Genomic DNA, 122,613 nt, shown 5'->3' on the forward strand with positions numbered 1-122,613 from the left:
ATAATGTTAGGCATTTAAAGCACTGAACAAAAAATAAAAAAAAATGTTTGCAAATTTTTTAAAATTTGAAAAATAAGAGAAAATATAAAAATTTAATAAATTTTATTAAAAGCTTTTTACTAAAAATTAAAAGCTTTTACAAAATTATATAAAATTGTATGATATAATTTAAACAGCTGCTCAATATGAAATTTAAACTTAAAAAATATTGATTTTTAAACATTTTAAAGAAAAGCTTTTTTGACAAAACTAAAGCTTTTACAAAAATATCTGAAATTTTGTAAAATAATTAAAACAGCTACTCAATATCAAATTTAAACTATAAAAATATTGATTTTTAAACATTTTAAGGAAAAGCTTTTTTTCCTAAAGCTAAAGGTTTTACAATTTTGTTAGAAATTTGTAAAAATTATTCTATATTATAATTTTTTTATATATTATATTAGATTTATATATAAAAATAAAAAAATGGTGTTATTTTTAAGAATTGCTAAAAAAGCTTTTTTGCAAAAACTTAAGGTTTTACAAAAAATTACAAAATTTGGCTTTAAAATTTAAAAAGCGTTAATTCATTAATAAAAACTATAATTACAATGATTTTTATAAATTTTTAAAGAAAAGCTTTGCTGCAAGACCTGAAGCTTTTACATAATCTGTAGGAATTTGTAAAAAGTAGTGCAAAATAACTTAAATACATAAAAAAAATGTATAAGAAAACTACAAAACTGTTGTAATTTTGTAGATTCTACCAAAAAGGTTTTTGTTTAAAATTTAAAGCTTTTACAAAAAATTCCAAAATTTTGCTATAAAATTTGAAATACCGATTTAGCATTAAGTTAAAACTTCAGAAATAATACTTTTTTAGATTTTTAACAAAAAGCTTTTTAGTAGCAATTTAAAACTTTTACAGAAATGTCAAACATTTTGCCGTAAAATGAATAAAGCAAAGCAGTATTCGGTTAAAATGTGAGACATACAGATTTTGGTGTGTTTAAGCAAAATCTTTTTGCATAAACCTAGAGCTTTTACAAAATTTTGAGAAATTTGAAAAAAAAAATTTACCAATAATTAAAATAAACAAACCTATAGTAAAATTTAAAAAATAATGAAATTTTGAGAAAAGCTTTTTGTTGAAAATTAAAAGCGTTTACATAAATGTGTAAAATTTTGCCATAAAATTAATGTGAGATTGGTTAAAGTGTGAGATAAGCTGATTTTTGTTGTTATTAAGCAAAAGCTTTTTTGCAAAAACCTAGAGCTTTTACAAAATTTAAAAAAAAAATTACAAATAATTAAAATAACCAACTTATAGTAAAATTTAAAAAAAATAATTAAATTTTTAGGGATCTATGAAAAAAGCTTTTTGTTAAAAATTAAAAGCTTTTACAAAAATGTATAAAATTTCGTTATAAAACTTAAAAAGTAACTCTATATTAAGTTAAAACTTTAAAAATATTACTTTTTGATGATTTTAAAGAAAAGCTTTTTTTGATAACACCTAAATTTTTATAAAATTGTTAAAATTTTTTCATAATTTATGGAAAATTTATTTAATTGAGCTAACCAATATGAATATTTTTAAAAATGTGATTTTGTAGGTTTTATAAAAAAGCTTTTTGTTAAAAATTAAAAGCTTTTACAAAAATATATAAAATTTGGCTTTATTATTTAAAAATTAAATAGTATTAACTAAAATGATTAAAAATAACGATTTTTATTGATTTAAGGAAAAGCTTTTTTTCAGAAAACCTTAAGCTTTAAAACAATTTTTAGAAATTTGTAATTAATACTGAAAAATAAATGCGTTTGTTACTATGAATTTATAAAGAAGTTATTTTCTAAGCTTTTTTGACAAGCTTTTGCACAAAACATAAAAGCTTTTAAGAAAATTACATAAATTTTTAAAAATTCAATTAAAATATAAAACTTTTTGTGCTTAAAATTCAATTATTAGCATTTGTTTGTAAAAGAAGCTTATTTTATGTTTTGTTTATAGTAAAGCTTTTATATATTAAATATAATTTGAAATTTTCTTTGTTTTAGATTTTATTTCATTTAATTAGATTTTAATTTTTGCTATTTATTTATCTTCTAAAACTTCCTATTGTTCTGAGAAATTCTCTTTAAAGAGCGGAAGTTTAAACACAGCTTTTTAGGTCATAGGTCATTAAAACCATGTGTATTGCCATCAGTTTATAATGACATAGAATTTATTTATCCACATGTTTTTATTTTATGATTTTAAAGTAATTATTTTGGGATTTTTTTGATGAGTTTGAGCTGCAAACCTTTTTTTTTTGTTTAATGAATTAGTTGTTTGAAAATTTTTTTTGAATTTAATCTTTCTAATAAGAGTTATTTATATTTAATATAATTTATATGTATTCACAAAAAGAGTGGGTTTTATAATTGTAAGAGGAAATTAGTATGTATTTTTATTAAACATAAATTTAGTTTTTTTAACAAATTTCACGGTCAAAGCGTGCCAGAGCAGAAAATGAGTAAAATAGTATAAAAGCTAAGCATAAAAGAAAAACAGGTGTTAAATAGAAATAATATAAATTTTATTTTTAGTTAGAAAAAAAAGGTGCTAAATTTTTATAGCGTTTTTTTTTTTTTTGAAAGAAAATTTTGTTTAAAATATCATTAATCTTTATGAGTTGTTTTTTATTAGAACATTTTTAAGACATTTTGATTTTTTAAGAGAATTTCAATGATTTGTAAAATTTTCTTTTATAATCATGTCGAAACAATCGAAATGCTCAAGTACTATTTTCAGCAACATCATTTGTTAATCATTAATTATATTTTTTTATGCTGCGTTTAATCCTTAAGGACTTTTTAAAGGACTCCTGCTGAGCATTGCAAAGAATAAGACAGCAAAACAATCATTAAATCCAGCAGTAGGCCTGATGTCAAATGGCATAATTGTAATTTTATAATTAAACTTCAGATAAAAACTGTCCAGTAATATAAAATTAATTTGTCATAAATTCTTAATGTTCTGCTTGAAGGAGAGACAAGCTATTTTTGTACATTTTGAGAGACAAGATGCTTAGGCATTTTTTTTGATATTTATTTTTGCTGCTGTTAATTAACACTCCAAATGATCTCATTTTGAAATAATTTATTTATTTTGTTGCTGTTTTTTGTTAAGCAAATTTAATTGTTAATAAAAATTCTCTTTGTTTGTTTAAAAAATACTTAAACAAGTGTTAAATTAAGAAAGAAAGAATATAAACTTCATGTCTAAAAACGTGTTTTAAAAAAAAATTATATTAATGAAAGAAAAAATAAACGCCATAAAATCGTGAAATGACTAAGACAAGCTTAAACTAATGTTAATAATGCAAGTTTACTAATTTTAAATAATTTCAATTTATTTTAATAAATAAAAAACTTTACTCTAACAAACTCTTGTACTAAAGTTTAAAATTGAAATCATTTTTCCCCTAGCTAATTTCTATATCTTTCTATTTCCTGTTTAATTTGGGGAATTCTTTCAATGAATTATTCTTAATTAAATAATTTGTTATTAATACATTTCACTCATTTTGCTCCTTCCCTTTTAACAATTTTAAATGTTTTCTTTTTTTTTTGCTGTATTTTGTCCTATCATTTATTTGATAAGATAACTTAAAACCCCGCAAAGTAATAAATTGCAATTTACAGTACTTTTTTTTGCAAAAAAAAGAAAACAAAGCATTTTGTCTGATAAAATATTAAAAATAAAAAACCTAAAGGCATATTTACTGATAAGATAAATTAAGTGATAAATAATTACAAGCAAAACAAATAAATATTAACAAAGGTAAATAAACATTTAAAAGCCATACAACGTAATTGCTTAATAAAAAAAAGCTTTTAAAGAAAACAAGCTTAGAAACAACAACAACCACTTTAAAATTAAACTAAAACCATACTTAACCAAAACAATTAAAACAAAATTATGAACTCTTTACTAACGAATTATAAAAATGTATTTTGAACACAATTTTACAACAAAGCTTTTGCAATATCAAAACGCTTGTTTGAAACTAACAAAATTCCATAAATTTAAGTTTTAAAACAAAAGCTTTTATAGACTTTGGTTTAAAACTAATGAAAGTTTACTAAAAAATTATATTTTTACTAAAAAGCTTTTTCACAAAAATCAAAAGCTTTTACAAAATTTTAAAAAATTTAAGAAAAACCGTAAAATTATTGAGATTTTGGTTGAAAACTAATAAAATTTTTCTAAAAATTATATTTTTACTAAAAAGCTTTTTCATAAAAAAATCAAAAGCTTTTACAAAATTGGAAAAAGTTTAAGAAAAACCATAAAATTAGTAAAACAAAAGTATATTTATTTACATTTTTTTGAAAAAGCTCATTTTAAAATTAAAAAAAGCATTTTTCAAGTAAAGCTTTTTTGTGCAATATAAAGCTTTTATAAAATTTCCCAATTTTTTTATAGATATTTGTTTCAAAATACTAAAAATGCAATAAAATTAGGTTTTTACTAAAAAGCTTTTTAAAAAAAATCAAAAGCTTTTACAAAAAATCCCAAAATTCAAGAAATTTGCTAATGCTTATTACGAATGAAGTAAACCTTCAAAATTACATATTTAGTAATTTTGAAAATAAAAGCTTTTACAAAAATTAAAAAAAAACTTTTTTAAAGATATTAAAGATTAAGCTAATTTTCTAAAAATTTATAAAAATCTTTATTAAAGGTTAAAAATGTTATGTCTTTAAAAATACTTTATATTTCCAAAAAAGCTTTTTCTGAAATATAAAGCTTTTACAAAATTTCCTTATTTTTGCATTAATTTTGTTTAATACTTAATAATAATTGTAATAAAACTAAGTTATTACAAAAAAGCTTTTTATCAAAATCTGAAAGCTTTTTCAAAAATTCTCAAAATTTAAGATAAATGTGTTTAAAAAAACATTAAATGACTTATAGGAAAATTTTCATAAAAAGCTTTTTCAAAAATTATAGTATGCGAATTTAAAGATTTTAGAAAATGTTTCAATATTATATAAAATGTTGATTTAAATATCTTTATTAAATTTTTTTAAGAAAAATGTTTCCCACAAAATTAAGCTTTTATTAAATTTCTTAATTTTTATTTGGAATTTTGTTTAAAACAATTTGAATTAAATTGTTTTAGTGGCATAAAATCTTTTGCTAAATTTTCTATTTTTTAAAAGCTTTTTTTAAACTTTTTAAAGCTCTTTTCTAGAAAAGCTTTCTAGTTAATCTTATGAAAATTATGTGAAGCTTTTATTTTTAAAAATAATATTGAGAAGCACTTTTCTAAAGCTTTATAAAGAGAGCTTTAAGGCGACACATCTTGAGCTTTTTTATAGTTTCATAATTGTGTTCTTAAAATGCTTTTTTAATGCCGTTTGAAAGCCATTTAATACAGTATATTAAAAATGAATACAATTTGTTACGAAAAGCTTTTGCAAGATTTATTTTGGAAAAGCTTTTGTAAGGCCTTTTATAGGTCTTTGTAAGAATCGTTTAGTTTTTAAGGTTTTATTATTATTTTTAAATGTAATTAAAATTGTTTTATTATAAAATCGTTCAATCAATTGTTTTTTTAGTGATTACTATTTAATAATTGAATTTTTATTAAAAGAAATTTACTTATCGAAAGTAGAAAGTATGTTGTTTCGGCTTTTATTTAAGTATGACCATATTTATTCAATTTAAATCACATAAATATTTGTTTATTAGTTTAAAAATGTCTTAAAATGTATAACTAATTTCTTTATGATTTTAATTGCTTAATTACTTAATTAAAATTTCATAGCAACTTCCTTTTTTGTAGTAAAAAGAAACAAATTTTCAAAAATCCAACCAACAAACGACCTACACTAACTATTTTCATAATGTTCATGACTTTTTGAACTGACTTCCTGTAAAACTAAACAGAAATATTAAATCACATATTTGAATGTTTTATATGCATATTAGCATAACAATAAATGTAAATTACAACAAATATTTAATATAATAAAAATTATAACAAAAACAATAAAGCAGCTAAAGAATGAAAGAGCAAATGAATGAATGAATGAGTTGTAGAAGTACGAGTATGAGTTCAAACCCCACAATTGTAGTGACTATTAAATGAAAACTTCCGCTTAAATTAATCATTAAAAAAAAAAGAATTGTATTAAAGTTTACCTCTTTTCAATTGTATTGAAACCCCCCAAACTTTTAAGCATAATTTTACACACACGGGAAAATGGTCAGCAGCAAGTGTTTTTTGAAAGGGTTGGGCCCATCAGACGAAATTTTCAAATACTATGCAAAGGTATGTAGCTTTGCATAGTTCTATAAAAGGGTTTATATTTACGTTTTTATTTAATATTAGTTCTGTAGTAGGTTTTATTTTTGAAAAAAAAATATTTGAAATTTTTTTTTCCCTCTTTCGAGTATTTACATGTGCTTTGCATTTAAAGTTAGTTTTTTAATAAAATTTTTTTATGTTCTTCCTATATGCTCTACTCATTTAATTGTTGAAGCATAACGTAATCATCATCATTATCATGCCACATAAACGTCATCATCATCATCATGGTACCACTCGTTGTTCCCGTAGTACATATTCAGCATGTGTTTTTTTTTTTTTTTTTTGGCTAGAAAAAAGTACCATGCGTTTCTCGTTCATTTCTGAACTTTTGTTTTTTATTATAAATTTTATTTGTTGTATTTTTTGTAATTTAAATATTTACATGTTGTAGTTTTTTGTTGTTTCTTTTTTTTTCATTAAAAAAAAATTACTAGGGAATAATATAAAGAGTCAAAGAAATTTTGTGCTGTGAGGTATAGTTTAGTTGAAATTTTTATGTAGATTTTTTTTTTCATTTATTTGGGTTTGTTTTCATTTTACCGGCTTTATAAGGGGGGGCAACAAGTGCCACTCTTTTTTTATGGTCTCGTTGTTTTTTTTTGTTGCTGTAGTTGTAAAAGGAGTTCTAGCCCCTTTGGCTGTAAGCGGAAGTTAAAATGTTAGAATAGGGAAAAACAAACAAATATGGCCATTTTGTGTATTGAACCAAAAAAATGTTTAATGAATTTAAATTTAAAGGAATTTTGTATATAATTTAAGTAATTTAAATTATTTTGGCTTAAATTTAGCACCTCTAGATTTGGCTAGAAGCGTTAATACATTTGTTAACTAATAAATAGACTACCTCCCATTTCAAGGTTAAAGCAAAATATGTAAATTTTCTAAAGTTTAGAACTTCTGAAGTATTACAGTTTTCAGCTTAAATTGGTATATTAATAGAAGAGGACATGACCTTTCAAAATCCAATTTAAAAAGTTATTATATTCGAATTTACATAAAGCTGCGATAAACCAAAGTTGAGCTTGAAAGGAAAAAACTCTTTGAAATGAAAATTTATAATTTTAAACCAATAATTCAGAATTTTGTTTATATCTACTCAAAAATTACTATATATATAGAGAAGGACTTAAGCTTTAAATATATAGCTAGAAGAATAGTCAAAATTTAGCACAGATTGTGCTGCCATAAGCTAAAGTTGTTCGCCTTGAGCGTTAAAGAACTTTCTTTAGAAAACCTTTTGCAAATAGAAGTCGAACATTTTACAAATTTGAATAGATTTTATTTTTATATTATTTCTATTTGTTTTATTTATAAATAACTTAATTTATAAACCAATTACGCTTTTGTGGTTAAAATTTTGCAAGAAATATTGCTTATAAGCAGCTATTTTTAGCTTTAAACTTGTCTTAAGTTTTTTTTTTTCTTTTTCATATTTTACTCTTTTCAAAATCCGTTTAGCTAATTAGTTTAGACATAGACGTCATGTTTGAGTCTTAGTTTTGTTGTTGTTTGCCAATTTCATATTCCAAACACAACAAGCAAAAGTCTAATTGCTTTTAACTACTGGTTTAACTAAAGCTTTTGCATTTAAAGCTTTCAATATTGCCAGGCAATTATGGTCATAAATCATAAGAAGGATCAGGCAAACATTCTTGGCCATATAATGCAGGTTAATAAATAGTTTTCTGCTACAAAACGTTTTAAGATGCGTGAAACGTGGTTGGCTTTATGTGAAAATTGCATGTAAAAGTGACATTTAAAAGCAAAACTTTTAGTGTTTTCATAACAATTATGGTTTAATTATTTTTAAACTGGCTGTTTAAGTTTATAAATAAATGTACAGACATGTGTTAACTAGTGTTAAATTGGCGCCAATTGTTTAAAGAAGATACGGTTGTTAGGTAGAAGGCAGTGACAGTTTGGGGAATATTAGGTTATTTTTTTGTAATAGGAGTGTCTTCATTAGGTTTTTAATTCATTCTTGCTTTAAATTAATATTAGTTTAAGATTTTATTTCAAACCCTACCTTAAAGCTTAATTTGTCTAGATTCATTAATACTTTAGCCATTTAAACAAGAAAACCTACTCATTATTTGTACTTAAGCAGAGTTTTAGAGCCGCCTACTTTCTCTGTAAATTGAAAGCAAAGTTCAATTTAATTGTTAAATAAGAAAATGACACATATTTGCAAGATGATACCTAGATTCTGCTCTATTCTTGAAAAAACTTGTGTTAAGAATTAAAATTCAATTTAACCTCAAAATTTTTGAATTTTTTTATGATATTAAAAAGAAAATTTCTTAAATTTAGTTTAAAATCTAACTATTTTAAAACTGCTATATTGTGGAAAAATAATTTAAAATATCCTTAAGATGTAATTTAGTCTCAACATTTTTTTATTTTTATTGATTTTAAAGGATATAAAAGAAAATTCCTTAAATTTTCTGGTATTTATTTAACAGACCTTAAAACCATACAATAAACTACTCCAACATTTTACCACAAAATCCTGTTAAAATAGCAAACAAAACTCAATAACTTATTTCTAATATAATACAAATTTATATTAAATCACTTAAAGATTTTCCTCAACAATTTTGCAGCTGGCCAGCAGTAGCAAAAATAATCATTATTTTCATTATTTTCTTTTTATAATAAAATAGACATTGATGTATAGAATTAGAAAAACACTTCATAAACATGTCAAATTTAATAGAGAGCACATTCATAATTTTCAAATGAAATCATACCAAATTCTATTCTTTTAACAAAATCAATTCAATCAAAAACAATAATAATGATTATGATTTTGTATCCCAAAACCAAAAGTGATTGACAAAATCTATGTAAAAGAATTTTTAGGTAAAAAAACACACACAAAAATTATGAAAAAAAAAATATTGAAAAATTTTAATTTTTTTTGTAAGACTTGAGACACTGTGTGGGTCACTGTGTCACAAAAAGGTTAGAAATGTGTGCTAAAAAGGATTTTGTGTAAGCCAGAGGATACAAACAGAAACATAAAAATTGATTTGATTTTATTTTAATAAGTCCTGGTACATCATAAATTTGCTGCTCATTTTTGGGATAATCTTTTCAATTATTAGAAAAATTATGAGTTTTTTGCTAGAATTTTGAAATTTTATAACAATACATCAGGTAGTTTAAGGTAATATGATATGATTTTTGTGCAAAAAGTAATTGATATTGTTAAGATAAGGTTATAAAGAAAAGAGGTGGTTGTTTAAAAAAAAAAATCATTGAAAATCAAGAAAAAAAATTCAAAAGTTATTTAAAATCCTTTAATAGATTTTTAGTGAACTGTGATTGGAGCAATCAAATTATGTTTAATGCAAAATAAATGAATTTTTATCACTTTTAGAAAAGTTGAATAAATTTTTTTTTTTAAAAATCTAATTTTTCTATAATACAGAACTTCTAAAATAATGATCACATCTGTACAAAATTTGTGTTATTGAATAAATAGCAGTTAAGCTTTCATTATTTAATTTAAACAAATCTTAAATTCAAATACAACTGGCCCAACAAAGGGTCAAAGATCACCAACTCAAAATTGAATAAATCAAATTTTAATAAAAATTTTTTTTGAAAAATCTAATTTTTCTTCTATACAGAACATGTGATATTCTGATCAGATCTGTACAAAATTTTTATTGTTAAAGAATCAGGAGTTAAGCTTTCATTATTTAATTTAAACAAATCTGAAATTCAAATACAACTGGCCCAACAAAGGGTCAAAGTTCACCAACTCAAAATTTAATAAATCAAATTTTAATAAAATTTTTTTTTGAAAAATCTAATTTTTCTTCAATACAGAACATCTGTTCAAAATTTTTGTTGTTAAAGAATCGGGAGTAAAGCTTTTATTATTTAATTAAAACAAATCTTAAATTCAAATACAAGTGGCCCAACAAAGGGTCAAAGTTCACCAACTCAAAATTTAATAAATCAAATTTTAATAAAAAATATTATTGAAAAATCTAATTTTTCTTCAATACAGAACATCTGATTTTCTGATCAGATCTGTACAAAATTTTTGTTGTTAATGAATCGGGAGTAAAGCTTTTATTATTTAATTTAAACAAATCTTAAATTCAAATACAGCTGGAGCAACAAAAGGTCAAAGTTGTCCAACTCAAAATTTAATAAATCATATTTTAATAAATTTTTTTTTTGAAAAATCTAGTTTTTCTTCAATACAGAACATCTGATCTTCTGATCAGATCTGTACAAAATGTTTGTTGTTAAACAATCGGGAGTAAAGCTTTTATTATTTAATTTAAACAAATCTTAAATTCAAATACAACTGGCCCAACAAAGGGTCAAAGTTCTCCAACTCAAACATTTCTTTTAATATTAATCACTTTTAAGGAATTTAAGCGATCTTTACAAAATTTGGAATATCAAGAGAGAAAGAGATAAGCTTTCAAAATAATGTTTAAACAATTATTAAATTAAAACACAAGAGACACTACATTAAATCAAACTTTACTACCTCTGATATTAGGAATTAAAAAAAACTATTTTAAAAATATTAAAAAATAAACCCAGTTTAAAGAAATTAATAAGCGATCATAATAAAACATGGAGTATTAATAGAGGAGGAGCAAAGATTTCAGAATATTGGTAAAAGAGTTTCCAATTTAAAATATGACAGGCGCTACAATGTGTCAAAGTTCACTCTCTCTGTTAAAAATAACTTAAAACAACTACTTTTAATATAGTTACCTAATTTAAGGAATTTTAAAGTGATCATGATAAAATTTGTAATATTATTAGAGGAGAAGTTAAGCTTTCCAAATATATATTAAATAGTTTTCTAATTGACATACATCAGGCGCTACAGTGTTTCAAATTCTAGTACCTCTAAAATGAATAAGTTTAAGTTTTTTTTAAATATTACCCTATTTCAATTAATTTTGGTGTGATCTTTACAAAACTTGGAATATTAATAGAAAATAGGTAAAGCTTTCAGAATATTCCTAAAATAGTTTCCAAACTGAAATACAGCAGGCGCTACAGTGATTCAAAGTTAAGTACCTCTAAAGTAAATAGCTTTAAAAATACAATTTTTTCAACAGTAACCAGTTTCAAGATATTTTCGTGCGATATTTAAAAAACTTAGGTTATCTTTACAGCTTGAGTTAATATTTCACAATATTGTTTAAAGAATAGACAAATTTTGCTACAAAAGAAAGCTAAAGAGGGTAAAAATTTGCAATTTTTCATTATTACATAAAGATTAACTTAAAAGCATTCCTTTATAGCCTAATAAAAATAAAAAATCATGACAACTATTCAAAACCACCAACTGTTTTCCTTACATATGTTCACAATTGCCTAATTCAGTTTTTAGCAATTGTTTATACAAAAAACATTTGTTCAAACTAAAATAAAAACAAATTTTTTTTTAATTCTTTTGTTAAAATATTTTGTAAATTGTTTATTTTTGCCTGAGATTTTTAATTAAAACGTAAAAAAAGCTAAACAAAACAAAAACATTTTATATAAAATACTAAAAAAAAAGAAAACAGAAAATCTGTTGTTTTCTATTTCAACAATTTAGCAAAGTATTTATTGCAATTACAACAAAACAAATATTTACACAAGGCAAAAAGCCAAATAAAATTTTTAAATAAAATACAAAAATAACGGAATAAAAATCAATTTAAATTTTAGCCAAAAATAAAATAAAAACATAAAAGCTTTTAGCTAACAAACACGTGCCTTTCACTAGAATTGCAATATAAAAATAATTTTTCAATCTTCTTAGAACATTTTCACATAAATTTCTTTTAAAAGCTTTTTTTTCGGCAAAAAGCTTGTTTTTCTTGAGTGAATTTAGGTAATTTATTTGCTTAACTTTGTCAATAAAAACAAATTGCTATTTTTCTATTTCAATTGTATGTATTTTTTCCATTTTACCCAACAAGTTCTTGGGAAAGTTCAAATTTGTTTCTATTCTATATTGTTTGTAGGGAAAATAAGAGATAGAGTGTGTAAAAACCTCCAAAATGTATATACAATTTTTATTTTACAAGTTCAAGGTTACATTTTATTTTTATGTGTTTCTTTTTTTTGCGTTTGCTGTGTATGCAAACCAGCTAGTTTTTATTTTTTTTTTTGCAAACATTTCAAGGAAAATGTATAAATTTAAGCCATAAACAATGACAACCAAAAAGGCTAAAATAGAATTATGGGAGAATATAAGTAAAACGAAATGAACTTAAGAATGAGGGGAAGTTAACTTACAAAAGGGGTTTTAATATAAAACTTATAAACTAAATTTTATTATAATATTTAAACATTCATACCAAAATCTTTCAGTCATAGAACATTCAAAATTTGTCAATATTATATTTAGTATTGATGTAATGCAATATATTTTCTTTTAGCCTAAAAGCTTTCTTAACATGTCTCCAATCAGATTTAAAAAAAGCTTAAAAATATTTTATTATTCATAAAATAACAAAATTTTCCATAATATTAGTATTTTATAATATTTCTACGTTGAACCTAAAAGCTTTTGAACTTAGAGCTTCCCTAATATTTTGTTATTACATTTAACTAAAAGCTTTAATTCCCCTCTACCTATTTTGAACAAAATATCTTGAATTTATTAAAAAAATTACGAATTTATGAATTTATTTACTAGTTAATAATATTCTTAGTTTTCATATAAAAGCTTTCTAGGTAAAAGCTTTTTAAACATGTTATTATTACATTTAGCAATAATATAATGAAATATATTTCATTTTAGCCTAAAAACTTTCAAATTTTTATAATATTCTTAATTTTGAATTAAAAGCTTTCTAGGTAACAGCTTTCTAAAAATATTGTTATTACATTTAGCAATAATATAATGCAATATATTTCACTTAAGCCTAAAAGCTTTCACACTTAAAGCTTTCTTAACAGGTCCCAAATAGATTTAAATAAAAGCTTGAAAGCTCTTCCATCTATTTTTAATTCAAAATGTTTAATTATTAAAAAAATGAATATTGTGATTAATAGCTGTTTTTTCTATTTCTACTTTTAACCTAAAAGCTTTTGAACTTAGAGGTACCCCAATATCTAGTTATAACTTTTAATAAAAAGCTTTTATTCTGTGCTACTTAGTTTGAACAAAATATCTGAAATTTATTTGAAGACAAAGAATTTAAAAACAAAACCTTGTTTAATACCTGCTTTTTAAATATTTATACTTTTAATATAAAAGCTTTCATATTTAGAGCATCTTAAATGTTTCCATAATAATTTAGCAAAAACCCTTAATTCTCTAATACCAATTTTTAACAAAATATATTTTATTAATAAGAAAAAACTAAAACATTTTCTTAAATAATATTTATTTGATAATTTTCTATAATATTTTAATCTTTAAAAAAAAGCTTTTAAACTTAAAGCTTTCTAAACATGTTATAATTATATTTAATTATGCTATAATTTAAAATATTTTGATTTAAACTAAAAGCTTTCAAACTTAAAGCTTTTTTAATATATCTTAAATCATTTTAAAAAAAGCTTGAAAGCTTTTCTAATTTTTTTTATGAAAAAATATTTATTTAACTAAAAATTAAAAAAAAATCTGTGTTTAAAACCTATTTTGTGCAATATTTTCACTTTTAAGGTAAAAGCTTTCAAACTTAGAGCTTCTTAAACATTTTGTTATTAAAGTAAAATAAAAGCATAAATCTCTACAAACTATTTTTTAACAAAATACTTTTAATTTGTTTAAAAAAATAGAACAAACTATTTAAAACTATTTTTTTTAAAAAAATTTATTTTTCATCTTAAAAGCTTTCTTAGTTAAAGCTGAATAAGCAATTCTTTATTAGTCTTAACAGAAACCTTACAGTCCCCTTTACTAGTTTTTAGCCAAATATTTTGAATAATTTTAATTTAAAACCGCCTTTAAGGCATACAAAGCAAAAAGCTCTTTTTATGTTTGAAAACTGTTTAACATATAATTCATGTTATATTAGTAGTTTGTGTTACAACACATGTTAAACTTTGATTTGTTGTTGTTGTTTCCCATATCAAAATAATAATCTTTACTCTTAACAACAACAACAGCAAACAGCTTTACATTAATATTGCTTATTGTTGAATTAAATTGACTTAATGATGATGCCAAAGTGTATGATTTTGTGAAATGATACTGAGGTATAATTTGTTTAAGGTTTTTCAAAAACACGTTACTACTTTGAGTACTTTTTAATACTGGGTTTCTGTGTTGTTGGAAACTACTTTTTTATTTTCTTGGTTCAATGACTTTTAGATTACGTTTTGATCTTCTAGAAATAAAAAGTTTAAAGGTGAGTATGAGAGGTGTTGTTTAAAGCTTCGTATATTTAAACTAAATCGATAATTAATTATTCATTTAGTAGAGTAGTAGAGAAGGTAAATGTTAAAAAGCTTAAAAAAAGATTAGGTTTTGTAATAAAAATGTATGAGATTTGTTAGATTTCCTGGTAGTCAGTTTGTGAATGAAAATTTCCATTTGTTGATGGTTGTTTATAATAAATGTGGCAGTTTTTTGTCACTTGTCTTGCCATAATGTTTTGACATAATAAATTAAAGTCATAAATTCTTAAATTGAAAAAACAAGTTTCTAATATTTTCGACTTTTACTTCAAATATTCTTAACTTTTTAAATGCTTTTAATAATTTTGTGCTATTTTCAACTTCAGACCCTGAGTCACTCAAATATTTTTATTTTATTTCTAGAATTTTATTAAATTAATTTACTTTGTTTTAATTTTCTTTTGTTCTTAAAATCATAATTTAATAGCAAATAAATTTGAAATTTATTTATTGATCGCCCATCATTATCAAATCATTTAAATTCTTATTTATGATTATGACCCCTCAAATGGTCTCAAACAAGCTGCGCTATTATTAGGGTCAAAGAAAAACTAAAGAAAATTCTATTGTTTTTCTTTCATAAACATTTGGTATGGGGTGTAACCGTTAATAAAATATTTGTATAGCGGTTTAAGGTAACAGACCTTAAGGTAAATTATTAAAATGTTACAATATTAGTTTTCTTTGTCATTCATTTCTTTCTTCTGCGATTTCCTGTGCCTTACTAACTGCCATTTGCTGATACAAGTCATTGACTTGTAACTTGCCTCATAAAAATTTCTACGTATTTTGGAGTTTGAGTGAGTGTTGTTGCAACAGCCAATATCAAAGTGTTTGGGCAGCTGGGTTGGGGTTTTATTAACCAGATTTGTTGTCTTTAAAGCTGTAAGTAGGCTGAAAATTTTACTTCTTGTATTTAAGGTCATTTCACTACTGTTAGTTAAAGTTATTTAATTTTTTTTTCTCTGTTGCTGCTTTTTTAATATTATCAACAGCCTGTTCCTGTTTGGGTTTTTTCATTTATTTTATTTTTTTCTTATATAATCTTATTTGTGTCTCTTTTGATAGTTTTTTTGTTTGTGGATTTTTTTTCTGCTGGCTGCCTGCTCAAGAAAAAAAAGACACCTGTAGGAGGTAACTGACACATTGCTTGTTTTTGTTGTTGTTGTCGTTATTGGTACCCAGATAATCAGTTTAAACTGTGAAACAGAAAGCAAACAAACATGTTGAAATTTTGATTTCGAAAAAAAAAACCACTTGAAGGGGATTTGTAAGATAAACAACACAAAGGAAATCAAATACAAACATATAAAATTTAAAAACAAAGTTAACAAAAAAATTGCAAGAAAGAAACATAATTTTAAAAGAAATATAAAATAAAGTTAAGAGGAACGGAATTAGACCAAATGAAATCCTGAAAAAAACAATTTAAAGTTTTGATAAATTCTAAAACTTATGTTTAGATTCTGCTTAATACAGAAATGTTTATTTAATTCACTTAAAAAAGTAGATTTTTAAAATATAATTTTGAAAAATGTACCTTTTTGAAAATAGTACCTTTTTGAAAATAGTACTTTTTTGAAAAAAGTTCCTTTTTGAAAATAGTACTTTTTTGAAAATTATTACTTAAAAATATCTTCTTAAATACTTAAAAAAGAAGTTTTTTAAAGTAAAATTTTGAAAATAGTACCTTTTTAAAAATAGTACTTTTTTGAAAAAGTACCTTTTTGAACATTTTTAATTAATAAAAATAACCTCTTAAACATTAAAGTACTTATATTATACCCATTTTTTATATATTGCCACTTTCAATCTAAAAGCTTTCCAACTTAGAGCTTCTATAACTTTATATTATTACATTTAACTGAAAGCTTTAATTCTCTACTAACAAATTTAAAGAAAATCTTTGCAAATACTTAGAAAAATATATAATATTTTCGAAAAAATATCTGAAAGTTAATTTTTTATAATATTTTAAACTTCAGAGTAAAAGCTTTCAAACTTAGAGTTTCTGTAACTTTAGGTTATTGCATTTAACCGAAAGCTTTAACTATATACTAACAAATTTAAAGAAAATCTTTGCAAATAATTAGAAAAATAAAAAATATTTTCGAAAAATTTATTCATAGTTAATTTTTTATTATATTTCAAACTTCAAAGTAAAAGCTTTCAAACTTGGAGCTTCTGTAACTTTAGGTTATTGAATTTAACCGAAAGCTTTAATTCTCTACTTACAAATTTAAAGAAAATCTCTGTAAATTATTAGAAAAATATAAAATATTTTCGAATAAATATCTGACAGTTAATTTTTTATAATATTTCAAACTTCAAAGTAAAAGCTTTCAAACTTAGAGTTTCTGTAACTTTATGTTATTACATTTAACAGGAAGCTTTAATCCTCTACTAATAAATTTAAAGAAAATTTTTGCAAATAATTATAAAAATATAAAATATTTTGGAAAAAATATTTACATACTCGTATAACATAATTTTTTATAATATTTCAAACTTCAAAGAAAAAGCTTTCTATATTAGAGCTTACTAAACATTTCATTGTTATACCTATATATTTTTAATATGATTAATATTTTGTTTTAGCCTAAAAGCTTTCAGAATAAAAGCTTTCTTAATATATACTAAATAGATTTAACAAAAAGTTTAATTTTTTATTATGTTTCAAACTTCAAACGAAAAGCTTTCAATGTAAGAACTTTCTAAACATTCCAGTGTTATATCTGTATAATATTTGTAATATGATTAATACTTTATTTTATCCTAAAAGCTTTCAGAATTAAAGCTTTCTTAATATATAATACACAGATTTACCAAAAAAAAAATCTAGTATTTTTTTTAACAACAAATTCAGGTTTCAAATTAAAAGCTTTCGAACTTAAAGCTTCTCAAAAATTTTGTAATTACATTTAACAAAAAGCTAAAGAGATTTTCTAATATTTTATATCGAAAATATTTAATCATTAATCAAAAGTTTTTTAAAAATATCACCTTTTTGTAAAAAGTATGTTTTTATGTATACAATTTTACTAATTTCTTAAATATTTTCTTATCTTTGCAGGTATGTTAACTTATTTATAACAGAAGTTTAATTTAAAATAACATTTAAACAATCAGCAGCCAGGTAAATTTGCAAATATTTAAAATGGCCACCATATTTGGCAAATCCTTTAAAAAACACACACATCCTTGCCCCCTCCTTAACCAATCAAAATGCAACGATCCCTGCACTTAGCAACCAAAAGGCGTGTTTATTTATTTTTGTTTCATCAACTAAAAAGCAAAATAATGTTTAAAAAACCAACATCTTAAGCAACAAAAATCAAAAAAAAACTTTATTGTTGTTAAACAAACTTTAAGATTTAAAGACAAACCCTTCCTTAACATACAATACAAGAAAAGGGTTAAAATCCACAATCCTCACAATTCTTTATATATTTTTTCCATTTGCCTTGTAATTTTCTTTAGCCAACCCTTCTGTTGCTGTTTTCTTTATGTTTTACAAAATATTTTTGTTTTTCTTTTTATGATTTCTTTAATGTTCAACAATATAATCACAAATGTTTTGTTTTGTATGATATGATGCTTATGAAAAGGATAAGTAACCTTTTTTTTGTTTTGCTGTACAGAGATCCTTTAAACTGTATCATATTTATAATTCATATAATTTTACATAGCAATTTTCATATTTCATACACATTTGATTAGCGTAAGTGCCATTGAGATGCAGAAAATATGTATTTGAATAATTTTGAGTTTAAGTGTTTTGATGAGTCCTTTTTTGCGTTGTTACTTACTTGTTGGAAAGGTATGACTGCTATTTTTGTTTGATTTAATGTCATACATTAGGAGTTGTTTTATAATTTTATATTTATGCGTTTTTAATTTACAAGGGTTACTTTACTTACCTTATATGTCGTCTTGAATTATGTATCAGAAATTTGAATTTTAAATTAGTTGTTTAGAAAATGGGAATAATGTTACGTTATTTTATTTAGAAAAAGGAGTTAGTTATTCAAATGACCTTGGGTACATAAGAATATAGTACTGGATAGAAATGTGTCTTCACTTCAGAAATAAATGTCAAAGTAAAAGAAGTCATAAATATGTATGACAATTTTATAAAACTGAAAATGGTTTCAATATTTTATGACAGCAGAGGAAGATAGTAAGGTTATGCTAATTAAAAAGGTTAGAAATTGAGTATGTACCTACATAATGTTTTAATTTTACAGGATATTTAAAAAACTTATTAAAATTAAAACTTCTTTTTTAGACATCTGTTTTTATCACATTTTAATATTCGGTTGAACACTCTGTTTCAAAACTTGTCCGAAGTTTATAAACTTCAAATTAAAGGCATTCTCTCACTTCATAAGACGTTTGATAAAGTTAGAACTATTTTTCGACAGAACATTATTTAAAATTTATTCAAATTCATCGACATACATACATATATAATTTGGTACTTTTAATAGATTAAAAGTACGATTTCTAAATCTCAATTATACAATACATCTACCTTTTTACAATTTTTATAGTACCTTTTTCAAAAAAGAAAAAAGTACCTTTTTCAAAAAAGAAAAAAGTACCTTTTTCAAAAAAAGAAAAAAGTACCTTTTTCAAAAAAGAAAAAAGTACCTTTTTCAAAAAAGAAAAAAGTTCCTTTTTCAAAAAAGAAGAAGTACCCTTTTCAAAAAAGAAAAAAGTTCCTTTTTCAAAAAAGAAGAAGTACCCTTTTCAAAAAAGAAAAAAGTTCCTTTTTCAAAAAAGAAAAAAGTAACTTTTTAAAAAAAGAAAAAAGTAAATTTTTAAAAAAAGAAAAAAGTACCTTTTTCAAAAAAGAAAAAGTACCTTTTTCATTTAAAATAAGTATTTTTTTAAAAAAGAAAAAGTAAGAAATAAAGTACCGATTTCAAAAAAGTACCATTTTAAATAAAGTACCGATTTCTAGAATGTACCATTTTTAAAAAAGGAATAAAGTAGCGATTTCAAAAAGTACCATTTTTAAAAAAGTAATAAAGTACCGATTTTAAAAAAGTACAATTTTAAATAAAGTACCATTTTAAATAAAGTACCATTTTAAATAAAGTACCATTTTAAATAAAGTAGCATTTTAAATAAAGTACCATTTTAAATAAAGTACCATTTTATATAAAGTACCATTTTAAATAAAATCTATTTTGAATGAAATACCATTTTAAATAAAGTACCATTTTAAATAAAGTACCATTTTAAACAAAGTACCATTTTATATAAAGTACCATTTTATAAAAAGTACTTCAAAAGAGTACTATTTTAAATAAAGTACAGATTTTAAAAAAGCACCATTTTAAATAAAGTACAATTTTCAATAAATTACCATTTTCAATAAGGTACCACAAAAAATTACTGTTAGTTCATAAGTTTCCTTTTTCTAAAAAGTACGTTTTTGGAATAGTACTACTTATACTTTTTGGAGATCAGTTATATCAAAAGGTGTAAATCTGCAACTGGTTAGAAACACAATTTTTTCCCGACGCTTATAAATCCAATTAAAAATATCATATTTATAAAGTTTTTCTTACACTTTTGCCATCATCTTGGAATTAGTAGGTTGTCAGAAATTGCAATTGAGACGAATTGTAAAGGCAAGGATTGAAATTTTTAAAAACTACTTTATTTACTTATGTCAGGATAGAATGAGAAAGTTTTCAAAAGCTTTTAAATTTCGTAGTACCTTTTTGAATATTAGTTACCATAATTTCAAATTAGTACAATTTTGTGTTTAAAAAAGTACTTTATTTCAAATCTTTGATACTTATACCAGCAGAATAGAATTTTTAGTGAATATTTTTGAGATTTATTAGTTAGAATCAAGAATATTGATATTTATGAAAATAAAGATACCAAATTTACCCGTTTTTCTTATTTTTTAATCAAGGATTTTGTATAAAAACAAATGAAAAGGTGAGAGTTTTTAAAAGTGCAATTTTTAAAACCAATTTCCAAAAATATCATTAATTTTAAACTCTTTTAAATAAAGGAAGAAATGACATTTCATTTTTTTAATTATATGATTTTATTAACATTTACACATTTTCAAATACACCCTCATTAAAAACTGTATCTTCCATTTAGAAAAAAAACTTCAGTAGCTGAGAAATTTACGCTCTAAAAATTTATATTGAACTCCTTCATAATTAGAGTTTTTTTTTTGGGAAAATTTTCACGATATTGTTACACCTTTTTAGTATTTTTTTTAAATAATGTTTAAGGATTCTCCTGAGAACTTTTTATTTTGTTCCCAAAAATAACGTTACACGATTTTTTATTATTTCAATTAAATTTGAAATTAGTTTTCTGTTCATAGAGTTATTAAAATGTAATTAATCTTAGTTTAATTTGGAGCTGTACTCCTTTTTAAGGGTAACTAATAATGTTATTAACTCATCATATGGTGTCACTTAGTACTTAGTACTTTTTTGAAAAAAGACATATGTTTTGAAAATGGTACTAGTTTTCCTGACATTTAATTGATGTAAAAGATAGTGGACTAAATACTAGAAAATAATTTAAAATCTAGTTAAAATGTTACTTAAAAAAAACATGTTGTGTTTGTGATAAGTGCTTAAATCTTACTCGTCCCATGACTAGTGATATTTTTTGGAATTTGAAAGATTTTTCTATGATTTTTTTTCAATATTTTGATTTGCAAGTATAGAACCGCAAACTGAAGTTTGAAAGTTTCTTTTTTCAATGACTAATCGCTTAATGACTAATACTTAGTTTAAATTCGTTATTTATAAATAAAATCTAACTCGTGACAAAACTGCCTAAAATAATTAGCCATAAAATCAAAATAACTTTGCAAAAAAACCTACAAATTGTTTAAAAATAAACCTTTAATGAGGGTGGGTTATTTTTTTCTCTAACCTTCTTTTTTTAGTAATTTAACCAAAAAAGGAATCTAAACAAAAATCAATTTTTCTATTGGGAAAAAAAGTACCTAAAAAACCTACTTAATGTTCATTATTTTTATTATTCTTATTTAATTTTGTTTTTGTAATAATTGCGTATATATGGTTAACGCCTCTTTATTGCGTGTTTTCTGTTTAGAAACAATAATTTTCTATTTGAAATTACCACACGTTCTTTTTGATAGCAGCTCATTTGTAATGAAATGTTATTATTATTGTTAAAGTTAAGAATCCATATGACGATGACTTCACTTTAAATTTGGATAAAAACTCTAGCAATGTACTAAAATGGTACTATTTATATGGGTTGTTTAGTACCTACCTGATATGTAAAAAAAAACTATTCAAGCAAAACATGTTTTGAATAAAAATTAGTGCGCAATTATTATTGAAAATATAAAAAACAGAAACATTTTGGGGTAATTTATTGTGTGTTTTGGTAGGATTTTTTAAAAGGGTAATTAGTGGATTTTTTGTTTAGAAAATTCAAAATTTAATTTAAGCAGCTGTTTAGTTAAACCTTGTTTAACTAATCAAGAAATGTTAATAATTGTTTGGTAGACATGGTACAACCTTTTAACTGAATCACTAAAAAAGAACGTTTTAGTTAATTTTAGTTTAGTTCAGAGTGGCATAACTCTTTTGATTTTTATTTTTTTTCGCAATTCCATTCGAAAGAATTTTTAGAATTTCCATGTACAAATCATACAAATTCGATTGACTTTTGTTTCGAATCGAATTATTCAGTCAACCCCCAAGTTTTTAAATTTAAAGTTGCAAAAATTTTATTGTTTATTTTATAAACAGGTCTTCAGTGTTTCCTTAACAATTCAAATTTTTCAAAATTTATTTCACATTTGCAGGTTAGTTTAGTGATGCCATATTTTATTTCAAATTCATATACCTGCCTATTTTGTGTTTACTTATCTAGTCTACTATCTGTTCTTATTTTTCAAATACTTTTTTTTGTCCATTCTTTTCTCCCCTTAAACTAACTATTATTTACTGTCTTTCTGCCTTTCATAATTGAATTTTAGCTCAATCTTTTGTTGCTTTTGTTGTAATCTTAATACACTTTAGTTTATGTTATTCTAGCTACCTTTCCATCTTCCTCCTCAACTTCTTCTGCCCCTATTGTTTTGCTTCTATTTTTTTTTTGGCAATAACAATGGGCTCTAAAGTAAATCAGTGTATGCTAGTGTTTTGGTACTGGGCTCTTTCACTTTGGTTAATCTTGAAAATAAACAGCTGCACCTTTATTTTGCTTAACAAAATTGCGCGCCTTTTTTACTCGCCTAAGAAAATATTGTAGAATATTCAATGTTGAATTGAAACATGAAAAAAAATTTAAAACAAATTTGAAAAACGCCAACGCTTGAGGGAAAAGTTTGAAGAATAATAAGATGAAGGCGTTTATTTTTTTAAAAAAATATAAATTTTTTTAAATAAATAGATAATTTGCAAGGTATAGGCATGAGAAAGGGTTTGAAAAATCTGCTGAAATCATCACACTTAAGAGATTGTTTGCTTCTAAACTAAAATAGTTGGCCTAGTCATACTTTCTCAGAATATAGAAAAGACTTCAGTTTAATTAATATTTTTCTTTAGAATCTCTAAAGAAATTGGGATTTCATAGATATTTTTCTAAACTTTATATCTTAAAAGTATGACCTTTGACCTTATTACCAATTTAAACGTAATAAATTCATCTTTAAATCTATATTAAAATTACAACTCTATTTTCAATTTATTAAAGTTTTAGGGACTCTTCAAGGAAGCTTTAATAAATAAAGTGTTATGTAAACACGACCTTTGACCTAATTGCATCAGACCAAAATATTGAGCGTATTTTTGTATACTTTTAGAGATTTGGAGATATATAAAGTCCTCTAAGCACGACCGTATTGCCCAAACTGTGGTTTTCTAAACATGACCTCTGACCTTATTGCCTCTTAAAAGCTGGTACATCGTCTTTAAATTCACACCAAAATATTAACTGCATTTTTAATAGTTTTAAAAATTTGGAGACTTGTAAAGACCTCTCTCTAATCATTTACAACTCATTTGCATTTCTGTAACTTTAGAACATTAGTTTGAATAGTTAAGAATTTTTAAGGTCAATTATTGAACTTAACAATGCCACACACATCTCTTTTCCATTCACGCTCCATTTTAAAACTCAACTCATTTGCATTTCTAAAACTAACCAAGATTAATTACTGCTCTCTTTGTGCATTAAGCAGATAATAAGACAACTGTCAGTTAACAGCATTTGTTAAAGTAAAGGATTAAATATTGATTAATGACTGCAAGATTAAGAAGAGCAGAAAATTTACTTAATTTGACAGCTGAAATGTCAAAAAGGCCATTATGGGTTACAAAAGTGTGAAAATTTGTTAAACGAAATGATAAATTAGTTAGGAATTAAAAGAAATGAAGAGTGAAGAATACAAAATGAATTGAAAACCTTAAAGAAAAGAGTTTAAAAAGAAATTATTGAAGTTAAAGTGATATTTGAATAAATAAAAAAAGGAAATTTTTATAAAAATGTTTAAAAAGGAATGATATTTAGCAAAAGCTAAATTTCAAGCAAGAGTTAAATAGAAGTTTAGCTAATCTGTAGCATAAAACTTACTCAGCTGAAATGTTAAATTGCAAAGTAACACGAAGATATTAAGAGAAGTTTAACTAATCTGTAGGTTATATGAAATGTAGCATTATCTGATTTTTTAGTCTATTATAAGGAAGAATTAAATATATTAAGTGTTGTTTTACAAAAATGTCGATATCTGAAAATTTCTAGCTTTCTGACTTTAAGCCATTAAATATCACATTTTGAAATAGCGAAATTTTATTGCTATATGAGGGCACAATAAAAGAGCACTTTTGTGAATTAAAAGAGTAAATCCTTGAATGGTTTTAAAAACAGTTTAAGAAGATGATTGCAAAGTTTTTAAACTGTGGTTAATATCCACCACACATTCGTTTCTTTTAAACTCTTAAAATTTCCTCCAGCTGTGACTTTTATTCCTAAAATTTTAACTCCTTTACATTTACGAATTCCTCTCACCTGCCCTAGAATAATGACTAAATCAAAAAACCTTAAAAATGTTACTGCCTACAAAGTATAACCAAAAATAAGAACATAAATTTTAATAACTGGCTTGTGGTCTTTGGCAAAACTAAATACAGTAGCCAAAAAAAACAGACACCTTCTTTAAGCCGCTCCTAATCTTTAAACTTAGTAATAAAATTTTATATATGACAAACAAATACTTAAGAGGAAATAAATGGTAAATGATACAACAGATTACCAGACAATTTTATGGCCATATAAATATTTTATGGCCTTGCTCTCACTCACTCGCTCTTTCTTTCAAATTCTGGCGGTAATTTTAGAATATTTTTAAGAAGTATGACAAACATATAAATGTCAGGGTAATAAAAACAATTTAATGAGCAAGGTGTTGAAGGCTTCACATTCACAATGATTTAAGGAAGTGTAATAAAAAATGTTTTTAACTGAAGGTTAGATTAAGGGTTTAGAGCCCAGTAAAAGAGAGTAGGTTAGTTTAATGAGCAAGATGTTGTTAGCATAAGCCTGTGGTAGATTATGTGATTAAGTTATGGTTAACCAAAGATTAATTTTATACGTTTCATGAAATACATATAAATAGGTTAGGTATTTTTGTTAAAAATGATAAGAGAGAGCGATAAACGATAATATAAAAAGGTCATATTTAAGTTTTGTAATAATTAACTTAATAAATAGTATCAGGTTTGTGAGAGAGAGAGCTATTAACTGGTTTAAGTTAAAATGCAATAATTTTTTAGGACTCCATTTACTATAAAAGTTTTGAGACTATTAGAAGCGAATGTATTAAATATTATGCTGTAGTTTTTGCAATTCTCATTAACTATAAACTTACATATGATTAAGGGGCAGTTAAAGCTTTAGGATTAAGTTTAACTATTGTAATTAGTGACAGCTTTGAAAGCTCAAATTAGCAATAAGTTATTATTGAAAACTTCAGTTAAACGAAATTACTTATTACTCAATTATTAAGGTAATCTTTGGTTAAACAGAAGATATAAATTTTGTATAAACGGAAGTCAAGAATATTAGTTTAACAGGAGTTTAATAAAACCCACCATAAAAAGAGCCATTTAAGATATTTTTTTTAGTAGTGAACATGTATTTAAATGGTAAAATTGCAGGTCCACTTCATATAAAGCGTTATAAACAAAACCACTGCCTAACACCCAGTAACCAGTTGAGTAACTAGTTTTATGCTTCCCCCTGGGACCAGATTTTTTTTTACTTTTTAATAAAGTGTATTTTTTTGACAAAAAAAATGCCTGTAACACATGTTTATAAATTTCTTGATTGTAAAATAATTTCGCTTGTTTTTTTTACACCGCTCGACATATGTTCCCGCTGCTCTTTTACTATATGAAAAATTTTAATAAATTTTTGCGTATTTTTTGCCTCACTAAAAACCATGACCGAAAAACTGTAATAACTATGAAAATTATTATTAAAAACAGTAGAAAATTGTGTTACATAGTTCATGGTAATCAAAAAAACAATTAACGCACTCTCATAATTTGAGCAGAAAAAATAGTTTCATGTTTAATATACATTTTTTTTTGAGGATTTTCAGTTCATGTTCTTTTGAAAGTAAAATGTTTATTAAATCGGTTTTTAATAGGGGTGAGTAAAAATGAGTTTTTGTTAGAGGATTTAACAAAACCAGGCAGATGCCAATTTTTTTTGGGTGAAAACAACAGAAATTTTTAAATAATTAAATAGCAGGGATTTAAGAGATAAACATAAAGAGGAGATTGGTAAAGATTATTTAACATAAAGTTAGTTAAGCCAAAAAATTTCTTATCTTTAAAAAATAATCTCTAAAAAAAAATCATTCAAATTTTAAGATACTAGTTTAAAAGTAAGATTTAGATGTTAAAATTAGTTGAAATTTTTAAACTATAAAAATTATATATTTCATTTTAATATTTTATTAAAAGTTTAAAAATTTGGTTTTAATTTTCCTCCAAAATGTTTATTTCTAATTATTTGTTAACATCTGCTATGTTTTAATATTATCATAATTTAATATTAACTTAAACTAGCTAGCGGCCTTAAAAAAACAGACAGGTGATTTTATTTCAAAAATCTAGCAAAATTATTTAACAATAAGACCACCCCAGCGTTGCACTTAATTTCCAACAACAACATATGCTAAGCACCGTTAACTTACACACACACTCTTACAGCCAAGGGTGGGAAGTAGCAATAATCAATAAATATTTCATAATTTATTACAGACCTTGCAGTGTATGTTTGTAGTAAAAAATGTAGGCAATCAAAAAGTAATTTATAAATTATATTTCCTTTAGGAATACAAATAAAAAATGTTATTGAATAGCTATTCAAAAGAAATATTTCTTATCAGAAATTGGTAAAGAAAAAAAGGCACAAGGGGTGTTTTTGAAAATTAAATGAAATTATTAAATACAAAAGAGTAATAAATAGATAAATGTTAAAAAGTAAATAGAAATATAACAGAGTTTAAATGGAGAAATTGGGTTAAGCTAAAAGAAAACAAACGGAAATGTAGATTTTTTGGAAAAGAAATTAGCAGGATATGGAAAACAAAGCTAAGGCAGGAAGTTGGGACAGAAAAAATTAATTTGAAAAAAAAAATGTTTGAATTTAAAACTGTTATGAGCCAAGATTCATATAATAAAGCAAAATAAAAGAATAACATTGAATTTTAAATGGTAATTTTTATAAAATGGTACTTTATTTAAAATGGTACTTTATTTAAAGTGGTACCTCATTTAAAATGGCACTTATTTAAAATGGTAATATATTTGAAATGGTACTTTATTTAAAATTACCTTAAAAGGTACCACCAATAAAAATAAAGTAGAAATACTTTTAGTTGTTTTTTCAGTTGTATTTGTCATTCGCCAATGTTATTTATTGATGCTTGTACTTAATCCCCTGGCGTATGTACCCCATTGAGTGATCAATTTCGTATAAGATAAGAACGAATGTTCTAAAGTTGCTGCTAAATCTTAAGGACTTATTGATCGACAAATATTGAATTATTTGAGTTAATAACAAATATTATATCTTGATATAGGTACTTTACTCCCTGGCTATAAACCGTTTCTTAAGATGATAGTAAATCTGAATTTGCTTAATAATAGCTATTACTAATTATCACTTAAATATTTTAAGTGAAAACAAACCTGTTTCCAAACAAATCTAACAACTTTTGAAAATAAACTTTAGAAAAAGGCGTTCAAGGAAACCCCTCTGGCAAAAGAAAAACCATAACAAATTACTATATAATAGAGTAGTAAAAATAAATAAAATTAGATCAGTTGTTTTTTGTTTCTTTTAAATTTTTTAACAAAAGAAACTTGTTTTTTTTTTTAAACAAAAACATAAAATAAACCTAATAAATGTGCTATCAATTTCATATAAGACCGCCACTTAAACATACTTGTATATAAATGTTTTCTAAAATAACAATAAAATACAAATTTACTCACTCCTTTCAAAAAAGATCTGCAAAATAAAAAGGATGGCCTAATGGTTTTACGCTTTAAAGAAAAGGGTTGAAATAAAAATGCCAAGAAAACTGACCATTTTGAAACAAAATTTTGTAAGAAGGAAGAAAGGACACGTGAAAATTACTGTATTAAGCGATGTTAAAACATCATAAAAAATGTGTTTGTGCTAAACAAATTCAAGGATATAAATCTCTATAAATCTTGAAGAGAAAAAAAGGGGTCATTTTTTGAAACAGAAAAGCTAAAGGAATGATATGGTCAATGTGTTATTCTTAGTGAGTTTTTGTTATTTATGTATTGCGTTTTAAAGAATAAGACATTCAACAAGTTTTACTGGTTATTTAGAAAACAAAATAAAACTAAATTTCAATTAAAATACTATAAAAAACTTTAAGGAACAAAGGAGAACTTTAAGGAATTTGTATATAAAAGAAAACAACAGCCTTAAGGTAGGCTCTACTTTTTATAGTAACAGTTCGCTAATACAGAGAAAAACAAGAGAGTCAAAGAGTGTAAGCTAATCAAATAACAGCAAATTAAAAACAGTGTATGCCACGCCCTTTTGTAAACAAAATTGTTTAAAAAACATTAGAGAATATAAAAATGGTGGTAAATCTTTATATTAAAGCTATATTGGAAATATAATTTCTTTTCATATTGTAAGATTTTCTTTTAAAATCAATCAAATTTCTTTAAATCCCACCAAATTAAGCCTTACAAATTACCAAAAGTTAAACACTACATTAATCTTATTGTTCATTTCTTTTTCCCTACAAAACACAAATAAAAGAAAACATTTCCCAAAACCATTAACAATTTATTTGAAACTAAACATTTCTATAATTTATGTAAAAATGTCTCAACAAATGAGGTGTAAACGTTCCATTTAAATACATAAAATTCAAACACCTTTTTTAAAAAAAAAAACTTTACTAAAGATTTTCTTAACATTTTAATCTATATTTGAAAATTTTCCTTCAATATAAAATACTGTGTGGTTGTTGCTCATTATTTTTTTTTAATTTGACACTGGGTGTTTTGTTTTTCTACATGCGGGAAAACCTCTTCATTACGTATGCAAACAAGGTTTTTCTTTTTTCCTTCCGCCAACTGCAATGTGTGCATTTTCTTATTCTTCAGGAAAAATTAATTAGTTGCATAAGAAGAAAAGGGTTATATTGTTTTCCTAAGACACAATACCTTTGTTGGTTAAACTTTGTCACATTCAATTTAATTTATTTACTTAAAGGAAAAAACCGATCTAATCGAAACTGGTTTATCGTTAGACAAACAAACCCCAAAAAAAAAATTAAAGCCTAACACATGTAATCATTAGTTGATATTTGAAAAGGGGTCAAGTATGTAGTTTGTTTTAGGTTGTCTTTGCGATAAAGTGCCAATAACTAAAAATAAGGTTCATTGAATTGTTAATGGGAATAAATCAAACAAAGATGTTACTTACCTGAATGTCTCTCTCTTACTGACACTTTTTTAAATAATTTCTAATTTTGAAATTTTTTTTCTATATATCATTTGAAGGTCATGTTTAGATGTATTTAAATTTATTTCTAAAATTATTTATATAGGCTTTTAAAGTTTTAAAGCTTAAACTCAAAGCTTTTGACTATGAGATTTCTGAATTTTAAAATCAAAAATTTACATTTAATTTGGAGAAGCTGAAAATGTTTATATTTTCAATAAAAGCTTTGGTCCAAAACTTTACTAAGCTTTTTTAACGATTTTATAAAAAAAATACCATTTATTAAACTCAACGCTTTTATTCAATTTTATTAGAACTAAATATAATTTGACTGAATTTTATTCAAGCTCAAAAGCTTTTGGCTAAAGCTTGGTAAAATTAAAAACTTTAATACCTTATTTTCAAAAAAATTATACAAAATTTAAATTAAAAGTCAAAAGCTTAGGTATAGAAAAATTTAGGACGAAAATTAATAGAATTATTAATAATTACCTTAAGAACTTAAAAGCTTTAAGCTAATACTCGATATTATCCTAAATTATTATGAAATTATATAATTTCAATAAAAACCTAGTATATTTATGTTGTAAACTTAGAGCTTTTATAAAAGTTCTAGAGAATTAGCTATATTTTTTGTGAAATCTAATAAAGCTCCAAAGTTTTTGGTTGGAGTTGACCAAATTTACACCTTTTATGGCGAAAGCTTTTGGCATATGCTTTTAAAAAATGTAATAAATTGTATTAAAGTTTAAAAAGTTTAGCTAAAGCTTTTTTAAACTTAAAGCTTTTAAACATTTTTGTATTTTTTACAATTTTACAGATTTTTTTTTTAACACAAAAGCTTTTGCTTAAAGTTTTCGTAAAACAAAAGCTTTCATGAATTTTTATATAAAAAATCGCATGTAATTTTAGTAAATCGCATTTAAACGCAAAAGCTTTATTTTAAAGCTTTCTGAAAATTAAAGCTTTTACGAATTTTAATATAAAACATTTCATATAATTTAAGTAAATAACATTTTAATGCTAAAGCTTTACGATAGAGCTTTCTTAAACATAAAGCTTTTATAAATTTTTATATAAAATTAAATATACTTTTAGTAACTATTATTAAACTGCAAAAGCTTTAGACTAAATTTTTTAAATTTAAAAGCTTTTATGATTTTTTATAAAAATATTTAAATATAATTTTAGTTAAAGTTATTAGAGTTCAAAGTTGTTGGAACTATAAGATTTTATAATTCCTTTGATAAAGATTGCGCTTAATTTATATATACTACAAAAACTTAAAAGCTTTAGATTTAAGCTTTCTTAAATTTAAAGTTTATAAATTTATACAAAAAATAAATATAATTTTTTTTTAAAGCTATTTAAATTTGAGAGATTTTTGAATTAGGCTTGCTTAAGCTTAAAGCTTTTATATATTTCATAGGTTTTGTATTTAAACCTTTTACCCCCATTTTCTCAAGCTCCGGTTATTTTTTATCGTGAAAAAAATGTTAATTGAAGGTTTATCGTTACAAAAAAAACAATAATCAGATATTGAGAAAACTTAAAACTTTTACACAAAACTTAAAAAATTTTCTTAAAATATAGTAGCTTTTAAAGCTAAAAAGCTTTATTTCGTCTTGTCTATTCAATTCTATAACCTTGCTTTAATTTCCATATAACATTTGATATTTCTTTTTGTATTGATTAGTTTTGTATATAACAAATAAATTACAGATTTTTATCACTTTAACTTAAATTTATATGACTATTTTACTAAATTTATTTAAATTGCAACAAATTTTAATGTTGTCTTTAGTCAAAACAACAACCCAGTAAACCTTATAAATCTAATTTAATTAGCATTTACCTTATTTGTGAACTTAAAAACATAAAGAATTTGTTAAATTTGTTAGTATTCTAAAAAGATTAAAATAAAAATAAAAGAATTAACAAACTAGTTTAACCCACATAAACTTAAAAGCAGCAAACAAAGTAATTAACAATTAAATTTGTTAAATAAGCAAAAAAAAAAAAAAACTATTATTCTTGAAGCTATAATAAATGATTTAACATAGAATGGCATTGAACTCAAATAATGAAGAGTATAAATGAAATTTAAAACTATTGAAATACTGGCTGTAATGGCTGATACCTTAAATGGGAAATTAAACTAGGCACGCTTATAAATTTAAACAGAATATACTTTTCAATGTGGGAGGTTTTTCAAAAAATGATTCATTCAAAAACAAATATTGAACAAAAAACATATGTTTTAAGTTTTTAACATATTGATACTTTTTCTTATATTTTTATTTTGCTTAAAATTATTTAGGTATTTTATTTTTTACTCACTCACATGTTGCTTCAAATTATTATTAACCAAGTGTTCAAGCATATTTTTCATATTGCAAAAAGCTAAAAATGATTAAATACTCATTAACCATTTTAAATTCCCCTTATATGTCTCTAAGTTTTGAGAAATAAATACAAAAGAGAGCACATTGTTGGGAATTAACATGACAATGTCTTCAAATGTCAATCAAAAATTCTGAAATTCATACTGACTGACCATTAACATTGTAAACTTGTCTCTTTCATGACTTGCATACATTTTATAATTGTTATATAAGAGTTTGGCATTTGGCAGAACAAAAACCAACCAGTTTTTCTTTCAAAATCAACCTTCTGCTGTCTTTTTTAAAAGATTGCTTGGTTGTTGGTTGGGTTATTTTACAGATAATAGTTGGCAATTTGCCTTTAAGGTATGGTTGGGTTTTGTTTTGTGTGTTTCTTTTTTGTCACAGCTAATTACGTATTCAATTCCTTTTTAAGGAAGTTAGTTTACAAATACAAAAAGGACTTCAATGTTTAAATGTCTGGCAACCAGTTTATTTGTATTTCTCTCTTTTTTTTTTTGTTTGTTTTGGTTTTGGAACATTTATACAGCTACTTTTTGACAATTGTCATGATGCAGCAACCTTCAATTCTATATTATTTTGGTTTTTTTGCTTGCTCAAGTGCTTTAACAAAATAAATCGAAAATCCATTGAAATCTTAAATAAATGTTGTTTTTGTGTTGCCTGGTTGCCTCCTTTTTTGGCTGAGGCGGCGGCTGTTATGCCAGTTTGCAAACAGACAAAAATCTTGATGGCCACCCAGTGCTTTTCATGTGTGTCTTTCAGACAAATGTTTTTGTTTTTATTTAATTTTTTTAGCAATTGTTGCAGTTGGGTTTTTTTCATTGTTAAAGCTTATATAACATGTGTAAGCTTTTTTTGTTGCAAACTGCTGGGCTGTGCTGTAATGTTATACTGGCAATATGTTTTTGACAGTTGACAGTTCATAGTAGCTGTCTTGTCAAATAAGCAGTGGAAGAAAAAGAGCAGAAATGAAAAAGTAAACATTGAAAGAAACAGCATGAGAAAAAAATTATGACAATTTTTAGCGTAAGATAATAATGAAGTTGATTTGTTTAAAATGAAAGAAATTAAAATAATTAGTTGAAACTTTTTTTGGAAAATTTGGAAAATTCAAATGAAATAGGCAATTTTGATTTACCACTAATAAAAAAACATAATTTAAGTTCATTGAAAACTTGTTTAAGTAAAAGCTTTTACAACTTTTTATACAAATTAAAAAAAAAGCTTTTCTTAACTTAAAGCTTTTATTTACCACTAATAAAAAAACATAATTTATGTTCATTGAAAGCTTTTTTATGTAAAAGCTTTTACAACTTTTTATAAACATTAAAAAAAACTTAAGAGTAAAGCTTTCTTTAACTTAAAGCTTTCAGGCATTTTTTATAAAAAATAAGTATTAATAGTAGTAAATACAATTAAAGCTCTAAAGTAACCTAAAGCTATTTAAAAACTCAAATTTTTTATAAATTTTTATTAAAACTTGCATCTATTTTTCATTAACACAATTAAAGCTTAAAAGTGTTAAGTAAAAGCTTTCTGAAACTTAAAGCTTTCACACATTTTCATTACAAATTACATGTAATTTTATTAAATTCAATTAAATATTAAAAGCTATAGATTAAATGTGACTTAAGCTTAAAGCTTTTATAAATTTGTATAAAAATTTAGCATAATCATAGCATATTGTATTAAACTTTTAAAGTTTCATTAAAACCTAAAGCTTTTTATAGATGTTTTATTGAAAATTAAATAAACTTTAATGAATATTATTAAAGGTCAAATAAATCAAAAGATTTATGCTTAATTTTACTTCAACTTAAAGCTTTTATATGTTAAAACTTTTAAATTTTCATAATAAAAAAATAATAAAAATGCTTTAAATATACTAATTTCCAAATATTTGTTTATTTATCTCTTCCAGATTCCTTTGTAAATAGTCAAGAATGGACGATATCACGCTCTGTGCCAGATTTACGTTTGGGCATTGTTGGCTCCTTGAACTCCGGCAAATCGGCATTGGTACATCGTTATCTGACGGGTTCCTATATGCAAGAAGAATCACCCGAAGGTGGTAGATTCAAAAAAGAAGTATTCATAGATGGCCAAAGTTATTTACTACTAATCAGAGATGAAGGAGGTGCTCCAGAAATGCAGGTTTGTAAACAAATTATAATTAAAATGTAATTTAATATTCATTTTGTAAATGAAAAACTAATTGCTTTTTTAACATTTATAAAATTAATGAAGCGTGAACGTATAGATTTGGTTACAATTTGTTTGTGAAAGAAACTTATTATTTAGTTTTGCGTCATTTCCTTTTTTAGTCATAGTTTTTACAAAATTTACGCGACCTTGATTTAATGTGATTGCATTTAATCTTTAGCTTTTTGAAATAAAACAAAAAACGAAAAAAAAAACTTTTAAACAAATTATATACATTATACTGTATTGTATGTTATTGTTATAATTATCTTAACATAATTTATTATTAACATATTTTGTTTTGGGTCTCTTTTTTTTCTTTTGTTAATATTTTATTATATGTAGACATATAAATTACTTTAAGGTTTTAGTTTTCTTTGTTTATAGTTATTTTTTGTTGTTTTCTTAATTGTTTTTTGTCAGGTTTTTTTCTTAACATTTTGCCTAAAAGCACGCTAGGTAACTTTATGCGCCATTTCTTAGCTTAGTGAAAGCACCTAAAAGTATACTGTTTAATTTATGGTAAACCATTAAAATAAACTGTTTTTCTTAAGCTTAAAGTGGTTTTGGGAGTCCCTCGAGTAACACTGACTCCCACCAAAAACACATTAGTTGAATGACCCTACACACTTAACACAGGTGAAGCTAGTAAACCCAAAAGTCATAAAATGCCTGGTTTACTCCTGGCTGAAACAAACGAAATTCATGTTAATGGTAACACATTAACATTTGTGTGTTTCATACTATTCACCATAAATTTAGCATACTTTAAGGCTTAAAATGGCTGTTTAATATTAAAGCATAGCATAGGGGTTTGAGTTTATATATAGAATATTGGTTTTCATGTGTGTTTAATAAATATTTAATATGCATTTTATCAATATGTTTATTGTGTTTAACAACCCCTATTAGTTTACTCCTTTCTCTAACCTAACTTTCCACCCAACTCATGGCTTTCTTTTATTTATTTTTTTTATCATATTTAAAGTGCTTTCATATGTTAATTTGTTTTATTGTTTTTTTTTTTTTTTTCAAAAAAGCCTAACTATATGCAAATTGTTTTGTAGTTTACAAAAAAGTGCTTTTAAATTTGCATATTTTTTATTGTATTATTTAATTTTTACCCTGGAATTTGTGTGTCGTTCAACTATTTCTGCAATATTTACGATGCATAACAAATCGTTTGTCATGTGTTTAAAATTATCAGTTATATTGTGAAAACATAGTTATAAATTGTTTTTTATTAATTACTAAATAATAAACAAGTAATTAGCATTTGAATTGATAAAAATTAATACGATTTACAAGGTTTATTTATGCAGATTTATTGTTTTTAACCTTAATACATTTAATTCATAAAAAAAATTTAACAGTTTGTAAAAAATGGTTTTGTTAAATTCATTTAAAAAATTAAAAAATTGGGTGTATGTTCAAGCTTGAAACAAATTTGAAACAAAAGATTAAAAGGCATTATTGTTTAAAAATTGAACAGTTTATCTGCATGTGTATTTTAAATGTTAAGAAATACTCTTCTTTTTAACTAAATTTCAGTTTTTGTTGAGATTTAACTGCTTTAAACAAATAAATTTCTGTTCAAGCTTAAGCTTGAATATAAAAAGTCTTTACATTGTATGAATTTTATTGCTGATATTTTATTATAATCTTAATTTTATTTATATAAATAAGTTTTCTAAAAGTTTTGCACCATTTTCATAAAATTTAACTCTTCAAGCATAAACTTGCTGTTACTGCAAAATCGTTTTTAGATACTTTATCAAGTTTTTTTTAATACATTAATGCAACAATTTAATATTCTACTAAATTTTGTGTAATTGTTCTTTACATTTCTTAAATTAAATTTCCTCAAGCTTATGCTTGATGTACTAATTATTGTATATTTAATTAATTCTTCATTTTTTATTATATTTTAATATTAGACATAATATTTAGCATGTTTTTAAATAAATTTTTGTAGGTTTTAATTACTTCAAGCTTATGCTTGGACTAGTCAAAGTAGTTTATTTTATATTTTGCTTTATGTTTTAATATTAATTACAACTTTGATTACATTTGAAAGTTAATTTAAACATTTAACAAATGCTAAATATTTGATTTAAATATTTCAAGCATATGCTTGAGCCATTTCAAATGGTTCTGTGTCGTGATTTTATTATAAGTTTTTAAATTTCATTATATTATGATTATCCTGCTGTAATAATATTTCTACAGGCTCGATAAACTAGCTTCAAGCATAAGTCTGAACAGCATTTTTTTATTTTTTCAAGCTTGAAAAGATAATTTTTTGCTTATTTTACAGCTTTAAGTTATGTTTTGCACAGAATATAGCAAATTATCGCTACTTTAAGTTGTTTTTACTTATTTAATTTGATTTTTCACATTTAAAACTCATTTCAAGCTTGAGCTTGAATAGATTTGTTTTCCATATCCCTTAAATTTCAATTTGTTCCTATATTAATATTGCAAATAAACACTTTTAATAGCTTTTTTACTTAAATCATAGGCTTTTGGTGACTACAAGCATGTGCTTGAGTATTTCTTTTTGAGGATTTTAGTTCTTTTTATATGTCTTTTTGTTTTATTTCATTAAGTAACATATTAGCATTCATTTTTTAATATTTTATTTGACTTTTATTTATAACTTTGAATTATTGTCTGTTCAAGCATAAGCTTGACTTAATTTAGTTTCTAAATTTTTAAATAATTTTGTTTGTGCATTCATTTTAACTTACAAGTTTGCAAATGAAGCAACATTTTTAATTTTTTTTCTTTCAAGCCTAAGCTTGAATATAGTTTTTTGTTAATTTTTTAATAATTTGAATTGTAATTGCTTCATTTTGTGTAACAAAATAAGATTTGGTTCTCATTTTATGTCATTTCGAATTCAAAATACCAAATTTTGTTATTTCAATCTTAAGCTTGAATGATTTGTTTGTGGTAAAGTAGCCAATATTTTTAAGTATCTCTTGGATTTTTAATTTTATCTCATACCAAACCAAAAATTAATAAAGAAATTGTTTTTTTTTCTTCAAGCTTAAGCTTGACTGCATTTATTTTAAATTTTATTACTAACATGCGAAAAATTTAAATTTTTTTCTTCAAGCATAAGCTTGTATAAGGTATTGTTGTTAAACATTAACATTATTAAGTATTTCTTTATATTATTTCATAAACTAGAAAACACACAACAGTTTTTAAACTTTGAAATTGAAAATCCCAGATTTTTTTACTTCAAGCTTAAGCTTGTATAATTTTTTTTTTTAAATTGTTAAAAAATTTTATATTTTATTAAAGATTATATACTTTTATCTGAATTTTTCTTATAATATAGAAAAATAATTAAATTAAATCTTAAATTTCCCTTATTTTTATATGATTCTTAATTGATTTAATAAATTTTGTAAAGAACAACACGTTTTCATATATTTAAAACTTCAAGCTTATGCTTGAATATTGAATTTCATTTAAATTTTTAAATATTTTTATTAAATTTAAATATTTATTCCACTTCTTAAGCCTTTTCTTAAGGCATATTTTAGTTTCAATTTTCTATTATACACATTTCTGACATTTTAATTTACTTTCCTTTCATAAATATTGCAATAAACCGGGCAAACAAAAAAAAAACTAATTTCAAACTGTCCTTTTATTATATGTTTGTATATTTGTATAGCTATTTTCCAACAGTTTTAGCCACATTATTCATGCCATATCTCTTAAACAATGACATTCCATCTTATGCAATAAATATAAACATTTTCCAGCACAAAAACGTGCCAAGAAAATCGAAAAAGAAAAACTAACAACAAGTTATAACGGAAAAACAAAAAAAAAATTGTAACAAAAACGTGACATTTTAGCCATAAAATGAAAGCAGCCAACAACTTAAAACAACCAGCAATAGTAGTTCATACATATGTATATATTTAGTAGAGTATTACAAAAGGTATTAAATACACTAATAGCATTCATTCACTCACTCATTCCTTGTGGGCCAGGCCAAGACAAAAAGCTTAACGTTGGCTTGAATTTACAGCCCATTAAAAGAAGGTCATTTAAGAGGTTTTCAAACATACATTAAGAGTTTCTTTTTATATAAATTTAAATACCTTTAATGTATTGTTAAAATAAAGACATTTTTCCACCCTCTTTTGGTATTAAAAAAAAGAAGGAAATTGACCTGAATTTTTGTTTATATGTTTAATATAGAAACATTTAACAATATTTTTATTAGATTTTCCCTAAAGTTTTCCAACATTTTCTTTATGGAAAATAAAAATAGTGGTACCACTAACTGTAATACTTTTAGTTTATATCCTATAAAGACATTTTTAGTTAACAGTGTAAGTTTGTAGGAAATTAGGTCAAATATTTTGTAGCTAAACAAGATCTTGGTTTTGTGTACATACACCTTTCCCTTACTTTCGCCTTATTAAATAAAATTGAAAATGTATAGTTTTGTTTACCGCTAGTTTAGCCAGGTTTATGGGGTTTAACTTACTACGATGACTACCTCAACTTGGAGAGAAAAAAACACACACATCTAGAACAAAATAAATAAAGTTTTTAATAAGCTGCTCAAAAGTTTGTTGGTAACAAGTTTAATGCATAAAATATGCTCGTTAAGTACTTGGAATGATGCTTGAAAATCTTGTGTAACTGTGGCACAGTGGGGGAATTTCAAAAGAAGACATCATTTCCAACACTTTGGTATATAATATATCTATATTATAGCTTTCTTATAGTCAAGTTAATGGATTGAAAGATTTTAGCATACAGGATATTTGCTGAATCTTAAATATACTGCATTACCGACCACGGCATTACCAAATATTCGAACTAAACATCAAGGTTAAGCAAATTACTGCCAGTTGAGTATTTTGAAGCCAATAGTAAGACTAATGGAACATATAGGAAATAAAGTCTGCTTTTCAAAAATGTATCAAATATTTAAAAATTCAAAAATTCATGGAAGAAATTTTGCAAAAAAATACTCAAGCATTTTTCAGTTGAGGAACATTTTTTATTATGTCATAAAATCTTTATTTACCATAGTTTTTTAATGAAATTTCACACATATATAGTAATTTTAGATCAAAATGTTATACTGGAAAAAAAGTTTGAGATTTGTTGTTAAAAATCCAACAATTCCCAAAAAAAAAACTTTACAAAAATCTTCAAAATAATATTTTTTTTATATTTTTGTTAATATCTACCATAGCAAAAGCGGGACGAGAAATTTGCTTTAAGAAATACAACAAAACATATTGGGTTATACAAATCCAGCTTTAATTATTTGATACCAACCAAGAAATTAGAAAAAGATTTACTTAAATTTGAAATTTGATTAAAAAATAGCACTAATTAGATGAAATCTGGTCCTCACAGTAACAACAATTTTGAAATTATTTTTTATTTTTTGTATTTTGTACAAAGTAATATTTCAGATAAATGTAAAAACATTACACTTTTTTAACAAATAATTCTGGTTTAACAAAGAAAAGGTAACAAGTTCTTTTTTGGCAAAAAAAAAGCAAACAAAAAAAATGTTTAACTTTAAATTTATATAAAATTTGACTCAGTATTGATTTTTAAAAAATTTGATATTTTAAAAAACTTAAAATTTTGTTCTTATTTCATAAAAGAAAATTTCAAAAGAATCGGGCAAGATTTGAATCCGATATTAGGAAAAAACCGGTTTAGGGTAGGTCTAGAAAATTAAATTATAATTTTAAAATGCGAATATCTCCTAAACTATAAAGGAGATAATTATTATATAGGGATAATTAGGTTTTTTCTAGATCTTATACATTAGATTCCATATATAGTATAATATTTTGGATCGGATGAAAAACAAGGCTCCTCACTCTGTGGCATTGTGAACCACCCCGCCTCCCAACATTCTAGAAGTCCCAAATTCAAAACTTAAACTTGACCTTTTCTACAGCCTTGTTAAGTTTTATTAAAATCGCACTATCCGTTTAGAAATTACAGATTTATTTCCACTAAATTTAACCACTGTGCGGTGCTAGTAATAAAAGTTTTCTTTGCTTCTGTTTACCTCTTTCACCCACTCCCTCTCTCTCTCTTTCTCATACACTTAACGTCTATTGAATTGCGTAAATTTCTATAAGATGAGCTAATAATCTTGTGTAAATATTTGAAGGATTTACCTTAGTTGTTGTAGGATTTCATTTATAATTCAGTTTGGTATGAATTAAGTGGCTGGCTAAAGTTTTTTTTTTTTGTAAATTTATTAAGTAATTTAAGTGCTTTTTAATTGAGCTTTTTTGGTAGCAAACTAGAGCTGGAGAGGGGGAAGAGAATTCAAATTGACAAGGGTTAAATAACCAAAAAGAATTACAGACATCAATTAACTAGAAATTTTATTTGATTTGATTAACTTGTAATAAAATTGAAATAAAAGGCAGCTTTCAAATCAAAAAAGCTTTTCAGGACTTAAAACTAAAGCAGTGATAGGCATAGAGAGCTTTCTTTTTCTGTTGTAATTTGGGCAGCTATTACGAGGTTTGTTTCTTAATTATTTAATCATTTTTATAAACTTCGTTGACATTCGTGTATTTTTAAATGAAAAATAACCCAACTTGTTAGGCCCCTGATGGCTAGGACTAACGACCAGTGTTCGAAAGGCTTATTTTATTAAGTGGAAATTTAGGAAATTTTCTAGCAAGTTACTCAAATCACTTTTGCTTGTCAAATTCAATTTAAATTAAATATTTTTAAAACATTAAATCCTTTAAATCCCTGTTTATTTATATCATTTGACTTTTCAAATTTAGATTTTTTAAATTTTAATCCCTTCTGCTTACTTATTGGTTTATTCCAAAAAGTATTTTTTTTTTCCAAAACCAACACGTGCCAAAATTATAATCTCTAGTTTAAAATATTTTATTCAAAATCTAAAGCAATTAATCCCCTATAATTACACAAAGGCTTAAAATAACTGAAATTTATTGGCAACCACTTTCTCTCTTAACCCCTGGAAAACTTTACAAAAGAAAGTTTAAAACCCAAACAAAAAATAATAACCCAGCGGCATATATAAATCTTTAATGATTTTGTTGCCACTAATATTTGCATTTTAATTGTTTTGTGGAATTTCCTTTCCATTTTTTTCTGTTTTTTGAAATCCTAACAATACCTTTTTTGGCAAACAAAAACCAACTCCCCTTCATTCAATTCCATGTGCAAATTTACTTTAACGATTAAAGAATTGCATAAAACGAAAACTGCATAATATCTTGGTATGGGGCATCATCATCATCATGTATAAGATTTAAGGGTTGTTTCAGAGTTTGTTGCCACCAGCATCATGTGAGTGAAAGGTTTTGAAAGCATAAAAAAACACATGATTGTGCAAGGATAGGATTTTCATTATTTAAAAAACCGATTTAACTGAAATGTTTGACAACAATGTAAACATTGAGCATAAAAAAGGATTTAGCTAAATATAAATTTGCTTTTTTTGGACGTTAGATTTTGTTTAAAATTCTATGGGTTTAATATTTGGTTTATTTGCATTACTAAGAAAAAAGAATTAAAACGTATGTCAATAAATATATGAAATAACATCAACACGAGGTCATAAAGTATAAGTGGATGATAATTTCTTTTTATCGAATAATTATTGCAAAAGTGTTTTTAAAATAAAATTATCCTAGATATCCTAGCAATAAATATTGAGCACTTCAGGCATATAACATAATAATTTTTATTGTATTTTTAAACATCTTTCAAAGTAAAGCAAACAAATCATGATTTCAAGCTTATGCTTGAACTATCAAAGTTTCGTCATACAACAAATAAAATCTCTAAATAGAATCAGCCATGAAAATTAAATAGATTTTCAACTAATAACATTTAATTTTAAGGTATTTCCCTAATTTTGATTTAAAAGGTTAAAAAAATAAAATTATTTTTATGAAAGCATAACATACAAAAATCTCACAACAGCACTACTATTGTACAAAAAACTATTTTTTAAGTTCGAAACTAAGACACTTTATTTAAATCTATAGTTAAGCAATGCAATTTTAATTAGTCAAGCATTTGCTTAAACTAATGAAAGCAGAAGTTTTTAAAAAAATTTTAAATTAGTTTTATTTGGTGGTTTTATTATATTTTTCAAGAAAAAATTATTAAAATTGGAAAAATTTTAAAATATGTATCGTTCAAGCTCTTGCTTGAACATATAAAAATCTCACAAAATATCTGGTTTTAACTAAGAACATATAATTTTAAGGGATTTCCATAATTCTGATTTAAAAGGTTAAAAAATGAAATTATTTTTATGCAAGCATATGCTTGAACATACAAAAAGCTCACAACGGCACTACTATCATACTAAAAATAAAGGTTTAATTTCGAAACTAAGTTCCCTTATTGAAATCTATAGTTAAGCAATGAAATTTGATATTTTAATTAGTCAAGCATTTGCTTGAACTATTGAAAAGCTGAAATTTATGAAAAATAGTTTTAAAATTTGTCTTATATGGCTTATTTTATTATATTTTTCAAGAAAAAATTATTCAAATTGGAAGTTTTTGAAAATTTAGATTGTTCAAGCTTGTGCTTGTACACACAAAAATCTCGCAACAGCACTACTATCATACTAAAAACTAGTTTTTTAGTTTTAAACTAAGACACTTTATAAAAATTTATAGTTAGCAATGAAATTTAAACTAGTCAAGCATTTGCTTGAACTAATAAAATTCAGAAATTTATAAAAACTGTTTTAAAATTTGTGTTAATTGGCTTATTATTTATATTGTTTAATAAAACATGTTTAAAATTGAACATTTTTGAAATTAGGATCATTCAAGCCCATGTGCTTGAACATAGAAAAATCTCAAAATAAAGATTTATGAAAAATTGTTTTAAAGTTTGTTTAATTTGGCTTATTTTATTATATTTTACAAGAAAAAAATTATTACAATTGGAATTTTTTGGAAAATTAGGATCGTTCAAGCTTATGCTTGAACATACATAAATCTCACAAATTAACAATTTTCATAAAATAAAATCATTGTTTATATGTTTCCTTAAATTTTCTCAAAAAATGAATAAAAATTTAAAACTATTTTATTCAAGCCGAAGCTTGAAATTAAAAAAATGCACAGAAAAATTAATTTGTAATTTTTTTAAAAATAAAATGTTCATTCAGAAATTCACTTAAAATGTAAAATTAATTAAAGAAATTTAAAATTCTCAACTCAAGCTTATGCTTGAACGCTCTATACAGTCTTCGTGTTTGGTTTTATGCCAAAAATCATTTCAATTTTAAAATATTTCCTTATTTACTTTTAACAATCAAATGCCATTAACATTAATTTAAAGATTTTAGTTTAACAAGCTTAAGCTTGAAGTAAAAAAAATTGTTTTAAACATACCAACATTCTGCAAAATAATTCTAAAATATCTAATATTGAATTAAAAATACTAGCAATATTTGCAAACTGCATTACTATTCATCAAGCTTGTGCTTGTTTAGCATAAAATATCCACTTATTTTCATTGCATTTCTTTCATTTTTCTTTACCTCTTCCTTTGCCCTGCCTGGCACTTGTAATGCTAAACCATTTCTCTATTTAAACAACCCACTTCTTAAAAGAAACGCAAAAAAAGTCCTTCAAACTTTGTTGCCATACCACCAGCACACTGCTTAGTAACTAACCCTGATAAACATTTAAAGGCTTGTGACTTGATTTCGTTGTGCTGTTCCCTTTGACGTTGCCAATGCATCAACATCTTGCAACATGAGTTATACTCGTATGGCACCTTAAGGCCAGCCAGTGTAATGTGCAGCAGCATCATCTAATCTCACATTTCATATGATATCATTTCATTTATTTAACTAGAAACTGCGCAGTATTACAAATAAATAAAATAATCTTGCAGTTGAAAAATGTTTTTATTTTTGTTATTTTTATTTCACTCATTTTTAAATCCTGGCATTATTTATTATTTTACGTTTGTCACACACACACATAGACAACCTTGACGTTGAGCCAAGGAATATATGTACAAAACAAGAAGGACTCTTGCCAATGTTCCACACTAGCAAATTTCATGGATGTTGCATGCAACCACCCCTTACTTTACTGCAATATTTTTTTCGAAAATATATTGTACCTTGTAATAATGTTGTCGTCAACGTTTTTCAACAGCTCTTGAGACTTTAACACTTCAATAGAAAGTTTATGTTTTGTTTTCTTTTTTGGAAAATCATAAAAAAATTCTTAGTTTTATTTTGCGATTTTCATGAGAGAGAGGGTCGTCCTAGAACTTTCATTCTCATCTTGTGGCAGACGCGTGTCATTAGTTTTTGAAATACTTACATGAAAAGTATTACATGTAAGTTGTTGTAAGTGATTTGTGTTAGTACTTCATCAGCGCGAAGTGTGCCTTATTGTGTTGGTGGTTTCCTGTTTCGTGGATTTATATATTTCTTTTTAAAAAAATTGTGGTTTTCAGATGTTTTTGCATTTCTGGTACAGTTATGTTTACAAGGGGATTATAAAATATTTTAAATAATGGTGGAGGAAGTAAGAAAACCAATGTCAGTTTGATTTAGGTGGGAATATCTGTTTAAATTTGTTTTAAAACGAAAAAAACACTGGCAAAAATAATATTTTCTAAAGTTTGCCTAAAAGTAGGCAATATTTTGTATTATTTACAGTCACTTTTTAAGCTCTTAAAGGTAAGAAAATGTTTCTATATCCCAAATAGGCATTAATTTTTGGACAGCCTAAAAGTAGGCAATATATTTAACAAGTATTTTAGGGCACTCAAATTAATTAGGCTTCTCTCTATGCAAACATTTTAATAGTTTTACCATATCTTTTGGTTTTATACATGAGACATATTGATTTTTTTTATTTAGTTTATTAATGCATTTTTTATTTAATTTCCTTCCAATGTTTTCGTTCACTGTAAAATTTATGTTTATATTTGTTCTTCAAACAACAAAACTGCCTATTAAATATACATTTCAAAAATTTACTTAGAGTACATACGTATCTTGCTCTCTTTATTCTTTAACCTCTCACTTTCCCCCCCCCCACCCCACTTCTCATAATTTGTTCTCCATTACTGTGAACAAAAACAAACAACAACTCTCCCTTAAATTGCAAAAAGAAGAAGAAATACAAGAAAGTTAAAAAAACCGTTAGTATGCAATCGGCAATCTAGCAACAACAATATCACAAGTATAAGCAACAAAATTAAAGCATACTTTTAGGATTTACAACAACCCAATGCCACCCACTCAAAACCATTAAACATCTACATACAAACATTAAACGAATTGTGCAGACATCACTCATTTCATTACAGACACTCACACAGACACTTTTACTCACACAGTTACTCTTGCAAACATAGATTTTGTTGTTTTATGTTTTATTTTTTCAATGTATGAGGGACGCCAGTCTGACGACAGTTCAGACAAATACAACAATAAACATAAACTTTATTAAATACATAATATTATGGGGAAAATCCACAAAACAAAAAGTGGAAACGAAAGCAATACGAAAACAAAAATATTTTCCTGGTTGAGTAGAAAAGAGATATTTCAATGGCAACGTCAAAGCGTTATGAAACGCATGTAATAAAAGGGTTTAAAACTTAATAAATAAAAAAAATATTTAAAAATTCATGTCTTATTGAATTAAACGAAAATCGAAATTCAATAAACGTCAATTTTTTCATAAGGTATAAGAAATTTTGTTAAAATACGGCTGTAGCTATTAAAAATATTTACGATAATTGCTAAAATAAATAATTTTTCTAAATAGAAAAAACAATTAGTATTTCTAATAAAAATCAAAATTATAAATGCTAAAATTTTACAAACGTAGTTAAAAAATTAGAAAAATTTTTTGCACAATTATGTTAAACATTTACTATAATTTTTAAAAGTCTAGATTTACTAAATGTATCAAAAACCGAAATTAAAACACAATTAATACTTTCATATTATAAATTTTAATCATTTTAACAATTACCCTAAGTGTCCTTAATATTTACGATAAATTTTTAAAATTCTATAACTTTTGCAAATTCAAGTAATAATTATTTTAAATAAAAATTTCAGTATTTACCGGACTTTCAAACAGTGAACAATAATATTAGAAAATTTTAACATAAATATTTAAAAAAATTACGATAATTTTTAAAGGTCAAGATTTATGGAATATAACAAAAACCAAATTAAATCATAATTTAGACTTTCATATTGCATAGTTAAATTATTTTATAAGTACTAAAAATGCATTTAATATTTACGATAAATGTTAAAAATTCTATTATTTTTCAAGGTGCACATAAAACATACTTTTAATAAAAACCGAAATTTAAGTATTTTCCGGGCTCTTATACAATAAACAAAAATATTGGAAAATTTTAACTTAAACATTTTAAACATTTACGATAAATTTCAAAATTCATTAACTATGATATTCAAGAAAATTCAAAATTAAATTACATGTCAGGCTTTCAAATGATTTACCCTAATTGATATAATAAGAACTGTAATTGTTATAAATATTTACGATAAATTTTAAATATTCCAGACTTTCTCTTGTTACAAAACCTAAAAACCGAAATTAATCAGCCCAATTATGAATAAAAAATTCCGCGGGAGTTTGTTCCCCGGGAGTTTTTTCTCATTGAAATTGAATAGGAAAAATGAGAAAAGGGAAAAAACTCCCGCGGAATTTTTATTCATAATTGGGCTGAATATGATACACAAAATTAAAAGAACTGCAGTTGTTCTAAATAAAATTATGCGCCTAAAAATGCTTTATAAAAAAAACCTTTATTAACACAGGAAAGCAATAAAATCTTGTTTGTTTCTAGCCTATCTTAAGAGGCTTATTTTAAGTAATAAATACATGAATATCTTAAATTTTAAATATTCCATAACTATTCCAACTGTACGTATTTATTTGATTTAAAAAAAAAACCGAAATTAAATTATAAACCAGGCTTTTAAATAATAAACAAAAATATCATAAATGTTTATTATACCAATTTTATATATTTACGAGAATTTTAAAAAAGTCAAAATCAAATTCTGTTCTAAAATATAATCATTTGTAACGCCTGACGTTTACATTGTGTCTTGCTTAACATGCTGTGAAAGCTTAACGCTATTGTGGTGTATGCTTTGCTTGTTTTTATTTGCATTTGTTATGGTATATGTGATTTTTATTACTTATATGCCGCCATAGACTCTACAAACACCATCACCTCCAACCACCCACTTGGTTATCCTGTAGGATATAAACACATACATACACAAACACACAAACAAACACCGACACGCACTCTCTCGCTAGAAAACCCGGTCTGTTGATGGCTGTGTAACTTCAAAGGGGGTCTGTTTCTACTGATTACCCATACAGTTTGTCGAGAGACAGCCAGCCAGTGAGTTCGTACAAGCAAACGCGGAAGTTAAAAGTGGCTTTTCAAAGGTTTCATAGTAATATTAAAGTATATTAGTACCAAAAAATAAATTACAAAAAAATCCTTAAAATAATTGTTTGTGTATAAAGGTAAATTTAGTTTTAAGAAAACAATAAAAAGATTATTCATTTATTTTAAAAAAAATTTAACATAAATAACTCTCTTTCTCACTTCTAAATGTTGGTTTTTTTCCCCATCCCTCCCTAACATATACTTTAATAATTTAGTTTTCTTGTTGTTTTCATAAACCTGCGCAGTATGCAACAAATTGCATGTCTAAATTATAAATATTTTCCTTTTAAAAACATACAACATTTATGACATTTTTTTTCCTATTTTGGTATGCAATTCGAGATTTTTAACAGTGTATTTTGTTTTAATTTCTTAAAAAGTTCAATATCCTTTGGGGGTATTGGTTGATAGTTTCACAAACACCATTTAAGTATGTTTCACTTTTTATTGTGTTATTGTCCCTAAAGTATGCTTCATTAGCTTTATAGCAATATAGTTTAGTGATTATGAAAAGACTTCCGGTATTTTGTATGTAAACTTCATTAATTAAAACAAAAATGTAAAGAAACTAAAATCAATTGATTTTTTGTTTTGGGATAAAAGTTCACAGTAAAACAATTTAATGGTTTTTAACTTTATTTCTTTCTCATTATAGTAGGAATATTTTTAAAAGAAATATGAAACCCTTTTTTTGTTCCCTATTCATTAAGCATTTTTATTATTATATTTGTTAAACACCTTGTAGGTCTTTGTTTAAGTTCACCTTTTGTTTACATTTTGTAAGGATCAAGAGAGAAAAAAATTGTACATAAACTTAAAGAAACCTTAACCTTAAGTCAAGAATGTGTTTTTTATTCGAGTTGAGTTGAGTTTGTTAAGGCCCAAAGTCAAGGGCTTGTATTTATCTGACAGTTTTTATTCATTAAAATTATGTATTTATGCATTGTTTGTTTTATTTTTAAATAGGAAACCTTTTTTCTGGATTTTGATATTAATATTTGGTTTTATTTTTCCTTTCATTTTAGTTTGCTGCTTGGGTTGATGCTGTTATTTTCGTTTTTAGTTTAGAAAACGAATCCAGTTTTAATACAGTCTACAATTATTATACAAAAATGGCTCATTTTCGTAACGGTCAAGAGATACCCATGATTTTGGTGGGCACTCAAGATGCCATTAGCGAACGCAATCCCCGTGTTATAGACGATTCTCGTGCCCGTAAATTGGCCAATGATTTGAAGAGATGTTCATATTATGAAACCTGTGCTACATATGGCTTGAATGTGGAAAGAGTTTTTCAAGATGGTAAGTTTTTTCTTTAATAAAATTTAATGTCTTTACTTTTCTAATTTAAACATTAAGTTGAAGTTTTAACTTATAAGTAGCGTTTATTTAAGTATTTGAACTTAAACCTAAATAATTTCTTAAACTAGGTTTAATTTTAGTTTAAATAAACTTACTGCACACGTATTTTTCGCTCTCTCTCTCTTTCAATATCTATTAATTTATCAAATCGAAGATTTCTAAATATTTTTGTTGGTTTTTGCAACTCTTTGTTAAAGTTTATAACTTAAACTAAGTTTATTTTTAATTTAACTACAGATGCCTTAACTTTGCTGAAATATTTGATGAAATAATCTGAGTTTTGTATCTATCTCTTCTGCTTTACTCCTGAGAGGGACAGCTTTCTAAACTTAATTTAACTTTTCTTATGTGAACTTCTCTCTTGCAATATTAAAAATCTCATTTGCACTAAATTCAACAAATTCAAGATATTTTTCTTTGATGACTCTCGTTTTAATAATTTTAAAATAAAGAAGCTTTTCTCTCAACGTGATTTTCTCGCTCTTATTAAACAGTTTCCTAAACTGCGATTAATTGAGGTTTAAAGGTGCTTCCCTCTCGAAGTGATTTTCTCTCTCATAATAGCCAGTTTCCTAAAAGTTCTTCCAACTCCCTCGTTTTACATTCTACAAAAGCAAAGAGAAAGCAATAACTGCAAAACTCGTTAAAACTGGTGTTTTTGTTTAACCGAGTCTAAATTAAACATAAAATAATGAGTTTATTTGTTCTATTATTCTAAAACCTCTAATTTCCCCTTTTTTCTCTCCCTCTCTCTTTTTTATAGCCTGTCAAAAGATTCTCTCCCAACGTCTACCCCTACCCGCAAATGTTACCTCCAGACCCACCACACCCCAGGGCACACGGTTGGGCATAGCCTCCTATCATCACAACTCACAAAATGGCACCAATACTAATGGTTTTGCCTCCAGCAATCCTTCCTCCAACTCCATGCAGACATCGGGTGCTGGTGGTGGCGCTGCTGGTAATCTCACCCTACCCCATAGACATCATGTACTGTCCAGTTCAACACATCACATACCCATGCGTATGAGTGCTGACTTTGTGCATGGCGAACAGCAGCACAGTCTGCCGCCCACAGGCAATGCTCAAAAGCTGTGGCAGCAGCAGCAACCTCAAGAAACCCAACATGTACAATTGAGATCTCATCACAATCGCGAACGTGACTACAATTTGACCAATGAAAACAACAATATAACCAAATATAACCCACAGGGTTCAAATTCCCAAAATAGTTCAGCCTCCGAGCAGTTGGCTCCTTTGTCGTTGGTGCCTTTAAGAGAGAAAGACTCTAATTTGGCGGTGAGTGGCAAAGATTTACCCACACCCACATCAACACCCACAGCCAGTAGGAAATCGCGCAGAAGATCGAATCTCTTTATACCTTCTTCCTCCAAAAAGGGAGAGAAAGAAATGAAAAATGGTGAATTAGGTAGTGGACGCTCGATACCCATTAAACAGGGTTATCTCTACAAAAGATCTAGTAAATCGTTGAACAAAGAATGGAAAAAGAAATATGTGACCTTGTGTGATGATGGCAGACTGACTTATCATCCATCGTTGCATGATTATATGGATGATGTACATGGCAAGGAGATACCCTTGCAATATGTAACAGTTAAGGTGCCCGGACAAAAGCCCAGAGGCTCCAAATCTATTATAACAAATAGTGCTTTGACCACATCAATGTTGTCTACCAATAATGGTAAGTTTAAATAAATTATTTTTGGTTTTAATAAACTAACATTTTAATTGTTTTTTTTAAAGCTTTCGAACCCTTAAAGGAGTCTGCTGTCAAGTCCAACTCTTCACAACAAACCAGCGGTGACGAAGGCATAGCCATGTCCAATTCAAATTCTCAAACCTTTATAGCCGGCACCACGGAGAACTCACAGCGAGAACTTTTAGCTGTTAATGCCTCCAATAAACTGGAAGCCCAAACACCCAATGTTAAGAAACGTCATAGACGCATGAAGAGCAGCAGTGTTAAATCCAATGAAATTGATGATTCTGATGGCTATGAGTTTTATATTGTTTCATTGGACTCCAAACAATGGCACTTTGAGGCGGCCAATTCCGAGGAAAGAGACGAATGGGTGGCGGCCATAGAACAGGAGATTTTCAAAAGTCTACAAACCATAGAAAGTACCAAATTGAAGCCGGCTACTACTAGTGAGTTGGCCTCCATGGTGACGATACGTACGCGGGTACCGGGTAATGGCTATTGTGTCGATTGTGATGCACCAAGTGAGTAAATGTTGGGTTACAGTTTTCTTTTTTTTTATAATTTTTTTAAGTTTTTTTTAAAATAATTATTTTGTTTTTTTTAATGTAAAGAGTTGTATTTCTGAAATTAATGTGTATTTATTATTTTGTTTATTTTAGATCCCGAATGGGCCAGTTTAAATTTGGGTGTCTTAATGTGCATTGAATGTTCGGGTATTCATCGCAATTTAGGTTCTCATATATCTAAAGTACGCTCTTTGGGTCTGGACGATTGGCCGTAAGTATTTTGTTAAAGATTATTTTCAAATGTTGCAGTTTTTAACCAAAATTTATTATTTTTATTTTAGAGCCGGCCATTTAAGTGTTATGCTGGCCATTGGCAATAGTTTGGCGAATTCTGTATGGGAATCTAATACACGCCAGCGTACAAAACCCAAACCAAATTCATCTAGGGAAGAGAAAGAGGCCTGGATTAGAAGTAAATATGAGGCCAAAGAATTTTTAACTCAACAGAATACCAATACAAATGCTACACCCGGTCAGCAATTAATTGAAGCTGTGATTAGGTAGGTTTTTAAAGAAATTTTAAACGATCATTTTAAAGGGAACTTTATTAAATAATTACTTTGTTTAAAAGGTACTTTATTAAAAAAAGTACTAAATAAATTACATTGTTACGAATATATCTGAATTTTCAAAACTACTAGTCCGATTGCATAATGTTGTATGTACAAATCATAGAGGAGGACATAAACTTTAAGAAAACGAAATTTGTGAACACCCTGTTAAAATACAAGATTATATACAGGCTGTCAAAGTCGACCTCCTCGGGTTAGAAAAACTTTCAGTTTGCAACTTGTACGGTCGACTTTAACAACCTGTATCTCACCTCGGATTTTAATCGGGTTAGTCACACATTTAATTTTCTTAAAGTCTATGCCCTCTTTTATGATTCCTTCATACATTATTTTGCAATCAGACTAACAGTTCAGAAGATTCAGATATAACACCATTTTCTTATTAAAAAAAACATTGCTTTCAAAATAAGACAAACTTTTCTGTAGAGAAATTTTCTCTCTTCATCAAGAGACAATTTTTTACAAAGAACATTTGAGTTTTTAAATAGAGTACATTTTCTATACAAAAAATAATCTTTATTAATTTCATTATTTCTGTTGTCTTTTAGATCTGATATGAAATCCATTGTTTTAATATTGGCCAATGCCAATACTGAAGTCACCAATGCCAATGTTAGTCCTAGAGATGTTAGGACTCCCTTACTATTGGCCTGTGCCATTGGCAACCTAGCCATAGCTCAACTTTTAATATGGGTAAGTTTCAAACTAAAACAAACAAACAAAACCAAAAGCTTATTTAACTAATTTTGAAAATTATTGCTTTTACAGAATGGTGCCAACATCAAACACACCGATCATGAGGGTCGCACTTGTTTGGCCTATGCCAGAGCTGCTCAATCTTTGGCCACCGCTAAATCCTTAAAGGCAGCCGCCGCAGCAGCTGCTAATTCACAAAACGCCAGCACCAGTAATACAAATTCCAGTATGGCTAGCAATACTTCATCGTCATCATCCTCGGTATCCAATGCTACCACAACCTCAACTAACTCAGTTTCAGCCAGCAACAGCTGCAGCACGGCTAACAACAGCACTACCACGAATGGTGGTATACCAGCGCCTCACTATAGTGTGGAAGAGACCACAGCTTTGGTGGAACTTTTAACGGGTTTGGGTTGTCCCGAATCGGCTCCATTAACAGCCAGTGGCACATTACCACGAAGACGGGATACTTTGGGTACACCCTATGAGAAAACCGTATCAGGGGTGATATAAAATAATCATATATTTTAAAATCTTAGGATTTTTTTCTTTATACATATAGTAATTAGGAGACAAGTAGTTTTTTTTTAAATATTTAAACCGAAAAACCACAAAAACACGCTTAGCTTTTTCTAAAAAAAAACAAACAACCATTTATAAAAAAAAACAAAAACAAACAAACCGGTACATTTAGTTATAAATATTTTAATTTTAAAAGATTTTACAGGCCTAAATCTATAAAACAAAACAACAAACCTCATAAATTTTGTAGAAATTTTTTTTTTACAAATTTACTGCTATTGTAAATGAATTTTGTTAACGGGTGTTAAAATTTGGGCTGTTAATTATTTTTAAAACTTTTTATGAGCTTTGGGTTCCTTTCTTATTTACCTGCTTAATTTAAAAAAAAACAATTCTACTACTTTTTCTTTTAATCTTAGATTGTTGAGTTTTTTTATTCAAGTTTTTTTTTAATTGTATATTTTTTTGTTTTTAAGTTTTGTTAATAAAGCCCCTTTTTATCCTGTTTAAATTTCTCTATTATTTTCTAAGCTGTCATTGGTGTGTCAATATCTATTGTATTAAAAATTTTCTTTCTCTAAGCTTTTTATGATTCCCTGTTAATTGTTTTTTAATATTATTTAGAAAATCTCTATTTTGTTTATTATTTAATTTTTACAGTTAAAATGAAACCACAAAAACCTAGTTTTATATACATAATTGTTTTTAATTGAAAATTATATTATATGTTTGTATAACTTTTTATTGTGTGTGTGTATGTATATAACTATTATTATTTTATTATTCTATAAGCTAAATTATTTTTATAAGTTTTACCCCCAATAACACGAAGTCTGGTTATGTTTTAACTAATAGTTATACTGACAGTTTTCATACAAAAATAATTTTAACCGACAGTATAACTATTAGTTAAGGCCTAACCAGACGTCGTGTTAATGGGGGTTATTATTATTTTATTAAAAACGCAAAAAACTATTTAACAAAATAATCCCCTACATTTTTATTTATTTTTCATTTAAAAGAATTTTAATTTGAAATCCCAAAAAATGTTTCAAAAATATTTATTCTAAAAATTTGCCTAAATCCAGCCAGTTTTAGTTCATTTATAAAGGTTTTCTTTAAAATTCAGCTTTAAGAAATATTGAAGATACATTTTGGTATAAGGCGGATGGATATTCGATGAAACTTGGTAGAATTATAGAAATTTTGGAATTCTAAAAACTTTTTTGATATTTTGCTTACAAAATTGTAAGCGTTTTAAATATTGTTTTACGATTTGCTTTAAACAGGCGTGGTACTAGGCATATATAAGCCACATCTTATTAAAGCTGAGATTCTGCTTGATCGATGGTCACAGGTTTCATTTAAAAATATGCACTAGTTTCCTAGCTAGAGAGCTTTGAATAAAATAGTTATTTGTTTAGCTTGCTATTGTTTTAGCTGGGAAACTATTTTGATTTAAGAAGAATATCTCCTACAGGGATAGAAGTATTTTGATGAAACTTTGTAGGGTATAAGAGGGTAAGATGATGAATAAATCTGATATCAAAAAATTTTGATAACTTCATAATTGAAGAATCTGCTAGCGTTGGAACCATAAATATGTAAATTTCTGCAAGTAGGCGTGGCAGTGGGCGGGAATAACCAAAATGACTTTAAAGCCGAGATCATACCCAATCGAATGCCACAACTTTTGGGTTAATATTTTTACTAGTTTCCGAGTTATAAAGCTTTGAAAATAATAATTATTGAAAAAACACCTACTACTGAATTATGTTCTCCTGGTGTTGCCAAAAAATTTTCCACGATTTTGAACAATTTTATTGTGGAAACAGACTATTTTCATATAAAACGTATATCTCCTACAAACGTAGGAGCATTTCGATGAAACTTGGTAGAATTATAGAAGACGTAATGGCCAATAATTCTGGAAATCTAAAAGCTTTTTTGATATTTTGCTTACAAATTTGTAAGCGTTTTAACTATTGTTTTACGATTTGCTTTAAGTAGGCGTGGCAGTGGGTGGGACTAAGCTATATATTATTAAAGCTGAGATTCTGCTTGATCGATCGCCACAGGTTTGATTTAAAAATATGCAATAGTTTCCTAGCTATAGAGCTGTGAATGAAATAATTATTTGTTTAGCTTACTGTTGTTTTAGCTGGGAAACTATTTTGATTTAAGAAGAATATATCCACCAGGGATAGAAGTATTTTGGTGAAACTTTGTAGAGTAATAGAGGGTAAGATGATGAATAAATTTGATATCAAAAAATTTAGATAACTTTACAATTGATGAAACTGTAAGCGTTGGAACCATAAATATATAATTTAATGAAAGTAGGCGTGGCAGTGGGCGGGAAAGACCAACACTGCATTAAAACTGAGGACCTTCACAATCGAATGCAGCAACATTTGTCTTAATATCTTTACCAGTTTCCGAGTTATAAAGCTTTGAAAATAATAATTATTGGAAAAAACACCTACTGCTGAATTATGTTCTCCTGGTGTCTCCAAAAAATTTTCATCGATTTTCAACAATTTTATTGTGGAAACAAACTATTTTGATATAAAACGGATATCACCTACAAACGTACGAGTATTTCCATGAAACTTGGCAGGATTATAGAAGACATAATGGCCAATAATTCTGGAAATCTAAAAGTTTTTTTGATATGTTGCTTACAAATTTGTAAGCGTTTTAAGTATTGTTTGACGATTTGCTTTAAGTAGGCGTGGCAGTGGGTGGGAATAAGCTATATATTATTAAAGCTGAGATTCTGCTTGATCGATCGCCACAGGTTTCATTTAAAAATATGCACTAGTTTCCTAGCTATAGGGCTTTGAATGAAATAATTATTTGTTTAGCATACTGTTGTTTTAGCTGGGAAACTATTTTTTTTTAAGAAGAATATCTCCACCAGAAGTAGAAGTATTTTGATGAAACTTTGCAGGGTAATAGAGGGTAAAATTATGAATAAATTTGATATCAAAAAATTGAGATAACTTCACAATTGAAGAAACTGTAAGCGTTGGAACCATAAATATGTAATTTAATGCAAGTAGGCGTGGCAGTGGGCGGGAAAGACCAACACTACTATAAAGCTGAGGTCCTACCCAATCGAATGCCGAAACTTTTGTTTCAATATCTTTACTAGTTTCCGAGTTATAAAGCATTGAAAATAATAATTATTGAAAAAACACCTACTACTGAATTATGTTCTCCTGGTGTTTCCAAAAAATTTTCCAAGATTTTAAACAAGATTTTATTGTGGAAACAGACTAATTTAATATAAAACGGATATCTCCTACAAACGTACGAGTATTTCCATGAAACTTGGCAGGATTATAGAAGACATAATGGCCAATAATTCTCGAAACCAAAAAGTTTTTTTGATATTTTGCTTACAAATTTGTAAGCGTTTTAACTATTGTTTTACGAATTGCTTTAAGTAGGCGTGGCAGTGGGTGGGACTAAGCTATATATTATTAAAGCTGAGATTCTGCTTGATCGATCGCCACAAGTTTAATTTCAAAAAGTGCACTAGTTTTCCAGCTATACAGCTTTGAATGAAATAATTATTTGTTTAGCATACTGTTGTTTTAGCTGGGAAACTATTTTTTTTTAAGAAGAATATCTCCACCAGAAGTAGAAGTATTTTGATGAAACTTTGTAGTGTATAAGAGGGTAAGATGATGAATAAATTTGATATCAAAAAATTTTGATAACTTCATAATTGAAGAATCTGTTAGCGTTGGAACCATAAATATGTAATTTAATGCAAGTAGGCGTGGCAGTGGGCGGGAAAGACCAACACTACTATAAAGCTGAGGTCCTACCCAATCGAATGCCGAAACTTTTGTTTCAATATCTTTACTAGTTTCCGAGTTATAAAGCATTGAAAATAATAATTATTGAAAAAACACCTACTACTGAATTATGTTCTCCTGGTGTTTCCAAAAAATTTTCCAAGATTTTAAACAAGATTTTATTGTGGAAACAGACTAATTTAATATAAAACGGATATCTCCTACAAACGTACGAGTATTTCCATGAAACTTGGCAGGATTATAGAAGACATAATGGCCAATAATTCTCGAAACCAAAAAACTTGTTTGATATTTTGCTTACAAATTTGTAAGCGTTTAAACTATTGTTTTACGATTTGCTTTAAGTGGGCGTGGCAGTGGGCAGATATATGCCACATATTATTAAAGCTGAGATTCTGCTTGAATGATCGCCACAGGTTTGATTTAAAAATATGCACTAGCTTCCTAGCTATAGGGCTGTGAATGAAATAATTATTTGTTTAGCTTACTGTTGTTTTAGCTGGGAAACTATTTTGATTTAAGAAGAATATCTCCACCAGGGATAGAAGTATTTTGGTGAAACTTTGTAGAGTAATAGAGGGTAAGATGATGAATAAATTTGATATCAAAAAATTTAGATAACTTTAGAATTGAAGAAACTATTAGCGTTGGAACCATAAACATTTAATTTTCTACAAGTAGGCGTGGCAGTAGGCGGGAATTACCAAAACCACTTTAAAGACGAGATCATACCCAATAGAATACCGCATCTTTTGTTTTAATATCTTTACTAGTTTCCGAGTTATAAAGCTTTGAAAATAATAATTATTGAAAAAACACCTACTACTGAATTGTGTTCTCCTGGTGTTGCCAAAAAAATTTCCACGATTTTGAACAATTTTATTGTCGAAACAGACTATTTTCATATAAAACGTATATCTCCTACAAACGTAGGAGCATTTCGATGAAACTTGGTAGAATTATAGAAGACATAATGGCCAATAATTCTGGAAATCTAAAAGTTTTTTTGATATGTTGCTTACAAATTTGTAAGCGTTTTAAGTATTGTTTGACGATTTGCTTTAAGTAGGCGTGGCAGTGGGTGGGAATAAGCTATATATTATTAAAACTGAGATTCTGCTTGATCGATCGCCACAAGTTTAATTTCAAAAAGTGCACTAGTTTTCCAGCTATACAGCTTTGAATGAAATAATTATTTGTTTAGCATACTGTTGTTTTAGCTGGGAAACTATTTTGTTTTAAGAAGAATATCTCCACCAGGGATAGAAGTATTTTGATGAAACTTTATAGAGTATAAGAGGGTAAGATGATGAATAAATTTGATATCAAAAAATTTTGATAACTTCATAATTGAAGAATCTGTTAGCGTTGGAACCATAAATATGTAATTTAATGCAAGTAGGCGTGGCAGTGGGCGGGAAAGACCAACACTACTATAAAGCTGAGGTCCTACCCAATCGAATGCCGAAACTTTTGTTTCAATATCTTTACTAGTTTCCGAGTTATAAAGCATTGAAAATAATAATTATTGAAAAAACACCTACTACTGAATTATGTTCTCCTGGTGTTTCCAAAAAATTTTCCAAGATTTTAAACAAGATTTTATTGTGGAAACAGACTAATTTAATATAAAACGGATATCTCCTACAAACGTACGAGTATTTCCATGAAACTTGGCAGGATTATAGAAGACATAATGGCCAATAATTCTCGAAACCAAAAAACTTGTTTGATATTTTGCTTACAAATTTGTAAGCGTTTAAACTATTGTTTTACGATTTGCTTTAAGTAGGCGTGACAGTGGGCAAATATATGCCACATATTATTAAAGCTGAGATTCTGCTTGATCGATCGCCACAGGTTTCATTTAAAAATATTCACTAGTTTCCTAGCTATAGAGCTTTCAATGAAATAGTTATTTGTTTAGCTTTCTGTTGTTTTAGCCGGGAAACTATTTTGATTTAAAGAGAATATCTCTTTCAGGGATACAAGTATTTTGATGAAACTTTGTAGGTTAATAGAGGGTAAGATGATGAATAAACTTGATATCAATAAATTTTGATAACTTCATAATTAAAGAATCTGATAGCGTTGGAACCATAAATATGTAAATTTCTGCAAGTAGGCGTGGCAGTGGGCGGGAATGACCAAAATTACTTTAAAGCCGAGATCATACCCAATCGAATGCCGCAACCTTTGGTTTAATATCCTTACTAGTTTCCGAGTTATAAAGCTTTGAAAATAATAATTATTGAAAAAACACCTACTACTGAATTATGTTCTCCTGGTGTTGCCAAAAAAAATTTTCATCGATTTTGAAGAAGATTTTATTAAGGAAAGCAGACAGACGACTACTTTGATATAAAACGGATATCTCCTACAAACGTAGGAGCATTTCGATGAAACTTGGTAGAATTATAGAAGACATAATGGCCAATAATTTTGGAAATCTAAAAGCTTTTTTGATATGTTGCTTACAAATTTGTAAGCATTTTAACTATTTTTTTGCGATTTGTCTTAAGTAGGCGTGGCAGGGGGCAAATATATGCCACATATTATTAAAGCTGAGATTCTGCTTGATCGATCGCCACAGGTTTGATTTAAAAATATTCACTAGTTTCCTAGCTATAGAGCTTTCAATGAAATAGTTATTTGTTTAGCTTACTGTTGCTTTAGCTGGGAAACTACTTTGATTTAAGAAGAATATCTCCACCAGGGATAGAAGTATTTTGATGAAACTTTGTAGGGTAATAGAGGGTAAAATGATGAATAAATTTGATATCAAAAAATTGAGATAACTTCACAATTGAAGAAACTGTAAGCGTTGGAACCATAAATATGTAATTTAATGCAAGTAGGCGTGGCAGTGGGCGGGAAAGACCAACACTACTATAAAGCTGAGGTCCTACCCAATCGAATGCCGAAACTTTTGTTTCAATATCTTTACTAGTTTCCGAGTTATAAAGCATTGAAAATAATAATTATTGAAAAAACACCTACTACTGAATTATGTTCTCCTGGTGTTTCCAAAAAATTTTCCAAGATTTTAAACAAGATTTTATTGTGGAAACAGACTAGTTTAATATAAAACGGATATCTCCTACAAACGTAGGAGCATTTCGATGAAACTTGGTAGAATTATAGAAGACATAATGGCCAATAATTCTGGAAATCTAAAAGCTTTTTTGATATTTTGCTTACAAATTTGTAAGCGTTTAAACTATTGTTTTACGATTTGTTTAAAGTATGCGTGGCAGTTGGCTGATATATGCCACATATTCTTAAAGCTGAGATTCTGCTTGAGGCCACAGGTTTCATTTAAAAATATTCACTAGTTTCCTAGCTATAGAGCTTTGAAGTTATTTGTTTAGCATACTGTTGTTTTCGTTGGGAAACTATTTTGTTTCACTTGAAATTTTTTTCGATATTTTATTAATGCTTAATGTAGAGTGCAAGTTGATATATTTTAAAGCCTATTCTCATTTGAATTCTTAAGTTCAAAAAAAAGTAAATAAAAACATCAAAGTGGTTTTGTCCAAAAAGTAACTATCATTTCTTTAAAAACTAAAAAAAAAGAATTACAACTAGAAAAGATTTAATGCTACAGCTCATAATTTTCATCTTAAAATAAAAATTAATAAAACAAATTAAAAATTAAATAAATTACAAACAAAAAAAAAACACAAAACAAATTAGCTTTTTCCAAAAACAATCACATGAAAACAAATACGAAAAAAATTTGAAAATAAAATTCACCTTAAACACGCTTAAAATTTAAAAAACAAAAAAACCTTAAATATTTATAAACAATACAATTTAAAAAACAAAAAAGTATAAGAATACGTAATAAAACAGCTAAAATATTAAACAGAAAAATATTTATTATAAACTTAAATTTATAACAAAATTTAATTTATTCAAAGAAGCATACAAAAAAATTCTTAGCCCAGACAAGAAAACAAAATCTCAGTTTTATTATATTATAAACCTACACTTAAAAAATAAATTATAAATTATTAAATAAAACCTTATAAACAAATAAAATTTTAATACAAATAATGGCTCATTTATAAATGAAATTATTTATAAAAATAATCATATTGTAGTGTAATTTATTAAATATGGTGTAATTTTTCTTTTAATTATTAATTTATATAATGTATAAATGTATGGCATATTAATTTATTAGAAAAAAAAACGTATATTGTTTGAAAAAATAATTTAAAAAAAGCAAAGAAAATCACAATTTAATTGGAATGCAAAATATTAAAAAAAAAAATAATAAAATAAATATTTAAAAATACCCCTATAAATAAAAGTGTTTTATTTCAAGTTTTACAAAATTATTTACAAATAAGGATATTCATTTCAAAATGATTTTTCAATAATTTGTATTTAAAATGTGTTTGTTGTTGTTCCTCCGATTGACACTGTTGTTGCTGAGTTAAAAATCTTTAGGCGAGTGAGACTGGGAACGCTTCGCAGCGAATATTTTGTGTGTTTATGTGCACTGTTGTGGTTTGTCTTTATCTTTATTCCTTCCTTGCCATACTCCCGCATTCCTCTCAGTCATTATTGAAACCCAAAATTTGTTGCTTAACAAATAAATCTGTCATTTTTCTGAAATAGATTTTGAGTAAGAAAAATGCGTTTTGTTTTATTTGCAGAATAAATTATTAAGAAATATTCATGTTACCTTCTTTTTACAAAGCACTCCTTACAATGAAGAGCATGGAAAATCGTTCTGAAATTAATGTTTATTCCATGTTTTTTTTCTTTTCTGCAGTATGTTATTTTTACGACTTTTAGACTATCAGGCCTGTTACATATTTTGAATTCCGATCGATTTCGTTCAGATTCCGTGTTAATTCATTAATTCCAAAAACATTTAATAATTCTATATTTCTGATTTAAATTTGGCATTTGGTACAGAAATTGATTAAAATTTTTAGAAAAATAAATAATTACAAAGAAATATTAATTCCACTTTGAAAACTGAAAGTGGTTTCATTCCGAATGATCGGAATGGAATTCTGTGACAGTTACCTTTTTTATTTATTAATTAAAACATTTCATATATATTTTCGAATTTTTGTAATTTAATTTTTATTTTTTTAATTTGTATCACAATAATTAATGGGTTTTTTTTTAGTTTGTTTCTTATTTTCTTTAAATAATAATTGGGGGAGTAGGTTTATATAGAAGATGATCTTGGTAAATTTGTGTAAACAACTAAGCCCTAAAGCTTGGTCTTATAGCTTAAACAACGCTTCACATAAAACTATTAATATGAATTGAAAAATAAGTGAATGCATCGTATATGATTATGATAAAATGGTGATTATAAACAATAAACATAAGTAGGTATATAATATAATAATATGGCTTAAATAAAAATACAAGAGATATTATTATTAGAATTATAGTTATTAAAAATTAAACTTATGTTTTACATATGTAGAGTTTTACACAAAATGTTAACTTAAAAGTAATATTCGTTACTTTATTGTATAATTAAAAGTATGAATCGTGTAGGTAAATATAAATTGGGAAGTAAGTTCAGAAGGAGTGTTTATGTAAGGATTTTCCAAAAAAAATTGAAATAAAGTAGAAAATTTTGAAAATTTTTAAAGAATTTTTATCTTTTCTATATTTTCCTATTCCTCTTCTAGGGGGTTTTGGACAACTTTTCCATTTTTATTAACTTTATGTCAGTATGTATATGTATATATTTTTATAATATTCTACTATTATTTTTAATTTTAAGGGGCCTTTCTAATGTTTTATCTGCATTTTATGGTTTATATTATTATTATATGTATGTTTGTTAGGTTTTCTTAAATCCTTTAAAAGAAAACTGAAAACAATTTTAATTGAAAGCTTTAAAAGTTTGTCGTTATTATTATGTTTATGTTTTTAAGTAAGTAATTGCATTATTTGATTTTTAATCTCTTGCTTAATGATACTGTAATAATTTATATAATGTTGATTATTTAATGGTGATTTAATATTCTTTTTTTTATATTGAAATTGTAATTCACAGCATGTTGTAAGAAATGAAATTTATGAAAACCTTTTGTAATTTGTGTGTTATTGAACGTTTTCAGGAAAATTGTTATTCACTTTAGAACAGTTCGGGTCTCTTTAGACTTAAGATTGCCAAATCTGTAAGTTTTTTGTTCCCCTAGGGAAGTACTTTTAAAACCAGCAAATATTACAAAGTGTTGCTGTGTGGTAAACTGCAGAAAGAAAATAAACTGTATGAGAATTATATCAACACAATTTGTATAAACCTTCAATAGTTCTTCTTATTTAAGGCAATATTTCATTAGTTTTTAAACCCAGAAAAGTAATTTCCCTTAAAGAAATACTATATTAACGAGTTTCCTGTTATGAAAAGTTCATTCCCAGGAGTAAAAACATTTGATTACTATGGATTTCGAAAACAATTTTCAACCGATTAAGACGCTATTTTAGAACAAGATTATTAATTCAGGGAATCTTTCGTTAGTTTTTTATCCCAGGAAAGCTATTTCAACTACAGCAGATCCATAAAGAAATATACAGTAAAAACATGTTATTGTTGCAACGTAAACTACCCAGTAAGCATGTTTACTGAAATTCAAGTTGAATGCAAGTATAATTCAAGCCTTGAATTATAGTCAAGCAATTGAATTGTAGTCGTATTACACTTTTTATATAAATTTTTTTTTTCTTTGAAAAATATTTAATTTTTTCAAGTCTTTTTCAAGTTTAAAACATAATTATATTTGAATTAAAATCAAATTCCAAAAAAATTGTCGAGTGCTTGAATTTTGGGTACTTAATTTGTTTGATAATTAAGTTTCTTCTTTATGTATTCCTTTAAAAACAAGCTTTTATCAAAAGTTCTTACTCAGAAAAATACATTTTTGATTAAAATAGATTTTGTAGAGTTAAAAAATTTGCATCCGATTGAGATTTTGCTTTGGAAAGTGCGTTCTATTTCATGATCTCTTTCCAAATTATCCAAACATACGATTAATACAGATTTCTCGCAGTTAACAGTCTCCTACTTTGGACTATAATTTAAACAGAAAATAGTTAAACAAATACCTTCTATTTTATTTATGTGTTCTCTATATATGGCTGCTGTTATTGAAATTTCCTTTCCGCCTGAATAAAATTTCGATTTATTATGATGTCACAGAAATGATCATCTCTATTTGGTTTTATTTTCTGCTGCTTTCATTTCTTTAGATTTTGCTTAACATTAGTATAAATTACAAATTTCAATTTCAAAAAAATTATTAAATCGTTTTTTATTGTTTTTTTTTTTGTCTTAAGAATTTAATGTTTTTTTTTTTGTTTGGGAATTGCACCATATTCAAATTTATTTCAGAAAATGTTTAGGAATGAAATAAAACAAATATTGAAATCTTTACTAACGTATGAGCAAATATTCATCCTTATCGTGGTTGGCGTAAACGTTTTACGCCTCCGACAATTTCGTACTATATTAAAGATATATTTTACCATTAGTTTAAATTTTAGTGTTTTGACACTGACAGCTGGGGTTTTATTGTGAAATTCAATTCGAAAGAAACTGTTTTTGAATTTCCATGTATAAAGCAAATACAAATGATTTTCTTTGCGAATCAAATTACACAACAAGCAAACTGAATTTCGTTCGAAAATAAATCATGTACTTTGGATCTGGAAAATATTGAAAAAGTATTCGAATATTGTAGTTGTTGTTGTAGCAGCAGTGGTTGCTGAGTTAAGAGGCATTCCGGTGTGTAGAACCGGCTGTCGTAGGAATTTCAAATAGTGTATTGTACTGCGTTGCCGAAAATATGCATGATTTCCGCATAAAGCCCTTTTTCGTCTTGGCAACTACAACAACATCATTACAGTTTAAACTTGAAATAATAAAAGTTTTATACAAATTTCTGGATATTCATGATTATTCGCAACAATGACAAAGGGCAAAACAAAACAAAAAAAATTACATTTTATTATGTATATTTTCAATTATTTTTAAACCTTTCTAGCTGCTAATATCATTTATAACAAAATTTTGACAATATTTTAAAATTTAACAATAATTTTTAATTTAACCTATTCCTAAATACTCTGAAATAAACTTGAAAATATTTTCTATGCATAAAAAATATGTATAGTGTATAATAATTAAGGAAGATTTATTGAATACTTATTACTAAAAATTTAGGTCTTAAACTAAACAGCACACAATACACATTACATTACAACAAATTGAGCAAATTTGTTTTCAAAATAAATGTGCATTGAAATTTATTTTCTCTTCTTTTTTTTTAATTGCTACAAAATGTTATTAAATATTTAAACATAAAAAAAAACACTTCAAAAATTGTTTATAAAAAAAAATGTTAAGAAGAAAAATATAGATCTTGTAAAATTTTTACAATACAAGCTGAAAAGAAACATAGATTTTTTTACAAAACGAATTTAGAGGAAATGAATAGTAATTGTTAAAACTATTGTGTATACTTAAGGTCAATTGTAGAGCACAAACTTATTTTAGTGTATATATGAAAAATATAGAAAATGAAATTAATGCTTTTTTGTTTGTTTTTGTATATGAAAGTCAATGTAAAACTAATGAAATTGGATTTTTTGTTTTTTGTTACATAAATCTAAAAAATGTTTTACATTTTTATTATTGTTTGCAATTACATTTATGAGGAGCTGTTGGATCCCGCCGTGCTAACATCCTCACAGATGGTGTGTAGTTTTTCCATTTCAGATTTTGTGACTATATTAATGCTGCTTACTTTGGCACGTTGATAGGCGACAACAGTGTTTTCACCTAAACATTTAATACATACATAACCGATGAGTACAGCAATGCCCACAGTCATGACGCGTATCAATGGGTCGACATACAGTTGTATTACCACCCAGGCGGAGGCTCCAGCCACACACATGAGCGTAATGAGTATGACGGTCTTGGACCAATGTTGTATGGTAAAACCTTTTTCCCAATCGAGTCTGTAAATAAAAGGAATTTAAATTTGATTTTATGAGAATAGCAAAAGGTTAAACAGCAGTGGATTCTTAAAACGCGGAAAGTTCGAAATTCCGTGCTCGCTTATGAATTTAATATAGAATTTAGGAATTTAAATAGGTCATATGACCATTTGCGATAACTTTCCATTAAAAATAAATCTTTTGGTTACTTAATGAAATGAATTAACATTAGAAAAAGAAATTTAAACGAAACTATTTATTTAAATACAACCCTACCCACCCATTTTCACAATATATAGTTTTTTTTTAACATAAAGTTTTACTGACAGTTTCATACAAAAATTATTTTAACAGACTGCAACTATAAGTTAAGAAATAACCAGACATTATGGGCAATAGGCTAGGTTATTGAAAATAATAAAATATTTTTTTAAAAATTCGAAATTTGAAAATGTAAAAAGGTAAATGTAAAATTAATTTTTTAAGCATCCTTATGATATAGAGATTAATTTAACAATTTTCGAATTTAATTTCGCATTTTCGAACTTAATATTGCATTGTCATCTGGTTTATCGACGATCTAGGCATTAAAAGCTTTAAATTTGAATTTACGAATTTTATTTCGAATTCTCTACCATTGTTTCATTAAATGGGCCTCCAATTTAGCTTATATGCTGAAACAACATTAAAAATTCATGTAATCATAATTTAGAGTTGAATTTAACAGTTTCAAAAATTTTCGAACATAACTTTGAATTTTCGAAATTAATTTCACATTTTCGAACTTAATATTTTATTGTTATCAGGTTTATGCATGATCTAGAGATTATTTTAATAGTTTTAACATTTGTTCGAATTTTCGAATTTGATTTCGATTTCTCGAATATTGCTTCCTTAAATGGGTCACCAATCGAAATTTAAAGTTCATAATTTAGAACATTTCTTAAAAAGCTTTAAAAAAATTTGAAGTTCGAATTTTGATTATTTTATTAAGCATCCTCATGTTATTTTAACAGCTTTAAAATTTTTTCGAACACAAGTTCGAATTTAAGTTCGAATTCTCGAATTTGAGTTCGAATTCTCGAACATTGCTTTCTTAAATGGGCCCGCCCAAATTGTAGAACATTTCTTAAGAAGCTTATATTCTCAAACTATATTAAAAATTAGTAAAACAATTTATATTTTTAAAAAAAAGGAAGTTCGTAATTTGAAAATGTAAAAAATAAGCCTCAAATAAAATTAAAATTATTTATTTAAGCATCCTCGTGATTAAGAGATTACTTCAACAGTTTTCAAAAATTTTCGAACATAACTTTGAACTTTCGAATTTAATTTAGCATTTTTGAACAATATTACATGACTCAAGTTTATACATGATATAGGGATTTTTCGAATTTGATTTCGAATTCGCGAATATAGGCCAAAAATTGCGAAAATCGGTAATCGGTTATATTTGGTTAAAATTTTTAGGTCCATACATAGAATTTTATTGATAAAAGGAACAACATCTGTAATCACTTATGTCACGGCTTTTGATCGATAAATTTGCCTCTAATCGAGAAAATAATGAAAATCGAAGATCACTTATATTGTCCAATAATTATCCATATTTTGGTATCCTTAAATAGGTATATAATCAAGAAAATGATAAAAATCCATCAAGGCTTCATTTTAAACTAAAATTTTTTAGTGGTCCTTAAGTAGGCCTCTTATCTAGACCAATCGAAAATCTGTGACCACTTATATTCCTCTATATTCTTCATTGATTGTTGTCCAGCTTTATCTTTAATTTATATTAAAGTGCATGGCAACCTTCCGCTGTATTCAGTTTTAAATGAAAGCAGAAATAGCAAGAAACGAAAGAACAAATTTTTATTGGTTATTGGTATATTGTTTAATCAATCACAACAACAAATTACAAATTTATGGCATTGTTTAATAACAATAACAACAAAAAGAAAATGCGCATAATATGGCTTTTGTGTATAGTCTTAAAAAAAAAACAAGACAATACTTTAAAACAAATTAGTGCCACTAGAGTTTTAATGAATTCTTGTCATTGCTCTTTGATGGTCTTTCTCTATATTGAAATTAGTATTATAACAAGTTAGTTTGTTATATTTATAGTATTTTTAAAATAAATCAAATATGTTAAATTCTACTCACTTTTTTGTTTTCTCTATTTCATATGGAAAACCACAAACTTTACAAGATAATTGAGCTTCTGTTTTACTGCAACTCTCCACCAGCCAACGTTTCAAACATTCATGATGCACCGACGACACATCGCCAGTGCAGCGGCAGGGTTGTATTAAAGGCTCAGGCTTATCATTGTCATAACAAATCCAACAATCTTTTTTATTCAAAAACGATTGACCTTCTTCGGGTGATAGAGTTTTCGTATCGGCGGAGGTGGTGGGTATCGAGGGATCGATTTGTCGTGAAATTAATTTGCGAGGATTTAAGATCCATAATTGTTCGGGAGCCATAGAGTTCCATAAACAGCAGGGGAACCACAATGCAACACCTATTTCCACAATGCGAAAGACAATATCATGCCAATTGCGTGAGTAGACAGGCACTCTGAAATTTAATAAATTTAATTTAAAAATATTTCAACAAGATTAACATAAAGTCGTAAATAAAACTTACTTTGTTTTCCAAAAATCTCCCAAAGTCTCGGATGTTAGGAAACCCACTATCACTATTAACATTATTGCCTGTGACAGTAGACCCAAACGCGATTGATGCAGCTGTGAAGCGTTCACAATGGCCTCACTGGGTCCTAGAATTTTACCGGTTTGATCGTACACAAAACCGCCGCGCAGTTTGAAAAACACTTCAACGCCATAGATGAGAAAAAAGACAACAACTATTAAGAGTAAGGCGGCATAACAACCATTGAAAATGTGAGCATAGGTTTGACGCTCCGAGTTGATGAGTGATGAGAAGACTTCCACGCCAAAAAGACTGTAGAGAAAGAAATTGAAGGCAATGAAGCCGAGAAAACTTTTCGATAAGAATTGTGATTTTTCCCAGCGTATGTCGCGCAAATGAAAGATCTGTAAGATAAAGAAATAAAGATTTAAATTAAAACAAACTTATTCAGTGTAATTCTCTAAAAGATTTTTGGCTGAAAACCAAATAGTAAGACATATAAATCCAAATTGAGAGTTTAAGAAAACTGAATTAAAAGTAGAGATATAATAAATTTCATATAAAATATATTATCTTCAGCTATAAATTAAACTTTTTTTATTATGCCATTTATATATAGACTGTAATAAAAACATCTTACACTTTTAAACTTTCCAGTGTAATTATAAATCTATTACTCATATTTTATGATTAAATTACTATTACACTTACTATCCAACACTTCGATAACTTTAATTAATAATTAAAACCACTTGACCGAATAACTTTTTCAACAAACTTTAATTGGCACTTAATTAAAAAAAGGGATTTCAAAATAATCACTTTCCCAATCGATCAAAGCAATAGTACGTACGTCTTTGGCAGAGTATATTCAAAACGTAAATATTAATGCAACAATAAGTATAAATACCGAAATAAAAACAAAACATCAAGTGTTAAACAAAAGAGGTACACTTTCAAAAGTATAGAAACGTATATGTTTTGACATATTAATATTTGCCAACCTACATTAACTAACTATACGATAAGATAATACTAATAGGGTGGAGGAATTGCAAAGAATAAGGGTATAAAACATATAATAATACAATGTTTTCAATAAATTTTTTAGAGCCACAATTCTAACAATAGAACTATACAAGCACATCAATAACCGCCGCCAAAATAAGTGCATTTGCACCTGTTTATAAATACACAAACAATTCAAGTGAAACCCCAAAGTCATCGGTCATAAAGTCTTCGGTACACAAGCAACAAAAAAATGACGTATTAAATTGTTATTCTTGTTTCGAGTTTGCTGCTGAAATGATAAGTAGTGAAATATACTCAACAACAAATTCATAAAAGACCTTTGGTTGAGTGCAAATTTTTTAGGTGCAATTGTTCTCGGCAAATCAAATACAAATATATAATTAATTGAGTTTTTGATAAAAATAATATTGTAACCAAACAAAGGAAGGATAGCCAATATCCAACAGAATTTATATTTTCAAATTAATATAATTCAAAACTTTTGGAAATAGTTTTAGAAGCCAAGCTTTTATTAAAACTATTGCAAATGATAAAATTCTTGAATATCTTTAATCAAACTGTCTCAAAGATCATTAAACGGAATCTGAATAACCCAAAAATACATGGAACACCTGGATCACGAATCGTAATGCAAAAACAAAAGACCATCTCTTCAGAAGAGCGCCATTCTAATTGTTTATTCTGAGTATTTTGTGGACAGTGATCACAGTTGATAACTTGCGATTTTGTATAATGAGTTAGTTTCCACCTGGAACCAGTTTTGTTTGGGTTTTTTTTTCTGTTTTAATCATACCTTTTGTTTTCTCGCACATAATGGATCGTTCTACCAATCTTGATACTAAACAAAAATGGTAAATTTGTTCAATATCCCCCCCAATCAAACTGTCTCAAAAGCCAACGTAATCTGAACGACCCTAAAATGCACTGATCATAAATGCTTCAAAGCTTTTTCGTAAGATCTTCTTTTTAAAAAGGCGCCGATCAGAAATCAGCTTAATCGTTAAATATTATGAATTTTTGTGGATAGTGAAAAAGCTAATTCCGGCTGAATCCTTCAAATTCGGCTGTTGAGGGCATTTGATTTTTATGAGGAGTTAGGTCTCACTTGTAAGGAGGTTTGTGTATGTTTTTTTCATATTAATAACAGCTTTTATTTTCTAGCATATTCATTACTTTACCTCTAATGTGGCCCTAATTTATCTGTCTTAAAATCATACATTAAGTCGTTTGTGAATCAAATGTCTGTCGAAATCGTATACCGAAAAGCAGCTATAATTGCTAACTATTCTATATCTGAACTATGTTAATTCCTTTGAATGAAGCTAAAGAATTATTGAGTGTATAATTTAAAAATGCGGGATTTTTTCATCTTTTTCAAACATTTGTACAATATAAATTTATTCAAAGTAATGGCCATTGTTAGCTATAACCTTTTCCCATATTTCTGGCAACATATGGATTCCGAGCCAAAAGAACTGCTCTCCTTTTGAGGCCAAGAACGAATCAAGCTAATATCGGATACTCTGTTCCAAAGTGAAGCGTATCTCAGTGAGAGCGTTTTGCATCGATCGAAACAAATAGTACGGTCTGGACTATAAAGCGGGCGAGGTAAAACTTCCCAATCACTTCATTCTAAATAATTTTTAACAGGTATCGCAACATGTGACCTAGCGTTGTCATGATGGAATATTACGGTGCCATGTCTGGGCGTTTTTCGACCACTGCTCGCTTCAAGCGAATTAGTTGTGTTCGGTACATGTTCCCTGTGGTGGTCTGGCCAGATTTCAGGGGATCATAATAGATAGGACCCTTTTGGTCCCATCATCTACAGAGGATTACCTAAGCGTTATGGATATTTGGCTTTGGTGGCGATTCGGCTGGTTGGCTGTGGTACCTAATTTCCCTGCTTTTGGATGAATCCTACTGCTTGCAAACATTTTGAAATTGCTGATTTAGTAGCTCCCAATGATATTTCAAGCTCTTGTTGAGTTTGACAACAATCTTCATGAAGTAATGCCTCCAATTCCTAATTTTCAATTTTTTTTAGATGGCCTGGGCGATATGTGTCTTCCATATCAAAATCTCGCACGTTGAAACCGATGAAACACATTCACCATAAGCTTCGGTGAGCAATCAGTGTGCTTCAGCGGCACTTTTGTACAAATTAAAGAAGTAAAGCAAAACTTCCCGCATATGAAGCTTTGTTGGCACAAAGTTCAATATTTTTGAAGCAAAAAAAAAGCATACTTTTTCGACTTGTTTCTATTAGTGTTTACACGAGACTTTCCATTCATCCTTATTTGACTTAAAAATATTCTTCCTATTAGTTTTTACATGAGACTTTCCATTCACATTTTAACGAGCACTTATGTTGGACATTGTAGCGGCAAGAACAACTTTAGTTTAGGTTAAGATTTAAATACTTATTGTAAATTTCATAAAAGAAAGATTCAATGAAGAAAAAAAATAAAAAATAGCAGACCCACGATCTAGTTCCAGAGAAGGACTTAGGAGCTAGAAATTTAAAATATTCAAAATTCCTTGTTGATCAGAAATGTTTGGTATTGAAAATGTGTAAAATCGCTCAAGTAGAAGCAGAGTTAAATACCAAATTATAAGACATCCTCCAAAAAAATTTATATTTTTCAAAACTTTTTTTTCCAATTTTCTTTAAATATATTGCTGAGAGTATATTGAAATATTGCACACGTTATTTATATTATAAAAGAACAATTTGTGTTGAAAATTGTAAGAATCGTTCCATGATTTCTCCTAGCACCCATACAAATATCTTTCCGGAATATAGATTTATGATACATGCATAGAATGGTGTAATCCATTCAAAATTTGGTGTTGAAAATAGGCAAACGATATTTCTTTGTTTCTATATAATTCAGCAGTTTCCCTTGCATAATGACAACTGGCTAAATCAGGCCAATATAAATTTTTAGAGGTAAGAGATCTTACAAATAGTAACAGACTGGAACATTCTACTTTAAAATGTTCACCATTTATTGATTCTCTTAAAATAACTTCAGCTAATATTTGACAGAACTCGTGTGCGAATAATATTTATCATTTCCGCAACCGCAATCAATTATATTTGATAAATTTTGTTTTTTTTGTTTACCCCAAAAACCACAATTAGACATATTAAAGATAAAACCATAAAATTAAACAAATAATTAAATAACAAATGTGCCTTTAAACTTTAAAGCTCAAAATATACAAAAATTGTTACATAAACCCCAAATATAGAAAATTAAACGAAACTTACCTCAGCCCACATGCAAACAATTAATGAAGCGCAAGTCATTAATAAAGGATAATAGGCGGACATTAAAGTAACAGCCCATTGTGGCTGTAAATCCAACTATAATAAGAAAAATATAAAATAAATTTAATGAAAAACAAAACATAAAATTTTAAATCTCACACTTACCGGTGTTGTAAAGAAGGCTCCTCTTAAAGAGGCCGCCACAAATACCATAAAATATAACATTTTCTGTGTGGTAATGCGACATGCCCTTAACACAGACGGCTGTTTAAGTCTTTGATATTCGGCCACTATACAGATAAACAATTGTATAACCGATACCAGGGCCACAATATAGAAAACACTTGAGATGCCCGCATAGTAGGGCAAATTAAAGCCACTACACTCATCGCCGGCATAACGTATTTCACAGAGGCAAGTGCCATTTAGACAATCGCCGCGTCCCGAACAGGTGGCCGTATTGAGATCATCATCATCATGATTGAAGGGTTGTGGTGGTCCACTACTAGATGTAGACTGTTTTAAAACGCTCGAAGAGCACCTCATTAAGTTATGAAAACTCGGTAGCATTCTATGTGTGAAAAGTTAATCTGAAAATTGAAAAAGAAAATTGAAGGTAAATAAATTATTTTTTGTTGGCAATATATTTAAATAAATGTATTTAACATGTACTTCAAATTTGTTTTAAAATTATTAATTTTTATTTTGACCTTTTGGGTATTTAAGTAAACAATCTACAACCAAACAAACAAATTGAAAAATAAGAGAAAAAACTTTTGTAAATATTTAGTTAAGTTCTTTCGTATGTGAGAAATAAACAAATGAGCCATAGAAACGATAAATATAAAGTTAAATATATTATAAGCAAATAAATAAATGAAAGCAGAGAGAGGCACGTTTCCGCAGAATTTGGTTAAGTTTGTAATTAAGGGTCAGTTTTAAAAATATAAAATGTATAGTTTATATTAATTTAAATCGGTGACTTTTCGAATAAAATATTTTTTTTGGATAAAAAATACACGTTGCCCAAAATTTCTCCAATTTTATTATCCTTTCCAAAAAATAAGATTTGTCGAGGTCATCAAAATAGGCATTTGTTTGGAGTTAAATCTCTTTTCGGCAAGCCATTTCTTCAGGTTTGGAAACAGGAAATAGTCACTTGGGGCTAAATCCAGAGAATAGAGCGGATGAGACATATAGACAAAATATATTCTCATATGTATAACTAGCCTTTATCGCTAGTCCCGCAAAACTTTGTATTGATTCTACAAAAACATCTACTTCAAAAAAATTCCAAAATAAAATTTAGTAAAAAATAGATAAAAACAAGTAAGAGAGCTATATTCGGCTGTGCCGAATCTTATATACCCTTCACCAAATTATACTTTAAAATAAATTTGTTTAAATATTTTTAGGTAAACAAAGTTTAATTTTTTTTTTAATTGTTTTTCCAATTTTTTTTTTAATTTTTTTTAATTTTTTTAAAATTTTTTTTTTTTTAGTTTTAAATTTTTTTTTTTTTTGAAAAAAAATTTATGACAAAACAAATTTTTTGATGAAAAAAAATTTCGGGTTAAAAAATATTTTTCCCGATTTTGACCCATTGTAGGTCCAACTTACTATCTACATCGTTGCAATGGACTTTGAAATATCTATCATTAGATATCCATATTGTCTATATTAATGACTTAGTAATCCAGATATAGATCAAAAATAGGTTAAAAATCGAAGTTGTCCCGGTTTTTTGCTCATATCTCCGTTATTTATGGACCGATTTTGCTGATTTTAAATAGAAAACTTCTCGAAAGCATGTCTGACAGAATTATTGAAGATTTGGATCCCGAAGATATATGGGGTCTTCAGAAAATTGATTTCAACAGACAGACGGACAGACAGACGGACATATATATACTTTATAGGGTCGGAAATGAAAAATGTAGAAATTACAAACGGAATGACAAACTTATATACATATACCCTTCTCACGAAGGTGAAGGGTATAACAAGTAAGTGTACTAATTCGTCTTTACCGACTTAAGATAAATATTTATTTGGTGAAAAAATCGTGATGAAAAAAAATTTCCAAAAATTTTATTTTGAAAAAATGTTGGTAAAAAAAAGTTTTTTGGCACAATTTAGATTCAAAACATTCCGCAAAACCTTGTATTGATTCTAGAACAATTTCGTCGTTTAATTCTAGAACAACTTCCCCTTCAACAAAGTTTCTTTTCACCATAAGTTTGTTTTTCAAAATAAGTTTGGTGAAAAATTGGTGCTAAGGACTGAGATCGAAAAATTCTTAACACACGTTTTTGATTTTGATTTTTTTTATCAAGTTACCTTTGTAAACCATGTCAGTGATTATGTTTAATGTCAATTATATTCATTCGTTAATCGGATTAATTAAAATGAGTGACGAGTTTTTTTTTAGTTTTTCAAGTTTGTCCCACCCACATACACCTGCCTGTTCTTATTTATTTGCAAATAAAATATTTAAATTTTGTATTGCATACATGCATTACAGTTGACTGGACTCAAAAAAAAAGGTTCGAGTTTTACCCTTAATTTTTTAATTTTTTTTCTTTACAAACCATCTCCTGAAAATTTCGAATCAAATAAAAAAAAATCAACCAAATCGCTCCAGCCGTTCTCACGTGATGCCATTACATACATGGACCATTTCATTTTTATATATATAGATTTTCAACAAAACCCAACTTGGCCCTACAAAAAGTTGGCCAAACAATCAAAGGTCAGCCGTCAAACTGATTCCAATTTTATTAAACGGTATCGGGAGAACTTGTCCGTTAATAGAAAACCTGGTTAAGTTAGAAGGAATGGTCCACTGATTCAAAAGAGCTCCCAACACATCTGGTAGGAAAGCAATCCGGTTAGATGGGTACTCGGACTATTTGGTACGAAAAGTTAAAGCCAATGCAGGTTTAAAAGCACACAAGGCTCAAAAAGTTCATGATAGGAACACTTCGAAATATTTAGAGGACAAACACAGAGCATGGAAATTGATGTCAAATTTTATTAAAAACAAGTAAGAGAGCTATAATTGCCTGTGCTGAATCTTATATACCCTTCACCAAATTATACTTTAAAATATTTTTATTTAAACAAAATTAATTTTTTTTTTAAATTGTTTTTAATTTTTTTTTCCAAAAGTTTTTTCCATTTTTTTTTTTTTAATTTTTAAAAAAAAAAAATTTTTTCCAAAAAAATTTCTGATGAACAAAAATTCGGGTTAACAAATATTTTTCCCGATTTTGACCCAATTGGATTTGAAATATCTATTATTAGATATCGATATTGTCTATATTAATGACTTAGTTATCCAAATATAGATCAAAAATAGGCCACACTGTGAAACATTTGCTGCAAAACATTTTTAAATTCTCTTTTGAAACTGCATTCGTGTCCACACGGTGAAGTTTTTGCTTTTCAGTTTTTGACATTTCTGTACAGAACGAATATGAACGAATAAATGTGGATAACATACTCAACAAAAACTTCATGTACATGAAACAGAGTACCCTTTCCCAATCCTCTTTCCCCTTTCATCAACAAACTCAAATGTTTTGCAGCAAATGATTCAAAGTATGGATGGGGACATAGCAACCGAGCCGGAAGAATTTCCGATATATTCATGTATGAATCCTGTATGTGAGTTATTTGGGGGCTTCGGAAAGTTGATTTCAACATACAAACAGACATGGCAATATCGACATCGCTATAACGATCCAGAATATACACTGAAGGTATATTCTGGATCGGAAGTCACCGCTACCATGGACTACCATGTTATAAATATAATTGAAACACAAAATTTTATTTTTTCAACAAAAACAATAATTCATTTTAATTATACTTCAGTTAAAACAAGTCATTTTAACTTAACCTAATTTACAAAAACGTAGCGTGGCGGTCCTTTACACATCCTAAAGAGGAAATGGCGGTGAATTTTGTCCATCAGTGTATATACTTTGTGAGGTAGCAAATGAAAAATGTAGAAATTACAAACGGAATGACAAACTTATATATACCCTTGCCACTCATGGCCTGCTGCATAATGGATGACGAAACGTACATATGTTCCGGGTCAATATTTTTATGTTGCCTGATGCTCGAGGGAATGTTGTAGAAAAGTTTAGGACCCAAAAGTAGACAATTTTCCCAAAAAGTTCTTGGCATGGCCAGCAATATGCAGTTGCGGCAAAAGAAGCCAAACATTTGTTACAAAGGGTCTATAAATAACGAAATTTACATCAAGGAATGCTTCCTAATGTGTCCACTTATTTTTGGCCTGATTTAGCATCCTGTTATTATAGTAAGCAAGGTATTGAGTGGTACAAGAACAATAATGTGGTATTTGCACCAATAGAGCCAAATCCTCCAAACTGCCTGAAGTTAAGGCCACTGGACAGATATTGTGCTCTTGTTAAAAGAGAATTGAAAAAACCTTAATGAAAGGGTTTCCGGAAAAGGTTCATAAATTCATCACTATTGATTAGAACTATAAACATAATATTTTTTGTAAGTTGAAATAATAATTTTAGTGGTTTCTTTTTTGTTAACATTTATGTATGTTAAGATTTTTTCGATCGCACTCCTTATATACTTTATACAGTCGTAAAATTATATTGTGGAAATTCGTTTAAAATTTAGTCAAGTAAAATTTACTGAGCGTTGTTAAGAATTGCTTACACTTATTTGATATGTTGGGGGGAGGGTTTGGAACCACTTTGTATCGCCAGGAATCACTTAAAAGTACGTTTATTTTATTTTCTAACTAAATTCTTTTACATCAATCATTTTCCCATTTGATACAATTATTTAACAGAAACATAATAAAATATTTCATTCAATGATTTTGCAAAATAATTTGTGTTCTTATTCCATGTGATTAATCTAAATATTGTGTATTTTTGTTTTAATTTGTCTAGTCCATAAATATGTATTTAACATATGTATGAGTTCTATAAATGTTTAGAACGGAATCAATTGCAAAACATTTTGCAACTTTACATACAAACAATAGAATTAGAAAACAAAAACTAAAGCCTAAACGCTTTTATGCTAAATATCGTCAAAATCAATTAAAAAACGACAAATATAAATATAAAGAGAAAGAAAACGAAACAAATGAATAAACATTTAGTTTGAAATAATGTTGAGGATGATGATGATGATGACGATGAGTCAACCAACAATAGGGTCATAATTTAGTGTGTATTTTTATTAAACATACAGTCAAAACTTGTAAACAGTAAATGCTGTCATAGCGGAAAAGTTAATTAAGTTGTTTGAAACAGGATGTTTATAAATAAAAGAGAAATTTGTTCATGTACGAGTACTTGGAAAAAATTGCTTCTAAGAAGTAGTATTGCAAATGAATTACAATTGATTAACAGTGAAGAGCTATGTTTAAAACAGAACAAAGCATGCACAATCCTGCTTCCAAGTGGAAACTAATCATACAAAAATCATGTATTCTGTAAGGAAGAGGGTGGGAAGTACACATGCTCTTTAGATTTTGTAAATTTGTTTTAGGAGCGCTAGGTAAACAACATTTTTTCCAAAGTTGTATTTTTAATTTTTTTAAAAAATAAAAGTTTTCGAATTGTTTTTTTTTAATTTTTTTTTTTAATTTTTTAAATTTATATATACTTTTTAGGGTCGGAAAATTATATTGTAGAAATTACAAACGGAATAACAAACTTATATGTATATACCCTTCTCACGAAGGTGAAGTGTATAAAAAGAGCTTCTTAGAAGTAGTACTGTAAGGGAATAAATAATTAATTGTAAAACAGACTACTTAAGCCATATTGAAAACAGAACAAAACATGCACAATCATGCTTCCAAGTATAAACTAATCATACAAAAATCATGTCTTTTGTAAGGGAGAAGGTGAGCGCTACGCATGCTCTTCAGATTTAGTATATTTGTGTTAACGCTTCGCTTACAGAGTTTACAATTGTAAGTTTAATCAGTGGTAGACATCTAGGAGACACCTCTAAATTTATATTTTTTTGATCCCGCCTGATTCCTGACCAATATTCCCAGCATTTACTGTTGATATCAGACCAATATGTACATTGAACATTATGCCAGCCATGCATGACAATTAATAATGATAAAATACAATTTATACGCTATGCAATCTTTTTGTTTTTGTATATAAACAATTTTTTACATTTTTTTTGTACATCCCATATAAGTGAATCGCTTATTTTGTATTATCATACAAAGCAACAATAACAGACACTATAGGAAATTGAAAATTAAAAAAAAAATTATACGTTTTAAGCAGAAATCCACACAGATGGACAGACAATAATACTCCTATAATGTCAACGCTTGATTATATTCGTACAGAAGACAGTCAGTCAGTCACACATTTGATACAACACACAAATTATAGTCAAATTTTAAACAACAAAAATTTAAATAAACAGTAGAAATTTCAAATTTAATTAAATAAAGTGTTTGAGGGTTAAAAACAATGTTTAAGTTGCAGCAATTTACATAGATGTTGTAGGTGTTAAGGGGACATTTCCCAGCTATAAACAGAAAGAGCAAAGAGGCCTTCTAAAAGGCCTTATTTAGCAGACACAGGAACTTCAGACATTTCACAATGCCTTCCTCTATAGTACTTCTAGAAGATCCCTACTTTAGAAGGTATTATTCAATGACTTTCAAAGAAGGGCTGTAATAATGTATTTTTAATATTTTTTAAGTAACAGACGAGTCTTTTAAAAAGTCCTTCAAAAGAAGCCGAGCTGGAATGAGAATTTGTTCTAAATTAAAGTCTATGAAGGCCTTCGATAAGGCCTTTTGATTATTTTTGCCACTGCTTTGTTTCTATACTATAATTTCACAGGAGTATGAGTAATAGAGATGTGAGAGAAAGTACTATAATCATACTTGGTTTATACACAAGTTGATTAAATCATTTTCAACAGTGTTTTAGAAAACATTTTGTGTCTTTTTGAGTTTGTAATACCATATTTATTTAAATTTTGAAAATGAACAAATTTATTTGGAATTTTTTTATTTTCTAACTTTCTGACAGTGTTTTTTGTATGGAGAAAAGTTGTTTTAAATTAAACTCAGTTCAACACACCTTCTGGCTACAATCTTCATTTACAATGTATATGACGTTATATGCCGAGTTTAATACCCTTCTTTTAGACTGGATTAAGATTTTGTTTGTATGACAATAATAATTTAATTTAATAATTATAATCTGTTTTTTTTTTAATTCAAAATTGTTTCTTAATTAACAAAACACATATTTTCTTCATATAGTTACATTTTACCATTACTATTGTGATGGTAAAATGACAAATGAACTTTTTAAAGAGTTTAACATCACATTCATATTTATTCTGAAATAACTATTCGTCATCATAAACTCGTTCTACAGTGCATTATGCTTCCGTTGCAGGTCTTTGAAAAATATTCCCATAAAACTCTTCCTTCCTTCTTTTTAGAGCTTGTAAATCTTTTATTTTTTTCACATTTATTGAGATCTTCAACTAGAGTATACAAAACCGAAACCGAAAACCGGTCAACCGGTCAACCGGTTTTTTCATCTTCTTAAACTCGACCGGTTTTGGTTTCATTAAACTTTTCGGTTTTTTGGCAAACCGGTTTACCGGTTTTAATAAAATATATTTTAAAGATATTTTTGAAAAACTTTGATACCATTTTTAAAAATAATGATTTATTTTGTAGAAAATTTTATCATTTGACAACATTTCGTAAAATATTCAGTACACAATTCTTGACCTACTTCTTGTTAGCGTCCACAAATAAAAAGAATTAAGTAACCGGTTAACCGGTTTTTTTGAAGACAAAAAACCGAAACCTTTTAACCGTTTTTTTTAAAACAGAAAAATGAAAAACGTTTTTTTCAAAACCACACTTTTTCGGTTAAACCGGTTTTTTAAATTTGGCGGTTTTTTGGACACTCTATCTACAACATTTATGAAAACAAGTAAGAGAGCTGTATCCGACTGTGCTGAATCTTACATACCCTTCACCAAATTATACTTAAAAATATTTTTATTTAAACAACAACATTTTTTTAAATTGTTTTTAAAAATTTTAAAAATTTTTTAAAATTTTTTTTTTAAAACTGAATTTTAGACAAAAAAATGTTATTGATGAAAAACAAAATTCGGGTTAAAAAATATTTTTCCCGATTTTGACCCATTGTATGTCCAACTTACTATATATAGCCTTATCGTTGCAATGGACTTTGAAATATCTTTGGAATATATTAATGACTTAGTAATCCAGATATAGATTAAAAATAGGTTGTCCCGGTTTTTTCTTATATCTCAGCCATTTGTGGGCCGAGCCGGAAGAATTCCCGATGTATTGATGTATGAATCATATATGTAAGTTATTTGGGGGCTACGGAAAGTTTATTTCAACATACAGACGGACATGGCTATATCGACTTCGCTATCTATAACGATCCAGAATATATAATATACTTTGTGGGTCGCAAATGAAAAATGTAGAAATTACAAACGGAATGACAAACTTATATATACCCTTACCACTCATGGCGAAGGGTATACAAATAATTTATTATACCTCAATTCATAAATTGACAAAAAAGCCTAAAAACCGGTTATTCGAATCGGTATTTGATAGAAAAAACCGAAAACCGGTTTTTAAAAATTACGCTTTTTTGAATTATTCGAAAACCGGTTTTTAGAATATGTCGAATATTTGACAACTCTATGTCTGCTAAATTTTAGTTGGGATGTCAAAAATTAATCGTATCATTCCATTGGCAATAAATCACAAATAATCGTTTAAGAAGGAAGCTTCTCGAAATTCCCCGAAAATGTCTAAGAAAAAATATTCCCAGGTAAATTTTTCCCAATTAGGAACCATTATTTAAGCGCATTTCGTCATCGAAGGACCAATTCATACTAAATAAAAATTGTTCGTTTTAAGCGAATTCTATCGTTTATTCATTGGATTAATTAAGATGACGATTTAATTTTGAAATGTATGAAATTGTTTTGTTGTTTTCACATTCCTTAAATTGTTGATGTCTATTTATTAAATAAAAAAAACATAAAATTAAATTTTTTTATATCAAATATTGTATATTTTTCATTTTCCGAAAATTTTTGGAATTTTATGACGTTTTTCTTTATTATGGTAATTAATTTCAAAGTGTCCATAAGTATGCTTTTTTTTGCTTGTTGTTTAGGTTAATGTGTTTTGAACTTTTATTTATTTTGAAAATGTTATCAAAATTTGTGGCTACATATTATATTATTTTTAGCACATAAACAGGGAAATGAATATTCTGGAATTAATTAAATAAATACTATATACAGGAATTTAAATAAATAGTTTGTTTTGCTTATAAATATTTAAAAAGGGGTGTTAATTTAAAACAAAACAATTAAGAAAGTATTATTGGTCAAGTCCGACCATATAAGTGAGCAACAAGTTTTTTCTTTTATAATTTCAATAATTTATAGTGACTGATTTTCGGGAGTGGGCCTTATATGAGAGCCATGAGATCGGTTCATATTATTATAGCCTTCACCTTCGTGAGAAGGGTATATATAAGTTTGTCATTCCGTTTGTAATTTCTACATTTTTCATTTCCGACCCTATAAAGTATATATATTCTGGATCCTTATAGATAGCGGAGTCGATTAAGCCATGTCCGTCTGTCTGTCTGTTGAAATCAATTTTCTGAAGACCCCAGATATCTTCGGGATCCAAATCTTCAATAATTCAGTCAGACATGCTTTCGAGAATTTTTGCTATTTAAAATCAGCAAAATCGGTCCACAAATGGCTGAGATATGAGGAAAAAACCAAGACAACCTCGAATTTTGACCTATATCTGGATTACTAAAACATTAATATAGACAATATGGATATCTAATGATAGATATGTCAAAGACATTTGCAACGACGTATATAAGACCATAGTAAGTTGGTCATACACTGGGTCAAAATCGGAAAAAAAAATTTTAACCCGAATTTTTTTATTTCCAAAAAAAAATTAAACAAAAATTTTTTTTTTTAAAATTTAAAAAAAAAAAAATTTAATTTAAAAAAAAATTTAATTTAAAAAAAAAAAATTTAAATTTAAAAAAATTTAAAATAAAAATCGAAAAAAAAATTTTTTCCAAAAAATGAAAAAAACAACTGTAAAAAAAATTAAATTTTGTTTACCTAAAAATATTTAAAATTTTGAAGTATAATTTGGTGAAGGGTATTAAGATTCGGCACAGCCCCTTTTTTTAAAAAAAAAAAAACAAACACAAACTGCGAAGCGTTTTGCTTATCTGCAGAAACACCCAGAGTCTCTGGCAGGAATCGAACCCGCAACCCTTGGATTGATAGTCCAGCACACTACCGTCTAGTCTATCGGGGCACCCAAAAAAAATTTTGAATTCGTATTGAATTCCTGTTGTATTCTATGGATACCAACATTTTTAAGAGATTTATGCTCGTTAAAGTGATTTTCGTAAGTAGGCCTTATATGGAAACTATGACTAATCATGGACCGATCATTATAAAATTAGGTGATATGACTTCCTTCCGTACATATAAAACTTATTTGGAGAGACATTTCTGTAGATACCTATATTAATTAAACATTTATGACCGATTAAGTCCTATTTCGGTAGCACATTTGTATGGGGACTTGATGAAAAAAATGGACCGATTTCAGCCAGATTAAATAGACTTCGTCCTCGGAACGAAAAAAAATGTATTTGCTCGAAATATCAAACCCACAAAAGTATCTAACTATCTTTTGCACAAAATTATTTCTAAGTACTCTGAAATTGTATTGTAAAGTATGGTGAAAATCGGGCAGCATTTGTCTGTAGTGCCCTTACAAGGTCCCCCTCGGAAAATGACTTGAACAATGAGAATCGTCTTGTAATAATTAATATCGTGCAGAAATTGGTCATATACAAGTTTTATATGAACCTAAATTTGTCTACCAACTTTTGGGAGGATAGGTCCATAATTGACCCCCATATAACCCATATTTTATTGTCACATATTGTTGGAAGGTATTCAAGATTCAGCACAGCCGAATATAGCACTCCTTTTTTTATTTTTTGACCTGTGTAATTATATAATAGATTTTAGATATTCTGCTATAAATTACTATTGAAAAAACTAAGAAAAAAACAAGTAAGAGAGCTATATTCGGCTGTGCCGAATCTTATATACCCTTCACCAAATTATACTTCAAAATTTTAAATATTTTTAGGTAAACAAAATTAAATTTTTTTCCAGTTGTTTTTTTCATTTTTTTGAAAAAAAATTTTTCGATTGTTATTTTAATATTTTTTTTTTAAATTTTAAATTTTAAAAATTTTTTTTTTGTCTTTTCAATTTTTTTTGTGAAAAAAAAATTCGGGTTAAAATTTTTTTTTTTCGATTTTGACCCATTGTAGGTCCATCTTACTATGGTCTTATATACGTCGTTGCAAATGTCTTTGAAATATCTATATTGTCTATAGTAATCCAGATATAGGTCAAAAATAGGTCAAAATTCGAGGTTGTCTTGGTTTTTTCCTCATATCTCAGCCATTTGTGGACCGATTTTGCTGATTTTAAATAGCAAAATTCTCGAAAGCATGTATGACAGAATTATTGAAGATTTGGATCCCGAAGATATCTGGGGTCTTCAGAAAATTTATTTCAACAGACAGACGGACATGGCTTAATCGACTCCGCTATCTATAAGGATCCAGAATATATATACTTTATAGGGTCGGAAATGAAAAATGTAGAAATTACAAACGGAATGACAAACTTATATATACCCTTCTCACGAAGGTGAAGGGTATAAAAACTACTTCAGCTGAAATCAGCATAAATTGGAGCAGATTTATTTATTTGATAAATAGCACAGGGTGTTTCACATAATAACAATAATATGCTGTCATATGCTGACATACATACATCATTTTCTAAAATCAATCAATTATTATTTATCGCAAAAAAGCGTTCATTTTTTTTTTTGCTCTTATTGATAACACGTTCTCATTGATAAAGAAAACTAAAGCTAAAACAGTTCAAGGGTTAATAAACTTTCAAACTAAATGTTTTAAAAAATTTTCAATACTAAATCTTGTCAAGCTCTAAATAAGCAAATAGAGAAATACCAATCCACTATTGTTATTAAATATTTATAAAGAAAATATATTTTTTTTTTATTAATTTGAAATCACATTCACATGATTTTTTGTTGTTTAAAGAAAAATTATGACATTCTTTTTATATATATATTTTTTTTCCAAATATTAACACAAGTATTAAGCTTTTTGTTCGTTTAATTTTGAAATAAAAAACAACAAACACATTTCACATTTATTTTAAATATAACCAGCGATAAGATAATACAAATGCACTAAAAGAAAAAGGCCGTGTGGTTTATAAATTAAAACAAATATTTACAATAAGTTCCAGAATTATACTTATTTATTTAGTTGTTTAAATTTCTTACAATTTCTTTTGTTTTTTTAAAGAAAATTTCTAATTTTTAAGAAATTTTCTTTATTTACATTTAAGCATTTTGAGGTTTTTGGTTTTGCTAACAACACTGGTTAAAGATTTTCATTTTTTTTAATTTTGTAAAAAATTATTTTTCACTATTTTATTTTTATTTTTCACAATTTATTAGAATTTTTATATATGTATTTAAAATATTTAATATTTTTCTCATAAAATATTGTATTTTTGTAATAATATTTTTTATTTTCTTGTGAGCATCAATCGATTTCTATGCGTGCGTATGTTACTTTTAAATCGTTCCGTGTTAGACTAGTTGTCTGTTTAGCTTTGTATTAACTGCGAGAGCATTAATGTAAACTGTATGTAGAGATACCAGACAAATGTTCATGGCTTTATCCCACAATTAAAAGTAAAAATCCCCAAATAATTCAGAAATACTTTTTAATATTTCTATGGTCAAATTAGAACCAGTTCAACCATTTGAGGGGAGGAGGGTGGTAAATAAATTAAAATTCGATATAGATGTCGTAAAGAAGTGGCCACTTAAAATCCGGACGGATTAAAACGAGCATAATTTTTAAATGAAACAACGTATGTTAACATTGTATACATGAAATTAAAGGTAAATTATAAGCTTTAAAAAAAATATAACTGCAGGTTTATGTGTGTTTATTTCGAATACATTTTCTGGCCTTTCTTTTTATACCTCCTATTAATAGCTGCACAACATTACTTCCCACTTCTACCGTTATTCCAGCATATTTATTCCACTTTGTTCTCATCAAAATCTGGTTATTTACTGTACCTGCACTCTTTTTCAATTTACGTTTAACAATTCTCCAATATATCTCGATTGGACGAAGATTTGGGCAATTTGTTTAATTGATGTGTTTTGCTATAACATAAATATTATTCTCATTATACCACTTCATAGTTGTATTTGAGTAATGACAACTTGTCATTGAGTAATGACAACTTGACTAAAACTTTGTATCAGATGTGTGATGTCTTATAAATGACAACAATCGCTTTTCCAAACTATCTTTTTATATATAATTCTGAAAATTCTTTAAAAACATTTCTGAAAATCTTGACTCTTCTAACATCAGCTGCGGATTGCCTGCCAAATTAATATTTTTGTTCAATTTTACGTATTCATATTTAAAGACCACACAATCTCGAGCTGCCGAGATGTAAAATTTCTGACCTGATATCTGCCAAAAATCAGATTTTGGGTTTCTTTTAACACGACAAAGTCGGATTTTCTAGATATTTGTGCACAATTTTATCACTAGCTTCTTTTTCCATTGTGTCTACACTTTTTCAAACTAAACATAATGACTTGCAATTCATTGTAGAAAAGCGGTAGATTTGTTGTTAAAAACATATGTAAATCTTTTTCCATTTTGATAACTGGGAGCTTTGTTATGATTACTACAGTGCGTACGGATTTTAAGTGGCCACTTCTTTATAGACATGTTTGTTTATCCTTCTGTATGTTGAAATCAACTTTCCGTAGCCCTCAAATAACTTACATACATGATTCATATTGCTATTTCAAATCGAGAAAATCGGATCGCAAATGGCTGAGATATAAGGAAAAACCCGGAACAATCTCGTCATTAATATAGACAATATGGATATCTAACAAGTAAGATATTCGGCTGTGCCGAATCTAATATACCCTTCACCAAATTATACTTCAAAATAAAAATTTTAAATATTTTTAGGTAAAAAAAAAATATTTTTTTTGCAGTTTTTTCATTTTTTGGAAAAAAAAATTTTGAAATTGTTTTTTTAAAATTTTTATTTTTTTAATTTTTTTTTTAAATTTTAAATTTTATTTTTGTTTTTTTTTAAATTTTTTTTTAATATCGGGTTAAAAAATATTTTTCCGATTTTGACCCATTGTAGGTCCAACTTACTATGGTCTTATATACGTCATTGCAAAGGTCTTTGAAATATCTATCATTAGATATCCATATTGTTATATTAATGACTTAGTAATCCATATATAGGTCAAAAATAAGTAAAAAATCGAGGTTGTCCTGCTTTTTTCCTCATATCTCAGCCATTTGTGGACCGATTTTGCTGATTTTAAATAGCAAACTTCTCGAAAGCATGTCTGACAGAATTATTGAGGATTTGGATCCCGAAGAAATCTGGGGTCTTAAAAAAATTGATTTCAACAGACAGACGGACATGGCTTAATCGACTCCGCTATCTATATGGATCCAGAATATATATACTTTATAGGAAATGAAAAATGTAGAAATTACAAACGGAATGACAAACTTATATATACCCTTCTCACGAAGGCGAAGGGTATAATAATATATATTACAAAGTCCATTGCAACGATGTATATAAGGCTATAGTAATTTGGACCTATAATGGGTCAAAATCGGGAAAAATATTTTTCAACCCGATTTTTTTTTACCAAAAAAATTTTTTTCTTCATTTTTTTTTCATTAATAATTTAAAAAAAAAAAATTTAAAAAGAAATTGGAAAAAAAATTTTAAAAAACAATACGGAAATTTTTTTTTTTAATTTTCAAAAATTATTTTGAAAAATTTTTTTTTTAATTTTGTTTACTTAAAAATATTTAAAAATTTTATTTTTAAGTATAATTTGGTGAAGGGTATATACGATTAGGCACATCCGAATATAGCTCTGTTACTGGCTTTTACCTAATTAATTTTCTAAAGTATTAAAACTAGGAATAAAATTGAAATCGAATTATTGTCTTCTTAAAAACATCTCGAATGTGTTTTGGTATTTTTTTTTAAATTCGGACTAATAAGAGAACAAAATTTAACGGATTTTTGGTACTTTTTCTAAGCAAATATTTCTTAATTCGGAATTTAAGTTTTAAAGCATTACAGATAGGAATACAATTGAAATCGAATTTTGTAAGTATTTTCATACTTTTCTAAAATTCGATGGATTTTTGGTACTTTTCTAAAACAATATTTTTTAATTATATAGATACTGTGTAAAATTATGTACTTAGGTGCTTTTCTCAAAATTTTGGTCCAGAAAGAGAATTTAAGTATGATTCGAATCGATCGATCTCGGACACACTTTCTGAGTCGGTCGTTATACTTTAAGCAAAAGTATAAAAAACCTACGATTGAAGCTAAAATTGGAGTATAAAAAGACCGACGATTGAAGCTGAAATTGAAGTATAAAAAGACCTACGATTGAAGGCAAAATTGGAGTATAAAAAAAAACTACGATTGAAGCTAAAATTGGAGTATAAAAAGACCTACAATTGAAGCTGAAATTGGAGTATAAAAAAACCTACGATTTAATCCAAAATTGGACAACAGAAAGACCTACGATTGAAGCTAAAATTCGAGTATAAAAAGACCTACGATTGAAGCTAAAATTGGAGTATAAAAATACCTACGATTGAAGCTAAAATTCGAGTATAAAAAGACCTACGATTGAAGCTAAAATTGGAGTATAAAAAGACATACGATTGAAGCTAAAATTGGAGTATAAAAATACCTACGATTGAAGCTAAAATTGGAGTATAAAAATACCTACGATTGAAGCTAAAATTGGATAACAGAAATACCTACGATTGAAGCTAAAATTGGAGTATAAAAAAACCTACGATTGAAGCTAAAATTGGAGTACAAAAGACAATTGAAGCTAAAATTGGAGTATAAATATATCTACGATTAATTCTGAAATTTGTAAATATTACAAAGCTCTTCCAGGCTTTGTGGCACCGAATTCTTATTATAATTTTCTTTTTCAATAAGATCATAATCAACAGAACTTTATTCAATTGGATTAAGATCTCTTAACTATAAGAGCCAATACAAACATTTAATATTGCAGACCTCAAATTGAAATCAAAAATTTGTACAATCCCGCTGTGATCTTAAAAGTTTACCCAATCTGGTAACCATATAATATATCCCAGAGTATTATCAAATAATTCTCTTAATTATTTATTTAAAAAAAACTCTTAAATGTTAACTTAATTATTAATACTATTCAGTAGTATTAAATAATTATTATGAGCAATAAGTCAGTTGCTAGACGACAACATGGTCTGAATGGAATATTAAAAATTAAACAGTATTTAATTGAAATGTTGGTTTTACATGATTCTCAGTTGACAAAACAATTAATTGTAATCGATCTTTTTCAAATTGAGAGAGTAGATTAGAGTAATTGAAGATTTTATAGGACATTAAGTAGCGGAAATGTTAATAATTATTAATATATTGAATTAATATTACAAATGTAAGAAACGTGTTTAAAATTGTTTTGAAAATTTTTAAACAAAACATATTCAGATTCAGATAGATATATGAATAGAATAAAATATCGATTTATTTCTCAACTTATTTTTACTCTCTGTTATAAGAAGAGGATTATTTGATAAATGTTTAATGTTGATTTATAACTTAAATAACACATCTATTTGAAGTCGCTAATCACTTTCACTTTAATCATAAGAATTTTTTGAAATATTCTGGAATAAATAGTAAATAAGCAATCAGATACTTTCCTTAAGAGCAAGGAAATTTTATGAAAGTTCTCTTAATATGCTCTATAGTATTTATATAAAAAATTTTAAAAAACTGAAATATGCTAAAGATAAGAAGACATTTAAGACTGTTTAATACGAGTATCTTGAACCTTTTCTTTCGATGATTTTCGCCAATCAACTCGTATTGACGATAATCAACTAAACCAATGAAACAGTTTATTGAAAGAAAAATAGTTTTTTGGTGAAAATTGGTTTTTTGATTTGAGAAACCTTTGGAAATTTGATTAAAACCGATAGGGAAGTATCAATAGACATATATAATTTATAGCGTCGTAAATGAATATTGTGATTTGAAATATGATTTAGAGTTAAGTCCTGGTTTGGAACCAAATAACATCATCCGTGGGGCAGCTGCTCATAAAGCAGCTCTCTTGGGTCCACCCAAAAATGAAATCATTGTGATATCCAAGAAGTGGACGGCAATTCCTCAAAACGTTTTGTTTCTAAGATATATTTGCGAATGCTGCTCCAGGCACGAGAGAAAAAGGACGCCAATATTACACTTCTTCATATTGACCAAAGCCGGACATTGACAGAATATGTGAGACACCTCTCTTCCTCATTATGAGATATGCTACAGTAGTCGTTGAACACATCTCATAGTATGCGTTCCAGTATTCTGTAATAATTGATGCAATTAACCTTATCTGTTCCTGAAGCAATTCATTAGACCAAATGGTCTGTGCAAGACAAAACAGTTCCAATACCAGGATAGGAGTCAATTGCCTCATCATGCACCATCGCATCCCACCTGGTGAAATCATCAGCCAATGATTGACAATTGTTACAGCTGCTACAGTACTCGTTGAACGCATTTCATAGCATTCGTTCCAGTATTCTGTAATAATTGATACAATTAACCTTATCTGCTCCTGAAGCAATTCAGCTTTATAAACAGTCCAGATCGATCTCGCAGTAGCACAAGTGGATTCATTGGACCAAATGGTCTGTGCAAGAGTAAACAGTTCCTGCTGGACAATCATTTTGCAGTTCATTATAGGAATACCAGGATAGGAGTCAATCGCCTTATCATCCATCTTCGCTCCCCTCCTAAGGAAAAGAACGAAACGCTGGAACTCTACAGCCTGCAGGAAGACCAACGTTCCAACCCAAACCTAAAGAGAACTAACCTCGTATTGCTGGCTCGTACTGGTCTATACAACAATACGATCTGTAGGATGGAGATATAACGCTGGAACTCTACAATCAGCAGAGCCACCGACATTCTATTTGGAAACACACACCTAAAGAGAAGAGTAAGGAAAACCATTTGTAAATCGTCTGAGGAAGAGTATGAAACGCTGGAACTCTACAGCCTGCATAACGACAAACGTTCTTTGGCTAAACCCAAACCTAAAGAGAAAAAACCTTGTATTGCTGGCTGGTATTGGTCTATACAACTATACGATCTGTAAAGCGTGTGAGGATGGGAATATGATCTGTAGAGCGTGTGAGGAAGAGGACGAAATGCAGAACGATCAACGTTCTATGGTTAAACCCAAACCTCAAGGGAACCAACCTCGTATTGGTCTGTACATCAATACGATCGAGCGTGTGAGAATGGAGACATAACGCTGGAACTGGAGAAACGCAAACAAAGAGAACAAAGAGGGATCGGAACCTAAATAGGCCAATCCAAGATCATGTGTGGATACCATAACCCTGTAAAATGTCACAACCAACTACGGTGAAACCCAAACCTAAAGAAGACTATTTAATGTGGTAACCGGACATACATATTTGAAGGCTCATTGGTTTCTTCGTCAATATGATCTGTAGAGAGTATGAGGAAGAGCACGAAACGCTGGAATATTACTTGTGCCAATGTCCTGCATATATTCGTATTTAAATAGAAAACTTGTATCACTAAGAAAAGAATTTTTCGGTATGTTGTGGGTATTTTTACATACAATAATTTGATTAGCTTATAACTTTTCTGCAAACATTTTAATTAAACCAATATCATTTCCCATAGTGCCGAGTATAAATATATAAAGAAAACAATGTGGAAATCAAACAACTGTTTTGAGGTTAATGTAATAAATACAAATACCGATAAGAGGTTATCAGTCATAACAAAACCACTTTGGGGTAAAACAAACTTAAAAACTGCTACAGCAACAACATATTGTAAACAAACAAACGGTTCTTTAACAAATCACTACAACGATTATTTTATAGGGTTTTTGACTTTTGCGTAACTTTAAAACAACAAAAAAAAGTTACAAATTAATATTTAAGTATATAAAAAAAGCAACATCTGTAGTGTGTTTACTTCCCAGCTTGCTATAGTATGCCTGCTACTGCAGGCATAAGTTTGCTTGCTATATTATACACATCTTTGGATTAATTTCAAATAAGATCAGAACTCACTAATAGTGTACGTAAGAATCTATTCCGAAAACCCTTTCATTTCACATTTTCTACAAGTTTCAATTATCCATTGTATCCATTTTTTCTGGAATTTCGTTCTCTTTTTTAAATAAGAACGAAAAAGCTTCGAGTTAATTGAAACTGGTTTCAGGCCTACTCACCAGAATTTACAAGCCTTATTAAGGTATCAATCTATTCATGATGAAATGTCAAAACAAACTTAACGTAAATCACGTGACAGCAAACAAAATGGCTGACACTGAAAACCGTGGTGGTACCGGCTTAAAGTTCTAAGACTTTAAAAACTCACTCATGATATGTTTTACCATAGTAAAAAGAAGACAAAGAAGAAGCTCAAAAGTAAGGAGACACAACTTATAAAAGATCCCATTGCTAGAAATGAACTGATTATTTAGCAACAACAGACTTCTTTAGCCGATCAGCTGTATTTTGTTAATAAAACTTGATTTCAATTGTCATACTCTGTTTTATGGTTTCTAAATTATTTATAGCATTCATATCTGGCTTTATCTTTACGCACCAAATAGTCAGTGCTCTAGGCTACCAGAAGAGATGGGAGAAGTTTTTAGTACTGGAAATTTATATCTTCTTTGTTTTCTGTCTATAATAAAGTTCTCCTGATTGAGTTTAAATACATTATAAACTTTTGGAATGTAATTTTATGATTCTTTGATCAATTTTTTTTAAAATTAAAAAGGTTTTTGTTTACAAATATACCCTGTTTTGTTCAAAGAAGTATGGCCCGTCCACACAGCTTGAAGAAACTGCACACCACACTGAGACGCAATTCCTTCCCATGCAGTATTTCTGAGTAGGAACCACTCCATATGCGAAAATTTTGTTTGTTTACGTTGCCGTTCAGTTCAAAATTAACCTCATCAGACATGAAACGACAATTCTGTTTTCTTTTGGTAGCGGCTTTCATCAGCTTTAAATATTATACCAGGGACTTTATTTAGCTTTTATTTAGAATTTAAATTTATTCAAAGTATTGACGGATACTCTATTCCAAAGTGAAGCGTATCCAAGAGAGAGAGAGCGTTCTGCATCGATCGAAAGAAATAGTAGTGGGACGGGGCACGGTCTGGACTATAAAGCGGATTAGGCAAAACTTCCCAACGGATTAGGCAAAACTTCATTCTAAATACTTTTTAACAGGTAGGGTTTCATGTCTGGCCGCGAATCAGTTGAGTTCGGTACAGGTTCCATGTGATATTTTGGTCAGATTTCAGCAGCTCATAATAGATAGGAACCCTCTGCTCCCACCAAATACAGAGAATTACCTTTGCGCCATGGATATTTGGCTGGTTGCCCGGGCTTCACATTCGATCTCTTACGCTTCGGCTTATCGTAATGCATCCATTTCATCACAAGTAATGATTCGGTGCTAAAATGATTTTCGTCTTTCAAGGTCTCTTGGCTTCAATTCGTATGGTACCCAATTTCCGTACTTTTGGATGAATCCTGCGACTTGCAAACGTTTTGAATTTGCTTATTGAGTAGCTCCCAATAATTTTGCAGGCTCTTGTTGAGTTTTACAATAATCTGCATGGAGTAATACCTCCAATTCTTGGTCTTCAAACTTTTCTTGGCGATATTTGTACTCCGTATCAGAATCACCACTTCTGAAACGCACAAACCATCTCTCGCACGTTGAAACCAATGAAACACTCACCATAAGCATTGGTGAGCAATCTGTGTGCTTCAGAGGAACTTTTTTCAAATTATAGAAGAAAACTTCCATTTTCGAAGCAAAAAAAAACTTTTAATAGTGATGAATTTATGAACCTTTTCCGGAAACCCTTCCATTATGGTTTTTATAGTCTTTCTGTCACTTTGTTCGAAAAGGTAGTCCATCTTCGTTTAAAATCTACCACACTTTTGGACACCTTTTTGGTGCTCATCAAATTCAGATATTTGATTGTTTGGCCAACTTTTTGTAGGACCAAGTTGGGTTTGGTTGAAAATATTTAATAATTTTAGTGCGCACTCTTTTCTCGTCACTCATTTGACATTAAACATAAGAACTGACATGCTTTTCAAAGGTAACTTGAGCAAAACAAAAATCAAATAATATTTGGGTTACAAAATTTAAGGAAAAACGTGTATTAAGGTTTATTCGTTCTCACTTCTTATAAGTTAATTAAAACAAAAACAGCGTTCCAAAGATACGTAAATCCCGTATTTTTAAGTCATACAACCAATAATAACAAAGATAAGGGGTATTTTTAAAATTTGTTCAGAAAAAATATTGTTTTTCTTAAAATATGATGAATTCTTGATTTTTGAAAAATGTTTAAGCTTTTAAGATCTTTATCATATTGAATTGTATTAAAATCCTATTGTAGTACATCTAAAATTCGTTGTAAACCATTACTTATTAAATAATTTTCACTTGTGTTTATTTTAATTGCTGTACGACATATGGGCAATTCCATATCATCGTACGTGACATTTGTACGCCTATAAAGTGGAATAGATTTTGCAAAAATAAGAGTATCTGAAAAATAATTTGGTCTTTATGTTCCATTCAGAGGGTACTATATTTTAAAATAATAAAAAGTACTTTCGATATATTGTTATCCAAAATATTGAGCGAAGTACGGGTATATCGTACGTGACATAAAACGGAACTCATTTTGAGGTACATGTAGAAATATGCGAAAATATTCGAATGGTGAGAGGCGTTATGTTTTCTTTTAATTTCTTACACTAAACGAAATATTTTTGCTTACAATCCATCATATTTAAATAAAAACCACCTTTGGATGATTTTATAATGAATAAAATTTAATATCATACGTGACATACCGCACGTGACAGATTTTTCTCTTATAATAATAGTATACAAAAACTAAAAAATTAATAGAAAATATACATTCGGTTTCAATGAACAATTTGACAATAGCAAAAAAACAATCAAAGTCAAATTCATTTCATACTAGAAACTAATTGGGTGCCTAGTTTTCGCCGCAATTTTAGCCTAAAACATACCTAAAACATTAAAAAATAATATAATCAGTTTAATCTATTATTTTTGTCTTTAAAATGTTGTAATATGATCTAAATACTTTCACATAGCAACATTTTATAATTTTCTTCTATTCAAATCATCTTGAAGAAAAGTTTCAAGTTTTTTTTTGTTTTTTTCAGTCGTGGTAGCGATTCTCGTGGAATTGCCCATATGTAGAATGATAATTGACCTCATTTTTCTTAAATTTAAATACAGAATACAACACGTTTGAAACGTAAAAATTTGGAAATATAATTTCTGATGCAAAAACGAAAAAAATATAAGACCAAACATTTAGAAAAATTGCAGCACATATAAAAATAAATAAACAAACAAACAATTTTAACGAATAGAAGAAAATGTCATACAATAAAAATAACTTATAATTTTTAATAAACAAATTCTAGAAAATTTAACAAAACATGCAGTTATAAAAATAAACATGCTCTGGATATTTTTTAAAAAAACTAAACAAAATTACTAACAATTCAAAGAATTTTGAAATTTCAAATGTACTCACAAAATTATTGTTTTCTATCAAAGAGGTGGTTGTACTGAAGAAAACATTTAAAACACCTTTGCCTGTAGAATTATCTTCGGTAATTGACTATTATAACACCATTTGAATATAGATATTTCAAATTTTGTTTCAAATTAAATAGAAACAATGTTTAAATTGAATAAAAAATGTAAAACAAACAAAAATATATCATTTGACACGCAACACTGTTTTTGTATAAATTTTATAAACAATTTGTTCGTTTAAGACATTAATTTATTCATAAAATGGTATTTAATATTTAATAAATATAAACTTTCTGTCTGCAATGGTCACACATGTATAATCTTCAATTTGTTTTTTAGTTTTTTTTTTAAGAATTTAAAATATTAATAGTTTTTATTATATGTTTGCTGTTCACCATTGTATTAACCTAGAGAAAAGAGAAACCTTTTAAATGTCTACATGAGGAACTTAAACAAATTTTGTAATAAAATATTTACAATTAACAGAATAGAAAATTATTTTAAAGAATATAATACTAAATAAAATACGAAAAACTTAACAAATATTTATGTGCTAATTATGAATGGGTACATTACATTCTCTCTAGTTCAGCCTATAAGTAGGCTTTAGAGGATTAAAAACACAAACAAAAAATAGCGGGTTGGTTCAAAGAAAATATAATTTCATATGATGTAATCCTTGTTACTGCCCAGTAGTCAATGTATCCCTTATAAACAGTAATTGTCACTAATGTCTGATCACTTGATTGACCCCAATTTATATATTTTGGATCTTTTGACATGTATATGCTCTTTGTAGCGCAGACATAAGACAATTGTTTACTTTATACATCCCAGGTAATCTAGCGTGAAGACAATTGCCACTTAAGTGTCTCTAAGTAATCTAGAATGTAGTCACTTTATACGATTGGTTAGTAATTCGTACAAACTGGTTTTCTAAAAATGATGTTGATATAATTCTCATGCTGTTCGCTTTCTTTTTGCTTAAGTAAACTTACATACCATGTAACCTAACGTGAAGTCAATTGTCTCTTTAGTGTCTCTAAGTATCCTAGAGAGCAGTCACTTTAAACGTTTATTTTCTACACTTTGGAAAGTAGTTTTATTAGTCACCAGAAGTAATCTATTGGAGAGTTGTCGGAGGAAGGTTTGTTCACAAGCAATCGGTTATTGGACTTTCTAGGAGATACCATTTGAACTGCTTATTTGAGGCCAATTAGCACCGGTACGTGTTAAAATAACTAGTTATGTAGCTGATCAAGTAACCAGTAATCTAGCTATGTAACCGGTATGAGAATCCAATGTCATTCAATCTACCAGTTATTGGACAGTCTCATTGTTATCCAAAAGGGATTCCCGCCTGTTTAGGACAAGGACATGTTAAAATAACTAGTCAAGTAGTTAGCTATGTCACCCGTTGCCGCCCTAAATGTTAGGAAAAATCACTAGCTCGTGATAGTCTCCTAGAACTGCTGGGTGTATTTGTTTCAAAACGTTCACAACATTTATGTTCCACTATTGCAACATGTGACAATATGTAGCAGTAACCTGTCAACTTATTCATCTATGTTTGGGTCAATTACAACTTTACTTTTCCTATGTTTTTTATTTGGGGCTCAATTGTAGTCCAGAGTCGCCAACATTAATTTTATTGTTTTACTTTTCAGCCTTCAGTCTTGTTATTCAGTCCCTTATAAATAATAATAAGTCGGAGAGAGGGAAATATTACCAAAGAAAGAGTAAAACAGTTCTGTTTGCTGAGCAAATACTGTTAATTTTTTGTTTTATTTTTAGAATTAATTACCTAATTGAACCCATGTTATTTATTTTGGAAAGAATTTGCACCAGCATCAATTGCCACTCCACTGTCCCTTTGTCGATCACAGAGGGGCCAGTTTGACCATAAACAAAAATAAGTAAAATATAGCTATGTTCGGCTGTGCTGAATATTATATACCCTCCACAAACTTCTCGAAAGCATGTCTGACAGAAGATTGAAGATTTGGATACCGAAGATAAATGGGGTCTTCAGAAAATTGATTTCAACAGACGGACAGAATGACAAACTTATATATACCCTTCTCACGAAGGTGAAGGGTATAAAAATAGGCAAAAAATCTGCTTTTTTCCTCATATCTCAGCCATTTGTGTATCGATTTTCTCGATATTAAGTAGCAACCGAACCGGGTCTATAGCGGATATATTGATTAGGAATTAGTTACTAGATGGACCCCAAATTGTCTATTTTGAAAAGAATTTACTCTTTACTATTCATTAATATCTCAGATAGTATTTAATTATAGTGATTTTATTATTTGCATTTCGGACTGTCTACTAGACCGGTCCCAATTTATCTAAGGTAGGGTCTTTAGACACTTTAGGGATGACAAAGAAAAATAAGCCAGAGAGAGGTAGAGATTAACAAAGAAAGAGTAAAACAGTTTTGTGAATTCACTGGAAGTTAATCCTAATTTCAAGTCAAAAATCGAGGTTGTCCTGGTTTTTTCTCATATCTCAGCCGTTTGTTGACCGATTTTGCTGATTTTAAATAGGAAACTTCTCTAAAGCATGTCTGACAGAATTATTGAAGATTTGGATACCGAAGATATCTGGGGTCTTCAGAAAATGTATTTCAACAGACAGACAGACGGACGGACATGGCTTAATCGACTCTGCTATCTATAAGGGTCCAGAATATATATACTTTATAGGGTCGGAAAATTATATTGTGGAAATTACAAACGTAATGACAAACGTATATTTACCCTTCTCACGAAGGTAAAGAAAGGGTATAAAAATAATTTGGAAGGTCTTTATTTTTTTTATTTTAAATATCCCGAAACTGGTGTAGAAAAGAAAATTTTCAATTTTTCAGAAACTAAAACTAAACATCCACAAAAAGCAACATTTCCTTTTATTGGTAAACATTAAAAATTTTTATTTGCGCCATTATTTTATGGGAAAACTTTTCTTAAATAAACATCTGGTTATACGTATGTAATTATTTCAATATCAAAGTCAGCAAAAACTATAGACCGCCTAAATCTATGGCAGAATATCAAATCAATTTGAATACAGTGTAAACAAATCGTGTAATCAAAAGTCGTTGAAACTATTAATTTAACAGGTGATGTATACAAAGAAAACTTATAACAGAATATCAGATAAATTTAAGCAAATAAAACAAAATAATAAAAAATTTATTGAAAATAATAATAATAATAAAAAAACTATGAATAGATTTCGGTTGTTATCTTTAGATTGATGACGTGTAAATTGACCTTTGTTACAAAGATGACGTTATTTTGTTTGTTTCCCCCAACAAAATAACTTCCACTACAAATATTCTGTAATAATTGTATTGTCTAGTAAGTAAAAATAATACACTCTAATTATTTCATTAAATAAAGTGTCAACTTGTTAATGTCTGATTGAATAGAATTAAATTAATTAGAAGCAATGAGTTAATATGCCTATTTTCTTAATATAGAAAATATAAAGGGTCTTCCAATAGGGATTTCGGACATTGATAGTTGATAACGGCCATATTGTTAAAAGCTACATATGTCCAATTGTCTGTCATTTATACAGTTGGTTTTCTCAAATCACCATAGATTATAAAATTGGGCTTTGCTTCGAAAAATCATATTCAGTGATGAGACCGATTTACCATTCCACATGAGAGCCAAGGTTTATTAGAGGTTTACAAGACGAGCGCTATAGATCGATGATTTTCAAATTATTTTGGTCGGAATTGAATGATATGAACACCAACGACATGTGATTTCAACAGGACGGAGCTGCGTGTCACACAGCTCGTGCCACATTGCACATTCTGCACGAGCGATTTGAGGGCATGGTCATCCCATGTGGAGGTGATGTGAACTGGCCACCGATATCGTGCGATTTGACCCCGTTATACTTTTTCTTTTGGGGTTTTCTTAAGTCGCAGGTCTATACGAATAAGCCAAATACCACAGAGGTCCTCAAAGCCAACATAACCCATGTCATTGGTTAAATTCAGCCTGATTTATGAACCAGAAAAATGTGCAACATAATGGCATCGATAGATCTTTCAAACGAATAACACACACTTTGTTTTATTTAAATTTAAAGATAGGAAACGCTTTATGAAATACCCTATATTTATATTTTTATTTACCAATGGAACTAATGCAGGTTAAATCTCATTAGAATTATCCTCGGATCACTCACCCACCTTCGTTACTCTATTGAACCCCCTAGAAATAGTATCCCCGACTGGTCACTCTGCAATATCAAGCACGAAAATAAATTGGTTGAAATATAGAAAATATATTAGCACACACAGTACAGAAAATATATCGCTAAGAACACCAGAAGAGCAGACCTCCTCTACGTAATTCTAGTGGAGGCTGGGCAAGAAACGATACTGAAAAAGGAAACCTGTTTGTTAGTCATCTAAAGAATGTATTTTCCCCAAACGAGTCAAACGACATAATAGAGTTACCACCTACTTTACCCCATATTACTGCAGCTGAACCACTTCGTTTTGAGATTTCAGAGATGGTCAAGGCTATTGTTGATTTAAACTCCAAAAAATGGATAAAATCAGTAACAAGATGCTCCTCGAGCTACCCAAAATTGCATTAAGAATAATCCTATTTATTTGAATATTATCCACCAGAATGGAAGGTTTCTTTAGATACAATGATACCTAAGCCGGGAAAAGATCACAGTAAAGTAGATGTATTCCAACTCATCAATTCGGATTTCGAGAAAAACATAACACCATAGAACAAACTCACAGGTTGGTAGAAATCATATCCAAGACATTTGAAGAAAAAAAATATTGTTCTGCACTCTTCATCGACGTTTCGCAAGCCTTCGACAAAGTATGGCATGAAGGATTATGCATGAAGGATTATGCTTCTAGAAAGTTATTTAAGTCATCGAAAGTTCGTTCTTAAAGAGGGAGACTTCATAAGTTCACCACAGCCTATTGAAGCAGGCGTACCCCAAGGAAGTATACTGGGTCCCTTCCTATATTTGCTATATACTTGTGATATTGGTTTAAAATGGTTTTTTGACACAGCGGACAAAATACTATATCAAAATATACTAATAGTAGAGCATAGAGTGCAAAATCATTAACTTCCAGTCAATTACTGTAGGGTATTAAAATGAATAATCATTATAAGAAAGACCTACCTAAATGTATTATTAACCTCTAGCTGTTTTTGTATTATAAAATTCATATTAAAAGTGTAAAGATACACAAGAGTAAAAAAAAGTAATAATGATGAAATAAGGGAAGTATAGCAAAATCTAATTTTATATATTTTTCATCATGCTAATTCTACATTGCTAGTTTTAATATGATTTCTGTAATATTAATTGAAATATCTTTAAAATTGGAATATAAATAAACCTATGATTGAAGCTAAAATTGCAGTATAAAATGACCTATGACTGAAGTTAAAATTAGAATATAAAATGATCTACGATTGGAGTATAAAACGATCTACTATTGCAGCCAAAATTGGGGTATGAAAAGACACCTACGATTGAACCTTAAATTGGTGTATAAAAATACCTATGACTGAAGCTAAAATTAGAATATAAAATGATCTACGATTGGAGCTATAATTGAAGAATAAATAGACCTACGATTGAATCTTAATTGGAGAATAAATAGACCTACGATTGAAGCAAAAATTGGAGTATAAAAAGACCTACGATTGAATCTTAATTGGAGTATAAATAGACCTACGATTGAAACTAAAATTGGAGTATAAAAATACCTATGACTGAAGCTAAAATTAGAATATAAAATGATCTACGATTGAAGCAAAAATTGGAGTATAAAAAGACCTACGATTGAATCTTAATTGGAATATAAATAGACCTACGATTGAAGCAAAAATTGGGGAATAAAAAGACCTACGATTAAAGCTAAAATTAGAGTATAAAAAGAACTACAATTAAAGTTAAAAATGGAGAATAAAAAGACCTACGATCAATGCTTAAATTGGAGTATAAAAAGAAATATGATAAAAGTTAAAATTGGAGTATAAAAATTCCTACTATTGAAGCTAAAATTGAGGTATAAAAAGACCTACGATTAAAGCTGAAATAGGAGTTCAGAAAGACCTACGATTGATGCTAGAATTGGTAATAAAAAGAGCTACAATTGAAGCTAAAATTGGAGTGTAAAAAGACCTACGATTGAAGCAAAAATTTAAGTAAAAAAGACCTACGATTGAAGCTAAAATTGAAGTAAAAAAGACCTACGATTAAAGCTAAAATTTGGAGTTCAGAAAGACCTACGATTGAAGCAAAAATTGGGTTATAGAAAGGCCTAAGATTAAACTAAAATTTCAGTATAAAAATCCCTACCATTGAAGCTAATTTTGCAGCTAAAAGCTTTGTTATATTAACTAAATATTTATCACATACCTATAGTTTTTTTGCTTCAGTCCAGCATTAAAATCGTATATTATGGAATTCAAAACCCACCTGTTCTATTCTATTCATTCAAATTACCCAGCAATGTTTTTAATATTATTTATTATAACACCTATCAAAAAAAAATATATTTATCTACCTCCCTTAGGTTTATTTCCCAATAGTTTTTTCTTTACTTGTTTGCCAAACCATCTAAATATGTATATGACTGAATGAGTGAGCGCACATTGAGTTTAGTTGTACAATATTTATATGTTTGTTTGTACTGTAGTTAGGTATATTCTGTTATTACTCGTTTTATTATTATTATTACTCAAAACTTGGTTTTTGTCGCGTTCACTGTTTTTTTTTCTATTCAAGTACTTTACAAGTGCACTTTCAGTGCAAATGTACCTAAACAAAATACAATGTATGTATATATGGTTTTGAAATGATCATAGTATGACGTATACAAACAATTGTATTTTGTGTTTGCTGTTCGTTCTCATTTCTGTTGTTTACTTTTATTTTTGGCATTTAATATTTTTAGAAGCTTAAATAATCATACTCTGCTACAACTGTTTCAATTTTGAGATGTGGGTCTTTATTGTTGTTGTCTTGTCTGTCTAAACAAAAAAAAAAATACTAAAATATTTCGAAATGCATTCGAAATGTTGCCATACGTGCTTAAATTTGTATATAGTTTTCTATTGGTGACAGGGGGATGGATGAGGAGTGCAAATATTATGCACTAGTTTTTATGAGTAATTTTTTGTTGTTTTATTTGGAAAATAGTTTTTGATTTTAAGTTTTATCTTTAAATTTGTGTTTTTACAATAAAGATAAAAAACAATATAGATTGAATGACAATCAATAAACAACAAAAAAGATATTGAAGACATGACTAATTAATATTGCAGAATATTTAATTTACGATGTGAAAATAATGACTCATGGCCAGCATAATTAAGCTAATATTTTGACAAAAGTAAAATTGCAAAATACAATTTTGTTGAACCTTTTTTGCCAATACCATAATAATGAAAATTTTTTAGATTGTTTTCTATTTTATAAATTGAAAACTAATTATGTTGTCCATTTTATGGTTAATGTAAGTAAATAAAATTATCAGGCCTGTCACACATTTTGTTTGGAATGGTTTCAATTCCGTAGCTTTTACTCCGATCGATTTCGTTTTAAGTTTTTCAGATTCCGTGTAACTTATTAATTCAAAAAATATTTAATAATTCAGTATTTCTGATTTTAATTTAACAACGTTTTTAATATTAAAACAAAAGTGAAGATTTTGGTACAGAAATTGATTAAAATGTTTAGAAAAACAAATAAATACAAAGAAATATGAATTCCACTTTGAAAACTGAAAGTGGTTTCATTCCGAAAGAAATTTTCGTTTTACTTTTTGTGAAAAAGCAAAATGCGGAATTAATTCCACTTCCGATCGGAATGAAATTGTGTGACATGTCTGTATATGTATGTAGGTATTTATTTCATTAAAGTTTTTCAAAAACTTTTAAAAAATGCTTATAAAATGATATTACAAACTGAATTGAGCTGTTGTCATAATCACAGCTTTGAATTAGTTAAATAACTTTAAGCTTAATTCATGAAAATCTTCAGAATTTAGAATTATGAATATCAGCAATTCATTTTATACAACCATTCCTAACAAAAATTATTTAGCTTCATTCATATTTCATATTTTTTTGAACCCTTCGCCATGTTTGGTAAAGGTATATAAGTTTGTAATTTCAACATTTTTCATTTTACATAAAGTACACATTCTGGATCGTTATATGTAGATAGCGGAGGCGAGATAGCCATGTCAGTCTGTCGTTTGAAATCAACTTCCGCTATATTCCCGTTTCGGTTGCTATTTAAAATTAAGAAATCGGCTCACAAATGGCGGAGATATAAGCAAAAAGTAATTGGTTACAAAGACCAGACATGGGGATCTCCTTGGAGTGACCCAATAACCGCCAACTCATTGATATGCAATTACAAATCTCCTCTCTCTTTCTTCGGACATCTTCCTCTTAACTTTTTAATCTTTCATTTCCATCTGCCCTTCTTTTTCTGCCTTTCTACTTTCAGGTAATACAAAGAGACCTACTGCCTGGACCCACGAGAGGTGCTCTTCTTTATTCACTTCGCGGTTGCCTGGAAACCTAACCTAACCTATGGCACAACAATAAGAGGTAGAATCATTAGAAAATACACTCATTAATACAATTCATGTAACGTCAAAGAAAAGAAAAAATCAAAATGTCTATGAAACGAATCCATTAAATATCGGTATTCGGGGTGTGCCATTTGTTAGGTGAAATCAAGGGCCCATATTGCCCAAACAAACATTATCAACAGAGAGTATTTGTGGATTTCAGCCAGTAAGATCCTTTTGTTTGTGCCCTATCGTGTTTTCAACAGACATAGCTAGATCGCCTTAGAATCATATTAGGACCTAGAATATACTATTTGATTATTCGACCAATATTTCGATATGTTACAAATAAAATGAATGATGGTGGCTATAAAAAAAGCGTTGAATTGTATTCATAGCAGGGGTAAATATTGAAAAGCTTCCCAAATGTTTCTACCTTGTGTATTATTGTACAATTGTATCCTGATCCAGATTATTTTTTGTAAAATATGTACGGTGTCGTAGCGTTGTATGTCGTAATTTTTTTTATTAATGTTTTGTTTTTGTTTCGAACAATTTATTGTGAACTGGACAATAGTTTTATTAAATTTGCTTACAGCTCGTAAAACGAAAATAATTAAAATATGTAGGTACATACATATAAAACATTAAAAAATAATTACCTTGTTATTTTAATACTGACAAATTAAATTTAAACTAAACTCAAAAAAAATATAACTAAAGAAATATGTTGTAGATACATATATGGACCAATAATTTTTTTTATAGTTTTAATCGAAAACTCGAACTGAATAAAAACGCGAATTAAAATTAAGTAAAAGGGGTCACCCAAAAAAAAAATGCAACAACAAAGATGTCTAAAAAGTCTAATCAATCATAAAAAACAATAACACTGAAATTTTCACCGATGTTTTTGTATAAATTTATTTATTTTTCGCATTTTTAATTTTTTTTTTTTGTTGTTTTCTTTTAATTATTTACGAGTTTTTCTTTATAATTTCCACTATGTATTTTGTTTGCTCACAGTGATTACCACACACACTCGCACAAAAATGACAATTGGACAAATATATTTTTGTTTATTTTTAATCTGTTTAGTTGTAAATGTTTATTTTTTATTAAAGCTTATTGTTTTTTCTTTTTAATATTAGTAAAAATTGTTGTTTTATGCAATTTATCCGTTTAATAAATGTTATTTTTTTTGAGGACGACAACTTTTTCTAAATTTGTTTTTCTTTTCTGATTGACTGACTGACTCAAAGCGAATTCATACAAGGTGGTGTCAGTTCTACAAAAACAACGATTGGTCTTAACAATGTCAAAAAACCAAAATGAAAAATTAAACAAATAGGTATTTGAACTTAGATAAGTGTAGATAATTGAATAGTGAGGGCTTTACTTATTTATGTGAACAATAAATATTTTGTTAATAAGCTTAGAATATGTAGATATTTAAATATAAAAATAAGCTTTGAGAGTTGTTAGAACCAAAAAGCGAAAAAAAAATTATCAGCTGTTTGACTGACTCCACCTTGTATAAATTCGACTTTACTACTACTTTATCTACACCAACAAGCAGGGTTGCATTAAAGTGTAACAAATAGGCATTTAGCGATTTTTTAGTGATATTTTTCAAAACTTTGCGATTTGAAAAGTTTACTTTAATTTATTATAATTAAATAATTATCTGTATTCCTCACTCTCCAATAAACTCAGACTAGTGGCAAGAAAAATTTTCAGTGTGTATTTATCTTGGCATAAATCAATGAGCGAAACAGCTTGCATTTTTATAATTTTTTTGGGGTTGAAAACGTTAAAATTTTTGCCTGCACCCTCTTAGTTTAAGAGTTATAGGAATTTAAAGTCAATACATATATTAGTAAATTTTTCATATATTTGGAAAACATTCTCATCGTTGAATAGTGCTTCACAATACTTTTAATATGATATATAATATGGCCCAGTTTATTAATATTGTGAACCAAAAATATCTTTTTGAGTTTATATGACAGTACTTTAGAAAATGTTGATATGTATATAGAAAAAGTGATTTTAGCGAAGCCGGTGTTCGATACACCCCAGAGTTTAAAGCCCTTCGCAATACAGAAAATATGAATATTAACAGAAAAACAATTATGAAAATATAATTTGTTACGGGGATCTTGATTTGTTCCTTTATCTTTGATACAACCATCATTATATTTAATTTATTTCAATTTAAGATAATGATAAAACATAATTGGCCTTATAGTAAATTAGGCAGTAAATCCGAAAAAAATCGAATACATACATCCATAGTTGAAAAAGTCGACTTTTCAGAAAAGTCAACTTTGTGTTAATGGGGTATAATAATTATTTGGACTGCATATTTCTATAAAAATATCCAAAACTTCATGTTTTTCCAAAACTTTATAGCAAGTTGATCCTTGAGCAAACTCAAGGTGTCATATTATGAAAGCGATTTATTTTCACTGCCTTGGTATGAGGTTTGACGTTATTATAGAAATTGGTAATCTATTGGTCGTAATATGCGACTGCTACGAGAAGTGCAAAATCCCATAGGCAAACTGATGTTACTTCGATTGCTGCAAAGTTTTATAAAAATATCCAAAGCTTCATGTTTTTCCAAAAGTTTAGAGCAGGCTGGTCCATCAGCAAATTGTTGCGGTGTCATAGCAAGAAAACGAATTTTTTTCACTGCCTCTTTCAACAAATGCTCATCATTTATAGATTGCTTAGTATCCATTGAGCATTTGATATTAAAGTCTCCTTCTAAATTAGGCGATGGCAATGTGTTTAGGAAGACTTCTTTATCGGCCACTAAACCTCCATTAGTAGACACCGTGGAGTTATGATTATTCCTCTCATTAGCTGTCTGCATAGATGTCTCTCTGAGTAGTCCTTTATGTTTAGCTAATCTTGATAAAGCATTAAATAAATCCACTTCGGAGCCAATATTCAATTTGTCTTGATCAAGAATTACCATTAGTGTGGACATTTTAATGTTCATAAAGCTGGGTTGAGCCAAAACATCGCGAGTTAGAGTTCTTATTAACTACGTGTATTAAATGCAAGAATTTATTCAATTTATACATAACTCTAAATTTTATTTTCCAACTTACCTGCAAACATTTCAGTTTCAGACTTGACTCATCGTAAAATTCTGCAAACTCGTATGCCATGCATACATTTTTCGGACTTAAGTTAGAACTCATAAAGCGAGTACATTCTTCTAACAATTGACTCAACATATATTTCTTTGCTGCAGAATACAACTGGAAGGCCATGTCGATTGAACTAATATTAACACAGTCTGTGTAAATATGTTCTAACATGGATTGGAAAATAGCTGGCTGAATATCTGGTATAATAATAGGCTTATTTTTATCTGCCAGTTGTCCATAAAACATTCGCTCAAATACAGGTGAAGCCGTTGCCAAAATTAGTTTATGACTTACAATTGCTTTTCGATTTGGTGGTGAATCACCAACCAGGAAATGACAATCGGTATACTTTTTTGTCTGAAACAAATGATAGACGCGATTATTGAGTCCTTTAAATTTATCTTGCCAATCGGATTCCATCGTTAAAAATAGTTTTCAGTATTTTAAGCTCTTTAACTAAAGATATTTACATATGTATGTACATATATTGGAATACTGAACACGGTATACTCAAGTATGATCACCAAATAAACCAAGGCGAATTTATATATAAATGTATATAAATTTGCCTTGAAATAAACCAAAGCTTGATATATTAAGGTGACCATACGTACTCTTTTTTAGAGGACAATCATATATCTGGCTGTCCCAAAAAATATAGAATATTTCGCTATCTTTCCATTAGAAATTCCAAATATTGAAAAATTTTACATTTGACCTTCATGATTTAAAGGTTAACGTTTTCCGATTTTAGTAAAAGTTTCAGACTATATTTAAAATTACCTAGACTATAATATTCTGAACAGGTTTTACTTAAAATTAATAACAGTTAGGAAATTGGGCTCCTTCGATAAAGATATGGCCAAAATAATAGGTTTTCTCGAAAATCTCAGAATTTAAATAGCAGGTACTGAAAAACTTTAGGAAAAACTATTATATTGTCAATAAATATATTGAAACTGCCGTTAAAAAAATTATTATTTTGGTATGTAGCCTATTCGCAAATAAAAATAATTTGCTATTAACTAACCCCCATATGCATAAACAGTTTATAAATTTATCAAAGTTTTATGAAACAGATTTTGTATGGAAATTTTGTTTTATAAACCTTTGATAAATTTATAAACTGTTTATGGTTACGGAAAATTTTTATTTTTTTAAATGCAAAAATGAAAGAATTAAAAATTTATGTTTGTAAAACAATCCAATTAATGAATTAAAAAACGAAAAAAAATCTTATTTGCAAATAGTGTCGTTAATCAGGAATTGTTTTCGTGAGTTAGCTATTTACAAATAAAAAATTAATTCATTGTAATTTACTCTACTTTTAATAAATTTATTTGCGAATAACCACCAAAAGATTTGTTTTACTGTAATTTTCATTAATATAAGTAAATCTACTTATTTCTGTAACATAATGCAGAAAGTTAAGGAGTTTCCCAAATTTATTTCATATATACTACGTTTATACGTAGCCTATTCGCAAATAAAAATAATTTGCAGTTAACTAACTCTCTGTTTATAGTCACTTATTTTTTTAAATGCAAAAATGAAAGAATTAAAAATTCTTGTTTGTCTTACAATTCAATTAATGCAAAAACGCAATGAAATGTTTAAAATATGTTTAAAATCCAATTTGCAAATAGTGTCGTTAATCAGGAATTGTTTTCGTGAGTTAGCTATTTGCAAATAAAAAAAATAATTCACTGTTCATACGGCAAATTTTTCTAATTACAATATTTTTATTTGCGAATAAGCCAGCGTATAAACGTAGTAATAAATTGTGAAATTTTGCATATATGTATCTGACCTTTGACCTCGACGCGCGTCCCGAAATCATTGTCCGATTTTCAGATTTTTGTTTATTAAGACATTTTTAAAATAGTATTTCATTGTGTTTTTGCATTAACTGGATTGCAAGACAAATATGAATATTAGATTCTATCATTTTTGCATTTAAAAAATAAAAAATTTATCATATTTTGTTCAAAAACATTACTACCAAATTATTAAAGTTTACCAAAAACAAAAATTTTCCAACTTATAAACGTGAGTTAGTTAATTGCAAATAATTTTTATTTGCGAATAGGCTACGTACAAGGCGAATCTATAGAAGGTATAGATTCGCCTTGGGCTACGTATAAACGTAGTATATGTTAGCATATGACAGGTTTATGGAAGCAACTTCAAAAGGGAATTAAGAAAAACAAGTAAGAGAGCTATCATGGCGTAAAGATTATAACATGGTGTAATGATATACAAGGTGACATTAATCAAACAGCTGATTATTTTTTTGCTCGAGTTTGTTTACAACTTTAATCTTGTCAAAATTTTTTTTGCTGTAGTTTGTATGCATTATGTCAGCTGTTTTTGACAAACTTATATACACTGATGGACAAAAGTCACCGCCATTTTCCTTTAGAATGTTTAAAGGACTACCACGTTATAAATATATGTAATTGAAACACAAAATTTTATTTTTTCAACAAAAACAATAATTCATTTTAATTATACTTCTGTTAAAACAAGTCTTTTTAACTTAACCTAATTTACAAAAACGTAGCGTGGCGATCCTTTATACATCCTAAAGGGGAAATGGCGGTGAATTTTGTCCACCAGTGTATACCCTGGTGGACAAATCGTCTGAACTGAGATTAAAGTTCCGCAGCTGAGTGATAAATACATTTCGGCGTTCTCTGCAAAATCCCATAGGCATAGGATAATCGTCATTAATTTCACTGAACATATTGATAGAAATATCAACAATTTCATGTTTTTCCAAAAGTTTAGAGCGAGCTGGTCCTTGAAAAAACTCTTTCGGTGTCATAGAAAGAAAACGAATTTGTTTCACTGCCTCTTTCAACAAATCCTCGTCATTTATAAATTGCTTAGTATCCATTGAGCATTTGATATTAAAGTCTCCTTCTAAATTAGGCGATGGCAATGCGTTTAGGAGGACTTCTTTATCGGCCACTAAACCTCCATTAGTAGGCACCGCGGAGTTATGATTATTCCTCTCATTAGCAGTCTGCATATGCGTGTCTCTAAGTAGTCCTTTATGTTTAGCTAATCGTGATAAAGCATTAAATAAATCCAATTCGGAGTCAATATTCAAACTGTATTGACCAAAAATGAATATTAGTGTAGACATCTTAATATCCATAAAGCTGGGTTCAGCCAAAACTTCGCGAGTTCGACTAAGTATTAGCTAAGAGTATTAAATGCATGAATTTATTAAATTTATACATACAACATATCTTCAAAAATTGTTTTACCAACTTACCTGCAAACATTTCTGTTTCAGACTTGACTCATCGTAAAATTCTGCAAACTCGTATGCCATGCATACATTTTTCGGACTTAAGTTAGAAATCATAAAGCGAGTACATTCTTCTAACAATTGACTCAACATATATTTCTTAGCTGCATAATACAACTGGAAGGCCATGTCGATTGAACTAATATTAACACCGTCTGTGTAAATATGTTCTAACATGGATTGGAAAATAGCTGGCTGAATATCTGTTATAACAATAAGCTCACTTTTATCTGCCACTTGGCCATAAAACATTCGCTCAAATACAGGTGAAGCTAATGCCAAAATTAGTTTATGACTTGCAATTGTTTTTTGATCTGGTGGTGAATCACCAACCAGGAAATGACAATCGGCCAACTTATCCGTCTGCAATAGATGCAAGATGCGTTCATTGAGTCCTTTAAATATATGTTGCCAGTCGAATACCATTGTTATAAATTAGTTTCAGTATTAATTTTAAGCACTTTAACTAAATATGTATATTTAATTGGAATATTCAACACGGTATACTTAATTATGATTACCCAATAAACCAAAGTACAATATAATTAATAACGAAAACAATATCCGATTATAATATTGAAAATATTGAAAACGTTATTGTGGTACTCGTGATACATGTTTAGTTCAAGGCGAATTCATTATAAGGTGAGAGATATTCTACAACAAGTACAAAAACCACAAACAATTTGTGTTTGTTTATGTTGGCTGGAACTGTCAAAGTTTGCCTTTTGTTCTTGTAGCTTACATTTGATGTTGTATTCGCAACAACAAACAATAGTCAATTTGACTGCTGGAGGCTCTAAACAAGTGAGTCTGAGAATGAATAGGCCTTGAGTTATATTAAGGCTTATTAATCAGATGAGAGTTTTTCGGCAACAAATACAACAGACAAAATTCATGCATTGGTTTTTCGGAGGATTCTATCTACAGCTATTCATCCGATTTTATTTAAAACACAATTTTATGTATTTTACTGGATTTATTTTCAAAACTAAATTAAACAAATTTTTAGTTATCTATTATTTTTAATTTAAAATAAATATTTTTGACAACAAAAACTATTTTTTTTTTGAGTATTTACTTAAAAGTATTACCACAATTAACAACTAAATAATTACAAATTAATAAATATAAAAAACAATACAATTCGAAATCGATTATCACCTAGATGATACCATTTGGTTTATTGGGATGCATTGATTGTTGGGGGTTTCCCCATTTTTTAAATCTGTAAAAAATCTTTACCAAGGCGAATTCATACAAGGTGCTATCAGTTCTACAATTTGGAGATGAGAGAATGAGTGTTTTTTCTTTTTATGAATACGCACATGGTAATAAACTGATAATTTTTTAATGACTGAAATAGTAAAACTTTAATTTCTCAATTCAATGGGAAGTGAGTTCCATAACCTGCACTTCCTTATTAAAAATGATCTCTCAAATGTCGAATTAGATATCCTGGGCAGCATTAAGCAAGGATTCCGAGTAGAATGAGGTAACCTGAAAATACATGCTGGTGATTCAGTCCTCATTATACGATACATAACAATCAAATTATGAACACACAGTCCGCTACTAAATTCTACATATGTACCTATAATTTTTTTTTAAATTTTTACTAAAATATTCCGTTTGTAAGAAATACATTTTAAATTTGATTTATTTTGGGAGCGTTTTTATACCCTACACCACCATAGTGGGGAGAAATCTCTTCAAATTCCAATAGGATATCAAATACTGATTAAACTTTCATTCATAACATCCTCCACAATGACATTCCCAATCCAAATTTAAACATTAATTTTCCCAAATTATTTTCAAATAAAAAAAATAAATCAATTTGTTTTGATTTTTAAAAAATATTTTTAAAAACGTCGGCTTTATTTACACACATTTGCATTAAATTAGAAGTTCCTGGAAAGCAAAAAAAAAAAATTGTAAACAAAAAATTAGTCTCCATATGACAGCATCAACAATTTCTAAAATCCGTTCCATGCACGGAGACACAACTTACTTGGTGATCAAACCGTCCTTCTTGGCCAAACGGACAATACAATCATCGGATTCACCCATACGACGGATTTCACCGCAGATAGCATAGGTCTTGGAACCTTCGGTCATACGGCCAGTTTCTACATCAACATCTACAAGGCTGATTTGAACGGAAGCATGATCCTTAGCGTGGATGATTCTGTTGGAGGCAGAGCTGTAACATAAATAATATTTTATTTTTTTTTTATTCTTAATTTTTTAAAAAAATTTCTTTTATGCCCCTAAAACAAGAACACGTGTTATAAACTTACCATTTGCGGGGCACGTACAAATCAACATTCTCACCGGCGTCGTTCTCCATTGTGTTTTATCTAATTTTTTTTGAAAAACATTTTATTATTCATTGCTCATTCATATGTTTTTGCAAAATTCATTTATTTAAAATGCATTTAACTTACTTTTTTTTTTGTAGATTTCACAAAATACGTGAACACTCGTACAAGGAGTTAAAAAAGAAAAGAAAGATTTTTAAGGTTGGCAGCACTGAGTTCATACACACTGAAGTTGGCTGCAGTTGCTGAATTGTGCGGAATACGTGGAAAAAAGTGTAGTAGATACCAAATACAACTCTGGGTGGGAAATTTTGTTTTTTGACACACAGAAAAGTAGGCAATGGATTTTTCGTTTAGAGAAAATATCAATGAATTAAACACAAATTCCGTTAAAAAATAAAATTTGACAAGGTAATGAATATTTTTTCATCCTAAAAGTGGATAGTGTTTTTTTTGAAGTGACGGCTTAATTCACGTTATGTTTTTAGTATAAAATTATAGAGATTTAAAGTATTTTTCAATATTTATTACTTTGACTTTTTAAATTGATATCTTTTTGTCTCTTTTCAAAAACATTTGGAATAATAAAAATTTCTTTATTTTTTAACAATCTGTTTTTCGAACCGTGTGTGCCGTTTTTACCCTGAAATATTGTTATACACAAAATTTTCTATAGAAAATATTGTTATGCACAAGATTTTCTATAGAAAATATTGTTAAGCACAAGATTTTCTATAGAAAATATTGTTATACACAAGATTTTCTATAGAAAATATTGTTATGCACAAGATTTTCTATAGAAAATATTGTTATACACAAGATTTTCTATAGAAAATATTGTTATGCACAAGATTTTCTATAGAAAATATTGTTATACACAAGATTTTCTATAGAAAATATTGTTATACACAAGATTTTCTATAGAAAATATTGTTATACACAAGATTTTCTATAGAAAATATTGTTATACACAAGATTTTCTATAGAAAATATTGTTATACACAAGATGTTCTATAGAAAATATTGTTATACACAAGATGTTCTATAGAAAATATTGTTATACACAAGATTTTCTATAGAAAATATTGTTATGCACAAGATTTTCTATAGAAAATATTGTTATGCACAAGATTTTCTATAGAAAATATTGTTATGCACAAGATTTTCTATAGAAAATATTGTTATGCACAAGATTTTCTATAGAAAATATTGTTATGCACAAGATTTTCTATAGAAAATATTGTTATGCACAAGATTTTCTATAGAAAATATTGTTATGCACAAGATTTTCTATAGAAAATATTGTTATGCACAAGATTTTCTATAGAAAATATTGTTATGCACAAGATTTTCTATAGAAAATATTGTTATGCACAAGATTTTCTATAGAAAATATTGTTATGCACAAGATTTTCTATAGAAAATATTGTTATGCACAAGATTTTCTATAGAAAATATTGTTATTTACAAGATTTTGTATGGATGTCAAATTAATAGCTTGTTATTTGAAATTTAATCACAAAGGAGGATCAGAGTCTTATGGCCCCAAATTGGGGTACCTGTCAAATTTTTGATGCCAAATTTTTCATTCTTTTAAGTATTTTTTTTTAATTTTCCTAAATATCTTCCTTATTGTGCAATTAGAAATAAAATTTGTGTTATTGGTTGGTGTCATTAAGTTCTTTTTCAACAATTTTCTTCTCTCATATTTACTGTTGCTTTTTCTGCTAGCGTTATCGCACAATATGGCAACATACAAATTTCCTGTCACATTTTATATGTTTTTGTTATTTGTATGTACGTATGTACCTACACTTGTCGTGTTGTGTCAGTCACTGACACATTCAGTAAAAATTTTGATTTACATTTGTGTTGTGGTGTATTGTTTTTTTGTTGTGTTTGTAGAAATTTTAAGCAAAAACCAATAAAATATAAAATATTGTGCCTAAAAATATGCAACGTTATGGTGAAAAGGTAAATAATTCAAAAAATAAATTTAAAGAAAAACATACATATATCTTATAAAATCAATTAGAAAAAAAATAGAACATTTCAATACATATTTACAAAAAAAAACAATATTTATTAAAATTATGAACCCTCTTTCTATTTTTAACTTTATATAATAATCTGCCTTTAGTACATAACTCCCTCTCCACTAAAAGTATACTTTAAATTAAACAGTTCATGTTTTTTACAACTTCAAAAATATCGATTTTAGTTTAATGCTTCTTTCAGCATTAAATATAAATCATTCTCCCTCCTGCTTTATTTTGTTGTTGTTGTTGTTGTGCTGTTGCTCAAAGGAGTCATAGAACTTTTAATAATGTGTAATGTGACGTGTTGTATGCGTGTTTTGTTGTTGTTTTTGCTGCTCTCAGAGAAAAACTTGTTTTCGTAAGTGATTTAGTTTATGTAGTTGCTGTTGTGTAGTTTATTTTTTTTCTCAGACCTGTTTTTTACTCACACAACAATAATAAAGTTTAATGTGTGGCTGGCTGGTCATGTTTTTAACATTTTCTATGTGGCATGCTTTAAGGCGCAGAATGCAATTATGTGTAATTTTAAACAACTTGTGAAAACATGCTATTTTTTTTTTGATTCAAAAATAAAAAAGGTTTGAATTGTAAATGTGATTTAATGTAAAAGGAGACAGTATGTAGTTATGGCTGGAACATTAAAAATACATCATCTACTAAATAAAAATAAGGCAATTAATTAGGGGCAAAATGCTAGTTTGCAATTTTATTTAATGCAGAAAAGTTTACATTTTAATGGAAAAAACTTCAATTAAACTTAACAAGTTACGAATTTAACATTTTTGCAAATAATATTTAAAGAATTGAATTTAATCTTCATTGATTTTCAGTCAAAATAACTCAATAAACAAATCTTGTGTAGAACCGTATTTTCTACAGAAAAATGTGAGGAAAATAGTAGCTTCTATAGAAAATATTGTGTATAACAGAACATATTTTCTTGGTCCTTCAAATTATTATTTTTTTAAAAATATGTCCGATAATATCTTTTCTAAATCATTCATTTTCAACTATTATTTCGCTCAAAATGGACAGCGAAAAAATTAAGTGAACAAATATTTAAAAAAAATCCAATAAGAACTTTCAAAAAATAGCTAAAGATCTGAAGGTACATCGTCAGACTGCTTCTAAAGCCATTAAACAGTATAACGAAGACTTGAACATTGAAAGAAAACCTGGATCAGGAAGAAAAAAAGCTCTAACAGATATTCCTAAGGCAAAAGAAGTCGAACAACTCTTTCGAAGAGCACCGAACACTTCTATCAGAAAAGTAGCTTGTACAGTTAAATGCTCTGATTCTTTTGTGAGTAGAGCCAAAGCTAAATGCTGGGCTGAAGTCGTATAAAGTTCAGAAAGTTCCAGATGGCAATGCGTTAAAGAACTTAGAAGCAAAAAAACAAGCGAAAAAATGTAGGTCAAATTTTTTTTAAAAAAAATACAGCTGAAACTTATGTACTGGCAGATTTTTTATAACTTCCGGGTCAAGATTTTTATGTGGCTAAATGTTCAAGAATAATACTGGACTAAAAACAACAAACAAAATTCCCAAGAAGTTTCTTGCGCGGCTAGCCATTTGCAGTTGTGTCAAAATAAGTCATTCATTTGTGATATCAGGCACGATAAACACAGAAATATATTGTTACGTTTTAACCTTTTCAAAACGTTGGTTTATTTCCTTTAAATAAACCGGATACTTTTGATTGCAAATAAAAGCCTTTTAGTAGTTTAAAAATTGTAACAAATCTGTATTTATTTAAAATGTACAACAACAGAATTAAATAGTCGCTTAGTGTTTATAAATTCGCAGAAATTCACACTTTATAATGTACACACTTTATAATGTACAAGAATTCACTGGAAAATACAGCACACTGATAAACTCACTCACGACTGCTATTTATAACACTGCCATCTGCACTCTAGATTGTTCTTTAACTGTAAAATCTCGTATATTCGAAACCTAGAGCTATCGAATACACACGCCATCTCTGGCGAACTTTCTACAATGTTCTTTAACTGTCAAAACTCGAATTCGAATATACGAGTCACAGCAAACATTCTGCCTTGCCATACTTACGATCAATGATCAACTCAAAGCTTTTATTTAATGTTAATAATGCCCACAGATATGTTACAGTTTGCGAAGCACTGCTTTCAAATAGCATTATGCTACTTTAAATCAGCCGTTAAAATCGTTATATTTGAATTCAAGTACAATTTCATAACAATATATTACGGAGAGACTACAAAAACGGCTTTTATCTTTCTTATAACAGCAATAATGTCAATTTTATACCACGGGAGGCAAATCCATCCAACTGCTCAGAACTTCGGCCTGTGGAAAGGTATTGGGCTCTTGTAAAAAATAATTTAATAACACAGAAAATGTACGATTGTAAGCAACTATAAAATCATTAATGACGAAACAAAATAACAACAGACTGGATCTAATGGCAACATCGTACAAGGAGACGCACGATACTCCAATAACTAGGACAGTGCAATTTTACATGGGATTGAGATGCTTTGTGGAAGACAACTGCTACCAAGAGGTGTAGTGGAGAAAAAAGATACCAATCAGCCTGAACATGAATAAAAAAATACACGGAAGTCTTTTCCCTTTTCCCATTTTTCCTATTCAAATTTAGTGTCAACAACTAAGAGAGTTATATTCGGCTGTGCCGAATCTTATATACACTTCACCAAATTATACTTCAAAATAAAAATTTTAAATATTTTTAAGAAAAACAAAATTATTTTTTTTCTACGTTGTTTTTTGCATTTTTGGGAAAAAAAAATTTTCGAATTGTTTTTTTAAATTTTTTAAATTTTAAAATTTTTTTTTAATATTTAGCGCAAAAAAACTTTTTGGTGAAAAAAAAAAAATTCGGGATAAAAAATATTTTTTCCGATTTTGACCCATTGTAGGTCCAACTTACGTCGTTGCAAAGGCCTTTGATATATCTATCATTAGATATCCACATTGTCTATATTAATGACTTTGTAATCCAGATATAGGTCAAAAATAGATAAAAAATCGAGGTTGTCCTGTTTTCTTCCTTATATCTCAGCCATTTGTGGACCGATTTTCTCGATTTAAATAGCAATCGAGCCGGAAGAATTCCGGAGATATTGATGTGTGAATCGTGTATGTAAGTTTGGGGACTTTGGAAAGTTGATTTCAACAAAAAGGCGGACATGGCTTAATCGACTCCGCTATCTATAAGGATCCTGAATGTATATACTTTATAGGGTCAGAAAATTATATTGTGGAAATTACAATCGGAATAACAAACTTATTTACCCTTCTCACGAAGGTGAAGGGTATAAAAATGGGGAAAAAAACAACTCCCGCGTATTTATACCCTACACCACCATAGTGCGTTTGTGCAGATGTTTGTAACGTCCAAAAATATTGGTCTAATACCCACCTTAAAGTATGTATACCGATCGACTTAGAATCACTTTCTAAGTCGGTTAAACGATTTCCGTCCGTCCGTCTGGCTGGTTGTCTGTCCATGTCAACCTTGTGCGCAAAGTACAGGTCGCAATTTTGAAGATATTTCGATCAAATTTGGTACATATAATTTGCCTGAAATCGGTCCATTATTTCACCTAACCCCCATACAAATGCCCTCCCGTAATTGGACTTTATCGGTCATAAATGTTTAATTTATATACAAATTTCGCTCCAAATAAGTTTTGTATATACAAAATTCATGTCACCAAATTTTGTTACGATCGGTCCATAATTACTCATAGCTTCCATATAGACCCGCTTCCAAAAATCACTTTAACGTGCATAAATATCTTAAAAATGTTGGCATACACACAAAATTAATGGTGATCGGTCCATAATTGGCCATATTATTGAAATTTTAAAAGAAAAATGTTTTTACTCATTTACTTATTGTAGGGTATTATATGGTCGGGCTTGACCGAACATACTTTCTTACTTGTTTTTATTCATGATATTTTTCTGGCTCACTCTTTATAAATGAAATTGCTATATAATTTCTTGTGTATAACTGTTTTTTCTATATAAAATCGTGTGTATAACCATATTTCCCATAGAAAATCATCTGTATAACAGTATTTTCCATACAAAATCTTATGTATAGCTTTATTTTCTATAGAAAATCTTGTGCATAACAATATTTTCTATAGAAAATCTTGTGCATAACAATATTTTCTATAGAAAATCGTGTGCATAACAATATTTTCTATAGAAAATCTTGTGCATAACAATATTTTCAATAGAAAATCTTGTGCATAACAATATTTTCTATAGAAAATCTTGTGCATAACAATATTTTCTATAGAAAATCTTGTGCATAACAATATTTTCTATAGAAAATCTTGTGCATAACAATATTTTCTATAGAAAATCGTGTGCATAACAATATTTTCTATAGAAAATCTTGTGCATAACAATATTTTCAATAGAAAATCTTGTGCATAACAATATTTTCTATAGAAAATCTTGTGCATAACAATATTTTCTATAGAAAATCTTGTGCATAACAATATTTTCTATAGAAAATCTTGTGCATAACAATATTTTCTATAGAAAATCTTGTGCATAACAATATTTTCTATAGAAAATCTTGTGCATAACAATATTTTCTATAGAAAATCTTGTGAATAACAGTATTTTGTGTAGAAAATCTTGCGTATAACAAATCCTGTTGAACAGTATTTTTTTGTTGAAAATCTTGAGTATAACAGTATTTTCTATAGAAAATCTTGCGTATAACAGTATTTTCCATACAAAATCTTATGTATAGCAGTATCTTCTGTAGAAAATCTAGTGAATAATTGAGTATAACAGTATTTTCTATAGAAAATCTTGTGTATAACAGTATTTTCTAAACAAAATTTCATGTAGAACAGGAGAGTATTTACTATAGAACGTATAGATGAGTTTTTCACTTGCCCTGTGAATGGTCAGCTCTTTATTTGTTGATATACAGACTTCTGAATATATATATAATGAACGATCTAATATAGACAACAGGGATTAAATTGTAGGACTTTATTGGATATCTGAATGCGACAGGTTGGATCTAGAACTAAATTAATGAGTTTAACTTGTTACAAATTAGTTTGTCTAAAATTTTATGCAATATTTAGTGAAATGGTCTTAAAAATTTTAAAATTGTCTCTCAATTTCTTCACTGAAATGTTAAAGTTTCCACAATTCTAATCAATTTTACATTAATGTCATCAATTATAGAGAATCTATAATAATAAAAAAACCAAAACTTTTCATTCCGGTTTTTTTTTATTATTTTCAAATATATTTTTTCCGTTAATCTATTTTCACAGTTGCCAGCGCTTGCTGTGTTGTTCTTTACATGTTGCAGTTGTTGTTATTGTTGTTGTCAAACAACATTATTGAAAGTTCTATAATTTTTATTTATATATTTTGTTTGTTGTAGTAGTTGTTGTTTTTGGCTTCTACAAGCAATTTTCACTGTCATCTTCATCAAACATACCACAACAGACAGAATAAAACAAGTAAGAAAGTGTAGACGCTGAAGATCGACCATATTATGCCCTACACATTCAGAGAATACGTGGAAGTAAATTATATAGAATATTGTGTAATACACAAGATTTTCTATAAAAAATTGTGTTATACTACAGATTTTTTAAAGAAAATTGTGTTATACTAAAGATTTTCTATAGAAAATTGTATTATGCACAAGTGATTCTATGGAAATTTGAGTTATGAACAAGATTTTCAATAGAAATTACTGTTGCACACAAGATTTTATAAAGAAAATACTGTTATACACAAGATTTTCTATAGCTAATTCTGTTATACAGAAAATTTTCTATAGACAATACTGTTCAATACAAGACATTATATAGAAAATTCGTTTTAGTACAAGATTTTCTAAAGAAAATACTGTTATACAGACGATTTTCTATAGACAATAATGTTCTACACAAGACATTATATAGAAAATTTAATTAAACACAAGACTTTCTAAACTGTTATACACAACATTTTCTAAAGAAATGTTGTACACAAGATTTTCAATAGAAAATACTGTTCTACGCAAGACATTATATAGAAAATTCGTTTTACTACAAGATTTTCTAAAGAAAATACTGTTATACACAAGATTTTTTTAAAAAAAGTATATAGAAAATTCAATTAAACACAATACTTCCTAAACAAGATGTTCTAAAGAAAATACTGTTGTGCACAAGATTTTCAATAGAAAATTCTGTTATATAGAAGATTTTCTATAGACAATGCTGTTATACAGTAGAGTTTCTACACAAGACATTATATAGAAAATTCTGTTATACAGAAGATTTTCTATAGACAATACTGTTCTAGACAAGGCATTATATAGAAAATTCAATTAAACACAAGACTTTCTAATCAAATTACTGTTATACAAAAGATTTTTTTAAAGAAAATACTGTTATACAGACGATTTGTATAGACAATACTGTTCTACATAAGACATTATATAGAAAATTCAATAAAACACAAGTTTTTTTTAAAGAAATGACTGTTATACACAAGATTATAAAGATGATTTATTAAAGAAATTACTGTTATACACAAGATTTGATAAAGTAAATACTGTTATGCACAATATTTGGTAAAGTAAATACTGTTATACGCAAGATTCTCTATAGAAAATTCTGTTATAAAGATGATTTATTATAGACAATAGTGTTCTACACAGACATTATATAGAAAAAAGTAGTGAGATCGAAAAAACCTTAACACACGTTTTTCCTTAACCCTCTAACCCGCAAGAGTGCCTCAGGCATGCATTACAAAACACCAATTACACTAGTTTATAAATCAAACATTTTTGTTTGCTCATGGAATGAAACTTATAATTTTGAGAAGGGGGACTAGAGACGCTAGTTAATTGATCATTTTTTGTTTTCCACCTATACGTCAAAATTTTGAGATATATGGGTTTTTATTTTTCACCTGCCC

The 122,613-nt window shown here is 27.7% G+C and overlaps 5 protein-coding genes across 10 annotated transcripts in view; 1 reads left to right on the plus strand and 4 right to left on the minus strand.

Annotated features, from left to right (window-relative positions):
• CenG1A (Centaurin-gamma-1A) overlaps positions 1-53,360 on the plus strand; it is a 357,592-nt gene extending 304,232 nt beyond the window's left edge. For both annotated transcript variants that reach the window (XM_065501544.1, XM_065501545.1), the window contains 8 exons: positions 34,110-34,342; positions 48,937-49,213; positions 50,037-50,975; positions 51,038-51,517; positions 51,656-51,773; positions 51,844-52,062; positions 52,683-52,827; positions 52,903-53,360. In XM_065501544.1, coding sequence (XP_065357616.1) covers positions 34,110-34,342; positions 48,937-49,213; positions 50,037-50,975; positions 51,038-51,517; positions 51,656-51,773; positions 51,844-52,062; positions 52,683-52,827; positions 52,903-53,346 — 2,855 coding nt within the window. In that variant the 3' untranslated portion in view covers positions 53,347-53,360. The remainder of the gene's footprint in view (positions 1-34,109; positions 34,343-48,936; positions 49,214-50,036; positions 50,976-51,037; positions 51,518-51,655; positions 51,774-51,843; positions 52,063-52,682; positions 52,828-52,902) is intronic.
• An 8,895-nt stretch (positions 53,361-62,255) lies between these two features.
• On the minus strand, positions 62,256-105,968 carry LOC135951815 (uncharacterized). Of its 4 annotated transcripts, none has more exons than XM_065501546.1 (6): positions 105,454-105,968; positions 73,309-73,733; positions 73,144-73,239; positions 68,829-69,238; positions 68,343-68,759; positions 62,256-66,197 (listed from the first exon to the last, which is right to left on the minus strand). In XM_065501546.1, the coding sequence occupies exons 2-6, from the start codon at positions 73,711-73,713 to the stop codon at positions 65,885-65,887; spliced, it is 1,641 nt and encodes a 546-aa protein (XP_065357618.1). In that variant the 5' UTR covers positions 73,714-73,733; positions 105,454-105,968; the 3' UTR covers positions 62,256-65,884. The 4 variants fall into 4 exon arrangements, with proteins under 4 accessions (XP_065357618.1, XP_065357620.1, XP_065357619.1 ...); XM_065501548.1 differs by lacking the exon at positions 105,454-105,968 and adding an exon at positions 96,182-96,317; XM_065501547.1 differs by lacking the exon at positions 105,454-105,968 and adding an exon at positions 85,673-85,966.
• Positions 105,969-107,039: 1,071 nt separating this feature from the next.
• LOC135952038 (BTB/POZ domain-containing protein 6-like) lies at positions 107,040-108,394 on the minus strand. The gene is made up of 2 exons (XM_065501816.1): positions 107,914-108,394; positions 107,040-107,846 (listed from the first exon to the last, which is right to left on the minus strand). The coding sequence occupies exons 1-2, from the start codon at positions 108,373-108,375 to the stop codon at positions 107,289-107,291; spliced, it is 1,020 nt and encodes a 339-aa protein (XP_065357888.1). The 5' UTR covers positions 108,376-108,394; the 3' UTR covers positions 107,040-107,288.
• Positions 108,395-110,539: 2,145 nt separating this feature from the next.
• On the minus strand, positions 110,540-111,700 carry LOC135950869 (BTB/POZ domain-containing protein 3-like). Its single transcript, XM_065500393.1, has 2 exons — positions 111,239-111,700; positions 110,540-111,163 (listed from the first exon to the last, which is right to left on the minus strand). The coding sequence occupies exons 1-2, from the start codon at positions 111,698-111,700 to the stop codon at positions 110,540-110,542; spliced, it is 1,086 nt and encodes a 361-aa protein (XP_065356465.1).
• A 1,434-nt stretch (positions 111,701-113,134) lies between these two features.
• RpS21 (ribosomal protein S21) lies at positions 113,135-113,826 on the minus strand. Of its 2 annotated transcripts, XM_065501550.1 has the most exons (4): positions 113,725-113,817; positions 113,578-113,636; positions 113,289-113,480; positions 113,135-113,188 (listed from the first exon to the last, which is right to left on the minus strand). In XM_065501550.1, the coding sequence occupies exons 2-4, from the start codon at positions 113,625-113,627 to the stop codon at positions 113,179-113,181; spliced, it is 252 nt and encodes an 83-aa protein (XP_065357622.1). In that variant the 5' UTR covers positions 113,628-113,636; positions 113,725-113,817; the 3' UTR covers positions 113,135-113,178. The 2 variants fall into 2 exon arrangements, with proteins under 2 accessions (XP_065357622.1, XP_065357623.1); XM_065501551.1 differs by lacking the exon at positions 113,135-113,188 and having other exon boundaries at positions 113,285-113,480; positions 113,726-113,826.
• Between the last annotated feature and the right edge of the window lie 8,787 nt (positions 113,827-122,613).

The sequence above is a fragment of the Calliphora vicina genome, chromosome 2 (assembly GCF_958450345.1).
Source record: "Calliphora vicina chromosome 2, idCalVici1.1, whole genome shotgun sequence".
In the NCBI taxonomy this organism is placed as follows: Eukaryota; Metazoa; Arthropoda; class Insecta; order Diptera; family Calliphoridae; genus Calliphora; species Calliphora vicina.

Bases quoted from the DNA above. Each gene is read 5' to 3' on its own strand.
- RpS21 (XM_065501550.1), bottom strand. From the start codon at position 113,627: ATGGAGAACGACGCCGGTGAGAATGTTGATTTGTACGTGCCCCGCAAA. The intron at 113,481-113,577 runs GTAAGTTTATAA...TTTATGTTACAG, and splicing joins TTGTACGTGCCCCGCAAATG to CTCTGCCTCCAACAGAATCA.
- LOC135952038 (XM_065501816.1), bottom strand. From the start codon at position 108,375: ATGGAATCCGATTGGCAAGATAAATTTAAAGGACTCAATAATCGCGTC. The intron at 107,847-107,913 runs GTAAGTTGGAAA...TAATACACGTAG, and splicing joins TGAAACTGAAATGTTTGCAG to TTAATAAGAACTCTAACTCG.
- LOC135950869 (XM_065500393.1), bottom strand. From the start codon at position 111,700: ATGGTATTCGACTGGCAACATATATTTAAAGGACTCAATGAACGCATC. The intron at 111,164-111,238 runs GTAAGTTGGTAA...TAATACTCTTAG, and splicing joins TGAAACAGAAATGTTTGCAG to CTAATACTTAGTCGAACTCG.
- LOC135951815 (XM_065501546.1), bottom strand. From the start codon at position 73,713: ATGCTACCGAGTTTTCATAACTTAATGAGGTGCTCTTCGAGCGTTTTA. The intron at 73,240-73,308 runs GTAAGTGTGAGA...TTCTTATTATAG, and splicing joins GAGCCTTCTTTACAACACCG to TTGGATTTACAGCCACAATG. The intron at 68,760-68,828 runs GTAAGTTTTATT...ATTAAATTTCAG, and splicing joins GGAGATTTTTGGAAAACAAA to AGTGCCTGTCTACTCACGCA.